The following is a 121,896-nucleotide window of genomic DNA, read 5'->3' as shown; positions in this document are numbered from 1 at the left end:
AAATGATCGACTGAATGATCGTTAACATCCTTGAATGCAGTAAATACCAGGTCCCAACACACCATGTGTCTCCAGGTGTATTAGGCCGATGAAGAGTTGATAATCAGACGAGCTATCGGCATAACGTTTTCGAGCTATCGGCACAACAGCAATTCCGTACATCAAAAGTTAAACAAAGTCATATTTAAATAAAAAAAAAAAGTTCTTTCTATAAATAAAACAAATTGTTACGTTGCATAAAAATTTATTATAACTAGCAAAAGTCATTCAGTAAGAGTAAAGTTTTTTTCGATCTTCATTTAATTCTATGGACAGGATTTTGCATTTTCTTATTTTCGTCGTTGTTTTATTTAAAATGATCTTAATGTTCTAGATGGTGATGATGTCGATGATTTAAAATAAATACGATGATAATGTTTGAATCAAAACCATTCATCAAAGAGCATATGAACTCACATGAAGTCCGATAGATACTGTTCGAGTGGTTTGGTATTAACTATGGGTTTAAAATAAATTACTATTCTAAATGACAAGCAATCTCTATATGGGTTATAAATTGATAGTTTCATTATTGCTTCACACAAGCTTTAGTTCATTTTTACTAATTCTGTGCTCTAGTTTTGTTCCTTTAGAAATACATCATGCTGTGCAACTCACTATACAATGATTAACCCAATAGAAAGAGCCATCTAGCCGACGATCGCTTTTCTACGGTCTATTACTGATTTTCTTAAATATCGTAAACCTTCAGTTGTTGCGTTCAAATTGTATAATCATTATGATTCTGTGGAAATAATTATTTCAAAACATGGTTAAAAACAAGTCATTTACGATAATTTGTTTTTTTTTTCAATTCCTCTATCTTGTACAAATATGTATTAAGGTATTAAGATATTTAAGAAATATAAGTTCTCTAATGAAAACTATGTCATGATTGCAATTGTTTCAAATGAAACATTCCTATGCCTGCTGTAAATCAAGGGTACGAGAACTTATGCTGACAGAATGGTCCTTGCATAACAGTTATAATATTAGTTTGTTCTTAATCATGTGTTTGACGTGTTGTGAAATTGTGTTCAACACAACGATGGATTGAATAGAACAAATCAACTTCCAGGCGTAAATTTCATTGTTCCGTGTGTTGGTTCTCGTAATACGATGCATATCATCCCTGTAGTGGCACTAATAATCTAAACCGGTTCATCATAAATATTGAATACTATTTCCACACCGGTGACATCGTTTTCGATAAATTCTTCTAGTAGACCAGAGTTTTACATAAGTACACATTAGGTTATTTGTCCTACCACATGCATATAACATGCACTAATCGATTGTCCTATAAACTCCCTTTTGAATTAACTTTGACATAATATTTCAGTCGTAGCAAAGTTTGTTGTATTTCCGAACACAAGAGTATTTTATTTTAAAATACTTTGTGTATACGTCTGATGTATGATTGTCCGTCACAGTCCTAATAAATACTTACAAACAAAACTGTTGTGGGAAATTAAACAACATTGACTGCTCAAAAAATTCTAAATATATAATCGCTTTCATAGTTTTGTTGACCTTGCTTCCTTGTCAGCTATGATGATTTCTATCATCTGTTCCTTTATCGGGAAGAATAACTCGCTCTTATCAAACTAGTACAGCACAATAAATAAATTAGGCTAATGCTGAGTCGTCGTTGCCGTTTTCCTTGATAGCCCTATGCCATGACCTTGTGTGGTTGGATCCACTTTTTCATGTAGTAGCAGAACAGGGTAGACATGTAGACCAACACCATTAGAGAGCACGTCACGGCCAACGCTAATACAGAAGTTTTGGTTGGACATGGTTCGATTATGGTGACGGTTTTATCTGTGAAATGAGTAGTCAATTAACGCTTTATCATAAATTACACGTATCACGTATCACATGATTATTAGTCGTTGCTTTTGCATTGATGTGGAGCATTACCTAAATCCATGTGATCGTAAAGTATAATTACTTAAGTAAAATACATTCGAGTTTTTTTTTATGTGCAAAAGAACATTGTTAAAACATTCTTTCTCATAATCAATGTGAGTTGTATTTTTGAAGTACGAGAAAAGACGGCTTTGGCAGGTTTTGTTCTATTATTGTCAGGGGGTTTTTGTTTATAAAATTTGGCCACAACATTCTTCGATATGCAAAGAATGTTTAGGCCAAATTTCAGCATAATTGGTTATAGAAAACCCCCTGCCAATAATAGAACAAAACCTGCCAAAGCCGTTGAAGCCACTCTATTGAAAAGTGAAAATTTTTGGTAGTTGAGCAAAATATTAGGAACATTTGTACAAAAGACGAATCAAGGGAAAAATCGAAAGAACAAAAGAAAATAACGTAATATTGGATTTTTTCAAAAGCCTGAACAATGAGAATTTATAGTCAACGGCCAAAGATGAAGATGAACGATAAAGGAGCCATTCTAAAAGTAGGAAGAAGAAAACGCCTAAACATACCTCTACCATATTCTGTGCTGGCTTCACTTCTCAGGAAATCTCGGTTCTTTTCATCTCCAAAGTCGAGAACAAGAATTTCTTGTGAGATATTCATTTCCTCTTCCTCTTCCTCCGTGATTGTTTCATTCCTGTGGAAAAAAAAAACAATCCAAGTCATAGTAACTCGTATAAAAGCACAATATATGTATATCAAAACTTTAAATAATAATAAATAAAAACAAACCTTGTTACGGAACGACGTTTTCTGCCCCAGGACTCTACTGAATCCCTACCCCATTCACAGACTGCTGGCTCGCATGGGCCCAAACAATATTTGACATTGCATTGGAAAATCACACCGTAACTCTCTGTAAATCGGAAGGCCTCGTATATCGACTGCAGGGCATTTCCATCTTGAGTAAATGCGGGGAAAATTGTTGGATCGACAGGACATCCATCATCATCGATAATTTGGAATGTGCTTTTCGAGTCCTTGGCCATTGCAACGCATGATCGAGCAAATATACCATAGGGAGCTGTTTAACAAAAGAAACACATCACGTCAATTTATTCTGATGGACAAATGCTCTAAAACACGTACTATCCTCTGGAATTTCAATACGGAATGTGAGACGATCTCCAATACGAACAGTTTCCACTTCCCGAGTTCTTGCGTCCAAAATGCGAATCCTTGGAGGAGGAGCTTCTGGAGAGGAGTTGATGTGGATCATCTCGGGATCGCGAATCGGTAACATTCCGAAAGAAATGTTCTTGGAACTCATGTCGTAGGTGCACTTCACCTTGTAGATCTTGTCTGCCTTGGTCATAACCACTGAGTGATGTTGCAAAACCACAGTATTACTGTAGATACCAGTCTACAAGAACATAGAATAAGTAATTATTTTAATTTAGGTGGAATGATGTGGATTGCTAGAATATATCCGTACGGCACTCTGCGTGTTACAGTCCTGTCCTCCCATTGTGAGATCTAACCGGAAGGAATCCGAGTTAATCACATCAATATTGCACGTTTCGGATCGTCCCAGAGCATAGATACGTCCGTTGAATGGCTTGTTGGTGCGGACTTGTACCGCAATCCGCGTGTCTTTGCAGTGCACAGATACTATAACGACAGAAAAAACATGTTATTTTCATAACGGGGCATTTTGGGGTTAGTTTCAAAAACTGTATCTCAATCACGTCCTGCTAACTTCCTGGAATATCTAAACAAGATAACTAAAACAAATGTTTCGTATGTGTCCAGTGTTTATTAAGGAAAAAAGTACGTTAAACCAAAAAATTAAAATAAAACAAATCTGTAGATTGTAGAGAATTTATGAAAAGTCTATCAAATTTTGTTAATGCCTCATTCAATTGATATTTTAGACCTCAAACAAATATTTATATTGGTCGGACTATTTAGCTCCAAATAAAAAAAACTAGAATAATCCACATACAGTGAGGTTTTGACGTTTGATCCTTCCTAATCTTCTTCTTCTTCTTATTGGCATTACATCCCCACATTGGGACAGAGCCGCCTCGCAGCTTAGTGTTCAATAAGCACTTCCACAGTTATTAACTGCGAGGTTTCTAAGCCAGGTTACCATTTTTGCATTCGTATATCATGAGGCTAGCACGATGATACTTTTATGCCCAGGGAAGTCGAGACAATTTCCAATCCGAAAATTGCCTAGACCGGCACCGGGAATCGAACCCAGCCACCCAGCATGGTCTTGCTTTGTAGCCGCGCGTCTTACCGCACGGCCTAATCATAAGGAATTATTTTCAGACTTCAGTATTGAAAACGAGAAAAAACTATTCAACATCGCTGTGTGCCTTCCGGCTGAAAAAAAAAATACAAATATTGTTCGATGCATCTTTGCTTCTTCATGGATTTGGCAGAAAATTGTCCTTATCTTTATCTTTATTGGGAGAGCAGGGAAAAGCCCGTACGAGTAGTACTCGTATAGGCACTTTCTCGAATGGGCGCAAAACCTTCTCATCTTCACTTTTTTCAAGCTGCTCAGTGCTCATTGAAATCAAGGGATGGTACTTTGAATCATGAATTACGTGTCACAGTTTGTAACAAAACATAGTACCCATCCATGACCCTTTACTGAAAGCAATACCTACACTTCCAGAAGTCTAAAAAAATAAAAATGAAACAAAAAAGAGTGAGTCTTCCTTTCCAGTGCGACTTTCTGAAAATCAAACATTCATGTTGTGTTTAAAAAATACAAAAAATTTGGAGCCAATGCAATTGAGACAACTATTTCGACTGAAAATCTACAAATATTGTTCGTTGACTGCAAATCAGCATTCAAAATGCTCATGCCCTTGCCAGTGATTTTAACATTGCTTAATTATAAAAATACAGTTATATATTTATGTCAAAGATATCAAACATCTACTACGCAGTGTACATGAATTATCAATCCGTCCACAGGTAACAAACAACTGCAAAAAATCAAATGATTAAGTGAATGAATATTAGGACAGAGAAAACATTTCACATTTAAGAGTGTTTACCCGGGTTACAATTATCTTACCATCGTAGCATGTTCCAGTTTTATCACAGTTAGCGTCGTTCCTGGTTAAGTTATTGATCGAGTGATCTTCTGCTGCATCGAATACCACAGGGAGCGTGGTCTCACCAGGTCCTGCCTCTGAAATTAGGATTAAATGGTTGAAATTCATATTAAAGGCATAATTGTTTTTTTGCCTTTATCGTATACTAAGTATACGTAAAGGCTATATGATCACTCCAAAAACAAACTTTTGATGGAAGGCTCGGAGACCCATAGTGTTATATACCAATCAACTCAGCTTGACGAATTGATGTGATGTCTGTTTGTGTGTAAGTATGTTATGTATGTGTGTGTGTATGTGTACACAATTTTGTAGACACACTTTTTGGAACTTAGCATTGGTCGAATTACTTGCAACAATTCCATTCGACGGGGAATCCTGTCTCATTGTTTGCTATTGAAAATTGGCCAGATCGAACTATCCAACCATCCATCGTTCACACCGCGAAAATCGGACGACTGCGGTGGGCCGGGCACGTAGTCAGAATGTCGGACAATAACCCTTTGAAAATGGTTCTCGACAACGATCCGACGGGCACAAGAAGGCGAGGTACGCAGCGGCCAATGTGGATCGATCAGGTGGAAGATGACTTGCGGACCCTCCGTAGACTGCGTGGTTGGCGACGTGTAGCAATGGACCGAGCCGAATGCAGAAGACTCTTATATACCGCACAGGCCACTTCGGCCTTAGTCTGAATAAATAATAATAATAGCGTCGGTCGCAACGCCGATGCATATCTGCGTTATTTGACCATCTTAGCCTTGAATCCTATTTCCATAAAAAATAAACGAAAAAAAAACAGGTTGCGATTCAGCCTCAATTCCCACAAAAAAAAATTTGGAAAGGAAAAATATTTTAAAAAAAATCCTCCGCAGATGTTTTTTGGCATCACGCCGCCGATACTTTGACATCAGCGGACTGCAGCTACAATTTTGAAAAATGTTCATGTTTTACAATAATCCAAGAATAAATCTTAAAAAAAACTTCAAAAGAATTTCTTGTGGATATTCAGGAAAAATCCAGTGAAGAAATTTCTTGTATGAACTTTGACATTAGTTCATAAAATTCTGGTAAAAAGCTGGCATTCAGAATGATTTTTGAACTATTCTCTCTGAAGAATTTTGCTTGGAAATTTTGCTACAAATTGTTAATGAAAAAAAAAACAAAACATCTCCAGTGTAAATTCCAAAAAAAAATTCTTAAAAACCCGAAAAAGATTGCACGTGAATTCTGTCTGAAAATTCAAAACAGTCCCGTGGGAAATACATATAATTTTTGGTGAAAAAGTTCTTCCGAATCTTCACCAAAAATTCTTCTTTATTTCCAAAAGAAGTTTTTCGAACATTCTAAGGAACTTCAAAATGTTCAGTCTCCAAAGAAGCAAAGGCGTGGGATTGCCAATCCGGAGAAGACGAGCTCGATTCTCGTTCCTGTCTAGGATGTTTTCGGGTGGGAAACATTCTCGACACCCTAGGTATAGTGTATCCATCGTACTTGCTACACAAGATATACACACTTAAATTCAGGATTCCAGCTCGGTAATATATTTTACAGATTGAATTCAGTAAAAGAAAATTTAAGCCGAGAGCTCAGCTACTTGATAAGAATTTACTGACATCTGTAATATTTTTTACTGACGTTTCTAAAGTTTGATCTGAAATACTGAGTTTCGGTAGTATTCATTACCGATCAACTCAGTTCTTAGAAAACATTCTGCAATTGTCAAAAAATAAACCGATATTACAGTAAAAATCAATGCGCTATGCTGAACACTCGGCAAAGTAAATACCGATCTCTCAGTTTTAGCCACATGTGGCTTCTCCGTGTGACGCCATGTTTTTTTCGTAAGTTAACTCAGTCCGCGCGTGTTTGCTGCAGAAGTAAATAATATCACAGTTTAATATGCAGGTAAGTTAAATTAATTTGTTCCAATGAATGGTAGTCATTTTTAACAGGTTTGTTAATTTGATTTGATAATTCTTTTTTAGAAATTTGCAGTCAAATGACTGAAATACAGGCTAAACAGGCAATTGCCATCTCACTCAATAAGAACGATCGCAACAATCATCTTCCGTGAAATATTGTTGATTAAATAGATATATATATATATATATATATATATATATATATATATATATATATATATATATATATATAATAAACACATAAGAAGTTATGAACATATCCTTAGTTTCGTTGTTTGGATTTTTTCTATCGCCTTATTTGATATTATTTTTTATTTCATTCAGTATTTTTTTACCGGGATCCGCACTAATATTTGCAGAATGCCTCGGTATGTTTTACCGAGTGCTCGGTAGTTTTTACAGATCAATAATAATTGACAATTCGCCCCGAGTTTGCAGAACCGAGAACTCGGTAATTAGCTGAACTATTTTACTGAGGTGGCTACCGAGAGCTCAGCTATTGAGAAATCGGTAATCTCGGAACCGAGCTCGGTAAATAAAATTAAGTGTGTATAATCGTGTAATGGCTGGCATATAAAAGCTTTCAATTTATAACTGAGGAAATGCTAATAGAATATACTAAGTTGAAAAGCAGACCAACTTCCAGTTGGAATATGGAGCCACAGAATAAGACTTAGAAGAAGAAGACTTATAAATTTTTCAAGAATAAGTCTTATGAATTTCCAAGAGATATTAAACAGCCAATGCCACAAGAAACACTTTGATATTTCCGTTGATTTTTTGTTTTTCGATTTTTTTATATATACTTTTTTACGCTCTTTGTGAATTCTATCACATTTTTATGAATTTTCCAAGTATTTTGTTATTTTAGGCATTATTTAGAATTTCCACGGAAGAGTCTATGGAGTATCTTCAAAAAATTCTTTGGATTTTCAAAGAATAAATCTTTAGAATTCTCAAGCCGCCTAGAAAACCAATAATTACGAACAATATAAGAGATAATGCGACTCGATATAATCGGCAAAGACCTAGGCGACGAATAAAGGATCACGATTGGAAGCTTGGAACATGGAACTGCAAGTCGCTAGGTTTCGCAGGTTGCGACAGGATGATCTACGATGAATAACATCCCCGCAACTTCGACGTCGTGGCGCTGCAGGAGATTTGCTGGACAGGACAGAAAGTGTGGAAAAGCGGGCATCGGGCGGCTACCTTCTACCAAAGCTATGGCACCACCAACGAGCTGGGAACCGGCTTCATAGTGCTGGGTAAGATGCGCCAACGCGTGATTGGGTGGCAGCCAATCAACGCAAGGATGTGCAAGCTGAGGATTAAAGGTCGTTTCTTCAACTATAGCATCATCAACGTGCACTGCCCACACGAAGGGAGACCCGACGACGAGAAAGAAGCGTTCTACGCACAGCTGGAGCAGACATACGATGGATGCCCACTGCGGGACGTCAAAATCGTCATCGGTGACATGAACGCGCAGGTAGGAAGGGAGGAAATGTATAGACCGGTCATCGGACCGGATAGTCTGCACACCGTATCGAATGACAACGGCCAACGATGCATAAACTTCGTAGCCTCCCGCGGAATGGTAGTCCGAAGCACCTTCTTTCCCCGCAAAAATATCCACAAGGCCACATGGAGATCACCTAACCAAGTAACGGAAAACCAAATCGACCACGTTCTAATCGACGGTAAATTCTTCTCCGACATCACGAACGTCCGCACTTACCGCAGTGCGAATATTGGATCCGACCACTACCTCGTTGCAGTATGCCTGCGCTCAAAACTCTCGACGGTGTACAACACGCGCCGAAGTCGGACGCCACGGCTTAATATTGGGCGGCTACAAGACGGTAGACTAGCCCAAGAATACGCGCAGCAGCTGGAAGTGGCACTCCCAACGGAAGAGCAGTTAGGCGCAGCGTCTCTTGAAGATGGCTGGAGAGATATTCGATCCGCCATTGGTAGCACCGCAACCGCTGCACTTGGCACGGTGCCCCCGGATCAGAGAAACGACTGGTATGACGGCGAATGTGAGCAGTTAGTAGAAGAGAAGAATGCAGCATGGGCGAGACTGCTGCAACACCGCACGAGGGCGAACGAGGCACGATATAAACAGGCGCGGAACAGACAAAACTCGATTTTCCGGAGAAAAAAGCGTCAGCAGGAAAATCGAGAACGTGAAGAGACGGAGCAACTGTACCGCGCTAATAACACACGAAAGTTCTATGAGAAGTTGAACCGTTCACGTAAGGGCCACGTGCCACAGCCCGATATGTGTAAGGACATAAACGGGAACCTTCTTACGAACGAGCGTGAGGTGATCCAAAGGTGGCGGCAGCACTACGAAGAGCACCTGAATGGCGATGTGGCAGACGAAGATGGCGGTATGGTGATGGACCTGGGGGAACGCGCACAGGACATAATTCTACCGGCTCCGGATCTCCAAGAAATCCAGGAGGAGATTGGCCGGTTGAAGAACAACAAAGCGCCTGGGGTTGACCAACTACCAGGAGAGCTATTTAAACACGGTGGTGAGGCACTGGCTAGAGCGCTGCACTGGGTCATTACCAAGATTTGGGAGGAAGAAGTTTTGCCGCAGGAGTGGATGGAAGGTGTCGTGTGTCCCATCTACAAAAAGGGCGATAAGCTGGATTGCAGCAACTACCGCGCAATCACATTGCTGAACGCCGCCTACAAGGTACTCTCCCAAATTTTATGCCGTCGACTAGTACCAATTGCAAGGGAGTTCGTGGGGCAGTACCAGACGGGTTTTATGGGCGAACGCTCCACCACGAACCAGGTGTTCCCCATTCGCCAAGTACTGCAGAAGTGCCGCGAGTACAACGTGCCCACACATTATCTATTCATCGATTTCAAAGCCGCATATGATACAATCGATCGGGACCAGCTATGGCAACTTATGCACGAAAACGGATTTCCGGATAAACTGACACGGTTGATCAAAGCGACGATTGATCGGGTGATGTGCGTAGTTCGAATTTCAGGGGCATTCTCGAGTCCCTTCGAAACCCGCAGAGGGTTACGGCAAGGTGATGGTCTTTCGTGTCTGCTATTCAACATCGCTTTGGAAGGTGTAATACGAAGAGCAAGGATTAACACGAGTGGTACAATTTTCAATAAGTCCGTCCAGCTATTTGGCTTCGCCGACGACATAGATATTATGGCACGAAACTTTGAGAAGATGGAGGAAGCCTACATCAGACTGAAGAGGGAAGCCAAGCGGATCGGACTAGTCATCAACACGTCGAAGACGAAGTACATGATAGGAAGAGGTTCAAGAGAAGACAATGTGAGCCACCCACCGCGAGTTGGCATCGGTGGTGATGAAATCGAGGTGGTAGAAGAATTTGTGTACTTGGGCTCACTGGTGACTGCCGAAAATGATACCAGCAGAGAAATTCGGAGACGTATAGTGGCTGGAAATCGTACATACTTTGGACTCCGCAAGACGCTCCGATCGAATAGAGTTCGCCGCCGTACCAAACTGACAATCTACAAAACGCTCATTAGACCGGCAGTCCTCTACGGACACGAGACCTGGACGATGCTCGTGGAGGACCAACGCGCACTCGGAGTTTTCGAAAGGAAAGTGCTGCGTACCATCTATGGTGGGGTGCAGATGGCGGACGGTACGTGGAGGAGGCGAATGAACCACGAGTTGCATCAGCTGTTGGGAGAACCATCCATCGTTCACACCGCGAAAATCGGACGACTGCGGTGGGCTGGGCACGTAGCCAGAATGTCGGACAATAACCCGGTGAAAATGGTTCTCGACAACGATCCGACGGGTACAAGAAGGCGAGGTGCGCAGCGGGCAAGGTGGATCGATCAGGTGGAAGATGACTTGCGGACCCTCCGTAGACTGCGTGGCTGGCGACGGGTAGCCATGGACCGAGCCGAATGGAGAAGACTCTTATATACCGCACAGGCCACTTCGGCCTTAGTCTGAATAAATAAATAAAATGTTTTTTGAATTGGTACCATAAATTCTTCCAAAATTTCATCGGAAATTCATTCTTCTTCTGGAAGTCATTTTGATTTCTAACTTCAACTAAACATTGCTTTAAATCTTTCCCATGCACAGGAAATGATTTAGAAATTTTAAGGAATTTTCACATTAGAAAATCTTTAAAATTTTGATTTTTTTTTTAAGACTTCCTACTGGAAATACTTCAAAAGTACAACCGTTACAAAAGTACAATTTTTTCGTTATTTCCACTCGGGAAATTCATTATTGGTGTTTCAAATGAAGCTTTTCGATTTTCTACTGGAAAATCTTAGGAATTTCCATAGGAAATATTTTGGCATATTCCGAATAATTTCTTTTGGAAATAAAAAACAACTGCTGAAAATTCCTAAGAATTTATTTTGGAAAACGAAAAAAAAATTCCATTGGAAATTTAGAAGAATTTCCTTTGAAGATTCATCAAAGTTGCACAAGATTTTGAAAAAAATCTTCAGAGATTCTGTAAAAAAAGTAAGCTGGATTTTTTTTCTAATTTATTCTGGAAATTTTTCGGAATTTGATTTTTATTGGAATTTTCATCGTAAATATGTATTTCGGATCCTTCTACGGATTCTTCTAGTTCTTCAAAATGTCCGAACATTTTTCGGAACTCTTCCACAGAAATTCGGAAAAAATTTCGTTGAAATTCTTAAGATTTTTCCGTGGAGACTCCGAAGAATTTCTTGGCAATATTCCGGAGGGTTTCCCTTGCAACTCCAGAATAATTATTCTTTAAAATTAGGAAGATCTTGGAATTTAAAATTAATCCATGCAATAAATGTAGGCAATAATTTAGGCTTAAGAATCCTAGTTTTTATGATATTGAATAATTAGGATAATTCATCGAAAAAATTATTAATGCACCTAAATGTTCTAAATGCACAAAAGGTAGGTATGGTAGGTATGAAAAAGGTTATGACATAGAGAAGCTTGCATTTAAAAAAATCAACATGAAATTCTAAATAAAATGCTTTTTAAATTCATAAAAGGGTCTTAGAACCAAGGAGATTCCTGCGATATGAAAAAAGTCGCAATGTTACTGAAAAAACACTCCAATTCCTAAAACAATCTAGGTTAAAAAATAGTGTTATAATAACGATTGAAATTGAATTCCTAAACAAATTTCAACTCTTTCAGGACGGATGGGTCATATATGCCCAGCCTTTTAGATTGTCTATAACAGAGCTTCCCAAACCTTTGGGTATGCGACCCACCTAGCAAAATTCTTTATGTCTCGCGACCCACCTAAGAAAAAAATGCATTTTACCAAAAATGCATTATCAGAATGTCATCTGTTTCGGCTTCTTCCACATAAAAAAAATTCACGTTACCTTACATGCACAAATGCAAAAAATGACGAACATGGCATTGTTTGTCAAAATGTTAGCGTTTTTATTTTACTTCATTAAGGGGACAGCTTTTAGGCATAAATGTTTAAATAAAATAGCGTGGTGATGGATATTTAAAATAAAATGCGGTTTGAACTTGAAATAATGTTCCTGAAAAAAATGATCAAAAGGTTCGGCATTCGAGCTGCAATTAATATTTGTTCTGCGCGACCCACCAACAATCCGCTCGCGACCCCCCTGGGGGTCGGGACCCACAGTTTGGGATACCATGGTCTATAAAATCGCAAAAGAGAGCTAGGGCAGTAGATGGTTAATTGGATAAATCGAATGATCTGAACTCCAAGAGTGCGTGTTGGCTCTTGTTTCGGACAACAGAACGATTGCGCGATTTGCCAAAATTTTGTGTTCTGCATTGCGCAGCCGGTAATAAAGTTAATTAGTTCAGTGCGTGTTGGCTCTTGTTTCGGACGGCAGAACGATCGCGCGATTTGTTCTGCATTGCGCGGCCAGTAATAAAGTTACTCGGTTCAGTGCGTGTAGGCTCTTGTTTCGGACAGCAGAACGATCGCGCGATTTGCCGAAATATTGTGTTCTGCATTGCGCAGCCGTCAGTGCCTGTTTTGTCGTGTTTCTGCCCAGTGAGCAGATAGTTCGCGCGGCCGAGTGAGTAAACAATTGGTGAGTGATCGGACGTGTTTCAAGTAGGACTTAGAACATTCGTAAAATCCGAGTTTTTGGTTCTGTTTTTAATGTTTGGTGAATAAGTGTGCGGTTGAACGTGTTTTGTATATGATGCGCAACATTTGTAAAATCTAAGTTACTTTGTCCTCCTTTGGACGGTTCGTAAGTAAATTGATGAATATATTTTATTATTTTTTCAGCATATACTGTTATTGACGAACGCTCTATATTGTCGAATAGAGCTCCCTATTATTCACCTTACCCACTAACACAAATTTTCCTTCCCGAGACATCTATGAAGGTAGTATGGGTTCCCTGCATCTTCACTAGTAGATGTTGAACTAACATTCCTTCCCTTCCTTTCGTGATTGTAAGGACGTGGCCAGATATACAACTGCTACTGTATAGGAAAAGGTACTAATCCCAAGTACCAATTTGCGACAATATACAGTAGATTGCTCAATTGAGCATTGTATAACCAACCACGATTTGTAAAATCACATATGCTATGCTATGCTAAATCGAATGATCTGAACTCCAAAATAATAATTGGTCTATAATACATTCATTCCTTTATGGGTTGCTTATGGAAGGACCATTGACTGAAGCATATTCGAGATGTGGAATAAAAGTTCCTTGGAAAATTATTAGAGTGACTGAGAAAATATTTTTAGTATGGCATTATTGGCTTCCACGAGTAGATATCAAAATAAAATTTCAATGAAGAATTAGAAATTTTGAGATATGAGCCACCTCTGGATTGAAAATCTCTTTAATAGAGAAAAAAATAGAAATTTCCCATAATAATATGGGAAAATGCCAAAAAAGAAATCGGGGTATGAGTATTAAATAAATATATTTTATTTATTTATCATCAGACTAAGGCCGGAGTGGCCTGTGCTGCACATAAAAGACTTCTCCATTCAGCTCGGTTCATGGCTGCACTTCGCCAACCACGCAGTCTGCGAAGGGTCCGCAAGTCGTCCTCCACCTGATCGATCCACCTTGCCCGCTGTGCACTTCGCCTTCTTGTTCCCGTCGGATCGTTGCCGAGAACCATTTTTACCGGATTACTGTCCGACATTCTGGCTACGTGCCCGGCCCACCGCAGTCTTCCGATTTTCGCGGTGTGAACGATGGATGGTTCTCCCAACAGCTGATGCAACTCGTGGTTCATTCCCCTCCTCCACGTACCGTCCGCCATCTGCAACCCACCATAGATGGTACGCAACACTTTCCTTTCAAAAACTCCCAGTGCGCGTTGGTTCTCTACGAGCATCGTCCAGGTCTCGTGTCCGTAGAGAACTACCGGCACATAACATATAGGCATCTTTGCCGTGGAATGTGGTCCTTCCATAATTTTGGAACGCTAGCGAACCTAGCGGTGGAAGTCAAGCTTTACTGAACAACGCGCATTAGACAGAGCAGCATCGCATGCTTTGCTTTCTCTTTCTTTCGCCTTGGATATACGGGAGTGCCGTTCGTCGATTGTTGATACACAAAGAGCCTACTTTGAAATTTGCAGTTTGTTCTATGATGTCTATCTGTTTTGTGCTACCGGTCTTATAAGCGTTTTTTAGATAGTCAGTTTGGTACGGCGGCGAACTCTATTCGATCGAAGCGTCTTGCGGAGTCCAAAGTACGTACGATTTCCAGCCACTATGCGTCTCCGAATTTCTCTGCTGGTATCGTTATCGGCGGTCACCAGTGAGCCCAAGTACACGAATTCTTCAACCACCTCGATTTCGTCACCACCGATAGAAACTCGTGGTGGGTGGCTCACATTGACCTCTCTTGAGCCTCTTCCTATCATGTACTTCGTCTTCGACGTGTTGATGACTAGTGCAATCCGTTTAGCTTCGCTTTTCAGTCTGATGAAGGCTTCCTTCATCCTCTCAAAGTTACGTGCCATGATATCAATGTCGTCGGCGAAGCCAAATAACTGGACGGACTTCGTGAAAATCGTACCACTCGTGTCAATCCCTGCCCTTAGTATTACTCCCTTCAAAGCGATGTTGAATAGCAGACACGCAAGTCGTCTTGCCGTAACCCTCTACGGGTTTCGAAGGGACTCGAGAATGCCCCTGAAACTCGAACTACGCACATCACCCGATCCATCCTCGCCTTAATCAACTGTATCAGTTTATCCGGAAATCCGTTTTCGTGCATTAGCTGCCATAGCTGGTCCCGATCGATTGTATCATATGCGGCTTTGAAGTCGATAAATAGATGATGTGTGGGCACGTTGTATTCGCAGCATTTCTGCAATACCTGACGTATGGCGAACACCTGGTCTGTGGTAGAGCGTTCACCCATAAATCCCGCCTGGTACTGCCCCACGGACTCTCTTGCAATTGGTGTTAGTCGACGGCATAAAATTTGGGAGAGTACCTTGTAGGCGGCGTTCAGCAATGTGATTGCGCGGTAGTTGCTACAATCCAGCTTATCGCCCTTTTGTAGATGGGACACACGACACCTTCCATCCACTCCTGCGGCAGAACCTCATCCTCCCAAACCTTGGTAATCACCCAATGCAGCGCTCTAGCCAGTGCTTCACCACCGTGTTTAAACAGCTCTCCTGGTAGTTGGTCAACTCCAGGGGCTTTGTTGTTTTCAGCCGGCCGATCTCCTCCTGGATTTCCTGGAGATTCGGAGCCGGAAGTCGCATGTCCTGCGCGCGTGCTCCTAGGTTCATTACCATACCGCCACCATTGTCTGCCACATCGCCATTCAGGTGCTCTTCGTAGTGCTGCCGCCACCTTTGGATCACCTCACGCTCGTTCGTAAGAAGGTTCCCGTTTATGTCCACACACATATCGGGCTGTGGCACGTGGCCCTTACGTGAACGGTTCAACTTCTCATAGAACTTTCATGCGTTATTAGCGCGGTACAGTTCCTCCGTCGCTTCACGGTCTCGATCTTCCTGCTGGCGCTTTTTCCTCCGGAAAATCGAGTTTTGTCTGTTCCGCGCCCGTTTGTATCGTGCGTCGTTCGCCCTCGTGCGGTGTTGCAGCAATCTCGCCCATGCTGCATTCTTCTCCTCAACTAACTGCTCACATTCGCCGTCATACCAGTCGTTTCTCTGATCCGGAGCCACCGTGCCTAGTGCAGCGGTTGCGGTGCTTCCAATGGCGGATCGAATATCTCTCCAGCCATCTTCAAGAGATGCTGCGCCTAGCTGCTCTTCCGTTGGGAGTGCCACTTCCAGCTGCTGCGCGTAGTCTTGGGCTAGTCTACCGTCTTGTAGCCGCCCTATGTTAAGCCGCGGCGGACGACTCCGACGCGTGTTGATCACCGTCGAGAGTTTTGAGCGCAGACATACTGCGACGAGGTAGTGGTTGAATTCAATATTCGCACTGCGGTAAGTGCTTATGTTCGTGATGTCGGAGAAGAATTTACCGTCGATTAGAACGTGGTCGATTTGGTTTTCCGTTACTTGATTAGGTGATTTCCATGTGGCCTTGTGGATATTCTTACGGGGGAAGAAAGTGCTTCGGACTACCATTCCGCGGGAGGCTGCAAAGTTTATGCATCGTTGGCCGTTGTCGTTCGATACGGTATGCAGAATATCCGGTCCGATGACCGGTCTATACATTTCCTCACCTCCTACCTGAGCGTTCATGTCACCGATGACGATTTTGACGTCCCGCAGTGGGCATCATCGTATGTCTGCTCCAGCTGCGCATAGAACGCTTCTTTCTCGTCGTCGGATCTCCCTTCGTGTGGGCAGTGCACGTTGATGATGCTATAGTTGAAGAAACGGCCTTTTATCCTCAGCTTGCACATCCTTGCGTTGATTGGCTGCCACCCAATCACGCGTTGGCGCATCTTTCCCAGCACAATGAAGCCGGTTCCCAGCTCGTTGGTGGTGCCACAGCTTTGGTAGAAGGTAGCCGCTCGATGCCCGCTTTTCCACACTTTCTGTCCTGTCCAGCAGATTTCCTGCAGCGCTACGACATCGAAGTTGCGGGGATGTAATTCATCGTAGATTATCCTATCGCAACCTGCGAAGCCTAGCGACTTGCAGTTTCATGTTCCAAGCTTCCAATCGTGATCCTTTATTCGTCGCCTAGGTTGTTGCCGATTGTATCGAGTCGTATTATCTTCTATGTCGTTCGTAATAGTTGTTTTTAAAGGCGGCTTATTGGGCCTGCGCAAACCTCCTGTCTCGTCGGAGGGCCGTCGTGTCAGGGCTGTTTAGCGTCCCACCTAACACCAGGACTTGGGCTTGTGCACTTTGAGCGGCACACGGTCGCTTTGGCGGAGCGTACTTGCGGATACATGCAGCTTTTTATAGAGGTTTAACAGGGCCCACTGTCAAACCCCATCACATCCTAGGCAGGCGCCACAACTCGCAGATGGCCTGGGGAGGGATCGTCAAGCCCTTGGACATAGTCCCTGCTGCCCCCAAAAAAAATATATAATAAAAAATATAATAAATAAATATAGAATTACTACAAACAATGCAAAATTTCCATAAACAGTTGAAAATTTTCCACAAAACAATAATAAATAATCACTTGTAAATGCAAAAATTGCAATTATGAAATAAGAATTTTCCATAAAGAAATCAAAATGTTCCACGAAAAAAAAAAGAAAATTTTCATGAATAAATCAATATTAGCAATAAACAATTACAAAATTTTTCACAAAATAAATATTTTTTTTCACAAAATCTCAATGTAATAAAAATGAGTTGAGATTTCCTTACTGACGATTTAACTCGCGAACGGGTTGACCGATTTGCAAGATTTTTCCCTAATCGATTCGTTTTGGGATCCGCAAGGAACGCGCGGAAATTGATCTAGAGTGCAATGCTGCAAATAATTCATTGTGACATTTGCAACACCTGGACAATGCTGGTTTTCTTTCACATCAATCAAATTTCCATTAGAAAATATATAAAAAAGCAATCAATTCGATAAAGTTTTCCATGAACTTCAAACGCTTTTAAAGATGGGGTAATCTATGGAAAAATGCTCAATTTTACTGCTTTTTTATATACTTTAATGGAAAACAACTTTTTTTTTCAATGCTATTTATTGATTTTTTCGTGGAAAGGTTTTAATTTACCAAAAAAAATTATTTTGTTGAAATTTTTTTTATTTCTAATATTGATTTATTTATGGAAAATTTTGATCTCTTTATGAAAAATTCTTCTTTTATAATTGCTTTTAAAAATGATAATTTATTTTTGTTTTGTAGAAAAATCTTAATTGTGTATGGAAATTTTACATTATTTGTGGAAATTTAATATTTTTTATTGCTTATATCCTGATTTCTTTATTGGAAATTTCCTAATTGTTATGGAAATTTTTTAAAAATTTTTAGGCTGAGTTTTTATTTCAGTCGATATCGTATCTTTGAAGATCGACTCATGGTCTATTGAAGCTTGTGAAAGTAATAAAGGAGATCGCATCGGCTCAATGGACCTGCTTGGATGCTTAACGATACACGGATACATCGTTCAGAACTTGGTTGATCGGGTCGTTCCAAAACTCCGTAATATCATGTCTTATGATTACATAGGTATTTGTAGATATATTCTCAGGTTAGGACATTTTGTTGCTTGACATAATTTTTGATACTTCCGAGGATATGTACCTCAGAGCAGTTTGGCCTATGACACCCGAAAAAAATACGACTTTTAAGTTCTTTCTGTATTAGTTTTGGCAAGATCGAGTGGAAAACCCTAAATATGTTCGTTAAATTCTTTTTACATCGTCCTGAAAGGGTTAAATACCAAAATATAAAAATAAATTCTAGAATACCAAAAGGAACCCAAAGATATTAAAGACTGACTGTAGATTTAAAATGAAAACTTGCATTTTAAGCAAAAAATGTATAATTCAGGCAAGGGTTTATAAAGAACACTGTGTTACGGCTCTGATTAGAATCATAGAATCTTGTCATAACGAAGAGAGTTTTAACATTCTGAATAAAGCTTGTATGCCCTTAGAAAAATCTATTAATATTGGAAGGTAAACTAATTTGATGATTCTGAAAACAAAACTGGAATTTCTACAAGAATGCTACTCAAAAGAAATAACAGCAGGAGGTTTTTTTGCATCTCTAAGATCACATCTTCTTCTTCTTTTTATTGGCATTACATCCCCACACTGGGACAAAGCTGCCTCGCAGCTTAGTGTTCATTGAGCACTTCCACTGTTATTAACTGCGAGGTTTCTAAAGCCAGGTTACCATTTTTGCATTCGTATATCATGAGGCTAACACGATGATACTTTTATGCCCAGGGAAGTCGAGACAATTTCCAATCCGAAAATTGCCTAGACCGGCACCGGGAATCGAACCCAGCCACCCTCAGCATGGTCTTGCTTTGTAGCCGCGCGTCTTACCGCACGGCTAAGGAGGGCCCAATTACATATTAACTTTGTGATTCTCTGATAAACTTTTTGTTGTAAGAGTTCAGTTCAGATGCTTCGCTGAGGTTATTATCTTAAGAATTTCCAGCAGTCTTCCCACGAACATGTGTGATGTACAACTCAAGTACTTTTTCTTGAACATGTGTTGAACACCGAACGCAAATAATCGACGTTCGCATGTACAGCATTGTACGCTGTACCTGCGAAAACGAACTCGTACAAAAGTACAAAACTGATGTACAAACTTGCGTTCAGATCTGCCTGGCAGAAAAGGGAGCAAAAGAAAGAGCAAAATAACAGTCGGGAACGTTCCACGGTGAGTTGGTGGTACACAGTGCAAAGCGGATCTCCCAGATTTTTTTAGACGTAGACGTTTTAGACGCATTCGGATGAAAAATTGCAATTGGCGAATAAAGGTGGCATGAAAATGAAGAAGTCGAACGACGATATTTGAAAAAAATTGCACGGCAAAGCACGGATTTTTTTTTTTTAATTCTTCTAAGAAATTCTAGGAGCAATTTAATTACAACGGTTAGCAGAACGATCGCGCGATTTGCCGAAATTTTGTGTTCTGCATTGCGCGGCCGGTAATAAAGTTAATTAGTTCAGTGCGAGTTGGCTCTTGTTTCGGACGGTAGAACGATCGCGCGATTTGCCGAAATTTTGTGTTCTGCATTGCGCGGCCGGTAATAAAGTTATTGTACTTCCAGTTGAAAACCGAAGTGAGCTCTCGCGACAATCGTGTTTTCTCCCGTTTCCTTTTGTCGCAACTACGTCGCGACTAGTGCGCATCACGGCGCACGGCGGTGGCATAGATGCGCACTAGTCGCGATGCACTTGCGACATCAGGAAATAAGGAAAAACTCAATCGTCGCGAGAGCTCACTTCGGTTTTCAACTGGAAGTACAATAATTAGTTCAGTGCGAGTTGGCTCTTGTTTCGGACGGCAGAACGATCGCGCGATTTGCCGAAATTTTGTGTTCTGCATTGCGCGGCCGGTAATAAAGTTAATTAGTTCAGTGTGCGAGTTGGCTCTTGTTTCGGACGGTAGAACGATCGCGCGATTTGCCGAAATTTTGTGTTCTGCATTGCGCGGCCGGTAATAAAGTTAATTATAGTTCAGTGCGTGTTGGCTCTTGTTTCGGACGGCAGAACGATCGCGCGATTTGCCGAAATTTTGTGTTTTGTTTTGTTTTTCCTTAGGACGGTTCGTAAGTAAATTGATGAATATATTTTATTATTTTTACAGCATATACTGTTATTGACAAACGCTCTATATTGTCGAATAGAGCTCCCTATTATTCACCTTTCCCACTAACACAAATTTTCCTTCCCGAGACATCTATGAAGGTAGTATGGGTTCCCTGCATCTTCACTAGTAGATGTTGAACTAACATTCCTTCCCTTCCTTCCGTGATTGTAAGGACGTGGCCAGGTATACAACTGCTACTGTATAGGAATAGGTACTAATCCCAAGTACCAATTTGCGACAATATACAGTAGATTGCTCAATTGAGCATTGTATAGCCACCCACGATTTGTACAATCACATATGGTATGCTATGCTATGCTATGCAATTTAATTACAACGGTTAGCGGTACGAGGTTGGGCTTTTCAAATGAACGGATGCAGTATGACGTTCGTTGCACATATCATATAGCAGCTGCGCTACGATTTTTTCCAGAGTGAGGTTCTCCATTAATATATCCACATATTATTTCCGCTAAATGACTTCTACTTCTGCAGCTTATTATGAGAAAATAAAGCGAAGTTGTTCGCAGATTAACGACCATGATTTTGCAAATCATTTATTGGTTTAGGTATTATATTTTTCACTAACCGGTGAAAACCAATTTATCAAAAATCACTAGAATCCAATTGCAAAAAAGGTGCAGAACAACGTATTCCGTACGTATTCAACGTATAACGTACACTCAGAAATTTAGGAAACCATCGATGGAATAAAATCTATACTATTTTCTTATTTATGCAATTTATTCATTGCTTAGTATAAAATGTATACTATCATAGAATAAAAAATAAACTGACACCGATTAACGTTAAAGTATTTGCTCCATTGTATAAGGTGTTGACAGTTTGCCTCCAACTCCAGGTTGTGAAAAAAAATCTGGACGATCCGAAAACATAAAAGTAAAACTTATGTTTTGCCTGCAAATAAATAATTATATAAGGAATAACGCAAATAGCATGAATGGTAAGATTTCTGAACAAATGTTATCATACTATTCCACTATTTATTGATATTCCGCAGAACATAACTTAGAAACATATCTTTGCAGGTAATGCCGGGTGCCAGGCCGGAAGCTCGGCTGGTAGATTAAAGATGCTGCTTCCAAAAACAAGGAATAAGTTAAACAGAACGCTCATAAAATAGGACTACTAATAGCGTGGCATGATTGACATGCATGGTATACAAAAATGCTTCAGATCCCGAAACGCGGCGGATTACGGTGCCTTCAATGGAAGCGGCAGTTTATGGCGACTTTCAGCTATGTTTGTGCTTTAAGTATTCTTATAAGAAAAATGTGATGATGTGCCCGACATTTTTTATTGTGTGATTGTGAGATTTATGTTGATTTTTTTTCCAAAAAATATGTTAACACGAAATAAAGCTTATCGGAGATCACTTTTCCATTTTCTTTCATTTCTACAAAGCGAAACAAAACAACAGATCAATGCAGAATCCATCTAAAATGTCAACCGAATGAGGTAAAACTAATGTAGATTAAAGTCAACTTATACTATACTCCCAATAAATCAAACTTATACTAACGGAGTATAGTGTGCACCTAAACGAAGGCGGGGTCAACCAGGCGAATAGTCAATTAGAATGACTTTTAATCTATATAGTATAGATTTTTTTCCAGAGTGTAGTCATATCAGTAGCACGTCAGTATAGAATAGCGGACAAAAACGAATATGCCAGAACCAAACATGTGTACTGTACATAAGTACAAAATGCAACTCGAACGTCTGTTCGGGTACAAGTTTACATTTGTGCGTATCTGTACAAACACGAAGCGAGGGTACAAACAGAGTACATGTACAGCTGTACTCAGCGAGTTTGATGTTCATTTGGAAAGACTGATTTCTAGTACCTCCAGAGCTACGGAAGGTCCCAAATACTCTTAGGAATCTATAAAGATATTCAGTGATGAACTTTATAATTATTTTAAAAAAATCACTAAAAAAGAAATAAAAAAAAAATATAGGGATATTTTGGAAAATTTCTAAAACGTTACAAATTTTTCTCAAAATGTTTATAACATTTTCGCGAGTCCACATTTTTTTGTATCCTCCTGCGAGTCCAACATGATAATACATCAAAATTTTCCAATTCATGAAATTTTATAAATTCCACGCTGGGTTTAGTTTGATTTTGAATCAGTTGAAATTGTCCATCTTCAAAATTGATCGGATATGTTTTAGTTACATTTGGTTTTTTTTAAATTTTTGTACTTGGAAAAAACCACGTGGTCATAGGGGGGGGGGGGGGTTTGTCAAATGACCACAATTCACCACATGGGGGGAGGGGGTTGAAAATCTTCAAAAATATGACCACGTGGTTTCTGGATGCGGCAGATAAGAAAGCACGTGCAGTGCAGGTCTGCTGAGCGAAGACAACAAGCACGGACTAATCTGTGCGGCTGCATCAGCAAAGGCCGCCTGGGCCGCAATCGAGAACCATCACCAAAAAGCAACCCTATCCTCAAGAAGATGGTGAAGACATGGCGGAGCACCTCTTCGCCATGGAAGAGTTGTTTGAGAGGCTGAAAAATGCAGGGCAGAATTAGGTTAAAATCTTCAAGTCACAATGATTTTAAGGAGTCTGCCGAGTTTCTATGGCACACTGATCTCACAATGGAGCTCATAAAACGGAAGCTGATGGACGAAGTAGCAAAGCGTCAAGGATCATCCGGAAGTGATTCGGTGTTGAAGGTTGGCGCTATGCACACATAACAAGGAAAACAAACTCTGATTTGTGATTTGTCTGTAATTCGGATAACAACCCGAAACCGAAAAGAAAACAGAAAAATAAGGAAGATTGTGTGTCGTTTGCTCTTGTCGCTGACGCGTATGAGACTTCGTGTGACAGTTCGAAGCCATGGATCGTTGAAACTGCAAGCACGTATGGCATAAGTATAGGGGGTTCGGCCACAGAGACCCGGCCGCGATAAACTTAGTAAGTGAACTTCTAGACCAACATTTGAAAAGGGCGTAACAGCCAAAATTTATTCCTTCTGATTCTTCGTCCACATACAAAACTTTATATGTAGACGAAGAATCAGAAGGAATAAATTTTGGCTGTTACGTCCTTTTCAAATGTTGGTCTAGACTTGAAGTATTTGAGTGCAGCATCGAAGAGCAATGTGAATGTTGCTTGAAAGCTAAGAGTGCGCGAGCATCTTTCACAAAAGAATCGTCATCACATTCGAATACAACGATAGATCGTGTACGGCCCGTTTAAAGTGCCATTTGTTATCGGGTATCGTTATTTTATGACCGTGATCGACGATCATTTCCACTACTGTGTACTGTACCTACTGAAAAACAAGTCCGAGGTTGCAACCAAAATCGGCCAGTATGTGGCACTCGTACAGAACCTCTTTGGTCGGAAGCCCAAGGCAATACGTTCGGACCAAGGAGGAGAGTACATCGGAGCAAAACTGCGCCATTTCTACAGGCAGGAAGGAATACAGGTTCAGATGACAGCCGGTTACAGCACGCAACAAAACGGTGTGGCGGAACGAAAAAACCGCTACCTCGTAGAAATGGTTCGCTGCCTCATGTTTGATATCAATCTACCGCAGTGCTAGGGTAAAGGATGAATTTTGGACCACCCTTACGGGGGCTCTTATTTTGGACCACCACGAGGAATTTGCACTTAGTGGCCCTAAATATGAGCCGTCGAACTGGTGGTTCAAAATACCTCCCTTACCCTATTGGGCTGAGGAATTGTGTCAGCAGTACATCTCCAGAACATCCTACCGACGAAGCCTGTGAAGCTGTCCCCGTTCGAATTGTGGCATGGCACCAAGCCGGATGAAGATGTTTGGGTGTAGTGCGTAGGTCCATGTACCAAAAGAAAAGCGGAAGAAACTCACAGCCACTGCGAACTATTCGCTGGAACACAAGGCCTACCAGTTTCTGAACGAAAGTTCAAAGAAAGTAATTGTGAATCGGGACGTTCGTTTTATTGAAAGTGCATCAGAAATATCTGCAGCTGTCGGTAGTGTTCGATTTAGTTTCGATGAAAACTGACAACGTTATCGGAAAACAAGCGCAAGCAGAGGGAATCAAATGCTCCATAAAAGGAAACAACGTGCAGAATCACTTTGGAGAAAGAGATTTCCAAGGATTCACCGATAAGGAGCTGGAACTTGGAATCGAAGACACCAGAGATATTGAACGTCTTCCCAGAAGATCCGAGCGATGGGAATACCGGCGACGAAATTCGAAGTTTCAGGTAAAACCAATCATTTCATTAAAGAATCAAGAACGTACGAGGAAGCAGTTCAAGGCACCGAGACAGCTGCCTGGCAAGAGGAAATTGACTATTTTGCAGAGAACAACACCTGGGAACTGGTGCCACTACCTCCCGAGGGAAAGGCGATTGGTTGTAAGTGGACATTTAAAAAGAAGGAAAACGAGAGCGACCAAGTTGTGCGTTACAAGGCCAGGTTTGTCGCACAGGGCTTCTCGCAGCGGTATGGCATGGATTACGACGAGGTGCTCGCACCCGTGGCCAAACAAACAACTCCTCGGACACTATTGACAATCGCGAGCCGAGACGGTTTGATTGCAAAACACCTGGACATCAAATGCGCCTATCTCTAAGTGAACCCGGAAGAAGATATTTTCCTGGGACCAATTTGGTCTGTCGATTGAAACGTATCCACTATGGCTTGAAACAGTCGGCTCGGGCTTGGAATGCGAAACTTGACAGCGTACTGAAACAGATGGGATTCGAGCCTGGTAAAGCAGACTTTTACTCTGGGCGACCTACGTCAATTTCTCGGGATTCATATCCAAAAAGTCGACGGCCACTACACCATGAATCAAATGAGCTACATCGATAAGCTGCTTGGGCGGTTTGGGCATGAAGGCGCCAATCCTTCTAAGATACCTCTCGATCCTGGATACATGAAACAGTGGGAAAAGTCAGCCCTGCCAACAAATACAGCAACAGTTCGCTAACTGGGCGCGTTTTAACTGGACTGTTTTTTAACTGGGCGTTCGCTAACTGGGCCAAAGCCCAGTTAAAAAGCAGTTATCCGTCAAAAAACAACAACAAAGACTCGTTGACGAGGGGACTCTGGATGGCATATTCTTTAAGCTTCTTGTAAAACACGATCACAACAATGCATCGTGAATTCCCTCGTTAGCCCAGTTAAAAAGCGGCGTTCGTTAACTGGGCTGGTGTTTTAGCCCAGTTAGCGAACGGATGCTGTATATCGTATCGTTCGCTACACAAAACAGGGTAGCCTTATCGTCCACCGAGGCTGAGTTTGTGGCTCTTTCGGAAGGCTGTCAAGAACTATTATGGATGAAGAAACTGTTGAAAGATCTATCACAGGACGATTCGGATCTTATAATGGTTTGGGAGAACAATCAGTCCTGTATCAAAATGGTTTAGTCGGATCGCGTTGAGCGCCGATCCAAACATATCGTTACAAAACATGAATTCACCAAGGGCTTACGTCAACGAGGAGTCATCGATCTCCGTTACCTACCTACGGACAAGATGGTCGCGGATATTATGACAAAGCCACTAGACAGTAAAGCTGGAGCACCACTGTCAGTCGCTCGGTGTTTTTAAAACTTCTATGCGTTGAGGTGGAGTGTTGGCACCACTATGTCAGTTACGAATAAAGTTTCAATAATAGATTCTTCCAGTGTAGCTTATAGCGTACAATATTCATTCCAAACGTGTTTCCTTGAGATAACAGACGTGTTTCTCTATCACTGCGTGTAAATCTCCTACAAAAACGACCCTAATGAAAAAAAAAAATAACCTAGTTTAGCTTGTTTATATTAAGAATGAACTATTTTGTTGTTCGCAAAAATAAAACAAACAATGTATTAATTTTGTTCACATTATCCCAGTCTAATCAAAACAGATTGGCATGAAATGAGAAATGAACCACGTCATGGCAATTATCTATATATTCTCTGACCCTGGCCGTTATGCCGGTAAACAGAGGCCACAGAAGGCAACGACTCATTATTGTCTATGAGCCCGATTAATCATAGCTTTCCACCGAATTGCACATCTGGCAAAGCGCGCAGCAAACGATCTTCACATCTCTTTCTTCTCATTTCCTTTCCATTGCGTCCGCCGAAGAAAATTGGTGCTTTTCTCTTTCGTCATGTTGGGAGTTTTTGGGTCAAATTTAATTCCGCTTTCAATTTAGAGCTCATAATGGTCAGATCTAACCTCAGAAGTGAAATCACGAGTGCAATGTGCTGGCGAAGCTAAAAAGGGGAAACTATTTGTTCAATTGGATGTTTTATTTGCAGTAGAATACGTTTATCGCTGACCGTACAGTTGATACAAAAAAGTTCATCGAACTGAATGATAGTGGCATTATCTGTATAGGCAGTAATGAAGAGCTATCGCATTATCGTGATTTATTTTTCGATGTTTCGGAAGGTCTTATATAATGCCCAAGTCTGGTACGAGTCTGATCATGCATCTGCTCTGCTTTTTGTGAATGCCTCGCCGATAATAGCAAAAAAATACAGACATTCCAAGTTGAATATGTTTTGGTGATACTTGGTCTGTGCATATCTGTGATCGAAGAACAATGCATTTCGGTTAACAGTAGCTGTGCGTGCATTTTGAACTTACAATGCCTATTGGTGTTGGGATACGAAAATTTTAAAAAATCCGAACAAAATAACACTTTTTTTGACAATGAAATGTTATTAAATTGGCTGGTAGTTTCTCGTGCATTATGGAAAAGTAGTGTTTTGCCCATAACTTTTGAGCCCAACGATGGGATAGAATTTCCAGTCGAATACTATCTGTTGCAAGTAATTCGGATAAGTACTATACTGCCGTTATACGCATAACTGTCCCATGTATATAGGGAATCCCAGCAAACATGGGACAAATATACGTATGACGGCAGTATAAAGCCCCAAAAAGTGAAAGAACTTTTTACATGCTTCTTGTATAAAAAAATAGTATTTTGGTTATAACTTTTGGGCCCATGGTCCTCCCGGCCAATTTACGATAGGATTTAGAAGGACAGAAATTCCCGCCGAATGCAACGAGTTTCGAGTAATTGATGATCGATGAAGGGTAAGCACGAAACGAATGAGCTAGACTTTTACGCGCCCATACATTAATTCACAAAACTATGGATGCTCAGGCCTTTCATAAAATGTTTTTGGAGCGAACTTACAGCCATTACGTACACTTTATATACGTTTTGTATCATTTTACGATCATTGATAAAATATGGAACAATTCAATACAATTTCAAAAAGATTGAAACATTTTTTAATTTGTTAGGTTTTTTGAAATTGCCATTTAAACAATCAATATGCGGCTGATATAAAAGAACTGGCAGTGTATTACTGTAATTAAAATAATCAAGCTACTTACTCTCACACGAGTTCTCGTAGTATACTCCTGATGGTTCGCCGACATCGATCAAAGGTCGTTCTCCATTCAAGTACGTTGATGGCCCGTCTGGCAGCGATTTATGATCGAGGTGATATAGGCGACAATTATACTGCGATCCCATTGGTTGCCCCATGTACAGGAATGACCGACAGAGGAACTCGGTTTCAATTTCACAAGCTAATTTGCACGCCGAATCAGAAGTGACTTGTAGTTCCTTGTCAGTGTAGTAATGGAGGCCCACATATTGGGAAACTTTATCTTCTGAAACGCCTGTGCGTGGTAGCTGGAATCCCCTGGTGTATTTACACGCCTGACCTGGTTTCAAACAAAGATTTTCAAAATAGTCAACGCCTTGGGCATCAACCAGCTGAACCAGTTGCCCAGTTGTTCTCCTATCAGAGTCGCTCAACACACATTTCATATTATTGTAATCATATTCCACAGAACGGCATATGAACCGTTTCTCATTTAAACACGCGGACAAGCATGCTTCCTTCGTACTGGTATAAATCAACGCATTATCAAGTCCTCGAATAATTTTATTCGGAACGCGCTCGAAATTCCAAGGCCGTTGGCAAGCGTTTTCCGACCGAAGCTGCAGTTTCACCATGTAGTACATACTCGATGATCTCTGCGGCGTACTCGCAGGATTATTGGCTGCTGTGACATTCTGCAGCTGACATAGTGTTTCTTGTGCAGGTGTTAAAGGATTGACAACAAAACTGTAAAAAGAATAAAAAAATCAAATTGTGACGTTGATAAATGGTAAAATTTTAATTATGTATATTAGTGCTGTCTAATGAACAGCTCGAAGTAGCTCGAAGTTGTTCCCGTCCTACTCGTTGTTTTTTGTCAACAAATGGATATGAGAGGGATGGAAATAACTTCGAGCTGCTTAGAGCTGCTCATTGGACAGCATTATTGATGTCCTAGATAGGCCAGCAAACACCTGAGTAATCGCCGTTTCCGTGAAACCGGTTTTGAGCAAAGTGGCCATAGTCATATATATTTTTATTTCAAATTTATCAATACGGGTATAAACTTCATGGTTTTTAAAGGCTACAATGCAAATATTTTTGGTGCAGGAGAGAATGATAAAAAAAACAACCATGAAAAAAATAGCCCCACGAAATCGTTCAAACTACATTTCGGAGCGAATATTTCCACCACAATTTGACATTAACTATTCAGTACCGGGTTAAAAAAAACGAAAAATTAGCTCTCGCTGTTTTTCTATCCATTTGAAAATAAATTCTTCTGAATTTCCATGAGACATTCTTCCGAAATTCCAAAGCAAGTTCTCACAAATTTGCAAAAAAAAAAAAATTTGTGGAAATTCGAAAGAATTTCATTTGGATGCTCAAAACACCCCCAAACGTAGTGGAATTAAATGGAAAGTACTAAACTCGTTGTAGACAGTTGCTCAAAAGAATTTTCCTTGGAAATTGTAAAGAATTTACCTTTGAAATTAAGTTTAGAAAAATCTTTAAAAAAATGCCTTGAAAATTGTAAATTGAAACTCAGAAGAATATCCTGTGTAGGAACAGGAAAAATCCCTTTGAAATTTAAAGAAATTTTCTGGTGAAGCACAGACAAAAATTCCGTGAAAATTCATACGTATTATTTTCCCTTCCAATAATTCGCCGTGGATATAGAGTTTTCGAATAAAAATAAAGAAAATTTACTGAGGTAGGTTATATGGCCCTTTTAAGATATTTCCGTAGATTTTATCATAAAAATTTAAAAGAATTCTCCGTAAAAGTAAAGTTTCTGGTTAATTGGAAAAGAATTTCCCGAGGGTTTATCTGCGGGAATTAAAAAGAAGATTGCCGGGAAAATCATACGAATTAGCTGATTGAATTTAGAAGATATGACGATGGACATTTGTGTCATTTCAAAGTAGGATCCTAAATTTATTTAATCTTGGACGCTCCATAAAAAAGATCATTATTTATCAAAATTATCGTCTTGACAACGCATGTCTGCTATTGTCGTACCTACATCCAAAAAACAAATCTGACAATTATTGTATAAAATCTTGGCATATACAATTCCGTAAGATTTTTATACAGATATTGTATTTAAATAATACAGATCTGTAAGATTTCAATACAATAATTGTATTAAAATCTTCTGAAATTGTATATGCCAAATTATTATACAGTTTCTTTAAGGTTCTTTTGCAGAACTATATTAAAATCTGCCATCCTCTGGTTGGGTGACATAGTTTTTCCTCATTTGAAACAATTATACAATAAAAATACATAAACATATAGAAATATAACATGATAATGAACAAATTAAAACAGTAGACATCTCTCTTGATGCCCTGAGGGATTTATGATTTTTTATTGGTTCATTTTCATTTATTTAGTTAACATCTAAACAGATAACACTGAATCAACAATTTGACGCCACAATGCACGGTTCGAGGCCGCATCTCTCCATCCTCGGATACGCCCCACGCTCGCCAAGTCGTTTTGCACCTGGTCTGCCCATCTCGCTCGCTGCGCTCCACGCCGTCTCGTACCTGCCGGATCGGAAGCGAACACCATCTTTGCAGGGTTGCTGTCCGGCATTCTTGCAACATGTCCTGCCCATCGTACCCTTCCGGCTTTAGCTACCTTCTGGATACTGGGTTCGTCATAGAGCTAGGCAAGCTCATGGTTCATTCTTCGCCGCCAAACACCGACTTTTTGCACACCGTAAAAGATGGTCCTCGGTGGTACGAGTAGTCTCTCGAATACTCCGAGTGCTTGCAAGTCCTCCATGAGCATTGTCCATGTTTCATGTCCGTTGAGGACAACCGGTCTTATAAGCGTCTTGTACATGACACATTTGGTGCGGTGGCGAATCTTTTTGACCGCAGTTTCTTCTGGAGCCCGTAGTAGGCCCGACTTCCACAGATGATGCGCCTTCGTATTTCACGACTAACGTTGTTGTCAGCCGTTAGCAAGGATCCGAGGTAGACGAATTCCTCGACCACCTCGAAGGTATCCCCGTCTATCGTAACACTGCTTCCCAGGCGGGCCCTGTCGCGCTCGGTTCCGCCCACAAGCATGTACTTTGTCTTTGACGCATTCACCACCAGTCAAACTTTTGTTGCTTCACGTTTCAGGCGGGTGTACAGTTCCGCCACCTTTGCAAATGTTCGGCCGACAATGTCCATGTCATCCGCGAAGCAAATAAATTGACTGGATCTGTTGAAAATCGTACCCCGGCTGTTAGACCCGGCTCTCCGCATGACACCTTCTAGCGCAATGTTGAACAACAGGCACGAAAGTCCATCACCTTGTCTTAGTCTCCGGCGCGATTCGAATATTCGTATTTCACACAGTTTTGCACACCATCCACCGTTGCTTTGATCAGTCTGGTAAGCTTCCCAGGGAAGCTGTTCTCGTCCATAATTTTTATTGGTTCTTCACTCAATTACGGAATTTGACGAGGTTTTGTATCAGTCCATCAGTCAATCCCGCGAATGTATTTGATTCGCGTATTGCATTTCGCTTAGGAAACATCCATAAATTACGTAACGCTTGGAGGGCGAGGGGGGGTTGGCGAACTGTGATGACCCATGAAAATGGTTAATTTTTGCGTTACGTAATTAATGAATCTTCCCTTACAGCAATTTGATTGCTGTATTCATAGCTTGATTTAGTTTAGGATTCAGATCCTATTTGGGCCCCTCCTACTGTGTCCAAGGGCTTGCCGACCCCTCCCCAGGCCATCTGCGAGTTGTGGCGCCTGTCTAGGATGTGGTGGGGTTTGACAGTTAAACCTCTATAAAAAGCTGCATGTATCCACAAGTAGGCTCCGCCAAAGCGACCGTGCGCCGCTCAAAGTGCGCAAGCCCAAGTCCTGGTGTTAGGTGGGACGCTAAACAGCCCTAACACGACGGCCCTCCGACGAGACAGGAAGTTTGCGCAGGCCCAATAGGCCACCTTTAAAAACAACCATTACGAACGACATAGAAGATAATACGAGTCGATACAATCGGCAACGACCTAGGCGACGAATGAAGGATCACGATTGGAAGCTTGGAACATGGAACTGTAAGTCGCTAGGCTTCGCAGGTTGCGATAGGATAATCTACGATGAATTACATCCCCGCAACTTAGACGTCATAGCGCTGCATGAAATCTGCTAGAGGACAGAAAGTGTGGAAAAGCGGGCATCGAGCGGCTACATTCTACTAAAGCTGTGGCACCGCCAATGAGCTGGGAACCGGATTCATAGTGCTGGGACAGATGCGCCAACACTTGATTGGGTGGCAGTCCACACGAAGGGAGACCCGACGACGAGAAAGAAGCGTTCTATGCACAGCTGGAGCAGACATACGATGGATGCCCACTGCGGGACGTCAAAATCGTCATCGGTGACATGAACGCACAGGTAGGAAGAGAGGAAATGTATAGACCGGTTATCGGACCGGAGAGTCTGCATACTGTGTCGAACGACAACGGCCAACGATGCATAAACTTTGCAGCCTCCCGCGGAATGGTAGTCCGAAGCACTTTCTTACCCCGCAAGAATATCCACAAGGCCACATGGAAATAACCTAATCACGTAACGGAAAACCAAATCAACCACCTTCTAATGGACGGTAAATTCTTCTCCGACATCACGGACGTACGCACTTACCGCAGTGCGAATATTGAATCCGACCACTACCTCGTTGCAGTATGTCTGCGCTCAAAACTCTCGACGGTGATCAACACACGTCGGAGGCGTCCGGCTACAAGACGGTAGACTAGCCCAAGTCTACGCGCAGCAGCTGGAAGTGGCACTCCCAACGGAAGATCAGCTAGGCGCAACATCTCTTGAAGATGGCTGGAGAGATATTCGATCCGCCATTGGAATCACCGCAACCGCTGCATTAGGCACGGTGGGCCCGGATCAGAGAAACGACTGGTATGACGGCGAATGTGAGCAGTTAGTTGAGAAGAATAATGCAGCATGGGCGAGATTGCTGCAACACCGCACTAGGGCGAACGAGGCACGATACAAACGGGCGCGGAACAGACAAAACTCGATTTTCGGAGGAAAAAGTTCAGCAGGAAGATCGCGACCGTGAAGCGACGGAGGAACTGTACTGCGTTAATAACGCACGAAAGTTCTATGAGAATATAAACCGTTCACGTAAGGGCCACGTGCCACAGCCCGATATGTGTTAGGACATAAACGGGAACCTTCTTACAAACGAGCGTGAGGTGATCAAAAAGTGGCGGCAGCACTACGAAGAGCACCTGAATGGCGATATGCCAGATCAGACACCAGTTAGCACCTCCAGTGCTGCGGCCACCACAAGCTCCAACAATGAAGCAGTTCTACATCAAGCCTTTTGACCCCTCTACATCGACTGCAGATGTCTGCAGTTATATTCAATATCGTACCGGCTGGAACAGTGACCAGTTTTCTTGCCATAGTCTATCCTCAAACTCCAGCTCAACAGATCGCCCGAAGAGTTTCACGTCATTCAGAGTTGCGGTCAGAGACGAATCTTCTTTCACTAGTTGTATTTCAAGTCAATCCTTTTGGCCCGACTTTGTCAAAGTCATGCCGTTCAAGCTGAGGCGCCGTAATTAGCAATTAACTGCGTCTGCCATTTCACGCCATGTCAACGACATCACATCGTCTCCGCAGATGAATAACAGCAAAGCTTCTAAAAGCCAGATTCTAGTTTATTACCAGAATATTGGTGGAATGAATACCACTATAGCAGATTACTCCTTGGCATGTAACGACTGCAATTTTGATATTGTTGCACTGGCTGAAACGTGGCTCAACGATAATACAATCTCTCAACAAATTTTTGGACCACACTATTCTGTGCATCGCTGTGATCGTTCCAGTTCAAATAGCATTAAACGGACTGGAGGAGGAGTATTATTAGCTGTTAATTCTCGCTTGCAATCTCAATTACTTCTTCCACCATCTGGAGTCTTCGTCGAACAAGTATGGGTTAGTGTGTTATTTCCATCGTGGACGACCTATGTGTGTAATGTATATACCACCGGACCGTACCAACGATGCAGAACTATTCGAGGCTCATCTAGATTCGTTAACATGGATTTTAGATAAAATGAAAGCCAATGACCATATCATAATTCTGGGCGACTTCAACTTTTCTTCCATTGAATGGATGCGAAATCATTCTGGATTTTTGCATCCCAATTCAAGCCAATCGCTCGTCAGTGATCTACACTTCAAACTACTCGATGCTTACAGCGTTGCTGGACTTGTTCAAATTAACGGAGTAGTCAATCAAAACAATCGTTCACTTGATCTTACTTTCGTAAGCAGTGAACTTCTTCACTTATGTGATCTCACTGAAGCACCGGCTCCTCTAGTTAAAGACGTTAGGCATCACCCTCCTTGCTGATGACTCTGCCGTTTCCAGATAATCATGGTGGTGGAATAGAAATTTCGCAGTTTTCCTACAACTACAAAAAAGGCAACTACAGATCGTTGAACCAGTTTCTACGCGAAATTGAATGGAACACGCTACTGCAGGACTGTGATATTAACGAAGCAACAACTCTACTTTCCAACATCTTGCTCTACGCAGTTGATCAGTACGTTCCCAAAACCACCGTTAAAACGCCAAAATATCCTGAATGGTCCACCCCCTTGCTGAAGAAATTAAAATCAAAAAAGCGAACCGCGTTGAAACGTTATTGTAAGGAGCGTACCGCTATTAGAAAACAACAGTACATTTCCATTAATAATGGTTATAAACGGCTTAATAAGCATTTATACCTTAGCCATCAACGCGAAATTCAGTGTAGCCTGAAATCAGATCCTCAAAGATTTTGGAAATATGTTAACAAGCTACGGAAAGATTCAAGCTTCCCCCTCACGGTAACCAAGGATAAAACCGAAGCCTCATCAATCGAAGATGTGGTTGATCTTTTCCGCGATCAATTCAATGGAGTATTTGTAAAGGAATCCATTTCAGACGCCAACATTTGCGGCCGCTTCAAAAGTTCCCTTATTACTGGACACTGGACCTTTTCCCTCAATTACCACTCAACAAATTGAAATGGCCTGCAAAAAATTGAAATCATCCAAAAACCCAGGCCCAGACGGCATTTCGTCATTGGTTTTAAAAAAATGTGTGACATCTATCGCTCAGCCACTGGCCAGGATTATGAATCTGTCACTATCAAGTGGTATTTTTCCAGTCTGTTGGAAAAAATCCTTTGTATTTCCTGTCTTTAAAAAAGGCGATAGGCGATTGGTTTCCAACTACCGTGGAATCGCGTCTTTGTGTGCAACTTCTAAGTTATTTGAGTTACTTGTTCTCGACGTCATGACGCACCATTGCTCCAGTTATATTTCGGAACATCAACACGGGTTCACATCAAAACGATCAACTTCAACCAATCTGGTTCTCTACACAAGCTCAATAATCCAAGAAATGGAGCGAGGTAGCCAAACCGACGCAATCTACACGGATTTCTCAGCTGCCTTTGATAAAATAAACCATAAAATCGCAGTAGCTAAACTCTCCCGCCTAGGATTCAATGGCAGCTTTCTAGAATGGATTGAGTCATACTTGACTGGCCGGACAATGCAGGTTAAGCTCGGTGACTACACATCATCTTCTTTCGATGTCACATCTGGGGTCCCTCAGGGCAGTCACCTGGGACCGCTTATTTTTCTGCTGTACCTCAACGATGCACACTTCGCATTAAGCTGTCACAGATTATCTTTCGCTGACGACTTCAAGCTGTATTATACCGTAAACCAGGATTGTGACGTCACCTTTCTACAAAATCAGCTCAACATCTTCGCCAAATGGTGTGAAATTAATAGAATGGTTCTAAATCCTGCCAAATGCTCGGTGATAACATTTTCGCGAAAGCATAATCCAATTTGTCATGAATACACTTTGCAAGGAGTCGCTCTTCAACGTGCCAGCGTAATTAAGGACCTTGGCGTCATTTTAGACTCCAAAATGTCCTTCAAGGATCATATATCTTATGTAGTAGCGAAGGCATCGTCACAGCTTGGGCTATTATTTCGAGTGACCAAACAATTCAAAGATGTGTATTGTCTCAAGGCTTTATATTGTTCGCTGGTACGTTCTATCCTCGAGTATGGATCATCCGTTTGGGCCCTTTCTACCAGAATGGAATTCAACGAATAGAGGCAGTGCAGAAAAGTTCGTTCGGTTTGCTTTGAGGCATCTGCCTTGAATGATCCTCTAAATCTTCCTAGATATGAAGATAGGTGCAGACTGATTGAACTGGATCTCTTGAGAATTCGTCGTGATGCTTCCAAGGCAACATTTATCGCCGATCTTCTTACCTTCCACATTGACTGTCCTGGAATACTTAGACTGCTGAACATCCGCATCAGAAGCCGTAATCTTCGCACCAACACATTTCTACATGTTCCAGTAACCAGGACCAACTACGGATATAACGCGCCACTAATTAGTATGTGTCGTCTATTTAATAATTGTTTTTGTGCATTTGACTTTAGCCTGTCTAGGACGACTATAAGAAAACATATTTTAAGATTTTTAACATGTTAGCATCAGTGTTTGTTTAACTCATGTCTGTAGGGTTGAAATGTGTACCTGTTGACGATAGAATTATGAATTATGAATGCCAGACAACGGTGGCGGTATGGGAATCGACCTAGGAGCACGCGCGCAGGACATGCGACTTCCGGCTCCGAATCTCCAGGCAATCCAGGAGAAGATTGGCCGGCTGAAAAACAGCAAAGCCCCTGGAGTTGACCAACTAGCATTTTAACATGGTGGTGAGGCACTGGCTAGTGCGCTGCACTGGGTGATTACCAATGTTTGGGAGGATGAGGTGCTGCCGCAGGAGTGGATGTAAGGTGTCGTGTGTCCCATCTACCAAAAGGGCGATAAGCTGGATTGTAGCAACTACCGCGCAATCACATTGCTGAACGCAGCCTACAAGGTACTCTCTTCCTTCCTTCTTCTTTCTTCTTTTTTCGATCTTCCTTCTTTCTTCTTCCTTCTTTCTTCTTTCTTCTTCCTTCTTTCTTCTTCCTTCTTTCCTCTTCCCTCTTCCTTCTACCTTCTTTCTTCTCCCTTCCTCCTTCTTTCTTCTTTCTTCCGTTTTCTTCCTTCTTTCTCCCGTCTTCCTTCTTTCTTCTTCCTTCCTCCTCCTTCTTTCTTCTTTCTTCCTTATTCCTTCTTCCTTTATTCTTCTTCCTTCTTTCTTCTTCTCTCTTCCTTCTTCCTCCTACCTTATTTCATTCTCCTTCTTCTTTCTACCGTTTTCTTCCTTCTTTCTTTCTTCTTCCTTCTTCCTTCTTCCATCTTCCTTCTTCCTTTTTCCTTCTTCATTCTTCATTCTTCCTTCTTCCTTCTTCCTTCTTTTACCTTTCATCTTCCTTCTTCCGTCTACCTTCTTCATTCTTCCTTCCTCCTTCTACCTTCTTCCTTCTTCCTTCTTCCTTCTTTTATCTTCCATCTTCCATCTTCCTTCTTCCGTCTTCCTTCTTCCTTCATCCTTCTTCTTTCTTACTTTTTACTTCTTCTTTCTTACTTTTTACTTCTTATTTCTTACTTTTTACTTCTTATTTCTTACTTTTTACTTCTTATTTCTTCCTTTTTCCTTCTTCCTTTTTCTTTCTTTTTCCTTTCTCCTTCTTTCGTTCTACTTCTTCCTCACTTCTCACTCCCCAGTTCTCATTCGGCCTAATGACAGTTCGGCCTAATGACCCAGCATCCTTGCACTGTTAAAACAAATACAACACATTGAGCAAAGTGAGATAGGGGAATTATTCCCATTTCAATTTTTTGATAACATGCGTGCTCACTGCTAAAAAATAACACAAAAATAAAAAAATCAAATTTCTTTTCGTTGCTTTGTTTTTGATTAGATGAAGTTTAAAATAGTAGAGTGAAATCAGTAGTGATTCAGTTTCATTCCAAATTTTCGACCATTATTCTAGTTTGAATCTGGGGCAAAATAGAACAAACTCGCTGGTTTCCCAAACAGTGTTCCATTAATGTTTTTCAAATTTTCATTTTTTTATTCATGTATTTAATTGCTAGGCACTGTGTTCTTAACCGCTACTGTGCCATGATCTACTATGGTATTCTGCTGTACAGAATCCACACAGTATCTATTTTTAGATATCCATTATTCGTTATTGTTGTCGTTGCCGGTTCATCTTGTCGTGATTGTGTTCGTTTTTCCATGTCGAGTATCCAATCCGGATAACGTTGGAGGAATGCCTCCGAGAAGAACAAGTTGTCAGTCGCAATCAGGCAGCCGTGATGGTAAGGCGCATACCCCAAAGCGCCACCTTATGGGCTGCGGATCCGGCGACTGACGGTGGAGTGGCTGGGAAGCGAACCCATGACCAATCGCTTATAAGGCGAACGTGTAACCAACTACGCTACGGGACCCCCAAATTTTCAAATAAATGAAATCATTATGTTGCTGCCAAGATAGGCGCCGTAACTGCAAAGTAGATTGATCCGTAGAAAAAATGGCGCATTCATACACCAAAACAATTGAAAAATAGGGACACGGCAGGTATTTCCGTCCATCGTCGTAGGGGCTAAAACCAACTAAAGCAACGTTCAACTCGGACTAGCGACTCCAACTAGCGGAGGTTCATTCGGTTGGCATTACGTAGTTTGCCCTGGCGTGACCCATTGAATCTTCCAGCTTACCCTGATCGCTGTAAACTGCTTGGTATGGACACCCTTGAAAGAAGAAGAAAAATTCAGCAGGCAACATTCGTTGCCAAGGTACTGAACAACGAAATTGATTCTCCGCAGCTGCTTGCGCTTCTGGACTTCCGCGCAATTCAACGTCCTCTCCGGCAACGATCACTGCTACAGGACAGGTTCCATCGAACGGCGTTCGGCTACAATGAGCCACTATCGTCGATGATCCGGACGTTCACGGTAGTTGAGGATCTTTTCGATTTTAACCAAACAAGCACACGCTTCAAAAAGAAGATTTATCGTTCGTCATTGCTGTAGGTGTAATTATCGTGTGTTATGACAAGTTATGTAGAGTATTTTATTCATTAAGACATTGTAGTTAGATGGATCAGCACTAAATAAATAAATAAATAAATTTGCTAGAACTCCATTAGGTCTGCATGTTTCTCCTGAGCTTACGATTTAGTACAGATGAGTTTGGCAAGAAAGTGTCTTTTTCATTGGTTTACGAGACTATGACGAAAAGACGAAAATGCCTGCCTTGACCCTATTCGAATCTTGTGATTATTTCGTGGTACAAATCTGCAGAAAATAGAACTGAGCGTTATACCAGTTTAATTTTTTTGACAGTTAACTGGTAATGAATCTAGAACAGCTGCTGGGAAAATATATGTTTCTGTTTCATATTCAAACCGACAGCCCCGAACGATTTGAATCACTGCTGATTTTGCTCTTATTCTTCCTACTAAGAGCACCTCCACAGGAGTCCCCATCTGAGTCCCTTTCGCTATTTCCGGGCCCTTTATAGGGACCCACTTTTACACCGGAGGTATCTAAACAGGAATGTAAAATAAGAACGCAACTCAAAATTTGCCGTGAGTTTCTAAATTAAGCGCCTCATACTGGGTTGCTAAATTTTTATACAGGGTTGCTATTTTGGGAAACGTCACTTTGGTGTTGATCAGAGTCTATTATATATAGAGTTACGCAAAGAGTGAAGCCAAATCTACCTATTGAACTGTCAAACCGTCTACCTATCGAGCAAAGTAAACAAATACTTGTTGGTAAGGCGGAAGTATTGTTATCGCCTAATGATTATTATGGCGAATTAAAACGCATGAATTGAAATGTATTAGATTTGTTCTAGAAACAGCTTCAAAAAACTTCAATACAACCCCCAATAAAGAAGCAACAAGAAACTCACGTGTTTGCACTATGTGGGTGACTTGGTTATCGAATTAAAAAGCTTTAGCAGTGAACACTCCCGTGAAGTCACTTTAAGGGTTGAACAAAAATGAAAGTTGCAAACAGAATAACAAGAAGATCATTCAGAATAAGTGTAAGAAGATCCTCTTTGCGCAACTCTATATAATAGACTATGGTGTTGATAAAAAATTTGCAGGAAATCTTATTTTCTTTTTCAGAACAATTTCGGCGTACATTAAATAGCAAGGGAAATATTCAACTTTTTGGATCTAGTGCCCCAGTTCATCTCCGCGAAGAAGTAATTACAGTAATGGATAAGCTATAATGAGGAGTAATGCGCACCGGCGTCCGCTAGAGCCCGAAATATTCATGGAAGTTTTGCGAAAGAAAATTCTACCGCTTTCCTTTTGCAATTTGTTCCAAGGAGGAGGTCTTTCAGGAATCACTCAGAAGGTTCCTTCAGTAATTGTTGAGTATGTTCTTCAAGTAATTCATCCAGAAAATCTCCCGCAAGTTTAAACATGATTTGCTTTGGAAATTCATCTAGAATCCCTGGAAGATTTCTCCGGAAGTTCCTCAGCAATCTTAAAGTTCTTTCAAGAATCTTTAGCAGTCATCCCAGAATAGTTTTAGGATTTCTTCCAGAATCCCTCGGGATTTTTTTATTGGAATAACCCTATATACATCATTTCTTTTGTGGTTTCAGTTAAGAACTTAGCAAGTTTTTTAAAGAGAATTCTCCGAATTCTTTCGGATGTTGTTATAACATTTTTTCTCCGGGACATGCTTCAGAGCAAAAAAAGGGGAATCATTCCTACATGATTTCGTCAAGAGGTTCTTGTAGGAAAACTGGTGGGAATTTCAGGAGGTATTTCTTCGACTGCAAGTATGAATCCCCGAATGAAATTTCCAGGAGGAAGGAAATCCAGAAGATGGCGATTTCTATTCCCGATTCGGTCAAGGATGTTTTCGAGTGGGCTCCTTGGGCGTAGTTGTCACAAAAAATACATACTCATGCAATGGTGAGCACAGAAAAGCTTTTAATTAATAACTGAGGAAATGCTAATAGAATACTGAATTGAGCAGCTAGCCAAGTTCCAGCTGAAATGTAGAGCCATTGAAAAAGAATATGACTACTTTTAGCAATGCCCGGTGAGAACTCAATATGTTTACGAAGTCGCTATAAGGTACCCCGGAGCAAATGAAAATACGGGGTAAGTGGGTACTATGACTGCAGATGAATCGATGACCGTTTTTTATGGTACCGCCATCGCACAGTGGGACCAATCCCAAAAAAGACGGTCATAAATGTTAGAAGTGAATAAAATGGTCTAGCAGGTCACATATTGTGATTTTTCATTGAATAGATGGTTCCTCTTCTCGGCATCAACGATCCGTAAGCTAAAGTACAACTATCGCAGTGAGAGGAGAGGCATCAGTCGTCGCAAGCACGCTATAGTTCTCTAAGACAACGTGCTTGCACCAAGTGGTGTCCATCAAATATTAATGGCTGGCGCCGCCAATGTAGAGTTCTCTTTCTATGAGCATTTCCACAGGTATTTAATTACCAATTTCAGCCGCCTCACCGCAGTGCTAAGGAAAAATTTATTTTATTGTCAGAAATTGTAAACATATGGAATAGGTTTTGTTTGATCCTTAACCGAAGTAAAGCTGTAGAGGCGCAAGTTGTTACTTGATATTACGATTCATGTGAAAAACTCATGATATTTGTACAGAGTAAGTTTGGAAAATTAGAGGTAAGGGATAAAATAAAATCCTCTTCCGAAATTATCCATTGCGACTAGACATAACATGACTTGATAGTTTATCCTACTTTCATTATCAATATTTCCAAAATGTCAGAGCGCAGAAGCCTTTAAGAACTAGTGATCACGTGGGATTTCCTCAACAACAGTATGCGTGAGACAAGAACAAATTGTGCTGGGGGTCGTACACATATCACGTGAGCCCTTTAGGGGGGAGGGGGTGGCTTCTGTCGTTTTTACGCACCATGTAAATAAAAAAAACATTTGTTTGAAAGAAATCTTACATGAGGGGTGTAGAAAACCACAGAAAAAAATGCTAACGTAATAAGTGTACGACCCCTAGACAATTTTAAGCTGATGTCACACCATTGCATTGGAGCAAATGAGAAGTAGAAAGAGAAGTTAGAACAAATTGTGCGTTGCTGCACTTATCAAAATTGATTGGCAAGACCGAAAGGACCACCGTCAGTAAAACCGAAATAACTGAGCGGGCGGAGGGTGGCGGAACCTAATTTCTTCAGGATTGGATTCCTGACAAAAAAAATGAAGCTTTAGTGTGACTTTCATTGATGGGTACCGATGGGTACCCTTTTGAATTTTACAATGAAGACAGCAAGAAGATAATATAATAATAATTTCATACATAATAAAGACCGAGTACTTTCTGAACGATCAAAAATAATTTACGAACGTTTAAGCGTGGCTTTATTAGTTTTAGGGCTACACTTTGTAATGGTGCCAAATATAATAGGTTTGGGCGATGCTTACGTTGTGGCCAACATAATGAACAGTAAAATAAATGTTACAAGATTTAACAGAATTAAAAATCGACAACATGCTCAACTTGTATTGACTGTAAAGGTAAGATCCACCCGAATAAAATGACTCAAAACTATGTTTAGATCATCATCAAGTATTCTACTAACAACCCATGACTCAAGTTATCAATTTGGATCATTTTGAAAAAATGGTTTTTGACCGTCTTTTTGAAGATTGGTCCTTCTGTGCATCGGGGGTGAAAATGGGTCTGGGGGTGAGAATGGGTCATCGCTCTCACCGGCAGCCTGGAGGTCGGATAGCAAAATCGTTCAAAAAGGTCTCTTATATTTTAATCTTCTTGCCCTCAGATACATTCAATCTATTCTACAAGCATTCTAAGTACTTGAAACAGTGACCCATTCTCACCCCCATTTGACCCATTGTCACCCCCGACGACGGTAACAATGTTCTAGGAAGATGAAGCAGAACTATAAACGAATTCACCCGACACAAAAATATTTGGAATCAAAACCATAAGGCACCATACTAATGCTATTGCTTGATCATGACTTTAAACTACCGGGAAAATATATTACTTTTATTTTAATTCAATGGATTTCCAACTAAATTTTAATTGTTTTTAGATGGTTGTCTAGTGAAAACTAAATTCGTCATTCATATATCATATGGATCTGAATAAGATGCAGTTTGATTCCGTTGTTAAAAAGTATTGTACAGTTAATTACCAAATGTGTATTTTACATTCTGAAAATTATCTCCCGCATGAAGAAGAGCAATGGCTATAACTATGCGATATTCTTCGCTTGCCACCTAAAACATTTGATACAAAAGTAAGCTAATGGTAAACAGGACAACAGGCAAATAAACAGTAAATCGGTTGTTGTCTTGTTTTCATATATGCTGACATTATAATACCTTTCTTGTTTCAAAAATAAAGTCCGACATGCAACCAATCTCCATCCATGATCTGTATATACCAATACTCAGAAATAATATGAACAGTACAAACAATCAAGCCATTTGGTTGGAACGCGGTCGATTTATTCACATTGTGGACGGGAATAGGGGGTGCTGACCAAATGGTCCAGCTCCCTATCTACATTCCTCAAATTAGTTTCGTTCGACAGCACAATAGGACAGCCCCATATAAAGGTGTGGCCAAAACTACCGAAAGGCCAATTTTCGTTTTGGGCGAGTAAAATGTGATGAATACACAGCTAACCTATATTTCTATAATCAGGACGGTTTTTATTTTTTAGATTTTTTCAGGGAGGGGAGGGGGGCGTTCAAACTAGCCCCTCCTAGATATGATATTTTTACGTTTTTTGGGAAAAAACGGACATCTTTGCCATGTTTTCGTCTCAAAAGTAACATATTTATATATCGTTACAAAACTCTTGAACAGATCTATGCAATAGGCTTGATAATGTGATAATAGCTCCGTCCAGAAATTAGTTTTTAGTAGTTTTGTAAAAGCATATTTTAAGCAATATTTAACGAATAAAACAGTTTGGTACCCCGCAATACCCCGCAGTAAAACATCATGCACTACACTATTGAACTCTTAAGCTTTGAGGACCATGAATATTTTTTTTTTCCCAAATTCACCATTTTGTAAGACACATGAATTTTAAAAATTGCCCATTTTTGCCTTTCTCGTGTACTAAGTATACGTAGAAGCTATATAATCGCTCTAAAAGCATTTAAAAAAAGCCTAAACACTCATAGTGTTGTATACCGATCGACCCAGTTTGAAGAATTGAGGTGATGTCTGTGTGTACGTGTGTGTGAATGTCTGTATGTGTGTGAGCAAAAATGTTCTTAACTCTTTTTAAAGCACTTACTCTAAACCGACTTACTCGCAACAAGTTTCATTCGTCAGTTCCATTGTTCCCTATTGAAAATTGGCTGGATCAGACTATGGACTCAAAAGTTATGGCCAAAATACATTTTCTTATTTTACAATTTTATTCTGAGTTATTCAATAATGCCACTTTAATTGAATTTGGTGACGAGCACAATTTACATAGCATTTTGAGGGGGAGGGTTATGTCTTAACGTTGCGCATATTTCAACAAAAAATCATCTATCATATAAAAAGCGTTACGCAGTGAGAAGGAAAGTTGTTCAAAGTTTACAATTTTGACATTACTACATTAAAGGAGCAAATTATAGATTTAACCATAACATGTTGGATGAGTAGTGTGTTGAATAACTCCTTAGCACAATACCTGTTTATAATTATGAAAGAAATCTTAATGAAATATCAAATAAATGAAATTCCGTTTCGTTGTTGTCACAATATGACGCTAATTGAATCTGTTCTACCCTCCTTTATTGGTTTAATAAGTTCTACTCAGTGAATTTTCAACACCAGAAGCTAATAGTGCTTGTTTGATCATTTTAGGAAATCTGTGTTGCGTCCATTTGTCTGTGACACGAATATACAGTTCATATGACCATTAGTATTTTATGCAGCATCAAACAGACTTATTGCAAGCCAAAAAGTGACAAAATTCCGTTGGTTTTGTAGAATATGACAAAAATCGATACTATGCCCATACCCCATTGAAGGCTCAGAAAAAATATTTTTCTTTTCAATCTAGGTTTTTATGATGAATACCACTGTTTATTGCAGGATTCAAAATTTTGGCCAAAAATACCTCCTTTTTTTTCCTATTGTGGACAGTAGAAAGCAGAATAGGTCCCATATGCCCCGTTTGAAGGGGTAAGTGGGTAAGTTTTATCACTCGATAAAACTCGACGTAAACTACGTAAAACCAAATAAAGTAAACTGAACCAATTATTCCGCTTTATATACAAGAGAAGGAACTAGAAGCTGTAGCAGCATTTCCCACTCTCTGTGAGGGAGTTGGGACTCCACTGTCTAGCAGCTTGGCCACCCCATTCACGAACCCCAGTTCAACAATTGATAATACCCTAAAATTAGGCAATTATCAAGGATTAGAACGCGGTGCATAGGAGATGCATGATGCATGAAAGAACTAAAATTTTCAATAGTTTAGCGTTGATACTCAAAAGTTTCAATGCTACTGGCAAATTGGTGGAGAGTTTGCGAATCGATTGATATATACATATTTTAAATCCATTGAAAGATAAAGGACCTATTAATGTTACAAATCTTACATAATTTCGTTACGGACCTCAATTTTGAAATTTTCATATTACACCCTGTATTCGAGTCTTCCTCTTAGACGTAGTTTACGTAAAAAAAACAAACAACCGCAATAATAGGACGCATTTGCCTATCGTTGCGATATTTTTTGAAGGTTAGTCCTATTGTTGCGGTATTGCCTGTATTTCTTATGGAGGGTGATACCACAACAATAGGACCTTAGTACTGTCGCAAAAATAGGCTCAAAGGACGCAATCTTTTAATGAAAAATGTTGATGTTTTATCATGTTCTAGTGGTTGATTCGAAGAGTTTTAGCGGATCCACAATTGAATCATTTGTTTGAGAAACTGCATATATCCATTTTACACAATTTCAAGAAACTAACAAAAAACTGTTTTTGAACAAATTGGCATCGATTTTTTCGATTTCTTGGATACAGATCAATAGTTTTTGCTCTTTAAAGTGCGTGCACATATGTAGTTTCTATAAAAACGATTTTTTTCATACATTCTTGAACAAACTTTTTTTTGTATTTTTTGCCAGAATACATATTTTTGGAAGAGGATTCAGAATCTATAAAAAACAATAAACTGTCAAAACAGCTCAAGGTATGGTACACGATCAATCACTCCCACCAAGATCTCATTGATTACGCTGAGAAGTGAAAGTGAAGATGAAATGCATCCTTGCCTTACATCAGCGACTATCCGAATGGGGTCAGACAAACATCCGACCTTATCTGAAAATCCATTGCATCCCTGGGAGCCACATAGATTTTCGTGATTCTGACAACAGAAATCCCTTCTGTACTCAATGAATAGCAAATAAAGGGACACTTCCAACTTGTTGATCTCCAGAATGATGCGGAGCGGGGCAAAATATTGCATAATACTTGCTACAACATTCGCATATACAGCATAGGGTCAGTCCTGAATGCATCCGCCGACAGCCGATCGACGATCGGATAAATTCAAGCAATGTGTTGTCGGATCTCGCCAATTAGAAGATGATAGTCAAATGCAATGTCACCATTTTTCCTCCATCCATTTTTCAGCTCCATTTTTCAGCTGACCCATTTTCAGAGAAGCCAAATACTAGTCTTGCCAACTAAAAGCGGCTTTACAGAAGTAAGTCAAACGCTGTTGGCTGGCGGGAGAAGTGGGAGGGTATATTCCCCGGCCGACAATGGGAGGAAAGCCGCAACAATCGGAAATAATCACTTCCTCTACGATATTTCACGTCGCCTGGTTGGAGCAAAAACAAATCCGTGGATGCCAGAGAAAGACGCGACATGTCAGTCACTTGCCTATGTAACTGATCAGCTGAAATGTTGGCTCGACCACTTAGAACAACTTCTTGAAGTTTTGACGACTCATTTTAATTCGGATATAGGAAAAGGTTGACTTCAAAGTTGATTCACCAACGGCAGCAGGCAGGATTCTGCCCGGATGATTATGTGAGAACTTTAGGGAAGATCCATAAAGAACGTCACGTTAAATTTTACGATTTTAACCCCCCCCTTCCCCCCTTCGTCACACTTTTTGTATTAAAACTCTAAAAAAATTGTATGAGTCTTCACGCTGCTCGGAACTCCCCCTCCCCCTAGGAGCGTGACGTACTTTGTGGATGGCCCCTTACTTTCATGCTAAGTATCATCCTGGAGCAGGTCAATGAATTTCAAGTGACCCTCCATTTGGTACTGATTGACCACGGTAAAGCCTTCGATTGTCTGAATCACGAAAAGCTTTGGAGCCTCCATAGAAGCAAGGGAGATCTAGAAAAAATCCAGAGTCCTGTACAATGGAATCGCTAGAGTGAGGCAAGGATGGTTGCATTATATCCTTGTTGCTGTTGTCCTTGTCGTAGTCGACGAAATCATGGACCGCTCAAACAGCCCACCAATAGAGCAATCGAACGACCTCGACCCAGATGATGATACTGCATTACCATCGCAACATTGCTCTACCATGTAGAGTAAACTGTATCACCCGGTGGTACGCTCCCACTCATCAACAAGACCAAATCGTTGAAAGTGAACAAGTTCAACTCTACGGTAACCGGGTAAACAGTGGAAAAAATCGAAAACAAAATCCAGTTAACAATGGGCGGCGGGCCAAGATCAACACAGAACATGGAAATCCAATCGGTTCAGGCAATGCACCAAACCTCGAATACTCAACTCTAAAGTGAAATCTATGAGTCTTGGTGCGTATTAGCAGAGATTACATAGATTTGCAAGTATTCATCATCCGATGTCTACGTTTGGGTCAAGTATGGAAATCTTTCACGTTGGCCATATGTACTCCTAAAGGTGCTCAGAAGACAAGAGTGAGTGTGTGAGAATTGGATCCCACTTAATGAATGCTGCATGTACATGGCCTAAGTATTGTGTAACTTTGATTAACTATTTTTACAAAGTGATGGAGATTTATTTTAGAACTCGTTTGGAAGAATATTTTATTTTTCATACAACTATAACTCTCAAAAGGAAAGGTTGTTTTCAGTTATTGTACCTTTGCCTGGAGTAAGGTAAACGAAAATCTGCAACTAGACACCTGAGAAGATATCTCAGATCGTGTGGGGGTTGGGAAGCGCTCAGGCAGCTACCGCCTTGCATGAGCTGAAATGACCTCCTTACTACTATGCAGAAACCCCCGCAGCTCATCCGCGCATGTATCTTGCATGGCACAATAGGAAAAAAGGAGGTATTTTTGACCGAAATTATGAATCCAACAATAAACAGTGGTATTCATCATAAAAACATAGATAGAAAAGAAAAATATTTTTCTGAGCCTACAATGGGGTATGGGGCCAATTTTCAGCATAGTATCGATTTTTGTCATATTCTACAAAACCAACGGAATTTGGTCAATTTTTGGCTTGCAATAAGCCTGTTTGATGCTGGATAAAATACTAATGGTCATATAAACTGTATATTCGTGTCACAGACAAATGGACGCAACACAGATTTCCTAAAATGATCAAAAAACCTCTACCAGCATCTGGTGTTGAAAATTAACTGAGTAGAACTTATTAAACCAATAAAGGAGGGTAGAACAGATTAAATTAGCGTCATATTGTGACATCAACGAAATGAAATTTCATTTATTTGATATTTCATTAAGATTTCTTTCATAATCATCAAAAAAGGTATTGTGGCAAGGAGTTATTCAACACACTACTCATCCAACACGTTATGGTTAAATCTATAATTCGCTCCTAAAATGTAGTAATGTCAAAATTGTAAATTTTGAACAACTTTCCTTCTCACTGCGTAACGCTTTTTATATGATAGATGATTTTCTCTTGAATTATGTGCAACGTTAAGGCATAACCCTCCCCCTTAAAATGTTATGTAAATTGTGTTCGTCACCAAATTCAATTAAAGCGACATTATTGAGTAACTCAGATTAAAATTGAAAAATAAGAAGTTTGCCAAAACACCTGATTAATCCCCCTAGCGGTAATGTTGTCTTTCTCGTACATTATAAGAAAATGTATTTTGGCCATAACTTTTGAGCCCATAGTCCGATCCAGCTTATTTTCAATAGGGAACAATGGACCAACGTTCTCTGACGAATGAAACTGGTTGCGAGTAAATCGGTATAGACTAAGTGTTAAAAAAGAGTTAAGACAATTTTTGCTCACACACATACAGACATTCACACACACGTACACACATACATCACCTCAATTCTTCGAACTGAGTCGATCGGTATACAACACTATGAGTGTATGGGCTTTTTTTAAATGCTTTAAGAGCGATCATATAGCTTCTACGTATACTTAGTACACGAGAAAGGCAAAAATGGGCAATGTTTAAAATTCATGTGTCTCACAAAATTGTGAATTTGGGCAGAATTTCATTCATGGTCCTCAAAGCTTAAGAGTTCAATAGTGTAGTGCATGATGTTTTACTGCGGGGTATTGCGGGGTACAAAACTGTTTTGTTCGTTAAATATTGCGTAAAATATGCTTTTACAAAACTACTAAAAACTAATTTCTGGACAGAGCTATTATTACATTATCAAGCCTATTGCATAGATCTGTTTAAGAGCTTTGTAACGATATATAAATATTAGACCTCTTCATGTTTTCAAAAAGTATCAAAAATTCAACCGGTCAGCCCAGAACCACAATTCTTATGCTAAAATAAGTCTCCTGTCAAATTTTCAGCCAATTCGGATAAAATTTCGAGGTGACTCAAGTCGATTTAGTGTTTTTGAGCTATTTTTAATTTTGGAAAAATTCTAACATGAGATATAAACGTCAAAAACTATCGCAACAACCTCTATACGGAAGCTATTGGTGTGCTCTACAAGTCTTGTGAACATTGCGATTCGTTCCGTTCACGTTTTGTCCATGTTAAAGTGATTTTTAAGCTTTTAAGTGCATAAAAATACTGTTTCCCCCAAAAGTCGTTGTTCTACAAAATTCTTGAGTTTATGACAAATGATTGTTAATTTATTATATTATTATTCCTCTTTTTTCCCTGGAAATTTGAGTAATATAATTGCCCATGTGCGATTTACCGTTAAATTCTTAAAAATCAAAAGCTGAACATTTGTCATAAATTTGCACGTTAGGATTTCTTCAAGCAAGTTGTTCGAACAAAACATAAATCAAATCATATGATATTTGATGCTTACAACAAACGACAAACAACAAATTTTGTTAATTTCACCATATGTCTGCATGATTTTAACATTGAGTGCATCGTAGTAACAAGTGAAATCGAAGCTTCTTTGTTTGAACAACTTGTTTGAAAAAATCTCAGCGTGCAAATTTATGACAAATGTTCAGCTTCTGATTTTTAAGAATTTAACGGTAAATCGCACATGGGCAATTATATTACTCAAATTTCCAGGGAAAAAAGAGGAATAATAATATAATAAATTAACAATCATTTGTCATAAACTCAAGAATTTTGTAGAACAACGACTTTTGGGGGAAACAGTATTTTTATGCACTTAAAAGCTTAAAAATCACTTTAACATGGACAAAACGTGAACGGAACGAATCGCAATGTTCACAAGACTTGTAGAGCACACCAATAGCTTCCGTATAGAGGTTGTTGCGATAGTTTTTGACGTTTATATCTCATGTTAGATTTTTTCCAAAATTAAAAATAGCTCAAAAACACTAAATCGACTTGAGTCACCTCGAAATTTTATCCGAATTGGCTGAAAATTTGACAGGAGACTTATTTTAGCATAAGAATTGTGATTCTGGGCTGACCAGTTGAATTTTTGATACTTTTTGAAAACATGAAGAGGTCTAATAAATATGTTACTTTTGAGACGAAAACATGGAAAAGCTGTCCGTTTTCCCAAAAACGTAAAAATATCATTTCTAGGAGGGGCTAGTTTGAACGCCATCTCCCCCTCACCCCTCCCTAAAAATCTAAAAAATAAAAACGGTCCTGATTATAGAAGTATAGGTTATAAACTGTGTATTCATCACGTTTTACTTGCCCAAATCGAAAATTTGCCTTTTGGTAGTTTTGGCCACACCTTTATATGGGGCTGTCCTATTGTGCATGGGTGAGATTGGCGTCCATTGCATACTCTCTACGGGTTTGTCCGAGGTCGTATATGCCGCTAAAAAGTAGCATGGCATTCCAATAATTTTAGGAACGTGGACATATTTATATGATGTGCTCGGTCGAGTATACGTCAGACTCCACCTATGTATTTCGTATAGTCCGGGAAGTCTACCATTCCGAACCTATGCAAGAAATTCATGTTTAGACAACACATCTGTGATTTTAAAAGTACATCTGACCATTGTCCCTATTGATTCAACCAGTTTGAGTTTCATACTTGAGCTGTCGAACATAAAATAAATTTAATATTTGTATCGGCCTAAGGCGATATTTATTTTGATCTTCAATTTTCATGGGTGATATCGATGCGCAAAAATCCTATGTATTGGATCCACATTGGCACCACAATATAGTGTTCGAGACCAGTACCCTCATTATTAATGCATTTCCAATACAAACTTTTGAGATAGATTTATAATTCGTTCGAGCAAGGTGAATCCACCAGGTGGAAAACGATTTACGGACCCTCCGCAGACAGCGGAGGAAAGATTGTGCTGGAATGATTTTTTGGCTGTTCTACAATCGCACTCACCACAGCGGCAATGAATGTGACTGCAATTTACACTGAGATCCCTGAACACATAAATAAAGCTTAAAAAAAACTGTGAATTATGTCTACGTCTACCCTGGTTTGTGTACACGCTTACGTTGAAGTTTCTCTCTACCGTAGGAAGAAAAACACTGCACAACACTGCTGAACGTGTGAACTGCTGAAAGAGACTTCAATGAGGCAGAAGGAGAGAAGAAAAATAATTGTTTTAGTTTGCATCAAAACAAAACAAAAATTTGACGCATTTAATTTTAAAATTGGTTTATTACTAAAAAATAAACTTGTCGATACTGGCTTTTAATTTTTGCGGCTTGAATGTCAAATGATGGGCTGTTTTCTGCGCAGCACTTTAGATTGATTTCTGTTCGATGTGTTTTGCCTTTCTTGTACTCGGAGACCCATGGTTTTATACACCTACCAATCGACTGGACTACTGCCCAACCTGCTTAAAATGTGCCTTCCAGATAAATCCGGGTCCCTTATCCTCCTTGCCTCGATCCGGGACCACGGGATGCTGCAACAACTTCTGGGGAAAGGGGGGGGGGGGGGGGGGGGGTTGGTGTTCTGTGCTCATTCAGTTTATCTAAAATTCCGGCCCCTAGCTTAGGCTAGTTCGCCGACTTGCTTGCTGAGATCCACTGCTACGTTGTCTCGATCATCCCTCGGCGGTCGTGACACAAACGAGGGTGGTCCACCAGTTCCGGTGAAAGAAACTTCTGCACTGATGTAGCCCCGACTACCGGCGGCTAACAGAGGGGACGCTTCCGCGCATTGTGCCGACTTCGTATTCGGGTTGCAGAGGTGGTCCGACAGTTCCGGTGGTGGATGACGCCCGCACTGGCGGTGCCATACATACTCGAAGCACTTCCTTCTTTCTTCAGCAGGTTGGCGGTTAGAGTGCCGAGGTCGGTCCGACTATTCCGGTTGGCCGAAAACTTCCGGCTCGCTGGCACCCCAATGAACCGAGACCAAACACTGCTCACTGTGCTGGATTTCCCTCCAAACCGACGCTTATTTGCTGGTCCCTTCTCCATCAACGCTTCTGCAGATTGGAATCATCTTTGCGATAACGCAAACTTCCTCCGACGAAATGGTTCGGTACGCACTCGCGACTCGAATGGCCATTAGACGAAACACGCTATTCAGCTTCCTCCGGTTACGTTTCGTCTTGAGCGCAGCTCCCCAGACAGGAACTCGGTGAGCCGCTGGAGTATCGAGTATCGATGATGATACTGTCGCCAGAAGACGCCTACTGCTGCCTTACGGACCGCCGGCGTTCGGCATGATCATTTTAGCTAACGCACTAAGGGCCAATTTCTTCACCTTCGCTTAACTCTTAAGCGGTGCTTACCCATACGTTTAAACCTGGTTTAAGGCCTAAGCGGAGGTGAAGAAATCGGCCCTAACTTGCTTGGAATAGTCCACGTGGGTGTAGAAGCTCAATCATCACACCTAGATGTCTCAGAGTCCGCACCGACGGAATTTGTTGCTCTCCGATGGTAATCTACATCCGCTGAATTACTTTGCCGTTGCTGACCAGCATCACTTCCGTTTTGTGGTGAGCCAGCTGCAGCTTGACTCCATTCATCCAGGTTTACTGCGTCGGTCGCCTCCGCCACCAGCATTTCCACCTCCTCCAGTGGCTTACCGGTTATCGTTAGGACGTCATTCTCCGCGAGTCCGTAAATCTTTACACCTTTGGGCATCTTCAGCGTCAGCACCCCGTTGTACATAACATTCCATAACGTTGGGCCTAGTATGGACCCTTGTGGAACGCCCGCCGTAACCCTGATCGACTTCTGCCCCGAGTTCGTGTCGTAAACCAGAATCCGGTTCTGAAAGTAGCTCCTAAGGATATTAGGAAGTCGGGGGACTATTGAACGCGTTTTTAACGTCAATCGTCACTACCACGCATCCACAGTAGGGTGTCCCAAAATTGGACAAAGTCGGGAATGTTGGGAACTCAACCTTCAAATGAAAGTTTAGAGTATAACAAAAAAAAAGTATAACAAAAATCAGAAGGGTTATATACAAGATACGACCGCCCGACGTAAACTACGTAAAACAGATCATAAGATAAGATAATTATTTTGGTTAGAGCCTAGAGTGATTAAAATTTTGACTTTTGCGCTCCCTTATGCTTGAACGTTAACATTAGCTGGTTTGGTGAACCTCCTAAATTTTCAACTGAATTGATTATAATATAACTGAGTACGAGCAGTTTGAAGTTTGTATGAAAATTACTATACAAATCGCCCCCTATGTGAGAGATCGTTTTGTGAGGCGGATCATCAACTATTTAGGGGGAGATCTAACAACGTCGGACACCTCCCAATACCGGACACTACTTGCAGAGGTCCTTCCTTCATCTTATTAAGTACAAAAGGAAGCTATTAAAAAGGCTTCTAACGGCAAGGAATATCAGATCTTCATGTGATAAACTTTGTACAAAATGTGAAGTTGAATAAAAATTCTTCACACCTGTTTTGTTACACTTACTTCAATTCAATTGTTTCTTCTTGCTGAAAAGCCACAGAAATTAGCAGAAACAAAAGTGTAGAGAAAATTGAAAAAGGTGAGAATTTTGATTAGGATGTAAAAAATTAGCTGAAGTGACTCTTCAATAAGCCACTAACAATTTTAATATTTACAACTTAAAGCACGCGAATAATTTACTATTCTGAATGATGTCTTTACTCATGTAACAGTCACATTTGAACATGATGCAATAGTGTCCGGTACTAGGAGACATTTTTCTGAAACGTAAAATTTTCACCAAAATTCATCGTTGAAAAACGTGTTCAAATGATCATATATAGTTTGTATGAATCATTTTGTGTTTCTTTCTTCTATCTATTCTTCCTTTGAAGCAATATAACTCACGAAGAGGATGACCGATTTGCAAGATTTCCTCACTAATCGATTCGTATTGGGATCAGCTGTGTTTCTATATGCAAAAGGTTAGTAAATTTTAAAGGAAATTTGGGAAAATTGTCAAAATACAATATTAGGGCGAGTTTGGAGAAAACCTAATGCGATCGCTCGAAAAATGATCTAGAGTGCGGCGTCGCAATCAACGCAGAAAATGACATTTCGAACGTTAAACGTAAAGACTCGAGCAACGCAGGGTACGTTCTGCTAGTATGGTATAAAGTATGGTTAAAGTTTTTTTTATTAAATGGCTTATGTGTCCGGCACTGGAGGATCTCTCCCTAAATATAATCAACCCGAAGACTTCGTAGAATATTTCTAAATCTGTAAGACGATTGTTGTTGCGAACCGATCGGATTTTCGTAAGCAAAGAATAAAGAAAATAAAAATGCTCATTATTGATATGTTATTCTTTTACGTGCTCAATTTTCACGATTTTTCGTTTTTCACACGATTTTGTATTTTCCTAATAATTTTTCTTGCACGCAGCGAACTGTTTGGCAATAAAGACGATTTCACTCGCTAAGTTTCCTATGTTGCCAATGTACTCATATATTTTGAGATATTAATGACCAACGTTGCAAAACGGTTTTCCGAAAATGTACTGTTCTCATAGTAATTCTCATACAAACTTCAAACCGCGCGTGCGTGCTTAGTCAAATTACAACCATTGGGATGTTGGATATATGGGGTCGGGAGGTAGCGAGGATTGTTTTGGTAAACGTTTTGCGGCGTGTAATGTGTAGTTTTCCCGCAAATCATGTTCGATCGCAGACCAATCCATTTATTCTTCCTTTTTTTTTCTTATTGGCATTACATCCCCACACTGGGACAGAGCCGCCTCGCAGCTTAGTGTTCATTAAGCACTTCCACAGTTATTAACTGCGAGGTTTCTAAGCCAGGTTACCATTTTTGCATTCGTATATCATGAGGCTAACACGATGATACTTTTATGCCCAGGGAAGTCGAGACAATTTCCAATCCGAAAATTGCCTAGACCGGCACCGGGAATCGAACCCAGCCACCCTCAGCATGGTCTTGCTTTGTAGCCGCGCGTCTTACCGCACGGCTAAGGAGGGCCCCATCCATTTATGTTTCGAACAAAATTGGCGTAACTCACTACATATGAAAATGGTTGGATATGACAATTTAAAATTTTCATTTAAAAACCTCAAATTTATTATTCCACAGTGGTTATTCGACGTGGATACACGCTAACTTTCACCTACTCAGTGACTGAGTAAAATTGCATTGCTCTCTCTTTCTATCCCACAGAAATTTTACTCAATTCCCGTCAAAACAGTTAGAGTGTAACCTTGTTGATAATCAATTTTAATATTCACTTCTTGCTAACATGTCCAGTATCAGTAGCACTTTTTCATAAACACTACTTTTTTTGCTCCGACCGCGGTCATTGCTCTGGTTCTATTTTGTACTTTTTGTGCGAATCACCGCACAAAAGTAGAGCGCAAGAATCAACCGCAGACGGCGGCCGTAACGAAACTGTGAAATTTTATGGGTTGGTAAAAATTTGGAATTTTTAATGTTTTTACGTTGATCATTAATAGTTCCAATAGGCTTAAAAATTTCTGGAGAGTTGCCGATTCGATTGATAATAAAATCTCGAAAATCCATTGAAAGATGAAGGAGCTATTAGCGTTTGAAATCTATCCTAATTTCGTGACGGTCTCGAATTTGGAAATTTCCGTTTTACACCCTGTATCAGAGTCTTCCCCTTAGACGTAGTTTACGTAAAAAAAAAATGTATTGATAATGGTAATGTAATGGTATTCAATGCCGAGAATGTTGGAACCACGGAACAGGCGTCGTCCAGCTTACTGGTGGAACGAACAGCTGAGCAATCTCCGCGCTGTTTGTCTCAGAGACAAAAGGCGCGTTAAGAGAGCACGTATCGAAGCTATCAGGGAGGAGCGTAAGGTAGAGCTCCGAGAGGCCCGGGCCGCTTCCAAAAAGTAAATGAGGTTGAGCAAGTCGAACTGTTGCAAGCAGTTGTGCCGTGAAGCTGATGCCAATCCATGGGGCAATGCTTATCTCATCGTTATGGCAAAAATGAGAGGTCCTATGACGCCAATATGCTATGACGCCACTACACTAAACCAATACATCAGCCTCATAGCGTCTGACAGTTGATTCGCCCCAGCCCTTTAACGAACATCATACGTTTTCTGGATGATAAGCATTCGATCGCTCCCGATGCCTGATGACAAGCACCATATGCGAATCATCCAAACACCGAATGCTAGCCAAAACAAAAATCGAATAGTCATTGAATCGTTCTTGAATGAAGCTCATACCTTATACAGATGCGGTCTTTATTGTTTCTGCATGAAATTCAAGTGATAAATATTCTGAAGATTATAATAAATTTTTCGTTTTTAAAATAGAAAGAAACATGCTTTATTGATTCATTTTTATTTTAAACATTTTGAACCATTTTAGTTTACATAGTATAGGCAAAACATTCAATGCAACACTCGGGAAAAACAATGGAGGTCGTGCTACAATGGTAAGTGCAGTGGCGAGTGTATTTTCTGGCAACATGCGCCGCTGCGCTCGCCATTATAGCCCGGCTTTAACACAGTAGGGAATGCAGTATCCCTTAAAATTACGGGAAATTTAAATGTCACATCCAGTGGGAGCATCGATGGTGGGCAAAGAACATATTTAGCATGCGATATGGGGAGCGAATCTCCCGTCTTATTATTTGAAAATGTTGTCCGGAACTGTCGGTGGCATAACGAAAGATTTTTAACCTAGAAAAAGTAAAGCGTAAGAAATCTTTAAATTAATTATTTGTCACAAGCTATTTTTCCAAACATAATTTTCCTACCGAACTCAACGATCTACAAAATACTAATGGCGGTTTCGCCAATGCCGACGCGACCAACGCATAAAATTTGCATTATATTTCATTCTGATAGCGAATGAACTTCATGCTAGGGCAGATTCAAAACAATCATCATCCGATTACCGAATGATTTTTGGTTGGTGCAGACAATATCTTCGCATGGAATGACAAAACATACAATGAACATCAAAAGCATTGTACGCTGTTCAGATGATTTTCATTCGATTTCAAGTGAGTGTGTCAGATGTAACAGGGGAGCATATGGTAAAGGGAGGGATCATATTTCAAAAACGCGGAATGCTAATTCAGTCGTTCCAAAGAGGATACTTTGGTTCAGTGTAGAAATGTGCACAGATAAGCTTTTCTGAAGCATAATCCGACAGTGTGGCCGTCGACACCGTATGCTGATGCAGACTCTACTGGGTAGATAGGGTAGACTCAAATGAAGAGCTCCGTGCAATAGCAAACAGTCTTAAAGTGAATAAAGCTCTTGGTCTTGAGATTTGGATCTTGAGGATTTTCGCATATACACTTTTTGTGATCAAAAAACATATTTTGCATCATTGGTTTGCTATTTTGACTCTAGCCTAACTATTGACAAGGGCCTAAGCAAAAACACCTTAAAAAATTTAAAAAGTATATAACGGCTATGTTTTAAAAAGTTGTTTTTCAATCATTGAAAACAAAACTTAAAAATCGATTTTCTCAAAAACGAATTTTACAAATATTTTTATATTTCGATATGTTGTAGCAGGGGCCCTCCTCAGCCGTGCGATAAGACGCGCGGCTACAAAGCAAGACCATGCTGAGGGTGGCTGGGTTCGATTCCCGGTGCCGGTCTAGGCAATTTTCGGATTGGAAATTGTCTCGACTTCCCTGGGCATAAATGTATCATCGTACACCTCATGATATACGGATGCAAAAATGGTAACCTGGCTTAGAAAACCTCGCAGTTAATAACTGTGGAAGTGCTTAATGAACACTAAGCTGCGAGGCGGCTCGGTCCCAGTGTGGGGATGTAATGCCAATAGGAAGAAGATGTTGTAGCAGATAATATATGTACTTTTTTGCACTACAGGGCATAATGAAGAAATGATGGACAAAAAAGTTATATTTTTTTTCAATGAGATGTTCAAAAATAGCATTAATAAACTTTAGCGATTATGGACAAGCCTACAGGGTGTCTGCAAATTATCCGTATAATAAAATAGGTTTACAATTATTTTTTTAAATGAATTAAAAAACAACATGTATTGTCCGTAGTAGCACAATTCCGATCAATTTTGTTGCAGCAGCTCCAATGTGACTGGATTTGGTTGCATATAAGTCACAGTAACTGGTATATGATATGAGTGCTACTCGGGGCATGTTATTAGATAGGTTTGCATGAAACATGGGCATAAAAGTATCATCGTCTTAGCCTCATGATATGCGAATGCAAAAATGGTAACCTGGCTTAGAAACCTCGCAGTTAATAACTGTGGAAGTGCTTAATGAACATTAAGCTGCGAGGCGGCTCTGTCCCAGTGTGAGGATGTAATGCCAATAAGAAGAAGAAGAAGCATGAAACAAGATGCATTTGATCATATCAGAATGACCACCATATCGTGCGTTATACGCTTACCATGGCCGCAGGTTTCCATACCAGAGATAAATCCGGTAACAATAAGCTGATTTTGAGTGTCTCAGTGACGTATTCGGTGTTCTGTTGGCTCTTGGTTTCAAGATGGACCACACCGAATGATAAATTTGCTTCGAATCCCCCGGGTTGGAATACCCTGTCTTTTTGTTCAAAAATCCGGAAAAAGCATCCACAAATGCTAATAGTCCTGAATGCCTATGAGCTGACACCTAGTATTGCCACAAAATACATTTATTATAACAAGCTGAGCTGTAGAACCCACTAAGTGAGTCAATACTATCTTTTTGACCCTTCCTTCGGAAGTGTCTATAATTTCACTTTGTATGCGTTACGCAGGTGTGTTACGTATTAATCTATCAAGAAATCTCGTGAATTATTAAATAAAATGTATGGTATTTGAAACAAATTCACTTTGACATTGAAAATATAATTATAACAAATGATATGATATGGAATTATGCCTATTTTTCTGATTTGTTTCAAAGAAACAAATGATTTTTATTGAGGAACATATATAGAAGCATGTACAAAAAAATCTTCTCAGAAAAGCAAAAACGTAAAAATTGAAAGGGATTCCAAAAATTTCTTCAGTAGAAACTAGATAGCAAATGTGAGCATGTTTTGAGGCACTAATAGATCACTTGTATGCATGTATGTGTGCGTATGTGTGCAAATTCTGAAATTTACTACCATAAAAATCTCGCTCATTTTTAAGGTATTGAACAAGTTTAGTTTTACCAAATTAGGCATCCATAAGGTGAAATATATGTTATTATTGAACGCTATTGAGTTTCGCTCAGATCAATAACTGATTTAGTTAGTTATGGATTAATTAATATCGAGGTCTCTGGAAATTACGAGTACAATATATGCAACCAGCGTTACGATAGTTGCTAACCATGTCACAATAGTTATTCAATCCGACGAGCGCCTTCTAGATAGGCAGCATGAAGTACAGTACGATATCATTCGTTAAGTTGTCACTCAACCTAAGCCATCCGCCTTTGGGTAGGCAATTATTTTGTCACTTTCACGGTAAATCGCCGTGGGAAGCTGAGTAGTTTTATCTCGTTTTAAATACTGGAGTCTTTAAAAAAATCCTTATATTTAAGGAAGGGTCAAAATCTCACTGTAGGTGGATTAATCTGGGTTTTTACTTTGTAAAAGCAAACTGCCAAAATCTTAACGGATAATTTCCATACACCCTGTACACTAGATGAGGTTAGAAAAGGTTAGAAAGAGCTGAAAAAACAATAAAATTGCGAGAAAGGACCAGCTCCCCGCTGAACTTTTCAAACATGGCAGTGTTGAAAATTTGCCCACTCTTTAAGAAAAGGTACAGGCTGGCTCTCCTTCATACGGCGTACCAAATTATGTCTAGTATTCAACAGATTGAGACCGCTAGACGAGTCCTTCGTCGGCGAATACCAGGATGGTTTACGTGAGCGCCGATCAACGACAGTGAAACGATACGCATAATTCTTATATATAAAAATGAAATGGTCTGTGTTCGTATCCGCATAACTCGAAAACGGTTGGATGGATTTTTTTCATTTCTTCAGCAGAAACATTCGTTATAGTTTCCGACGGGTTTATATGATATTTCCTAATGGGAAAATTACGAGTAAAGTTGAACAAACCGTGAATAACTAAAATTTTGATTCCTATGCGAACTTTGCATGGGCAGTTCGGAATGCACATTCTCGCCTACTATGCAGGACAACGTCTGCCGGGTCAACTAGTGGCAAATATAACATGGTTTTCCAGCGAAACTGACACGGCTTATCCGCGTAACGTTGGACGGATCGAAATCAACTGTGAGGATTCCGGATGAAATGTCGACATTATTTGAAATCTAAGGCTCATCATAACTTGAAATTTCAAAAAAAGGCCCCTTTCAAATACAGTATCCCCCCGCTTATCCGGACCTCGCTAATCCGACGACTCGTTAGTCCGGATCCCACTAATTCGGAATTTTCCGGATTAAAAAGTATCAACACCCATTTAAACACATTATGCTGTCAGTTTTGTGCTGTGATTTTGATTTGGTTCAATTGTATGGATTTGACAGTCGGATTAACGAGAGAAACCCCGATAGTCCGGCCATACATTTGTCGGATCAGCGGGGGTATACTGTATGTTTTTTGACACCAGGCTTTAAACTTGGCAGCAGTGTTGATAAGTTAACGAGAAACTCTGCTTTCCGGACTATTTTCCCTGTTTTTATATTTCCGATAAACTGAATTTTACCGAATCCTATTTTCCATCAACTAATCCGAGCATGGTTATTTATATTTATCTGCAGTTTGACCCTCAGCCTAGTAACTGTAACTGTAATGGTAATGGTAACCATGGTAACTGTAAAAGGCAATTGAAATATATTAATTATTAATTTATAAATAAATGGATTTTAGCAAATAAGGATGATAGTTTCAATCAAACATAAAAGCTCTAGTCTAAAAGATGAATGCGTCGCGTGTCTTTGAGGGAGCCTTACATTAGTAAACAAGGCAGAGCGATAATTTGCTCATACTTGAGAAGCTGTAAAATTTACGTCGGTATAAATCATTGAAAAATCACTGTTTGCAGATAGACCAAATTTTCACATAAGTAAACTCATTAATGTTTTCGGTCAAAATGGTACTTTCATTTATGATCACGATCAAACATTCATTTTTTTCATCCAAACTCGATGCAAAAAGAACAAAAAAGGCCAAAACTCATTTGGAGAATTAAACTTAAAAGTGACAGTTCGTAAATTAGCAAATAACCCAATCATAAGAATGGTTGGTGCTACCCAGCAATTCCAATAAGACATCGATGCAAAATGATTCGATATCTGTCAAAAGTAATCTTGCTCTGCAAGCAGGGTTATTTAATAATTATTGAAATGTCACTTTTAATTTTAATTTCAGTTTAATTCTCCAAATGAGACAGACCCTAAGCGTTCTTTAGTCTCATAACCATGAACACCTTTTACCTCGAACAATTTTTCGAATAAAAGTAAGATTTTGTAATAATGCTTGATCGATTCCCTATGCAACTAAAAAGTGGCGAATCCTAGGTAGGATTTGTAGCTAAAAATGTTGTAAATCCCACCGAAAGAACCAAACTATCATAAATTCTGAAGATATGTGGGATTTAATTCTGAACCACCTGTTTTATTTTGGATCACTTAGAGTAAAATCAGCAGTGATTCAAATCGTTCGAGGCTGTCAGTTTGAATATGAATCTGAAACATTGAATTTCCCAGCAGCTGTTCTAGATTCAGTTTTTATACCAGTCAACTGTCAAAAAAATAAAACTGGTATAACGCTCCGTTCTATTTTCTGCAGATTTGAACCACGATTGAATCACAAGATTCAAATATTTTTCAATTGTTTTGGTGTATGGATGCGTCATTTTATCTACGGATCAATCCACTTTGCAATTCCGGCGCCTTTCTTGGCAGTAACGTAATGATTTCAATTAATAGAAAATTTGAAAAACATGAATAGAACACTGCTGGGGAAACCAGCGAGTTTGTTCTATTTTGCTCCAGATGCAAACTAGAATAGTGGTCGAAAATTCAGAATGAAACTGAATCACTCCTGATTTCACCGTTATTGAACATATTTTGGACAACTCGAATAATTTTGTATTACTTGCAAAGTTATGTTATTATTTGATTAAATTAGTTATGTCAAGCATTTTTGGCGTTTTCTTTCTTAAATCCTTGTTAAGCAATATATTTTTATAAGCTCTTAAAGCTTAGAGCAATATCTACATGCTAAGGATATTGAAACTAATATCAATTTCAGTACCTCTCGGTACAGCATCATCAAAGCAAAACAAACGTGCGGCCCATGGCCGTGATGTATGCACCTGGTCACTCCTGCCCTCCTATTTTTTATGTAGTTTGCCAGATCTGTTCCATTTGCGCCATTGATAGTAGATGTTTGACCGGTTCTTATAGGCGCGCTTATCTTTTTTTAGAATACTGCGGCGGTCTTATGCTCGCAGGCTCGACTGTGAAGTTAAACGTCAAGATAGCCGCCGTGTTAAAAGATAGGCAGAATTTTGGCGCTCAAAACAAAACCACGTGTTTTTTGCGAAATGACAGCAGTGTTGGATAGAATTAGCGAGATGCAACCGGAGTCACTGAGTACATGGAGTGTGTTTATCATGACAAGTGCATACGGCGGGTAAGATTTTCATTAACTCTGTCGTGTTTAGTGACCGTTGCGATTACCTGAGAAGCAACCAGCAGGTAGTCGCAGTATTCTATTTTATCTCGAGATGCTTAATACTTGCTCCTTGCACATTCTTTTTTCAATCGAAACATAATCGTAGAACGCGGAACTCTGTTGCATTGGCAAGCGGCACGAGCGGAGAGAGGTAATTTATAAATGCGGTATGAACAGTAATTTAAGAATGGTTTGATACCAGAGAAACAAATGGTTGGTAAAAACAAAAGTTTAAGAGATCTAGAACTTAAAAAAAGATATGTCGAAAATATGTTCGGTTCAATGAAAAATAAACCTATTTTGGACATGCCTCAGAATACTATTTTCAAACTTACAATGTTTTGCTCGAGATATGAAACTGCTTCAATAAGATTTTAATAAGTCAACAACATCATTCACAGGTTTTAAATCTTTGTACAAATAAATTTACAGTTTTTGAAAGCTGACTTCAATTTTACAATGTCGTTTTAGTTTTGGTCTAATCCAGCCGGAATGAGTAAATACGTAAAAATATCCTTAATAATTGCAATATTCTATAAGAAACAAATGTAGGAGATATCTTATGGATAGTTCCTTTTTGCAATGAAATATAAATGTTGCATGTTTTATTTAGTTTTGTGTGTTATAAATGTAAAATTCAGCTAGGTGGTCCAAAATATGAGCCTGGTCCAAAATACAGCCGTTACCCTATCATCACGTTTTTGCATCTACTTTTACGGCCCATACAAAGGCCAAAAATCCCAGGTTAATTCACCTACCGGTGATGATTCCTTCCTCGTTCCTTATAAAATGTATTGCGAAAATAGCATTGGAAAAGTCGAAGTAGCACTTAATGGGAATAGATCCCATCAAATTCACATTTGTTTGCATACATTTATGTGCCTTACTTGAAATAAAGAAACATGTTTTTTGCTGCAAAAATCGAATGTGTTGTTGACAAGGCTTATTCTATACTTCGAGACTACAAGTCGAGGAAGTTTCCCCCGAAAAAAAATCGTAACAATTCAAAATCTGCCATCCATTGTATTGCGGTGCTTTTCAGTCACGGATTCACAAAAAATGTATACATTAGAAAAACAGTAATCATAAAATTAATAGAGCAAAAAGGGGAACGTCTAGCGTGAGTCTCAATCTTTTACTATCTGACAAAAAAATAAAACAATGTGAAGCGGTGCGCGTTCAATGAGAGAAATATACACACTATGAATAAAGCCTGATCATCCACTTTCATTTATCCACGCTAACTGTCTTTATTGGTGCATACATTACGTGATAAACCCTTAGACCTTTGACCCGTTCGAGGTTGTTTGCTCTCAAGGTAATAGACCCCAAGAGTCCGATATCCGCAGTAGTGCTTTTGTTTTTATTTTCTTAATTTTACCTTAATTATAATACATACCTAAATGCGGCTGCTTGGCAATCTGGTTCTTCACGGCACCACCCTTGACACTCGTATAACGAAAGATTCTTTACACTATAATAGGTCGTTCCTTGAAAATCAAAATCCGTTAACTTTTCAAATGCTATTCGCCCGGCAGCAAAATTTACTGCCAGGCATAGCAGAAAAAATGATGCTATCATATCTTTTGATATAGGCCTTTTCATAACAAATATGAGAAAAATCTGAAAATAAATAAGATAAAAAAAATGGTGTTATATATTTTTATATTTATATTATTTAATATTCTTTTTTGACGAGACTGGATTGCTCTCTTGGCACCCCTATCGTCTCTATAAAAATAAAAAGAATGTATTCTCATTTAAGAATAAACAATGCAATTACTTATATATTTTTGTTTCGAAATAAGTTGGACATATGAGTATAAGTTTTAATGTTTGTAAACCCAAATTGAAAATATAAACATCAAAACCAAACCAGATATGCGCTTCGACAGAATTCTCACTTGAGCCGTCAAATGTTACATCTTCTTCTTCTTCTTCTTCAATGGCTCTCAAGTGGAACTGGGCCTGCTTTGCAACTTTATTCTATTTATATTTTTATATTTTATTCTATTAGCATTTCGTTAGTAAATAATTGAAAGCTTTTCTATGCTCGCCATTGCATGAGTAGGTATCTTGTGTGGCAAGTACAATGGATTCCCTATGCCCAGTGTGTCGAGAATGTTTCCAACCCGAAAACATCATAGCCTGGACCGAGTATCAAACTCGGCATCTCTGGATTGGCAATCCTATCCCTTTGTACGCAAGGCTACTGGAGACCCCAGGTGTTGCATATTTTCTAAAAATCATTAACAAGAGTTCTAACTCATGCATGCACAAGTTTCGTAATTTTTGTGGCTACTATTTCAATCCACATAATTTTATTAATTTTCATGAAAAAAATATAAAAAATAAATGAAAATCAAATCTATACATCAGAATAAAATCTACGTGTAGAAATAGTGGAATAATACATCTGCTGTATAATGTCACACTTCAGAAAGTTAAGCTTAAGTTAGGTCGAATTCCACTGAAAACGAAGATCAAGCGAGGTATGATGGTGTCAATGATCCAAAGAAACTACCAATTTCCCCTCGCGTTGCTAAAACGAGCTCGCTTTTTGCTTCATACTTATTTTAATGGTGGCCCAGTCAGTTCAATTTGCTACATGCTCTTTTCTCTCTGTAACTACCCAAAGGTAAGCAACACAAAGCGCACTGCACTGGAAATTTCTCAACGGTGAGATAGTTTATATTTGACTATTTTTTTTTCCAAACAAGAATCATCGCAATGTAATATATTTTTCATTCTTATTCAAAATTTAAAAAAATACGTTAAATAAATATTTGTAGCGGATCGCAAAATAAATCAGATCTTTTTCACAACATCTAGTGGTTAGTAGTCATAAGATCATTTTTTCTCAACATACCGATTACTAATGGTAATACTAATATGAATTTAGTAAATTTCTAATTCAGTCGAGTTGACAATTGACAAAGTTACTCAGTTCAAAGTTTAACAAAATATTATTAATTCATTAATTTCAGTCAGATTTTCCTAAAAAAGAATTTTATAGAACCTGTTTAAAATTTGGCATTTACAAAATTGGCAAATTCTTAAACGGTTTAAAAATCCTACAAAATTTTAATTATTATTAGGTATATTTTAAATTAGAAGTTCTTACAAATAGATAATTTGCATCAAGTTAAAAACGAATACAAAAAAGAAAAGGGGAAAATAGCTCATATCTAGGTGTCAAATTTTGGATCACGCTATTAGAAAATATATGTGGTTTATATGTTCTCTTGAGTATAACTAAGTCAAAAGAACTTTTCTACATCTCCATCTTCATTAAGGTTGGTATCAGGTGAGGTGTATGAAATAATCAAAAATATTCACCAATAAACACGAAACACTTAATCTAAGAGATTAATACCTGTATTAGATAATGAGCAAATAATATTAATTTCATGATTACAACATATATTACGTTCGTACGAGGGTAACGGCTGTATAATTTAAGTATATGTACCCAAAAACCTATAAATATAATTTTGCACTGACTCTACAATATCAAGGGATATATTCTATGATACGGTGGAAAATTGTTTAATTAAAAAACATGGGAGAGAAATGATACTTCAGACAAAAGTAACTGCCGTAACCCTAGCAGTTCAGAGTGGGTTGACTACTTTCCTCATATTCATCCATTTCAAACTGTTGAGAAGGCAGTACAGTAATAAGTGTGACGCACAGCATTTGAATATCAATTTCTCGCCAGAAATTGAAAATGATGATTTCATGATCCTCTTTCTGTTGGTTTTAGTATTCGTCAATAATAAATGAGTAAATAAGTTTACGAAGTTATTTCGATACCTAATTTAAAGATATTAAATTGGCTTGACGGTGGTTTGATTATAAGTTCAAGCACCATTTTTGTTTGTTATCAGATACATCCAGCTAACGAGAAAACGGGACCAGTAATCATGGTATGTAACCATCTATGAAGCCATCGTTGCAGTCAGTACAGACGGGACAGAAACTGCTGCTAGTTACTGTGTTAGAGCACGAGAAAAGTCAATAAATGGGAGAGAAAATGCTAATAATCGCACAGCCGGTTTTTGGCCCCGGCAGGAAAGGTAAAGAGTATACTGCTTCAATTGTCGGAATTCTGTACACTAGAGAAGCGGGTCAGAGAAAACTGAAATGTAGCACAAACTTAACTCGTGGAGCAACTCATAAAGCTTCTGCCTGCTATCTCCATAGCGGTTTTCCCCTGGCGGCAGTCGAGTGTTTTTATGGGCAATAGTTGCTCTTGCCATTGTGAAGGTTAGCCCCCTACTCAACAAGTTGGTGGTGTACACAAGCCGTTTGCGATTAGTCTAGTAGGTGGGATGGGAAGTGGGATAGAAAGTTATTGTGTTTATCTTGGGAAATATGGTTCATTCTCCCATATATTGTTAGGCTAAGTGACAGCACGCTGTATAATCCAAGGAAAAATTCTGTTAATTGATCGTATCATCTGTATTACGGTATCTTGCTCTGTTTTAGTAAATTAAGTTAGCTGTGGCTGCAAATGGTTGAATAACCCCAAAGTGCTGTAGCATAAAAAGGCCAACATTTCTGGGATGAATTAAGCCCTTGTGAACATAATTAAAAAAGCAATTTCGTATCAATTATGTCACAAAATAAGATAAAAGTACTGATGAAAATACTTATATTTTTTGATACAACTGATGGCCGATTTCACTGTATTTTTATGTTTGATACCTACTTTGGCTCTTGCAATTTTTTCCTGTTCGGATAGTGCTACTGCGACCAGTTATTAGATCTATTGTGGCATTACCCGTATCCTTAGTATAAAAGTGCATGTTGAATTACTCCAGTTCTATTGAGAAGCAATGCAGTATCGGTTTCGATACAGATTTTGTTTTGTTTTCCTAATAAGCTTCAGAAGTAATAAAGTATTGTAACAAGGTCCCGCTATTTAGACTCTTCGCTGAGAGTTATCTCTTTAAAAGCGCCCTTATCAATCAATACTTACTCCTGTTATAAGATATTGAGAAATACAACAGTAAGACTGTTATTTGGCCATGCATCGGAGCCCTAGCCATATCCGTGTCTTGCTTCTAGAATATCACACCACACCAAATCCGAGATTTAGTTCTATTTACAAAACCATTTCAATCTAGAGAATTTGTCAAGTCTCGAGAATTATCGTGTGCTCCTCGAACTTCCAATGCTTACTAGTTCATGAAAAGTTAGTACGTATTCAAACCCCTAACTTGATTTTTTCCAGCAGTTAGTTTAGCCTAAGACAATGAGTCCGAGGTTTTTTAACTAATTGCTAGAAAATTTGTTTCCGCTGCATATAGTTTAGCTTCATACAAGAGGAGTTTGAGTCTTTCAACCATCTGCAAAGTTATTTTTCACTTGTCATAAGACGAGTTTGTACCATCCCATTTAATTCCACCACTTGATTGTATCTTGACAGATACGTATTTCGACTTACGTACGGGGCACTGAAGGTCGTCTTCAGTGTCTCGTACTTGACTCGACTTACGTACGGGGCACTGAAGACGACCTTACTGTTGAGGTCGAAATACGTATCTGTCAAGGTACAATTAAATGGGATGGTACACACTCGTCTCATGACAAGTGAAGACATTCCACTAAAAAGCTCAAATAATTTTCTTAACAAAGTTAGTTTTGTTATACGTTAAAAACTGATATTGATATAGAGGAGTAAATACGATGAATCCTTGAATTACCACAACTTATTGCCCTAGCTTTAAAATGGATTAGGCTAGGGCTCAGTTTGGTAGATCTCACACCGTAAAACACTACGTAAAAGTGATCTACCAGCTTTACGGGACTGGCGCTTGCTACCTTTAGAAGATTACTACCTTTTTTTTCTCGTTCACGTAAAAGATAAATAATCACTACAAAAACGAACTTTTTATAGAAGGTTACGATATCCATAGATGACGACGTGTGATCAAATGTTGTAGACGCATTAACCAACTTGCTTGCTACAAATTGAATTCGACGGGAAATTCAGTTTCATTGTTTGGTTTTGAAAAATGACACAAGCTTATTTCTATGTTGTGTACAACATAGTGTATCCTGAATTCAAGACAAAATTTTCAAAACGACTTATCTGCTTTTGAAAACAAATATTCAAACGGTAGGTGAAGGTTTCCGCTACCTGTTGATGGTGCTGGTTTGCGTAGGAGAGCTATCAGATTCGTCAAATCGACGTTTGAATCTTTGTTTACCAAAGCAGATAAGTCGTTTTGAAAATTTTGTCTTGAATTGTATCTACTAAAAGTAACCTTTCTTTACCCAAGCAAAAGTCTTGTACTAGCAGGTTATCTCCATACAAACGGACGGCCAAAACTACAAAAACGTGATTTCACAGATTGTATACCTTTATTTATCTTATTAAAAAGTAAATAAACTATATTTTCATACGCACTGATTTAAAACTAATTTGAAAATGGTTTTCATTATTGTTAGAGGCGTCAAAGTCGCCCTAGTGAAAAATGTGGAAAAAGTAGAATTCCAAAGATGCGAGAAGCACACAAATCTACACCGTATGATAAGTTCTATTTTATAAGCTACTTGTCTTGTCAGTCAGTCAGTATTCAGTTCAATTTGCTACATGCTCTTTTCTCTCTGTAACTACCCAAAGGTAAGCAACACAAAGCGCACTGCACTGGAAATTTCTCAATAGTGAGATAGTTTATATTTGACTATTTTTTTTTCCAAACAAGAATCATCGCAATGTAATATATTTTTCATTCTTATTTAAAGGTAAAAAAAAATACGTTAAAAAATATTTGTACCGGATCGCAAAATAAATCAGATCTTTTTCACAACATCTAGTGGTTATATATATTATAATAGTCGTAAGATCATTTTTTCTCAACATACCGATTACTAATGGGAATACTAATATGAATTTAGTAAATTTCTTATTCAGTCGAGTTGGCAATTGACAAAGTTACTCAGTTCAAAGTTTACCAAAATATTATTAATTCAATAATTTCAACTAGAGTTAGAAGTACGGAGTCAAAGTGGCCCTAGTGAAAAATGTGGAAAAAGTTGAATTCCAAAAATGCGAAAAGAACACATATCTACACCGTATGATAAGTTCTGTTCAATAAGCTACTTTAATAATCATACTAAAACCAAGGGCCTCATACGCCTGTCACTGGCGAACAAAGCTCGTGTACTCTGCATCGAAGCTTAGAACCGGTGTTAGGGCGCAATCGTTAATGCGAACATTTTTATATTCGGTTAGCTACTGCAAATAAATCCTTTTTCGAGTCCTTATAATCAAGCACGTATCTCAAGCATACCATATCGTCACATTGTTGCATGATTGCGTGTTTAATTTTGATAAAATATCGAAAACAAAAGTGTGCATAAAAATTGCCTCGCCATAACAAAAAGGTGGTAGACAATTAACACTGTTGTTTACAGTTTAGAACCAAATCCAGATGTTGCACATGTTGGGGTAGGGATTCAGTGCTCCGCCTTCTCCCCTGACTAAAACCTTCCCATAGCAAATTTTACGTAATTTGGACGAATTTGACAATAAAAAAAGTCTTGTCACCGCATGTCGCCGCTACATATGTACTACATTTCAGAGTAGCAACAGACCAGGGAGGGATCAGAGAGGGTCGAGAAAGTTTGCACATATTTGCACATTTCCAAGTTAGGGTCATTTGTAAAAAATGTATATTTCGAAGTATTTTTTGCCTTTCTCGTACAACAAAGTTGTACCAGAAGGCTATAATTTCACTCCAAAAGCTAAATTTTGATAGAAGGCTCGGAGACCCATAGTGTTATATACCAATCGACTCAGCTCGAAAAACTGAGCACATGTCTGACTGTGTGTGTGTGTGTGTGTGTGTGTAGCCGGGAATTTTTTATTGTTAAACACGTTTCATATAGAAGGACTTGACCGATTCGAGTGCAACTAGTTTCATTCGACGGAGAAACTTTCCTAGTTGGACACTATTGTTTTTGTTTGCTAATATCTCATGCGGTTTGAATAATATTTCTATTTTTCTTTTATCAGATACGCTGTGTACATGCACATTTTAAATCATTAATCAATTTAGCCGTGACGCAATCCATTACTCTCATAGTTGAGTTGTTTTTAAGCAGCGTAATATAATCGCATCAAAGCTATTAACCGCCTAAATGTAGGCAATTTACGTTGCATTTACCATACTAATTCGAATTCAACACATTGAATCGAGAAAGGCATAATCACCACTGGGGGATAAATTTGGGTTTTTATAAGAAAAGTCAAAAAGAGCACTGATAGTTGAATATGTCCCAACTAATCACGTTTACATGTATTCAATGCTAAAACCCCGTCGTACAAAACTTGTTGTTATTATAGTGTTTTGAATATAATTCTTGAACGCGTTGACCTATAAGGCTCATTTTCCAAGCGAAACACTGGAAGAAGAGACCCGCCGAATCAATGTCTTTTGTAAACGAATCGATTGGGGATATTTTTATTCCTTTTTGGACATACACGCACATGCGAGCAAAACTATGCACCCCAATACGCAGTGAATACATTAGACCTATTCATGTTTTCAAAAAGTATCAAAAATTCAACCGAATCACAATTTTTATGCCAAAATAAGGCTGCTGTAAAATTTTCAGCTAATTCGGATAAAATTTCGAAATGGCTCAAGTCGATTTAGTGCTTTTGGGCAATTTTCAACTTTGTAAAAAATCTAACAAGAGATATAAACGCCAAAAATCATCGCAAAAACCTCTAAACGGAAGCTTTTTGTTTGCTTTACAAGTCTTGTGAACATTGCGATTCGTTCCGTTCACGTTTTTACCATGTTAAAGTTGAAAATTACTTTAGCTTTTAAGTGCATAAAATTACTGTTTCCTTTAAAAGTCGTTGTTTTGTAAATTCTTGAATTAATTTCTAATGTGCTAATCATAAATTTACACGTTAGGATTTCTTCATACAAGTTATTCGAACAAAGAAGCTTTGATTGGATATGTCCGACCATTCACGTTTTCCCACCATCAGTTTTGGTCAAATTTCGTTTTTTCCGACCATTGTGCATTGCTTCGAAAATGTCTATAATTTCATAATTTGTATACGTTACGCAGACCTGTTATGAATTTATCTACTGATGGATGTTATGAATTATGACATAAAATGTATGGTACTGTCCCTATTTTCAAATGATGTGACATGATAATATACTTATTTATCTGATTTGTTTCATTAAACAAAGGGTATTAATTAAGGAACGTGTAGAAGCATGTACAAAATAAATCTTCTCAGTAAAGCAAAAACGTAAAATTTTCAAGGTGTTGAGAATAGTTCATTAGTTTTGTGAAACTGGCGCACTGGCAATTAAATGTGTGGTAATGCCATAGAGTAGAGTGGGACAAGAGTATGCAGATAGTTTTCAATCGATCATTTGGCTCTTATGAAGAGAGCTTCTGCATATCAAATCAATGTCGATGATTCATATACTCTTTCTATATGTTACCCAGTGGAACAAATATTGAAATTATTCAGATTCATTTTAGTAGAACCTTTATTGCAAGACAAGTGAAAAACGTGCGCATCGGGTGGGGTAAGAGTACGCATTTATTCAATCATGTGTTTTAAGTATATATTACCACAAATAAGAGTTAATATCATTTAATTGATGATTAATGAACATTTATTTATTTTATTTAGTTAACATCTAAACAGATAACACTGAATCAACAATTTGACGCCACAATGCACGGTTCGAGGCCGCATCTCTCCATCCTCGGATACGCCCCACGCTCGCCAAGTCGTTCTGCACCTGGTCTGCCCATCTCGCTCGCTGCGCTCCACGCCGTCTCGTACCTGCCGGATCGGAAGCGAACACCATCTTTGCAGGGTTGCTGTCCGGCATTCTTGCAACATGTCCTGCCCATCGTACCCTTCCGGCTTTAGCTACCTTCTGGATACTGGGTTCGCCGTAGAGTTGGGCGAGCTCATGGTTCATTCTTCGCCGCCACACACCGTCTTCTTGCACACCGCCAAAGATGGTCCTAAGCACCCGTCTCTCGAATACTCCGAGTGCTTGCAAGTCCTCCTCGAGCATTGTCCATGTTTCATGTCCGTAGAGGACTACCGGTCTTATTAACGTCTTGTACATGACACATTTGGTGCGGTGGCGAATCTTTTTCGACCGCAGTTTCTTCTGGAGCCCGTAGTAGGCCCGACTTCCACAGATGATGCGCCTTCGTATTTCACGACTAACGTTGTTGTCAGCCGTTAGCAAGGATCCGAGGTAGACGAATTCCTCGACCACCTCGAAGGTATCCCCGTCTATCGTAACACTGCTTCCCAGGCGGGCCCTGTCGCGCTCGGTTCCGCCCACAAGCATGTACTTTGTCTTTGACGCATTCACCACCAGTCCAACTTTTGTTGCTTCACGTTTCAGGCGGGTGTACAGTTCTGCCATCTTTGCAAATGTTCGGCCGACAATGTCCATGTCATCCGCGAAGCAAATAAATTGGCTGGATCTGTTGAAAATCGTACCCCGGCTGTTACACCCGGCTCTCCGCATGACACCTTCTAGCGCAATGTTGAACAAAAGGCACGAAAGTCCATCACCTTGTCTTAGTCCCCGGCGCGATTCGAACGAACTGGAGTGTTCGCCCGAAATCTTCACACAGTTTTGCACACCATCCACCGTTGCTTTGATCAGTCTGGTAAGCTTCCCAGGGAAGCTGTTCTCGTCCATAATTTTCCATAGCTCTACGCGGTCTATACTGTCGTATGCCGCCTTGAAATCAACGAACAGATGGTGCGTTGGGACCTGGTATTCACGGCATTTTTGAAGGATTTGCCGTACAGTAAAGATCTGGTCCGTTGTCGAGCGGCCGTCAACGAAGCCGGCTTGATAACTTCCCACGAACTCGTTCACTAATGGTGACAGACGACGGAAGATGATCTGGGATATCACTTTGTAGGCGGCATTAAGGATGGTGATCGCTCGAAAGTTCTCACACTCCAGTTTGTCGCCTTTCTTGTAGATGGGGCATATAACCCCTTCCTTCCACTCCTCCGGTAGCTGTTCGGTTTCCCAGATTCTGACTATCAGTTTGTGCAGGCAAGTGGCCAGCTTTTCCGGGCCCATCTTGATGAGCTCAGCTCCGATACCATCCTTACCAGCTGCTTTATTGATCTTTAGCTGTTGAATGGCATCCTTAACTTCCCTCAAGGTGGGGGCTGGTTGGCTTCCATCGTCCGCTGAACTGACGTAGTCATCTCCTCCGCTGCCTTGACTTTCACTGCCTGTACTCTCAGCGCCATTCAGATGTTCCTCGTAGTGCTGCTTCCACCTTTCGATCACCACACGTTCGTCCGTCAAGATGCTCCCATCCTTATCCCGGCACATTTCGGCTCGCGGCACGAAGCCTTTGCGGGATGCGTTGAGCTTCTGATAGAACTTGCGTGTATCTTGAGAACGGCACAGCTGTTCCATCTCCTCGCACTCCTCTTCTTCCAGGCGGCGTTTCTTCTCCTGAAAAAGGCGGGTCTGCTGTCTCCGCTTCCGTCTATAACGTTCCACGTTCTGCCGGGTACCTTGCTGCAGCGCGACCGCCCGCGCTGCGTCCTTCTCCTCCAGAATCTGTCTGCACTCTTCGTCGAACCAATCGTTCCGTCGACTTCGACCCATATACCCGACGTTGTTCTCCGCTGCGTCGTTAATGGCTGCTTTAACTGTACTCCAACAGTCCTCAAGAGGGGCCCCATCGAGCTCACCCTCTTCCGGCAACGCTGCCTCGAGATGCTGCGCGTATGGAGTGGCGACATCAGGTTGCTTCAGTCGCTCTAGGTCGTACCGCGGCGGTCGTCGGTACCGAACATTGTTGATGACGGATAGTTTTGGGCGCAGTTTAACCATCACCAGATAGTGGTCCGAGTCGATGTTAGCGCCACGATATGTCCTGACGTCGATAATGTCGGAGAAGTGCCGTCCATCAATCAGAACGTGGTCGATTTGTGATTCTGTCTGCAGTGGTGATCTCCAGGTGTACCGATACGGGAGGCTGTGTTGGAAGTAGGTGCTACGAATGGCCATATTCTTGGAGGCGGCGAAATCAATTAGTCGTAGGCCGTTTTCGTTCGTCAGCCGGTGAGCGCTGAACTTTCCAATAGTCGGTCTAAACTCCTCCTCTTGGCCAACCTGAGCGTTCAAATCTCCTATGATGATTTTGCCACACATTCTTTCATTGATCGGCCACCACCCGATCACGCGCCTTTGCATATCGCCCATCACTATGAAAGCTGTTCCCAGCTCGTGTGTGTTGCCGCAGCTCTGGTAGATGGTATGATTACCTCTAAACGTTCGCACCATTGATCCCTTCCAACAAACCTCCTGCAGCGCTACGATGCCGAATCCACGGTCCTTGAGCACATCGGCGAGTATGCGTGTGCTCCCGATGAAGTTGAGAGATTTGCAGTTCCACGAACCGAGTTTCCAATCGCTAGTCCCTTTTCGTCGCAGTGGTCTTCGCCGATGGTTCCGGTTCGTACTCTCTTGTTGATTGTTCGTTGCTTATGATTTTTAAAGGCTGGCTTGCAGGGCCTGACACCAAACCCCCTAAATTTCCGGAGGACCATTCCTCCTTATTTCCGGTGGACCATGGTGCACAGTTTCACTTAGAGTCCCTCGCTGGCACTCGGACGATGATCAGCCGCCCCTAACATGGAGAACAGACGCTGTTGTGAGCCGATCCTGACATGGAGAACAGACGCTCAATAAGATTTGCACCTCCGGAGAGGAGCAAGTCCCCTTCCCTGTCAGCATACGATGATAGTTCCCACCGGGGTTGGTTACCCGATCTTCCCTAAGGTTGCTCGTATCCCGGCCAGCACCGCGGGGAGGTAGGGATAGGAGTTGCTGGGTAAGAGGCTAAGGACCGCGAGATGGGGTCTATTTTATTCCTTCAGGTACGCGAAGTACCAATGGTACGCTTTACCCAGCATTTGCCGTGCCGTGAACATTTATTAGGGAATGTTTAAAGATTACGTAACTCTTAAAGGGGGAGGGGGTCCTAGAAATGTGCACTTTCATACGAAAAACGATTGTTTTTTTATATACAAAAAACAACAGAGATAAAAATATATCAGGTTTCGCGTGGCGTAAACAAGGTAATTTTTCTTAAAGAAAGTCCACAAATCACGTAACGTAAGATTTGGCTATTTAATAACCCTTCTCTCTATCTTAAACTTTTTGTATGAATCCTCTAAAAATTATATGGATCGTCATACATCTCGCAACCCCTTCCAGCTAAACGTTGCGTAATCTATGGGTGTTTCTTTTGATTAAATGAAATAATTTAGATGAAATTGTGTTTTCGTACTATGTTTAGGTGTACAGCAAGTCCTAATACAATTTCATTGTTTCGCTTCAGTGCTTTGTTCGCTAAGCCCTTCCTAACACCGAACTACTTCAACTTATCCTTAAAACTTGTGATAATTTTCGATTTCTGTCCCTATTTTCTTAGATGTGGATCTTTACGCTTTGGAAGAAGTTTTATTACGGCCGGAGATACGTTCCTGTTCCTGCGTACTTTTACCCAACAGTCCCAAAATTTATTCAAGTCATCCATTCGGCTTCTTGGAAAACCAACCTGGTGTTGGTGTTCTGCACCATAAATACTTTATATAAAAGTATATACAAATGGTATAATGTTAACCTGATTGAACGTATATATGGTAATGAAATACTAGTTGTGGAAACATAATTATTAATTATTTTTAGCAAAATGACCAAACAATTATCTAACTTCATATCTCCCTTTATGTTTATTCAAATCGATCACAATTACACATGATAATAGTTGGCCAGAATACATGTCAAACTGATGCAGTGCTGCTAGTTAATCTTTTTTTATTACTTCAAAAAATCGAAAATGTACTCTTGCCCCACCCTACTCTATACTTCCACAAGGAAGCAATAAATTAAGATTGGACAAGTTTAGAGTTGTGATGGAATCGGTTGCTGGAAAATTGAATTGAAACTAGTTTGTAAGTTAATTATATGAATATCATTAGTTTAATAATTATAAACGGCTGCTTATATTTTAACTTTGAAGCTGTGCAAAATGAACACTGCTTTCAAAACAGTTTATTTCGAGCCAGAGAAAAACCATCACAGGAATTCCAAAAATGTTTTTAGTGCACGTTAGAGAGCAAATGTATGTATACATAGAATGTATTGAAACATAAATAAATCAATAATTCACATGTATGTGTGCGTATGTTTGCAAATTTTCAAATTTACTACCATATAAATCTCACATATTTGTATAATATCAAACATGATAATTTTACAAAATTAGGCGAATACATGTTATTACTCAGTTTCATTTCAGTTCGAGGATCGATTAAGTTAGAACTAGAATATTTAATATCTAGGTTTCGGAAATTACGAGTATACTATTACCGTTACGAAAGTTACTAACAATGTCACAACAGCTATTCAATCAGACGAGTACCTGATAGACAGGTACCTTGACTTTCATTCGTTTTATTGTCAGTCCGCCCCTGTAATCCGCCTATTGTAGGGCAATTTTTCGAAAAAAAAAACGAACGATGCTTCAAAGCATGTTTATTTTCGATGTCATAACTTGCAACATCGACTATAGGGGGCTGTATGAGTTTCTTTGTAATTTACACAATAAAATCTTCAGAATTTTCACGGGAAATTATTTTGAACTTGAACGATTTTTTTTTTTAATTTGCAGAAGTCTAAACGTCTTTGAAATTTCCAGAGGATTTTTTTTGTGATTTGCAAGTTGCCGAGCGAAATTTTATGACTTTTATTTATTAGACTCTTCTTATTATTATTATTGACATTCTATCCTCCACTGTGACATTGCCCTCTCGCTGCTTAGTGTACATTCAGCACTATCACAGTTATTACTCGCGAGGTTTCTGACCCAAGTTACCATTTTTGCATCGTATATCATGACGCTAACACGATGATAAAAGAAAGTCACAATTTCCAAACCGAAAATTGCCTAGACCGGCACCGGGAATCAAACCCAGCCACCCTCAGCATGGTCTTGCTTTATAGCCGCGCATCTTACCGCTAGGCTTAGGAGGGCCCCCTTCCTAAACAGACGGTGTTCAATAAATAAAAAAGATTATTTATAAAATTTATATTCCCCAAATGAAAAAAATATACGTAGTAAAAAATACAATTTATGTCTTATTTTTTATGCTGAAATCATCCTACTAAATATGATGAGACCAACATCGCTGGGGAACTATATAACAATATATCTAATTACCTCATCGAAACTATCACCATATTATAAAACGTGATGTGAATGGTATCAATTGTTATACTTATAAGTGCTTTTCGTTCGATTAAAAAAATCCATCAGGTCATTGCATGTTAATGTAACATCAGATTTGCTTTATTTATTTTCTTTGTTTTGTATAAGATGCCACGGTTGAACTTTCCGCTAACAGAGCCTTCACCTTTTGCTGCTGTCATACTGACTATTGTATGAGAAAATGTGCACAGCATTAGCATTTTTGCTACTCTTCGTAGACACAGTTCGAGCTAACCCTGTCCTTGAAAGCACATGGCACGGCCATCAAAGCCCTGAATGTGAGGTCAATTACATCTGCGGTATGATTCAAAGAATTGGAAAACATGTATATTGAAATCCATTAGGAAATTTTATTCATGGGCATACACACCTATTATGAAGTATAAAGATAATCTGTGTGTATAATAAATATAAATTATAAATAAATTTGGCATTTTTGAATATTATTATATATATATTAAGGTGGCTCAAAAAACACTTTTTCAAATTTTTTGATGGGCCGCCTTCTTATTCGGTTCTATTTGATGCCCTGATGCTCTGGACAAAATTTCAGCCAAATCGGTCAACGTTGGGGCGGTGCTAAACTCGTTGGAAGTTTATATGCAAAAATGTATGCAGAAACATCGAAAAACAGTTATTTGCAGTTGGACGGTACAATTTACGATGAAGAACTATGATACCCATTCAGTTCTCGTACAGAATGTTATGCTGAAAACCGCGGGAAGATTAGAATTTATTAGGCAAAGATATTAGCATTTTACTGGAGTGTTGTATGGGTGAATTTATTTCTTTTCAAAGGTAAAAGAAACGAAATTTGCTCGAACCTCACTGCAGAGAAATGCTAATAACTCCGCCGGGCAAACAATAATCTTTTCGCGGTTTTCAGCATAACATTCTGTATTAAATTCTTCAAGATCTGGATCAGTATCATAGTTCTTCATTGTAAATTGTGCCGTCTAACTGCAAATCACTGTTTTTATATGTTTCTGCATACTTTTCTGCATATAAACTTTCAACAAGTTTAGTACCGCCCAAACGTTGACCGATTTGGCTAAAATTTTGTCCAGAGCATTAGGGCATCAAATAGAACTGAATAAGAGGGCGGCCTATAGGAAAATTGAAAAAGTTTTTCCATACTAATTTGAGCCACCCTAATATATATATATATATATATATATATATATATATATATATATATATATATATATATATATATATATATTATTATAAATTATTATATTTATTTTATTTATTATTAAAATATAATTTTTATAATAATGCAAGCATATTGCTTATGAACGATTCTCTGATAAATTCGAGGGTCAATATTTTTGTATTTTTATTAGACTAAAATTTTGCATATGCCGTACATTTAAGTACGAAAAATGACATTATGATGCAAATTATATTGTTTGGTAAAAAAAGAATGGATATGAAAAATTGCATCTTTAAGCAAGCAGGCACAATTACTTGTATATACTAAAAATCTATATAAAAATTATTTTATTAAGAGCAAAGTATAAAACATAAATTTCTTACTATTACTAGAAGTACCGAATTAAAAATATATTCTAACGCGTTCTATCTGTCTCTTATTTTCACTAACTTCGTTGAGTGACTTGATTGGCAAAACCATACTCTTTTGAACCCAGCATCTACTACATAGGAACCATAGAGGGGTTATGTATAACGCATTGCTCCGTAACAGTACCCTCGATATGAGGTACTGAGTTGATAGTCTTCATTGAAAACTCCTTAATGTGTTTCAGTTAGCCTTGCGAAATAAGGCGTAGGATTTCCAATTCGGAGATGGCGCGTTCGATTCTTGGTCTGGTTAAGAATGTTTTCGGGTGGAAAAACATTCTCGACTCCCTGGGCATAGTGTATCCATTGCACTTGCAACACAAGAAACATACTCAGGCAGTGGCGGGCATAGAAAAGCTAACTGAGGAAATGCTAAATGAATATTAACTTGAAAAGCAGGCCATGTTCCATTTGGAATGTAGAGCCATTGAAGAAGAAGAATTAATGCCTTCTTAAAATAAACGCTTTTCCCGGTAGAATACATAGGAGATAATGCCTTCTTTAGATGAATGCATTTGCCCGGTACACGGAAAACATAGGAAGTAATGCCATTTTTTAAATGAACGCATTTACCCGGTTAAAAGCGAACAGAGTTGATAATGTCTTCTTTTAATGAACTCAAATGCCCCCGATATAAAGCGAACAGGGTTGATAACGCTTTCTTCAAATGAACGTGTTTACCCGGTTTAGGGCAAACAGAGTTCTTAAGATGGACACATTTGCAATTTATAAGGCATACAAAGTTGGTAATACCTTCTTTTTATGAACGCATTTACCATAGGAGATAAAGCCTTCTTTAAATGAACGCTTTTGCTAGGTTGAATGCGAACAGAGATAATAATGCCTTGTTGAGAGGAATGTATTTTCCCGCTTTTGTCAGGTAGAATACATAGGAGATAATACCTTCTTCAGATGAATGCATTTGTCTGGTACAAGGCAAACACAGGAAGTAATGCCATTTTTAAATTAACGCATTTTCCCGGTTAAAGACAAACATAGTTAATAATGCCTTCTTTTAATGAACGCATTTGACCGATTTAAAGCAAACAGAGTTGAAACTACTTGCTATTTAAAAACGTTTTGCCCGGTATGTGGCGAACAGAAGAGATAACACCTCCTTTAAATGATCGCGTTTGCATGGTATTACGAAACTATGTCTATTCCTTGCCAAGTGAGGAACAAGCATATTCGACGAACAGAAGAGATCCTCTCATTATAGGGTCTTGTTGCCATGCCCTTCTTGTCACAGTAAGGTTTATCGCCGGTAAATTTCAGAAGCAACTTTTCTATCCCTTCTTGTCTGCTTCTTATTGGCATTACATCCCCACACTGGGACAAAGCCGCCTCGCAGCTTAGTGTTCATTAAGCACTTCCACAGTTATTACCTGCGAGTTACCATTTTTGCATTCGTATATCATGAGGCTAACACGATGATACTTTTATGCCCAGGGAAGTCGAGACAATTTACAATCCGAAAATTGCCTAGACCGGCACCGGGAATCGAACCCAGCAACCCTCAGCATGGTCTTGCTTTGTAGCCGCGCGTCTTACCCCTTTATTCTGTTTAAATACATGTTCGCGAGCCGTCTCAAGCCCAGTCGACGTTGGTTGAAATTTCCTCCAGCTCCTGCATTGAGCATGAGAACGTGCTGCGAAATTCTCACCTCATGCTGCAGCTTTAACAGTCTTCAAAGGTAGCACATAATATGTAACGGGGTTGGAACGAGAATTATTCGTTCTTTACTGTTTTCAAACAGTTGTAGTTTGATGAAACGAATCGCGAGTCCAACGCGGTAAACTTTGTAAAAGGACTATCGGATCGAAAAATAAGTACGGATCTAGGGGAACTGCTCCATGAATTCATACCATGTACCAAAATCAATACCATTCGAAAACAAAGAATTGGTGCGCAAATTGTTTTATTTTCATTTTTGTGATTTTTTTTCAGCGGTGAGCACGCCGGATAACAACAAAACACGACACAAATTGAGCCTAAATTACCTGTTTTGTGAATGTTATTGATATAGGAGCATGTTATTAATAATAGAACAGATATCCTACGATAAAAATTCTCGTAAAAATTGTGTAATACTCGACTGTTACCCTGCTATTAAATAAGTCGTAAAACAAGTAAAAACCATTCACATGAATTATAAAAAAATATATTAATTAAATTTTTTCTTCAGTTATATAAACTATAAACTTGAAATCAGGACTAATACGGGGTAGTATCCTACTCAGGGTAATGGCATTCGGGGTAGGAACTCCGATGGCAGGTAATGGCATTAATGGGAATGGAATTATAAGTAGTGTCATAGAGTCGAGATGGTTCCTTCTTTCAATTCAGGAATTTGCTTGGTTTAAGGCACGGGAAGACATTTCCCTTCTTTCAAAGCATGGAGACGGCAATAGACGACATAATTTCTTCCTTCAATTCAGGCATTCTCTCAGCTTAAGGAAAAGGAAGTAATTATACCTTCTTTCAAAGGATGCATTTGCCCAGCAGAAGCCAGAGTGGATATGACTCCTTCTTTCAATTCAAGCATTTGATTCACTCGGTTCAATGCAATGGGAAATATGATCCTATCTTAGAAACCGTTTTCTAATAAATGGGAGAAATGGGCAAGTTACATGAAAAACAAAAGAAGCCACCAATGTCAATTCAAATTAATGCTGACTTATCTTGCTGGTAAGTGCGTCAACATTTAAAATTGTCTAGTTTTGACAGGAAGCTCTTTATTCTTAATTTGTCACGCCGTACAATCCCGTTTTCAATTATCATGTATTACTTATATGAAGGAAACCACGTAACTGAACGGCTCAACAAATCTTACTTATCCATTACACTACTCAAATAACAATTATGCCAAATAACCCTATGCCAAATGACCTTATGCCAAACGTAAGGAAATGTAAGGAAAACTTAAATGGGTACTAGATCCAAAAAAGCTCGTTGTTATGAAAAACGACAACAAAACTTTTTGCTCGGGTGTTCATGTAAATTGACCCTTAAAATTTATATTCCTGCTCAGTGGCGTAGCCACGGGGGTGGTTTTGGACATAACCCCCCCCCCCAGAGACAACATTTTTAGAAGATTTTTTTTTTTCGAAAAAAAAAATGTTCGGAACCCCCCCCCCCAAACCAATTTTCTGGCTACGCCACTGTTCCTGCTGATGCAGGGTAAAAATATGAGACTACCCTACTGCCCATGATCTCATAGTTGACGTATCAACCATTCGAAACTTCAATGAATTTCATTAATTATGCTTTTACTAGAATAATTCAACCGCTGCAACATCGATACGTTACTAAAGTCACTAGATATAAAGTCTGGCGAAGACACTGACAGGTCACCAATCGAACTGTCATTTGCGGGATTCAATCGAACATGACGCTTCAAATGGGCTTGAACCAATGGAGAGTATTGAGATAGTGCTGATAAATATAGTGGAACATTATTCCAAAAAAAATTAAAAGCTAGAGTCCAAGGAAAAAGGTAGAGGAATTTGTTCTGGGATTTAAATTTTATTTGATTTTTCGCGAATAAAATTTGGAAAAAGTGTTTGTGCTTTGTGAAAGCAACTTATGAAAGCTGATAATCGTGCGAGAGCTTGAACTTTTTCAAGCGCTGCCAAAATCTAACAAGATTGTTTTCTGATTGGAAAATCTCACGGTTTTCACTCCGCCAGACTTTATATCTAGTGACTTTATACGTTACTTGCTCCAAGCCTCATTTAAGTGATTACGGGTTAAAATGTTTTAAATTTTCGATGTGTGTCCCTTAGACTGGCCCAGATTACTATGGGGAGAAAAAAATGTTGTCGGATTCCACGGGGCAGCCCCCAGAATTGTGTCTTTGGGTGAGAAAATCAATCTCTGAAAATTTCAGCTCAATCGCTTGTTGCATAAGCTGGCGCATTTGATTTGAAGTTTGTATGGGGATTTCAGCCAAAATGTATAGGAAAACACACCTCCGTCACTCATTCGATTTGGAAATTGGTTCTGATTGCTCGATTGATCTCAGAATTGCAAAAACGGCAGTTGGTATGCTACAGAACAATTTCACAGAACATTGCATGATGATTAAATGAACTTTTATATAATTTTCGGCTGATTTATTAGGAGCTGATTTGTGTATTTTTGGGTTTTTTGATCGAATCGCATCAGCCGAAACCTATATAAAAGTTCATTTAATCATCATACAATGTTCTGTGAAATTGTTTTGTAGCATATCAACTGCCGTTTTTGCAATTCTGAGGTCAATCGAGCAATCAGAACCGATTTCCAGATCAAATGAGTGACGGAGGTGTATTTTCCTATACATTTAGGCTGAAATCCCCATACAAACTTCAAATCAATTGCGCCAGCTTATGCAACAAGCGATTGAGCTGAAATTTTCAGAGATTGATTTTCTCCCCCAAAGACACAATCCTGGGGGGTGCCCCGTGGAATTAGACAACTTTTTGTTTCCTGGGCCAGTCTAGTGTCCCTAAACTATTCGAAACACATGCGAAAGTGCAATGGTTGTTACGTCAACTATGGAATCATGGGCAGCCTAGGAAGACACCGTGGCGAAAAAATGCGTCCATTGTGGGGCGCTGTCCCCAAGCGTCACGTCACGTGTGTTTGAGGGAACCTTTAAAGCCTTGCAATATCTGCGTATACAATTTTGGCATATATATACATTTTGGAGGTTTTCATACAATCGTTGAATTGAAATCTCACAATTCTGTATTAATTTAATTCAGTATCTGTATAAAAAGCTTGCATTTTTGTTTCTTAAACCTTGCATAATCAGTACCATATGCCAAGATATATTATACAGAATTGAATTGTTTTTGACCCTTCCTTCGGAAGTGTCTATAATTTCACTTTGTATGCGTTACGCAGGTGTGTTACGTATTAATCTATCAAGAAATCTCGTGAATTATTAAATAAAATGTATGGTATTTTAAACAAATTCACTTTGACATTGAAAATATAATTATAACAAATGATATGACATGGAATTATGCCTATTTTTCTGGTTTGTTTCAACGAGACACATGATTTTAATTGAGGAACATACAGAAGCATGTACAAAAAAATCTTCTCAGAAAAGCAAAAACGTAAAAATTGAAAGGGATTTCAAAAATGTCTTCAGTGGAAGCTAGATAGCAAATGTGAGCATGTTTTGAGACACTAATAGATCACTTGTATGCATGTATGTGTGCGTATGTGTGCAAATTCTGAAATTTACTACGATAAAAATCTCGCTCATTTTTAAAGTATTGAACAAATTTAGTTTTGCCAAATTAGGCATCCATAAGGCGAAATATATGTTATTATTGAACGCTATTGAGTTTCGCTCAGATCAATGACTGATTTAGTTAGTTCTGGATTAATTAATATCGAGGTCTCTTGAAATTACCATTACAATATATGCAACCACCGTTACGATAGTTATTAACCATGTCACAATAGTTATTCAATCCGACGAGCGCCTTATAGATAGGCAGCACTTTATCATTAGTTGGGTTGTCACTCAACCCATGACATCCGCCTTTGGGTAGGCAATTATTTTGCCACTTCCACGGTAAATCGCCGTGGGAAGCTGAGTAGTTTTATCTCGTTTTAAATACTGGAGTCTGGAAAAAATTTCCTTATAACTAAGGAAGGGTCAACATCTCACTGTAGGTGGATTAATCTGGGTTTTTTTTTTTGGGTATGCGTGATCTACACTCTTGATGTTAGTTAAACTTTTACTCTTAAGTTACTTAAATGCCACCAATAAATAAATAAAGTTTCAAACTTTATTAAGGTGATTATAGAATGAAGCCCGTGGTGAATTTCAAATTCACCACACGTTTATCTACATACATTTCAAAAAGCCCAAATCTGGCGTAATAGTTTTCGTACAGTGCCGAAACTCAAATTATGATTGTTCAGCATAACTAGGCAAACGATCTACCATTATTTCAGCCCCATACGCGTTATGGTTCTTTCATCTCGTGCCCTTGAAAAAAATATTGGAAAAGCACGTGGTTTACAAAATGGCCGATTTCTGTCTTTATTGTATAATCACCTTAAGGTCACATAACTATAACACTTCTGGAAGATATAAATTTATGTCGTTAAGAGTTTCATAAAATATGACTGGCCTTTGCTCGTTACAAATCCCTTCCGCTTCTCATAAATTATTTTCTCGGGAAATACTGATTTTCATGCGAAACGTTTGAAATAGTATGTACTTTATTCATTACCCAGATACAGCGTTATATGTAAAGAATTCATGATGTTGAGTAGCATTCCTACATGGTTTTGAAGCACAATTCCTTCTGAGCTGTCTCGAAAGTGGAATAAAAAAATGCTTTATAATAACAACAACAGCATAACGACCATCCGATTGATCGTTATTGGTGTTTTCAAATTAGCTACATACCGGGGAATTGCGGTTTGATTCAGGTCGTCTTTCTTATGCTCTTTCTTCGTAAGAGCTGTTGCTCATGTTCAGTTAGTTACCGGAGTACTAGTTTTTAAATCGATTTTCCATGCTTGGATTCCCAGCCATTATTGATCGGAGACGTAGTATTGGTTGCCATTTGATCTATGTGCGATGCACTATGTGCAAGATTTTTTGCCATACTCATACAACAAGCTATACCAGAGGGCTATAACGAACTTGAGATGGAAGGCCAGGAGGATCAGTTGACCTTTAAATTATTTAAGCATCTAGCTAGCAATTTCGCATTTGCCGAGTCCCTATAACAGATTTTGGTAGACTAATTAATGATTTGATTGTATTACTTCTACGTGAAGTTAAACGATTTACAATGATATGGAAATGCTAATATCATCTTCCAAACTTAGACGTACATGTTCATGATAGAATTAGAGGCAAAAGTATAGAATTGATAGTTATAGTGTGATATGTGCCATCACAAATATTGCCCTCCGCTCGCTTTCAAATCGACTTCTATAAAAACATTCTTCATGCCTGCCGTATCCTAACGGAACTATCAATTCTATACTTTCGCCTCTAATTCTATCATGAACATGTACGTCCAAGTTTGGAAGATGATATTAGCATTTCCAGATTTTGGTAGGTTTTCATATATAAGAAATTCTAACATTTGCTGGTTGGGTGTTGTAGCCCAGCAAGACATTATTGTAGCAGAGTCAAGTCTAGAGTCTTACATGAATAATAGACCTCTTCATGTTTTCAAAAAAGAATCGAAAATTCAACCGGTCACCCCAGAATCACAATTCTTATGCTAAAATAAGAATCCTGTAAAATTTTCAGCTAATTCGGATAAATTTTCGAGGTGGCTCAAGTCAATTAAGTGTTTTTGGGCAATTTCCAATATTGAAAAAAATCTAACAAGAGATATGAATGCCAAACATCATCGCAACAACCTTTAAACGGAAACTCTTGGTGTGCTCTATAAGTCTTGTGAACATTGCGATTCGTTCCGTCCACGTTTTGACCATGTTAAAGTGATTTTCAAGCTTTCAAGTGCATAAATTTACTGTTTCCCCAAAAAGTCGTTGACGGTAACCGGCATATTTGGGTGTTTTATAGCCAAAATTGTTTGTTATAAATGTGTTTTATTTGTTTATGTGTTTATGCTTTGTTTTTATCTATAATGTTAGTTTGCTTCAACATTGGTTATGGTTTTTTCAACCCATATTTTTGTTTATAACAAGCTAGAACATAGTTTGATGTTGCCTTATATTGGGTTGTTTGTTAATATGCGCTTGTTATTAAATTCAAACTGAGACATTAGGTTAATTTTACCATAGCAGTATGTTGAAACAAACTCACTTGTTATTTGATGAAAAATTAACTTAGAAGTTTAGTTTGAGATTACTATGCATTTAAGTTTGTTCATTTGTGCATTGTAAATCATATTGCTGATACAAGGTTGGTTGCTTGTCGATTTTTAAGACAACTGTCGGCTGTTTCAGAATAAAGCCCCCAGTACACTGTTTGTCATATTGACAAATATTTGTCAAGTTTATCCGGATCTCTATCAGACTGATTAGAAATCGACATGGATTTCAGGCTGACTTGACAAATATTTGACATCATGACAAACAGTGTACTGAGAGCTTAAGTAAGTACGAATGCCTTAAAATTTTTGCGAAAAAATATCATTTATTTTAATTTTAGCAAATTGTGTCCTGTATCAATGAGATCCTCATCCTCTTCATCTCATAAGCCGGAAGCCAAAGAGCCATTATGAGCCGAAATTTGCCTTTGACGGCTGTCCTTCTGATGATTAAAATTGGTTATCGTTTATCGATACGAATCGCCGGATTAGTGAGCAACCTGAACGGTATCGTCTTTCGATTGCCGATGAGCGGTACTAGCTAAACGGATTACACCTCAGAACACCCAGTGGTTCAAGATACGATAAGACGGTCTTTGAAACCGGAGAGCAAAATGCCACCATGCACCGGGGTTCAGTTTTCAAACTCTCATTGGAAAACGACTGATTCTGCCGTTTATATTTCCCACAACTATCATAATGGCTGCTTCCTTTTTATCCATAAAAATAAATATTGTATGATTTGATTCAAAATTGAGAAATATTTTACGTTTTATTATATATTAAGATGAAAGAAGAGAGGGAATAAGAAAACCAAAAAATAATACCAAAAATTTTTGTTGATTCAACATCAAAAAGGCAGTTTGTTTTAAACTTGATTTTTTTTTAAATTAACCAATTCTTTTTGGTTGAAACAACCTGCGCTTTTATTTGTTTTTGTTGCTGTCAAAATAAAACATTGAAAAATTTGGTTGTTTTAAAGTTTGGTTGAATTGACAAAAAACCTCAAAAACGGTAACCTAAAATATTAGTTTGAATCAAGTAACACATTAAGTCAAATCAAACTGACAATTAACTGAACTTAAACTGAAATATGTTTGTTTTTACTATATATTTTTCTCCGTATACGTATAGAAGCATGTACAAAAAAATCTTCTCAGAAAAGCAAAAACGTAAAAATTAAAAGGGATTACAAAAATTTCTCCCGTGAAAGCCAGATAGCAAATGTGAGCTCCTTGGAAAAAAAATAAATCACTGGAGTGCGTGGGGTACGTGATGAAATCGCTTATCAGTCGAAACCATTTGGTGCGCGCGTTATTTTTTAGCGTATATTGAGTAAAACTCGGTTTTTGTCTTTATGTTAGCGTCATCAAATGAAATATTTATAAGCTTTCCAAGATACCATCCCAGCTAAACTTTTATATTATTTTTCAACGGCAACGTTGAAATAATTGTCAAATTGATTATCTTACATTGATTGTCATCAGCATCGTTTCAACGAAAAGAGCAAATACGAAATAAACATTTATTCTAGTTGGAAATGCAATACAGTTCCGACCCGATTTCATCTACTCCAGATTTTATATTTATTAATTTTATTTATTATATTTTGAAAATGAATCTGAAACATCCATTTTCCCAGCAGCTTTATAGATTCAGTTTCATAACTGTTGAGTTTCAAAAGCTTAAAACTGTTATATCGCTCAGTTACTATTATGTTTTCATATTTTCGTAAATTATTTTTTTAATCGGTCGATTATTTAGGCAAATGATTTCAAAATTTCATATTTTTCTAATTTTATTTTAATGCACTTTCATATGAATCTATGACAAAAGGTCAAATGGGCAAAATGTCGAAAGGATGCAAGGCCGAAAATACAAAACGTCGAAAAGGACAGAAGGTCGGAAGGACAAAAGTTCGAAAGGGACAAACGTTCGAAAAGGACTAAGGGTCGATCAAGAACAAGTTGGGTGTATTCCAAAGGAATTTGTGGAATGCATTTAACTCCAAGCAGAAGTAATGTACTCATCTCATTAATCAAAGTTGAAGAAAAATCAATTTTCAAAGAAAGAGTAATTACTATCAAACATTATTATGAATATCTGGGTAGTTCTGTTAGAGATAAAACCCAACTTAATTCACCGAGTGGTGATAGTGCCTTTCTCGCATTTAGCCAAGACACCAACCTCATATGGCGCTTATATAGTTTGATCCCATTTTCTTAATAACTTTTAAACGCAATGGTTTATCGTTATCAAATTGAATAGTGATCAACATGGCTTTGTCCCCTGTCGAAAGCAACTTATGCGAGAAAATCGGTTAATTACTATATGAAAAAGTGGCTAATGTTTTTCGGTTTCGGTGTGCACACACCCACACATAAACACGGACAGACAGACATTTCTCGCTTAACTTTTCTAAAGGTCCTAAGTAACAAAAGCTTTCATGTTGTTCTGTTGATTGCGCTATTCAAATTAATTCATGAAAAAAAAATTACTTAGGTCCTTTCGAAAAGTTAAGCGATATTAGTTCAGCTCGACGAACTGAGTCGATTGGTATATAACATCATGGGTCTCCGAGACTTCTATAAAAAGTTTGTTTTTGTAGTGAAATGATAGCCTTCCGGTACAACTTAAGAAATTTAAGAGATTGATTCTCTCCGTTTTAGTTTCTTGTCTATTTCGGCCTTTTATTATTTTCAACCTTTTGACTCTACCTTTTTCCCCATTCGATGTTTTGTCCCTTCAACCTTTTGTCCGGTTCGACGATTTGTCCCTTCGACCTTTCGTCCCTTTCGATCTTTTGTCCTTTTCAAAAATTTGTCCCTTCAACCTTTGTCTTTTCGACCATTTTGTCTTTCAACCTTGTGTTCCATATTAATATAGAGTAATTCTCGCTGAAACCGGGCCACTATTTGCACGAGGTTCTTAAAAATGCCTAAATTTATATTCTTTCGAAAGCTTTCGGCGAGTATATTAAGGATCCGAATTAAATTCTTCAGAAAAAACATACACCTGAGATTTTCGGACACAATGCACAATATAAGCTAAGTTTTCCATCGATGTATTAATATTCAAAATTGACCTGGCGGAAAAATAGTTTTCACAAAGAAATCCAAGATGACGGCCAAATTCAATACGGCCTCTTATATTTTTATTATTGCAAATTGAGGATACACTCTTCTTCTTTCCAACGATATGCTGATCTCTATGATCGATTGAGAAATGTTGGAGTTATGACAGTTTTGGTGAGTCAAGAATTGACAAAAATCGAGGGGTCAATTAAAATGATTTCGTGTATAACTAACGAAACTCGCCGAAAGCTTTCGAATGGATATAAATTTAGGCATTTTTAAGAACCTCGTGCAAATAGTGGCCCAGTTTCAGCGAGAATTACTCATAATATTTTCATACCTTCACATTTTTTTATTTCTATACTTATATGTTCACATTTTTATATTTTCAAATTTCATGTTTTCATATTTGTATATATTCAAATTTCCATATTTTCAAACTATTGTTTTTCATACCTTTGTATTGTTCTTTTTCCATGTTATCATATTTTCATAATTATAATATTCTATATACATAAAAATGATTTTTTTAGGTTTTTAAGATGGTTTGAGACTCCCCCCCTTGCACAGGGGGGCTCCCATACAAATGAAACATCAATTTCTTCATAACTCAAGAATTAATCAGAGAATAAATTAATTTTAGGCGAAACGAAGTTCGTCGGATCTGATAGTTTTAAATGTTTAGTTTTTCCTTTGTTTATATTTTTCCATATTTTTATATTCTTATTTTTTCATGTTTTTATATTTGCATATTTACATATTTTAATACAGTAGTAGGGGAACTGCTCCTGGAATTCATCTCATGGCTCCGATGTTCATCCCATCAAAAAACAAAACAATGGAAAAGTATTTGATTTGTTTTTATTCTTGTGATTTTTTCAGCAGTGAGCATGCATGTTGACAAAAAGAAGCGACGAAATTGGTGCCGTATTTCTTTGTTTCACGATGAGATTAATATATGTTCAGTGAGATGGAGATCAGGACAGTAACTCTATATTTAAAATAATCCACTTTCAACGGTAAACATCAACATAAACAATGCTAATTATGTTTTTTCAGCACATAGTAAGCACACTAAGTGACAGTCGAATGAATGAGTTGGTGGAGTAGTCGTCTGACTATGTCATTGTATGTTTTGAATATTCACGCGATGTTTGTCAAAATTCGGACTGAAGTTGCTTCATGAAGATGAATATTTTAAGCTCTGATTACATATACATTTAATTGTGACTATCCAAGAACAGTGTGCTATTCAGCTGATACAATCCTTTATTCCGCAGAAGAAAGTTCTTATTCTAATGACCAACATTTAGCCTTTAATTAATGGAATGACTTCGCAGAACTAATGTGGGAATGCTCTTTTCATCATCATACGCTAACGTCAAAAAGTAACTTTAGGAGGAGTTTCTATAACACGAGAGCTAAATGAATTTGAACACACATTTTAGTAAATTTTCTTAAATTATGCATTTCTTTACAGTTTTAAATGACGTCTAAAATAATATTATTTCTTTGTATATTATTCTAAAAAAATATATAAACAACTTGCCTAGATAGAAAGCATTTATTTTTTTACATTATTACAAATAGAGTTACAGATGGGACTGCTATGCTACAATTTATGGGACAAAATGATTTGATGTTTTTCTGAAGTTTCTCACAACTCATCCTACTTTTGATTAATTTCAAAGTTTGGCAAAAGTTATTACGACTCCATCAAATAACTCAAAATGAGCATTAACATTAAGCCATTCGAACAAATTCATAAGTGCTGCAGGCCTAGGATATTGCATGAGAGCAGTACTACTTAGATCCGTTAGCACAGTCCACAGACATTGATTTGGGACTAATTACTATTTCTTAGCACTCTCCACCAGTCGAGATTTTTCTTGGTCAGGGAACATCCACAAATTACGTAACGCTTAGAGGGGAGGGGTGAAGGAAGTGTGACGATCCATACAAAATTTTCGGAAGCTTCATACAAAAAGTGTGACATAGGAGGGAGGGGGGGTTGAAAAAGTCCAATTTTAGCGTTACGTAATTAATGGATCTTCCCTCACTCCCTTTCTGGGATGCTGAAGAAGAGGAAAGATGGTTAATGTTTAGCATAAGCTCTGACGATTCTAACAAGAAACGCAAAATTGGTAAAAAGTCGAATGGGACAATTATGCTGCACACGGCAGTTAAATTGAACGTAGAGAACAAATTGATAGTTTCGAAGAAGTCGAACCACATTGAATCGAAAGCCTTCAAGATATTTCATGTGGAAAAATTACTAGGCAAGTTGAGCAAAATGTTATCAAGTAAAGGGCATACAACAATTAGTTTTTCATTGGAGTATCCAAATGAATATGTATTTAACCGATTACTACGGATGTCAATTGAGTGGTATTTATGATAGTCATTATAACACGTTTTGCTAAGCTGTGGAAAAGTAAGCCATTTTATGACTTTGAAAAGAACGGGAAAACCAGGAATTATTATCCGGAATTGCAAAAAAGTGCGTTATCAAACTATGAGGACCAAAAGGTGACTTCAATCCAAAGAGCAATGATTGTTAAACTATGCAAAACATCATAACAATCATAATACTATACTATTATATTACGTGCATATGCAGGAATGAAAAAAAAAGTTGAATATGGTAATTTATCAAGTTTTATGGGAAACACCAGAGTATGCATACCGTTAAACTACCATCCACTGCTCCCGCCATGTGAACCTTCTTTGTCTTGGTGCTGCATCGAAGGTCATTACCACGTAGCCGTGAATTGCGCCAAGCATTAGCTTTCGCAAACAAGCTATCATCGAAATGAATAGCTTGCGCACCCGAATGAGAGTGGAAAGTTCGCTTGAATAATTTCTCCAAACTTTCATTCGATCCCATAGATGCCTTCCAATAGGTATACCTCTACACTTCTCAGAGGTGCTTGATCGGTTGCGTCCACGAGTGGGTTTGTCTGCAGGCACTCGCTGAGTGGACTTGTGTTTACTTTTCCGACTGCCCTGAGAATGTACTCATCTATAGCACTTCTGAGATGCGCTGTGTCGAGATATGTACCACTTGACTTTAATTATACAATGTTTCGCATTAAGGCGATATTTGGAAGCGAGCACGGAAGTGTCGTTGGAGAAAACTCACTGAGTGGCCCCATGTATTTTGGCGGAAGCTGATCGTCAAGTTGATACTTAACTATTTGTCATTATCTGTGGACGGATTTGTGATGGGGATGCACCGAGAAATTTATGAGAGAAATTATGCTTTTTGGGTTGAAGAGTGAATTGCCTCTAGTACCGCAACTATTATTCCTCATTCGCTTTATGTACGGCGCACTGATATGATTCTATGTGTTTGATATTGTGAAATAGTGGTGGCCAAAAATTCAATCAACTTAAACAACTTCAATCATCAAAGTAAAAGCATTCGTATCCACACATAAGGTCATCGCAACAAATGTAGAAGATACTCAATATTCATTGGTGAATACATAAATTTGACATCTTTTCTTTAATAGTATCAAATATTAATCAACAAGTTTGCCATCGTTATTAATCCTCCAGTGGAGTAAAATATTAGATGCCCGAGTGTGTAGACCATATCTTCTTCTTCTTCTTCTTCTCCTTTTATGACTCTTAATTCCAACTGAAACTTGGTCTGCTATGTCGCCATTGGATGGGTTTGTATCTTGTGTGACAAGTGTACAAAGGATACAATATGTCCAAGGAGTCGATAATGCTTCCCACCGAGAATCGAACTCAACATCTCCGGTTTGGCAATCCTACGCCGTTGCTCGCAAGGCTAACTGGAGACCCCTGTACTGCCGTGAATCGCATATCTGTCCCATCTTTGCAGGGTTTCCCATTCATATGGGACAAATATACGATTCACGGCAGTGTAGTCCAATATAAAAAATACGAAACATGCTCCAACGAGTAACGACACTTTCGTAATGTTACCAACTTTTCAGAAATAATTGTAATCCTAGTCATTGATACACAGTGACCGGCATAATAAGAAGCCCACTCGCCGTTTTTCATACAAAATGATCAACTTTGGAGATCTAGATCTCGATTGCGTGTGAACCAATTTTGCTGAAAATTTGACCAGAGCTCAGATATAACTTGAATCTTACCGCACCTGAGTTTCGACCATATTGATTTATAGGGTAAAAAATTATTGCGGTAATACCAAAATGAATTTTTTGGCAAAAATTCATTTTTTAAATATATTGAATTCTATAAGTTGTAAACTGATTACTTAATCAGAAAAAAACTCGTAATTTGCTAATACAAAAAGTTTTGCGGAATATACTTGTACACTTAGAGTAGTAGTTTTCAAGATATTATAAAATCAATTTTTTGCCAAAAAATCGTTTTGGTATTACCGCGATAATTTTTTACCCTATGAATCAACATGGACGAAACTTAGGTGTGGTAAAATTCAAGTTATATCTGAGCTCTGGTCAAATTTTAAGCAAAATTGGTTAACACGCAATCCAGATCTAGATCTCCAAAGTTGACCATTTTGTATGAAAAACGGCAAGTGGGCTTTTTAATATGCAGGTCACTGTAGTTGTGATACTGGTCTAATGCAACAGGACCACGAATGAAATAAATAAAAAACAATAAAAAGAAATAATTATGTATTCCACATTGTTTTTGTATTGTTTTGTACAGCTCTGTATTACATTATGTTCCAAATTATTCACTAATCACTCTAGTACTTCTAGTGCATGTATATTTTAGTATGTATATACACTGTACAGCCTTGCTGGGGATTAAATGTAATTTTGCAAAAACCATAGCAAATGCTGATTGCAACCTCGTAAATCCATAGATAAATAGATGCATAGATGCCTCTCGATGGGCATTATTTCGGTGTAAATCTGGCTACTCTTATTGGTCCCTTCATGGCTTTACATATCGGTTTTGGTCTTGTGTCTTAACTGAACAACTAAATTATTTGCTGGGTTTTATGCTAGGTGACCTTATTTTTGAAATATGCATCTCTCGGAACAAGGTACAATGCCTTCTTGAAATATCTTTTTTGGGTTGTTTGGTCCATTTGAGCCAATGATCTATATGGTATTTTGTTACATTCGGACATTTATCACACGACTGAATTTAGGCTAAAAAATAGACCATTTTCAACTTGCCTCCGCATGTTTTTCGGATGAAACTTAACAGTTTTGCCTTCCCTGTTGTGTACCTAGAGAAAAAAAAACCTGATTAATCTGCCTAATGGTACGTATTATTAAAAAAAAGTATTTTGACCACGAATTGTGAGCCCGAAGTTTGATCTGGTAAATTTTCAATAGGATACAAATGGATGCATCTGAACATTTTGAATGAATCATCACACTTTAGGTAACACCACTGCTCTCTTCAAAGCGTTACGTAATTTATGGAAGTTCTCAAAGTACAAATTATAAACTTAAGATCATTTCCGACATTTTTATTGGTATTACATCTACAGATGTCGCAAATTAATCTATTACTTCGACTTATCGATTAAACGTAGTGATAATCGATTAATTTTGAATCGATTACTACCCAACAGTGAATCGATTCAATAATCGAGCGGAATCGAAAGTAATCGATTAATCGGGATTCTACGACATCTCTAATTACATCCCCTACTGGGACAATGCCGCTTTACAGCTTAACATCAATTCAGCACTTCCATTGTTAATTAACTGCGAGGTTTCTAAGCCAAGATACTATTTTTGCATTGGTTTGCCACGAGGCTAGCTCGATGATATATTTAGCCGAGGAAAGTCAACAAATTTCCCAACTCAAAAATGTCATAGGCCGGACCAGAAATCAAACCTCACAGCTAAGGAAGGCCCTTATTTACGGCATAGCTATTCAAAAACATTAACTTTCATTGTGTCGCTGTAAACTTGCTCAAACCAAGATTGTGGTAAACAGTTATTTCCATAGACTTTGGAAATATAATTTTCCTTTTATATGCAATTCTAAATATTTTAGTTCAAATACAACTTCAACTTCCTTGCCATGAAAGTAAGATCTGTACCTACAGGATCACGTAAAACTAAATAAAATTACAATTACAATTGTGCAGCAATACTGTTCTTGGAGAAAAAAAAAAAAAGAAAACTCCAGTTCAAGGATTTGGAATCAAAATATCAAAAGTAATTTATACATCGTCTACAATGAGTAAATCCTTCTATTGAGCATATTAGATGAACAAATCAACTTGTACATTTGAATCGTTGAACTCATCAACTAACTAATCGATTCATGTACGATTAGGATTTATGAATAAATTAATTGTATTATTATATTAGGCTGAATAAAAAACACTTCATTTGTTCCAGTCAAAATCTCTGGTTCAGTAACCATTGTTGTTGAAAATAGGACAATCACATTAATGAAATACCCAATAAAGTCGATTGAAAGCATCGAGGAAGTCCATTATCACAACGGTCTCACCAAACTATCATCATCGAGCATCACATCGAAACGTTGTGTATATAATCAATTCATAACTGATTTGAAATGCAAACAGTATGCCTCATCTCGTTTACCGATGATATCTGGAGCACACAAAAATCTCACACGTGAAAATCGCTTTCAACGGGAATCAGAACCGTTATCCGTTACAAACCAGAAATTTCATACAGATAATTTGTGCTCCTTTTACCGTTACCGAAACAACCATCCCCCAAGTCGACTAGGATCGTCCCTGAATGGCATCTCGGTAGCATTGATTATCATTCACAATACGCCAACTATGACCCGTGCAGTGTAACAAACGCTTGTACTGCCCTTCCCATGCATTCATGAGGGCATTTCTAATCTACAGTTATACTCCGAGAGGGCATCTTGTGTGACACAGTTTCGCGCTCAGATACCATTCACCAACACACACGCTGCCTTATGGATACATCGTTCGCCCCAACAATAGAGCTAGATCGCGAGAGGTCGAGATGAAATTTCCGATGTCCCGTTTCCGTTATGCTTCATTTGTAAATTCCGCAACATTCAGTTTTCTGTTTTCTGCACACGTTCGAAGCTGTCACTATCAGCATAAAGCATGTCTTCTCCCAAACTGTTATCACTGTCTTATGATTCCAATTACACACAATACATTTTTTGAGATCATGAACAAAATTGCATACCTTGAACTTTCGCAAACGAGCTTCCGATTTTTCGCGATCACTAATCACAATTCACCGCTGATTCTTATTGGTTGTCTTTCTTGTAACTCGTTCGGCGATGCGAAAAACTAATGCCTTTGCAATTTTCTTCAGTAAGAGCAGCACTTTTCCATCCGTTAGTTTTCTTTGCACTAGGCCTACTGCCTGGAATCCGTAACGGTATTTGATGTAAATTGATCTTCCCGCAAGCAGCGCCTTCTTGGATGATGAACAGTTCTCTGTCACTCGATATAATTAACGATTAACGTCATACACAATGGGTTCGCGCAACAACAACAAGATCAGGTAGATGGTAATAAAACGTTTATCCTTTCGAAACGATGTCACAGAAGCGCTTTCAAAAAAAGTACAACAAAGAACCAACAGTACTTTTCACGCACCATCAGCGCTGAAACTGAGATAAGCAAACAGTGCAAGGAACGAAAATTGATGCTAACGCTCCGCTTGCATCATGGACAATGACTTTGCGGCTGATGTTTGCAAGGCTTTTTATGGCCTTCCTGAAGATGTTGATGGTGTAGTTCTTGTAAAACATAGCAGTATATGCTGCATCTACCATCGAAACTCTCTTTTCCTCTTCTCGTTTGCTGAATCAATAACGATCAACAACGATGAAGAGTTGGACTTTCTGGGGTCTCTGTTCCGAGAGAATTATAAAGAGAAAGAGCGAATTATTCAAAGCAAAACCTCAATGAAAGAGGAAAGTAAAGAGGAAAAGCGAGAATTAGTTTACGGTAATGTGGTACACAATCCCGCGGCCTTATGTTTTCTATTCAACCACCACAACCAGTAATGCGGTGGAGGCATTAAATGCTCTGGCATGCTGGGTTATGCCAATTACACTAAGCTAGATTCATTTACAATGATTGTGAAAAGTTACACATCTGCCTAGAAACTGCGCTGGAAACTTCATGGGAATTTTTTGTCAAACAAAATATGCAGTCCGTTAATTCTGGCGCGCAAGACACGCAATTTTTGAGCAAGACAAAATCCGAGATGATCGTCGTTCAGAAGTGATGATCGCATAGCCAAGTGTCTATATCCTGTAACAATCATTTCTGTGCGATTGTTTGCTCTGGTTCTACCTTCAACGAGATATGTGCCTGCTCAGCCCCTAATTCAAACATATTAGTGCGCACACGTGCACCGTTATATAAATTGAAGCAAACAAATTGTTTTTCTCTACTTCCTTGGCATAATTTCGAAAATTAAGTTTGACATTCATGGTCTATGCTTGACAGATTTTATCCGCATGTACTGCCTTTTTGCCTAATGCACCGTAATGCTTGCGCGCCTGTTAATGTTCGCCGAGTAACGTTTTTCGCAATTACGCGATCATATTTAGCCCATGTTCACCCGTCAGAATATTTCGGTTAACTACCAACAAACATTAGCAATACCAACACATGGTTTGAATTGAATGGAGTTGCTTTTCGAACATAGGAGTTTCCATCGAATGAATATTTCAAGTAACTCTTGTCAATCAGCTAAATTTAAGGGAATGGCTAAGTGCTAGCAGAACAAATCGTTAATGATTTAATTTGGGCTTCGTTTTAATTTTTGAATTAAAATCCATTGAGACAATTCGAGAATTTAAAACTGCCTGGTGATGTGAATCGATCGGGCTTTTCAATAAGACCAATAAAACATCTGTCAGAAACAATTCGATATTTCTAGCATGATTTTTGAAAACGTCGTATGTCCAAATGAGAGACTCTCTTTCATTACGCTCTCTTTTGCTAATATCTAGTTTTAAATTTGTTGCAATATTTTTACAGCAGCACATTAGACAAAGCTATTTCCTTCAGATCTGTGCTGAATAATCCAATGTAAATGTTAGTATGGCTTTGGAATAATGGAAAGAGAAAGCAAACAAACAGAGTCTATTTTTTGGATATATGACGTTTTGAAAAATCACGCGAGATTTGATCAAAAATAATCTTGCACTTGAAATTTTTAAATTTTTTGTACCAATTCCAGATTTAAAATCAAATCAAACCTTAAAATCAAATTTTGATTAAAAATCCGGCAATGAAAATCGCTGGTGCTCTACAATGAGAACAATATACTGAACAGGTGCCAGAAAAGATATTTTAGTTACAAGATAAAGATTGTCGCTTCGGTTCCCTTCGTTCTGCTGTCCGAAACATGTTGAGTACAGAACTGTCAAATCGTATGGATTTTTCCTTCATTGACATTTAGCGCCCTGTCCTCGCCAGCATAAGATGTTCCGAACAGCGACGACAGCGACAATCTTTATCTTGTAACTAAAATATATTTTGATGTCAGCGAAAGTTGTACATTGAGTAAATTTTTTGACAAATTTCAAATTGGAGCAAAATACACATGTACATACCACTATTAATGGGAACAAAATGAAACAGAATTCGGAAATCGTTGCCAGTAAAAGTGGTACATGTACATTTATAAAATCATTCTAAACGACAGTAAGCCATATTGAAATTTAAAATAAGGTTAAAATCTATTGCAAAAACATCCATGTTGCCGAATTTTCTTTTAAATAAGCTGATTTGAGTGAGTAGAACTAAAGAAAGGTAATAAACTATAGAGGACGATTGTCGCTGTGGTTCCCTTTGTTCTCGTTTCCAAACATGTTGGGTACACAACTGTCAAAACGTTCTGATTTTTAGCGTGATTTAGCGCCCTTCCTTGTCAGCAAAAGATGTAAACATCTTATCATCATCTAAAGGCAGTGACGACAGCGACAATCTTCCTCTATAGTTTATTACCTCCATTGTAGAACTGTACTTACATTGTATTTTTATCTTACATTACTTTTTTCTTGTTCCTCCTTGACATTTATGGAAATAGGTTTGAAAATTGGGAGTTTTTTTCACTTACCCCATTCGAGATAGTGGACAACCCAAGTTACCTTGACCTTCAATTGGGTTGATTAGCTCTTGTAATAGCTAGGGGAGGGTCCCGAGCAGGAGAAATTAGCTTAAACATACTTATTATTTTTATTTTTAACACAAAATTTGGAGGAGGGAAAAACCCCTTTGAGTGAATTCCTAATGAATTACTTCTCAAAAAGGCACAAAACCTCCTCATCTTTTCAAAAAGCGTTACAAATTGCTGAAGAGTGTCCGAGTCGACTGATATATAAATCTTCATTAAGTCGGAATCATGTTGTGGAAACTATAAAATATATGTAAAATATGTGAAAATATGTGAATATGTACATTATGCGGAAGATAGGTTTGGAGAATAGCATGTCACCTGATGATGCCGAAAAAATGAAGTCGAAAAAATATTTCGGTAGGTGGATATTTATCCGGAAGACAGGCAGCATCAAACGATTCTTTGGCGTTCGTCTCCAGATCTACCCCTAATAACATTCCAGCCTCCGACAGCCATTCTGGTGGCAACATAGTTTTTTGACGTAGGACTTACGTCTTTCTTTACTATACTGGGTGTCATTTAGATTTTTGGAAATCGAGAGCGTTACGCTGGAAGGGAAGATTTTGAACGCTACTAGCGCCTTTATCTTTCGATGGATTTTTAAGATTTATATATCAATCGACTCGGACACTCTCCACCATTTTGCCTATTTCATTGAAACTTAAGATTATTAACGATAAACTATTGAGAATTTCAACTCTTGTCAAAGCCAGTAAAAGTTTCATATGTAACCAATCCCGTGCATTCCTAACACGGACATCAGAATGCGGTATGTCACGGGCCTTCGGGTCTACCGGAAGATTTTCTTTGTGTATAAAAGAAGCAGTGCTTGCCGTGTGTGAGTCATTACAATTTGTGACAGCAACGCGTACTGACGTGCTTTTTGCTCGCGCATTTTTCGTTTCGTTTGTTCGTTCGCTGCTTACCTACACAGCGACAGCATGCAGTCACCAGCGGTAGAACTACCGGTGGGTCGGCGAATATGCATGAAAGAAGTGGGCGCATTTTTTTGTAATTCTGTGCTTGATGATGGTCGGATACAGTAGTGTCGGTTGCGATGGATGCAATCGCCCATCGCATCGCTCGAAGTTCATCGGCTAGAGGCCGATGATGACTGAGGCAGCGAGGGCAGCGGTGGTGGATGAAGATGAATAAAATTAGAGAGATTTGGTCTGCTCATCCACGAAAAGTGATTGGTTTCATAATCCACATGATCCCGGGATGGGTAAGAGTCATGTCATATGACTGACCATATGTTAAGTTGTGCTTGGTACTAAACGACACATATATTAAAACATGGTTATACTATAACAGTTCTGATTCCCCAGCAAAAAAAATCAACCACACTGAGGGAAATTTAAAATTTGTTTAAAATATGTACTTTCATTTATTTGCAGAAGTCATTAGCAATTAAAGATGCACAGTCAGCAATAGTGTTAATATCCATTTTACATTAAAAAAATTCGCTGTATTACATGTAAAATCTTTTAAAAAAGTCCGCAAAAAATAATTTCCAGAAAAATATTTAAATAAACTTTATCTTATTCTTTGTTTTTCATTTTCTGAGAAATTGTATTATTAAATTAACGTTAAGTTTGGTTAAGTTTGGAATCAAAACATTACATAATTTTTCGTTGATGTATTAGCAGTACCTCCTTTATTTTAGTAGAGTTACTGCTCCTTGACTTGTTTCTTATTGTTGTGATTTTTTTCAGCAGTATAAGCACGCATGTTAGCAAAAAGAAGCAACGAAATTGGTGCTGTATTTCTTTGTTTGGAAAACGGGATAGTTCCCCCAAAATAGCACATTTTGCCCAAGTTTGAAAATTTTATAAATAGAATTTCTAAACTTCAAATACAATCATGAATAAGAAATCTATAAATGCCCTACATTCGCTTGAGTAAATTAGGGCTTAAAAGTTAGAAACAAAGCAATTCTAATTATGTATTTAATTATTAGTTTTATTTCCAGAAGTTTTGAATAAACAAATTGCTAATAATTCTACACGGCATGGAAGTTGTCGTTTCCAATATCAATACTATAATCAAACTCCATAGATCCAAAAGTTAGAAGTTAAATGTAAATACGCTACGTTTATACAAGTCCTACGTCTACTCGCGGTTATGTTGAAAACATTACCCATTGCTCGTTTTTTTGCTGAACAGTTAACCCTTGTGAACATTTCATTAACTAAGTTTTAAATTGCATTTTTTTCAGTTTTATACCATCATTGGAGCTAAGTAAGGCATTTGTACATAAATCGTAATCAATGCACCAGAGACGTTTTTATTCGATTTGATTTTCCATAGTTTATGGCTCTCGGTTTTAATGGAATACGAGACTCGCGAAAATAATCCCCAAAAGCTGGTTGAAATATCAGTTATTTTTCTCCCATTACTATTGTTATACATCCAAGTAATTTTTAATTCTCCGGTTACTCTAAGTATTACAACGTTTTGTACGGCTTATCCATTAGCGATTAGAAACAGTGGAGTTGGATTCCTGATACGCCAGTAATAGCAATTGGTCAATATTTGCGGTAGATTCAAAACAGTTGGAAGTTGTATACATCATCTACCCAATATAACATCATTTTATTGTAAAACATTTTATTAGTTTCCTAACATCACGAACCAGACTTTTTTCAGCTCGCCGTACTCGCCATACGCTTGATTTAATTCTGAATATGTACACCCATTTGAAGAGATGATATTAATTGCTATTGAATTAGGCAAACAATGTAGCAAATAATAATAATTTAGCTCCATATATTGAAACAATCAGACGCCTATTACAGGTGTGCTTTAAATTTGAAACCATGACCCAAATTAGTACAGACACCAAAGACGAATTTCAATCTTTTGAAATGGTCCATTTATCTTAACTGTGAGTTGCCGGTGTGTGAAATTTCCTTCGCTTCGCTTTACTCGTGAATCGGCTCAGATAGGACAATTTTCTTCCCTCATAAATTCAGTTGCGAGGCCCAGAATGAAGACAGTTATCCCATATAGGTGTTTAAAAAAAATATCAGTACAAATAAGATGCTTGCACCTACATGTAAGTATGCAAGATTATTAATTTGCAACAGCATGCAGAGGAAACGAGAAAACCATCGTGCTTACACTCATACCATACAGTTATAACGAAGGAAAGACCGTATGGCGTTCAGCGATATCACTTCGCATTGCACCTCGCGACAACATCAGCTAATTAGGCGGAAAGAGGTTAAATTCTTCAGGTTTGACCTGAGGGACCCGAGACTCTCTGAAATTGAAATTTCTATATATAATTTAGTAAATAATCTTTGCCACAAATTTTCATACTTGTATTCATTTGACTTTTGGACCAAAATCAAACCAATAATTAGATGGAGACCAATGGGGTTTTTATGTGGAAAGACAAGATGAAGGCTACCAAATCATGCACGGACAAAAAATCTTTCACATTGTAAGGAAACGAAAGTATCGCTTGTTATTTTCAAATACATACAGGTTTATTTTAAAGTTTACCTTGCACATTATTATTTCCCCAAGAATTGTCATGCTGATTTGAACAAGATTATTGTTTCAACTATCCTGTCAAATTGAGCTTTCCCGAAAAGCTCAAAATCGGCTCAAAAAGTCAAAAGATAATTGCGATAATACTTTTCAAAATGTCCTATTGATTTATGTGAGCAAACGTGTTTTATCAAAACATGCAAAACAGAGGGTAAAATATATGATTATTTTGAGCATCCCCTCGTGCCGGGCACATAAGCCATTTAACGAAAAACTTAACAAAAAAAAAAAATTTCACTGTTCAGAAAAGTGTCCCAAAGTACCGGACATTATTGTATCATGTTCAAATATGACCAAGTTCCTATTACACGGGTAAAAACATCATTTGAAATAATTATATTTTTCACTTGCTTTAAGTTGTAGATATTGAAATGTGTTAGTAGAGCTTTTTTACCCTTTATGTTACATTTCTTACAATTCTCCTCCAAATTCCCACCTTTCTCAAGGTCATCTTCAATTTTTGTTTCTGCTTATTTCTGTGGCTTTCTGATACCTTAGGAAGAAGAAACAAAATAATTGAATTGGGAATAAAGCTAATAAGTGTAAATCGATTTCACTTATAGCTAACGGTGACGAACTAATAGATCAGGCAAGAGTTGACGATGCTTTCAATGACCTCTTTTCATCGGTTGGTGAAAATCTAGCTAGCACTCTGAAAACCGATGCCGACGTTAATAAGTTCAGCACTATGAAGAATTGAAATTCTTACTTTTTCCTGGGAAATCATCAGAAATCGAGGTCTTGTCGATAATCAACAGTCTAGACGTATAGACGTATCTAAGGCAACCGGGGTTGATTGATTTCTAGTAGCAGCTTTGAAACAACATTCGCCACTTCTGTCCTCTATATACCGCCGGAAATAAGTATAAAGACAAGCATGATTTTTATACATTTTCATCATGATTGAGGATCGATATTTCGATTCGTAGCGATTCGATTTGGCTGAAATTTTACTAGGTACCTGTTTTTAACTTTAACTTTCGATCTTTGAGTAAATTGTATACATCTCTGTTGATTTTGACCTCAAAATCTGGAAATAATTATAAAGACACCACTTTTTTATATGGAGCTCCATACAACGGAACTGTCTTTATAATTATTTCCAACAGAAACGCGTGTAACCAGAATATATGCATAAATGTAACTATCATTGAATAAAAATTCAAGTCATTTTAGGCTTGTTGGCAAATAATCAGCCCAATCGAATCGCTAAGAATCGAGATATTGACTTCCCAATATGGCTATTTTGTATGGAAACCGAGCTTGTCTTTATACTTATTTCCACCAGTGTATTAGCAGCTTGCATCAACGGAATCTATACCATTTCGTCGAATGACATTTAGTCGGATGACATTTGGTCGAAAGGACATAACGTCGAATGGACATTTGGTCGAAGGGACATTTAGTCGAAAATGTTTTTACTCCACTAGACGCACAGTACATTTGGTCTAAAGAACACTACGTCGAATGGACATTTGGTCGAATGAACATTTAGTCGAAATCAGATTTTATAATGAAGAATCTTCGTACATTTGGTCGGAAGCAGATTTCGAATTAAAAATCTTGGTACATTTAATCTAATGACGTTCCGTCAAATGGTTATTTGAAAGAAAAAACTTTAGTCAATAACAAATAAAAAATAAATTATTTATTGTGATGTTTCTAAAAGCCACATAATTATTGCTTCGATATTGTCCAAAGAATGATCATAAAAAGAATAAATAATACGAAATTGGTGAATATCCCGGGAATATTCCCGACTTTGGCGAATCCCTCTAACCGACTACGATGAATCTATTCCACCTGGTTAAAAGAAATTCAGTCGAATGATGTTTCGTCATCGAATAGATTAGGTCATATGACCATATCTGCCCTTCTACACATAATTGTCCCATGTGGGTTTTTGTAGATTTTGACTTTTCCCCATAGAGCAGTCTATTTTGATGCATACTTTTAATAAACTCTAACAGATTTCGAACTTTGTTCGGAAAATCATTGAAAACAACATCAAGTCTATTTGTCCCATTGCTTAATTTCTACGCATTATTGTCTTGCGGTGATTAAATTCATCATTATGGCGGATGTTATTTTATGGAGTAACAAACATTGAAATAGCATTTTCTGTTTAGATCTTCCAATCTTAGCCTGTCCCACTGGTTCAATGGGGGCAATTTGTACAATACTCATTCTAAGCGACATAATCACTTCAACCACGTGGTTGGTTCACTTCCATAGATAAAGCATGTGGAGATATATGTCAATCGCAGTAGTCATTCACGAAATCATGCATTGAACGGGGCTGATATGCGTAGAAACCACAAGAGAAGTGCTCTATTTCTTGGCATAACTGTCCCGCAAAACTATTTTAATGATCTTTGTCGCAAATTATATTTGTGGGTGGAAAATAAGAATGTTTTCAATGAAATTAAGTATTCTGAATGGTTATGTGATGTAATAATCTTTTAGTTCATTCAGGTTATACGTCAGCAATGAAAATAAGGGTTCAATTTCAAATGCCATTTTCTAATTTGTCGTTTTTTGAATTTGGTACAAGCATGCGAAGAACGGCAGAAATGGTCGGAATTAAATTTTCGGACAATAATTTACGAATTATGGTTGGAAGACAATTTTATTCTGAATAAATTATTGAATAAATATTGAGAGAAAGAAAGATATTCAATTAAAAGAATAAGAAAACCATTTCCATTTGACCAAATGTCCCCTCAACTAAGCGTCATTTTGACGAAATGTCATTTGACTAGACTAAAGACTAAATGTTCCAAAGCCGACTACGATGAAGTATTGGCAAAATAACATTAAAATCATTAGCTTTTTACCATGTGCCGAAAAATAGAATAGAGGGAATTTCACCATCAGTACCTAATATTTTGTTATTTCTGTAGATTTTTATTTTTTCTATAATCCACGGCTCTCCAGAAGTTTCTGTTAACTCAGGTGAAAAATCCTCATCAGCATCCGTATTCGTTTCTTCCGCTGCTGATTAAACTTCCTCACGTCCACTGAATTCCTCTAATCAGTGGATGTATCTTGTGGATTATTTATTCAAATTTAACCAAACATCTATTGAAGAATTATCTATTTAACTAACTACACCCAACCGGCGTAGTTATATATATCCCGTGTTCAAAGGAGGTGATCCCATGGATGCTACTAATTACAGACCCATCTCAGTTTTACCTGTAATAAACAAGGTCTTCGAGGAGGTACTTTGTAATCGACTCAAGTGTCTTTCTAGATTTATCAAAAGCTTTTGATGCAATTATTCGTAGTCTGCTTTTAAAAAAAACTGTACGCGTATGGCATACATGGTGCTGCTTTTATGCTTCTAAAGAGCTATTTGACTAACCGAAGCCAACGAGTTATGATAGACGGAGTTAAAAGTAAGGAATGTCCGGTAACCTGTAACCTTCCTCACATATGTCAATGACCTCTCTAAACTACGACTAAAAGGGACAATGAAATGAAAAAAAAAAATAGACTAAAAGGGAAGCCTATTTGCCGACAAATCGGCAATATCGTATCTAATCACTTAATCTAAGGAGAACTAAGCTGATGATCTTCAGTTTACTTAAGAAAGATAGAGAAACTTCTCCAAATCTGGTTGTCAAAGATACGATACGAATATCTAGGAATACATATCGATGATCCACTTAACTGGAACGTGCACACGCAGGTGATAATCTCGCGCTTCCCTGTGTGGAGTACTACGAAAACTATCGCAGTTTGCTCCAACTCACGTGCTAATGAAAATATTTTTATTCATTTATTATCAGACTAAGGCCGGAGTGGCCTGTGCTGCACATAAAAGTCTTCTCCATTCAGCTCGGTCCATGGCTGCACTTCGCCAACCACGCAGTCTGCGGAGGGTCCGCAAATCGTCCTCCACCTGATCGATCCACCTTGGCCGCTGTGCACCTCGCCTTCTTGTTCTCGTCGGATCGTTGTCGAGAACCATTTTCACCGGATTACTGTCCGACATTCTGGCTACGTGCCCGGCCCACCGCAGTCTTCCGATTTTCGCGGTGTGAACGTTGGATGGTTCTCCCAACAGCTGATGCAACTCGTGGTTCATTCGCCTCCTCCACGTACCGTCCACCATCTGCACCCCACCATAGATGGTACGCAACACTTTTCCTTTCCAAAACTCCCAGTGCACGTTGGTCCTTCACGAGCATCGTCCAGGTCTCGTGTCCGTAGAGAGCTACCGGTCTTATAAGCGTTTTGTAGATAGTCAGTTTGGTACGGCGGCGAACTCTATTCGATCGGAGCGTCTTACGGAGTCCAAATTACGTACGATTTCCAGCCACTATGCGCCTCCGCATTTCTCTGCTGGTATTGTTATCGGCGGTCACCAGTGAGCCCAAGTACACGAATTCTTCAACCACCTCGATTTCGTCACCACCGATAGAAACTCGTGGTGGGTGGCTCACATTGACCTCTCTTGAGCCTCTTCCTATCATGTACTTCGTCTTCGACGTGTTGATGACTAGTCCAATCCGTTTAGCTTCGCTTTTCAGTCTGATGTAGGCTTCCTGCATCCTCTCAAAGTTACGTGTCATGATATCAATGTCGTCGGCGAAACCAAATAACTGGACTTCGTGAAAATCGTACCACTCGTGTCAATCACTGCCGTTCGTATTACTCCCTCCAAAGCGATGTTGAATAGCAGACACGAGAGACCATCACCTTGCCGTAACCCTCTACGCGTTTCGAAGGGACTCGAGAATGCCCCTGAAACTCGAACTACGCACATCACCCGATCCATTGTCGCCTTGATCAACCGTATCAGTTTATCCGGAAATCCGTTTTCGTGCATTAGCTGCCATAGCTGGTCCCGATCGATTGTATTATATGCGGCTTTGAAGTCGATGAATAGATGATGTGTGGGCACGTTGTATTCGCGGCATTTCTGCAATACCTGACGTATGGCGAACACCTGGTCTGTGGTAGAGCGTTCACCCATAAATCCCGCCTGGTACTGCCCCACGAACTCTCTTGCAATTGGTGTTAGTCGGCGGCATAAAATTTGGGAGAGTATCTTGTAGGCGGCGTTCAGCAATGTGATTGCGCGGTAGTTGCTACAATCCAGCTTATCGCCCTTTTTGTAGATGGGACACACGACACCTTCCATCCACTCCTGCGGCAGAACCTCATCCTCCCAAACCTTGGTAATCACCCAGTGCAGCGCTCTAGCCAGTGCCTCACCACCGTGTTGAAACAGCTCTCCTGATAGTTGGTCAACTCCAGGGGCTTTCTTGTTTTCCAGCCGTACTCCTAGGTTCATTACCATACCGCCACCATTGTCTGCCATATCGCCATTCAGGTGCTCTTCGTAGTGCTGCCGCCACCTTTGGATCACCTCATGCTCGTTCGTAAGAAGGTTCCCGTTTATGTCCTTACACATATCAGGCTGTGGCACGTGGTTCTCCTTAGCCGTGCGGTAAGACGCGCGGCTACAAAGCAAGACCATGCTGAGGGTGGCTGGGTTCGATTCCCGGTGCCGGTCTAGGCAATTTTCGGATTGGAAATTGTCTCGACTTCCCTGGGCATAAAAGTATCATCGTGCTAGCCTCATGATATACGAATGCAAAAATGGTAACCTGGCTTAGAAACCTCGCAGTTAATAACTGTTGAAGTGCTTAATGAACACTAAGCTGCGAGGCGGCTCTGTCCCAGTGTGGGGATGTAATGCCAAAAAGAAGAAGAAGAAGAAGAAGAAGACGTGGCCCTTATGTGAACGGTTCAACTTCTCATAGAACTTTCGTGTGTTATTAGCGCGGTACAGTTCCTCCGTCTCTTCACGGTCTCCATCTTCCTGCTGGCGCTTTTTCCTCCGGAAATCGGATATTGTCTGTACCGCGCCCGTTTGTATCGTGCCTCGTGCGCTGTTTCAGCAATCTCGCCCATGCTGCATTCTTCTCCTAAGCTAACTGCTCACATTTGCCGTCATACCAGTCGTTTCTCTGATCCGGAGCCACCGTGCCTAGTGCAGCGGTTGCGGTGCTTCCAATGGCGGATCGAATATCTCTCCAGTCATCTTCAAGAGATGCTGCCCCTAGCTGCTCTTCCGTTGGGAGTGCCACTTCCAGCTGCTGCGCGTAGTCTTGGGCTAGTCTACCGTCTTGTAGCCGCGGCGGACGCCTCCGACGCGTGTTGATCACCGTCGAGAGTTTTGAGCGCAGACATACTGCAACGAGGTAGTGGTCGGATTCAATATTCGCACTGCGGTAAGTGCGTACGTTCGTGATGTCGGAGAAGAATTTACCGTCGATTAGAACGTGGTCGATTTGGATTTCCGTTACTTGATTAGGTTATTTCCATGTGGCCTTGTGGATATTCTTGCGGGGGAAGAAAGTGCTTCGGACTACCATTCCGCGGGAGGCTGCAAAGTTAATGCATCGTTGGCCATTGTCGTTCGATACGGTATGCAGACTATCCGGTCCGATGACCGGTCTATACATTTCCTCCCTTCCTACCTGAGCGTTCATGTCACCGATGACGATTTTGACGTCCCGCAGTGGGCATCCATCGTATGTCTTACCTTTACAGTTGTAGTTGTTTACCTTTACAGAACGAATTGAACGATATGCTGAATGAAAACCTTCGATTATGCCTAACGAAAACCGTCATAACTCAGCAACTACTCATTTTACTTTGTAACGATAAGTGTTCCTGACAGGAAATTGCCTGATAAACTCAAATCCGCTGAGAAATCAAAAAAATATTAATACGTATTTTGAGAAAAATGCTATTTTTTTTTTATAAAAATAATGTAGTTGGCAACACTGCTTTGCATCTGAAATATTTTTTGTGAAATCCTCACAAAATTTCAAGCGGAAAACTGGTACTTACTTTTTTTGAAAGTGAAAAATGGCATGTTTTTAAAAATCTTCAAAAACAGGGAGGAGTGTTTGGCCGGAGGGGCGGCTCAAACGGTCGGATCAAATGCTTTTTCGAAATGTAGGCCCAAAGTAAGTAGATACACCTATTTTGGTTGGAATTCATAGTATACACCTGCAAGTTTGCACTTTTTCTCGGTCACTTGGCGCGGAATGACCCATAGTTGTTTTTAAAGGCGGCTTATTGGGCCTGCGCAAACCTCCTGTCTCGTCGGAGGGCCGTCGTGTCAGGGCTGTTTAGCGTCCCACCACACGGTCGCTTTGGCGGAGCCTACTTGCGGATTCATGCAGCTTTTTATAGAGGTTTAACAGGGCCCACTGTCAAACCCCACCACATCCTAGGCAGGCGCCACAAATCGCAGATGGCCTGGGGAGGGATCGTCAAGCCCTTGGACACAGTCCCTGCTGCCCCCAATAATGAAAATATACCATTCATTTATACACACCCGCCACCAATACGGCATTGCTGCTTGGGGTCACTTGAAACCGCTCCAGATTCAATAGAACCGCTGCCGCTGCCTCAACGCTAGATTCAACTCTCCATATCGTTTCCGGACACGCGACTTGTTCTGTCTGCCATATCATACGGTACCACCTATATCAGGGATATGCATGCTTCAAGTCGGCACCTGCATGTACAAAATTATTAACGATTTTGGTACCCTCCACAACTGATAGTTTAGAAGTGCCCAACATCGACATCGTACAAGATAAGCGGCTCAACGGGTTGGATTCCGAACAGAAAAAAGAAGGCGTAGATTTTCCAATACTGGGCCACATGTGTATGATAAAATTCCCGAACTAGTAAAAAGTGCTTCATCCATTTTCGTGTTCAAGCGTAATCTTAAAAGTTACATAGTTAATAACTCTGTAAATTTGATAGAGGTCTAATAATCTTTGTTGTTATTAATACAATCTATTAAGCTTATATAGTAGTTTTAGGATTAGTTAAGTAATAACAACACATTTTAAAGAGCACAAGTTCAGTAGGCAGAGTTCGCAATACATATGTATTCCCCTCAAGGAAAATGAAAATAAAGAAATAAAGCTTTACGTCAAGTCAAGCACTAGACACTGAAGACAGCCGTAGTGGAATAAATTGTTTAGTATTAACGCGTCTTATGCCAGGTGAATACAATCCACTAAAATAACTTAATATTCTTTTTACTTCCCTGAAGTCAGATATAATTAAAAGTCAATATAGCTGGTAGTACACCATCACTTTTACATTTATTTAACGTGTAAAAATCAGTATTGTGTTGTGTATTCCTGTTAGTATACGCTTTATTTCACTGTACAGAGAATAGTTGTCCTGCACATGCTGACGGAAATGGGTGATATCGCCGAAGTACTACCTCACCCTATATCACATGAATTGAAAATTCGCCTTCTTTATTTATATTGAATTGTTCAACCTGTAACTGAACACAAATTAAGCCAATTTGTCCGGATATCTCACAATTATTATTATTTTTTTAATTAATTAATTGTTTATTCGGCTTCGATTGGATCCTAGTTCCTTATTCTAGATTTGAAACAATACTTGCACACATTAAAATCAAACAAATTACAAACATTATTAAAAGCTCTCAGGCAAGAGCTAAAGGGATTATTGTATCCGTACGTTGTTCGGTGGGTTGGGATAGCGAGTAAATCAGTGTGACGCAGGCTATGGCTAGGTATGCTCAACTGTACATCCACGAGCAAGTCCGAACAGTCTATGTTACTGCTGATGATGTCATACACTACAAGTCTTCTGAAGTTGAGTCGTCTAGTTGAGAGTAGTTCCAGGTCGATTAGCTGACATCGGGCTCTATAGTCAGGTAAGTGCATTGGATCGTTCCACGGTAGGTGCCGAAGTGCAAAACGGATGAACTGCCTTGAACTCGTTCAATGCGAATCACTTGGGTCGTTTGGTGCGGCGTCCAAATAGGGGCAGCATATTCTAAAATACTCCTCCTCCTTCAGTCTAAGGAGAAGTGGCCTGTGCGGCTACACGTCGCCAACCACGCAATCTACGGAGGGTCCGCAAGTCATCTTCCATCTGATCGATCCACCTTGCCCGCTGCGCACCTCGCCTTCTTGTGCCCGTCGGATCGTTGTCGAGAACCATTTTCACCGGATTACTGTCCGACATTCTGGCTACGTGCCCGGCCCACCACAGTCGTCCGATTTTCGCGGTGTGAACGATGGATGGTTCTGTCAACAGCTGATGCAACTCGTGGTTCATTCGCCTCCTCCACGTACCGCCCGCCATAGATGGTACGCAGCACTTTCCTTTCAAAAACTCCAAGTGCGCGTTGGTCCTCCACGAGTATCGTCCAGGTCCCGTGACCGTAGAGGACTACCGGTCTAATGAGCGCTTTGTAGAGCGCTTTGGTACGGCGGCGAACTCTATCCAATCGGAGCGTCTTGCGGAGTCCAAAGTACGTACGATTTCTAGCCACTACCAGCCAGTGAACCCAAGTACACGAATTCTTCTACCACTTCGATTTAGTCACCACCGATCCAAACTCGCGGTGGGTGGCTCACATTGTCTTCTCTTGAACCACTTCCTATCATGTACTTCGTCTTCAACGTGTTGATGACTAGTCCGATCCGCATAGCTTCACTCTTCAGTCTGATGTATGCTTCCTCCATCTTCTCAAAGTTACGTGCCATAATATCTATGTCGTCGGTGAAGCCAAATATCTGGACGGACTTATTGAAAATTGTACCACTCGTGTTAATCCCTGCTCTTCGTATTACCCCTTCCAAAGCGATGTTGAATAGCAGACACGAAAGACCACCACCATGCCGTAATCCTCTGCGCGTTTCGAAGGGACTCGAGAATGCCCCTGAAACTCGAACTACGCACATCACCCGATCCATCGTCGCTTTCATCAACTGTGTTAGTTTATCCGGAAATCCGTGTTCGTGCATTAGCTGCCATAGCTGGTCTCGATCAATTGTATCATATGCGGCTTTGAAGTCGCCTGGGCACGTTGTATTCGCGGCGTTTCTGCAGTCTTGGTGAATGGCGAACATCTGGTCCGTGGTGAAGCGTTCGCCCATAAAACCCGCCTGGTACTGCCCCACGAACTCCCTTGCAATTGGTGCTAGTCGACGGTATAAAATTTGGGAGGCGGCGTTCAGGAATGTGATTGCGCGGTAGTTGCTACAATCCAGCTTATCGATCCTTTTGTAGATGGGACACACGACACCTTCCATCCACTACTGCGGCAAAACTTCCTCCTCCTAAATCTTGGTAATGACCAAGCGCAGCGCTCTAGCCAGTGCCTCACCATCGTGTTTAAACAGCTCTCCTGGTAGTTGGTCAACCCCAGGTGCTTTGTTGTTCTTCAGTCGACCAATATTTTCCTGTATTTCCTGGATATCCGGAACCGGTACCCGAGCAGCACAAGTCAGACATAAATGGTTGCAGCAACTTGATTGTGACTGGATCCGGTCACATATGAGTTGCAGTGACCTATGAATGACTTGTGTGCTGCTAGGGTAAAATTATGTCCTGCGCGCGTTCTCCCAGGTCCATCACCATACCGCCATCTTCGTCTGCCACATCGCCATTCAGGTGTTCTCCGCCACCATTGAATCACCTCACGCTCGTTCGTAAGAAGGTTCCCGTTTATGTCCTTACACATATCAGGCTGTGGCACGTGGCCCTTACGTGAACGGTTCAACTTCTCATAGAACTTTCGTGTGTTATTAGCGCGGTACAGTTCCTCCGTCTCTTCACGGTCTCGATCTTCCTGCTGGCGCTTTTTCCTCCGGAAAATCGGATTTTGTCTGTACCGCGCCCGTTATCGTGCCTCGTGCGCTGTTTCAGCAATCTCGCCCATGCAGCATTCTTCTCTTCCACTAACTGCTCACATTCGCCGTCATACCAGTCGTTTATCTGATCCGGGGGCACCGTGCCAAGCGCAGCGGTTGCGGTGCTTCCAATGCGGATCGAATATCTCTACAGCCATCTTCAAGAGACGCTGCGCCTAGCTGCTCTTCCGTTGGGAGTGCCACTTCCAGTTGCTGCGCGTAGTCTTGGGCTAGTCTACCGTCTTGTAGCCGCCCAATGTTAAGCTGCGGCGTTCGACTTCGACGCGTGTTGTACACCGTCGAGAGTTTTAAGCACAGGCATACTGCAACGAGGTAGTGGTCGGATTCAATATTCGCACTGCGGTAAGTGCGGACGTTCGTGATGTCGGAGAAGAATTTACCGTCGATTAGAACGTGGTCGATTTGGTTTTCCGTTTCTTGGTTAGGTGACCTTCATGTGGCCTTGTGGATATTTTCGGTGGTAAAGAAGGTGCTTCGGACTACCATTCCGCGGGAAGCTGCGAAGTTTATGCACCGTTGGCCGTTATCATTCGATACGGTGTGCGTCGTCGGGTCTCCCTTCATGTGGGCAGTGCTCGTTTATGATGCTATAGCTGAAGAATCGGCCTTTTATCCTCAGCTTGTACATCTTTGCGTTGATTGACTGCCACCCAATCACACGTTGGCGCATCTTACCCAGCACTTTGAAGTCAGCTCCAGCTCGTTTGTGGTGCCACAGCTTTGGTAGAAGGAAGGTAGCCGCTCGATGCCCGCTTTTCCACACTTTCTGTCCTATCCAGCAAATCTCCTGCAGCACCATGACGTCGAAGTTGCGGGGATGTAATTCACCGTAGATCATCCTGTCGTAACCTGCGAAACCTAGCGGCAGTTCCATGTTCCAAGCTTCCAATCGTGATCCTTTATTCGTCGCCTAGGTCTTTGCCGATTATATCGAGTCGTATTATCTCTTATATTGCCTCCTGTCTCGTCGGAGGGCCGTCGTGTTAGGTCTGTTTTGGTTCCCACCTGACACCAGGGCCATGTAGCATAATCATACTTATAATATTAGCTACAAGTTACAAGTTACAAGTCAACAAATTACAAGTACTTGTAATTTGCGTCGCATAACAATGTTTTGCCAACTAATAATATTAGTACTTGTACAAGGTTGAAACTGCAAGTCCGTCAGGTTCATTTACCTGTCAAAATTCATCCGACAGTTCACTGTCAATGCGGAGGTAAACGATTTGTTTACGTTTGTTTGCAAATTTGTAAATAGAATATATATTTTGACTGCGATAGCCGGCCGGTTTAAGCCGGCTTTGTGGTATTGGTATTTTTAACCAAGCCAATGTAATGCGCACTGGAGTCGTTTTTACGTGGACTTTAGGATTGACTCAAGTTTTAATTAAGGCGATTTGTAAGTTACGCGAACGTATCCTCCATGATAAATCGAATCCCGCTAGACTTGTTTGTTGTGGGTTTTTGAAGAGGGTTTAATTTACGACTGTGTAAGACTTATGCGGGTTAAGATTTTGCTTCTAATTCGATTATGAAATTTGGACGATTTATTTTTTAGTTCAAAATACTAACTGATGAAAATATCGTAATAAATTCTACTCAGAATTTAGGTAGTTTTTCCGTTTTTCCTTTCTTTCCCATGATTGTTGTCAAACATAAAGCAATATGTATGGTCTTAAACAAGATTGTTTATTATAATAATACAATAATACAAATTTCAGTAAAATAATATATTCTCAATTTTGAGATGAATAAAGTCAACTTTGGGTAAACCAAACTCAGCTTTGGTTAATATGTTTTAAGTGGATTAAGTTAAACTACTATGTGTTAGGAAACTCATTTTACTCAAAATAGGGTTATTGGTCCAAAGTGCGGATTTGAGCTAAAACAACCCACTTTTGAGTAATTTTGGGTTTCTGTGTACTGCATAATTGCTAATGATCTTTAGCGCTCCACCATTTGAATACTTGATGTCAGCACTTAAATTACTTCTACTATATAAGTCAATTGACAATTTTAAACTCTCAGTGTTATATGGGAATGAGAAATTTATTCTTAGTGCCCAGTATTTCATTATATGGTAATTTGAAGCAACTAGAATAATAGTTTCTTTCTCTTCAAGTCGTTAAAAACAATTAAATTATGCATAATTGATTTGCACAGCTAAAATAATAAAATAAAAGCTACTTGTAAATTAAATTACTGCACCATTCATACTTGGATATGAAACTACAAGCCAACGCTAATAATTTCTACTTGTATCTTCTTTATGCAACAGTTACTTGTTGTCTTGTAAATTCATACTTGTAGATTCATTATGCAACAGAAAAATACAAGTTACAAGCTACTCTACTAATATTATTAAGTAGTACAATTTCGATTATGCTACAGGCCCCAGGACTTGGGCTTGAGCGCTTTGAGCGGCACACGGTCAATTTGGTTGGGCCTACTTACGGATACATGCAGCTTTTTATAGGAATTTAATAGGGCCCACTGTCAAACCTCACCACATCCTAGGCAAGCCCCACAACTCGCAGATGGCCTGGGGATGAATCGTCAAGCCCTTGGACATAGTCTCTGCTGCCCAAAAGTGCCCAAGAGCAGGGATGGGAAAAATCAAATTTAAAAAAAATCAAGGGTGATCAAACTCACCTGTGATTTTACTTTTAAATTATCAAGTGATAAAAAATCGCCAGCGATTAAGAATCGTTTGAAAATCGTAACTTGATTTGAAGCATTTACCGTTACATTTTGAACTCTTTTTCCTTACTACCATGAAAGCATAACGCCAAATAGAAGATATAACGGGACTGTTGACAATTAGCTGATATTAATAGAGAATAATGTTTGAATGAAAGTTCCGGCGACAACTCGCCTACTGTTTTCACGTGAAAAATTTTCACAAAATTGCAATATCGTCTGATAATGATTCAGCACAACACTGCCCAAGAGTACAAAGAGCATTCGAAATTCGAGACTTATATGTAATTCTCAAAACTGTTAACTCCAAATCGTCAATTTTTCGTGACGTTACAACGTTTTTTATGACATCACCTTGTCGTAATTCAGATTTCTTACAATTTTAAATCAAACTTTGCGTAGGGCACCTACCTATCGGAGGTACATGTTTGCCTGAAAACACTCATTGGTACATTCAGATATCGTAATAACTTAGTATCTATTTTAACTCATATGAACATGTAATCATGCAAACATACAATTGACTTCAACGCCGTTAAAGCGATGAACTCTTTCCTATTTTTGACTAAATAATCTCTGAATTTTTCAGGGGACTGAAGAGAAGGCTAATACGCCTATCCACCATTCATTCAATATGGCGTACAATGTTTTTGTTTTAATTTCGTTTCATTCATGATAACAAAACTTCGGAAGTATCGACTAGCTATTTTTCGACATAAAGAAGCCATACAAACACAAAAGGCTCGATGTACCTCAACCAATTGCAATTTTTCGCCAGGCGATAATTAGCACTAACTGCGTACGAACCAATCACCCAAAATGAGCGCTGAATTCGGGTATACTACCCAGAAACTGGGTACCAAAAGCGATGTTGGGTAGAGTGCCATTGTACCGCGGATGACAGGCGTTTCACCCTCCTGAAATTTTCCCAATCAAACAACAAACGCCAAAAACAGTCAATTTCAAAGGGAACACATGACCATCGTGAATAAATTTATTTTTTTCTAATTTTGTCGTCTAGTGCTACTTTTTCTAAGTAGACGGACGAGCGTAAATGGATACTCATCACATCATTTTCAAGATCTCAATATGTTTCGAAAACTCATAGAAGCAGTTCAGATTTCGATATTACATAAATGAAGTATTAAGATGAGTTACTGTTAATCAAGAGCCGGTGTAGACTTGATACTGCAATGTGACAAGACATTCATTAAATTCAGCAGCTATTTTTATGAAAAGTCAAATTAGTATAAATTTGCGTAAAATGTTCCGAAAGAAATCTCGCTTAACTTTCAAAAGGACCTAAGTAACATTTTTTTCATGAAATAATTTGAATAGCGCAATCAACAGAACAACATGAAAGCTATTGATTGCTGTATTCAAATTAATTCATGAAAAAATGTTACTTAGGACCTTTTGAAAAGTTAAGCGAGAAATATAGACGTAGTTTTTTCTACCTTATTCAAACAAAAATTCGTGGTTTTCCTTCAATATACATATAATGTTGTAATTCTAAATAGCTTAAGCAACGCAATCCGCAGCACTTATACCAGCATGGAATGTCGCAAAATTATTCTCTATGTATTTCCGTTAAATGAAAAGGCAAACTAATTCCCACACCAATTGTTATTTTAGTGTTGACCCCTTTCTGCTTTCTTATTCTCGTGCCTCTGGTTCGAAACATTGTACCATCATAATGTGCATCAGATATCCGGTTCCCGAGCAGAATTGAATCTTAATAACCTAATGAATTAGCGCAGCGAATCTTGATTTCATAATTGTCTATAACAAAATGATAATACATTCAGAGAGATAAATTTTCAACCGTTATAAATGGCGAATATATATCGACACAATTCTCGTAGTACTATGTATTATTTGTAAATGAACATGTTTCGTATTATCTAAAACCGCGTTCAATCTTCTTTCATTTACTTGTCAGCATTTCTTCCAATCACCTTGAGAGATAAATACCAAAAGTTCCTCGACGTCACGGGCCACGTCTAAAGTCTCCTAAAACCCCAATAACCTCCATCTGCTGCAAACGTTGGATCACCGTATTGTGTCAAAAGCCATCCCACGTATCTAAAACCTCAATTTACGCGTGTTAGTGCGCCAAATTCTAATTGAATGCTTTGTGGTCTCGTCAAATGCTGTTTCCGCCACGCCAGACGAAAGCTGTGATAAATTCCGAAAAATGGGAATAGACACAAAACCCAGGCAGCATTACGCTGCAGCTTTTCAGCAGCAGCAGCCGGCCTCGGCGCTTAAACTTAGCTTCACACAATGGAAAAGTGGGACTAGGCGGTTGGCACGAGAAAAATCGCAGAACGGACCATCAGAATGAATGAGAAACTATTGAACATTCGTCGTACAATTATGGAACACTTTGCATGGCCCAAATTCGTAAGCAATTAATTTATTTTAAGAAAGTTATTTTTTTTTAATTGTAGAAAAACCTGAAATCAATTATTTTACGCAACCTACACAAATTTTAAATAAGTTTACCACTATACATTGTTTTAAGCATCTTTACTAAAATTATTAGGAAAAAACATTATTGATTAGTTCCAACTAATTTTACTTTGATTAGTTATTTTTATTGAGAATTCGTTGAAATTCGTCTGTTGCTATCTTCTGAAAAAAAAATCGATCACCAACATAGAAAAGGATTTCATTTAATTTCGGCAAGGCTTCGGCAAGCAAATTGATTATGTTGATTGGTTTATAGCCGACTCTTGACTTGTTGTTGATTCCTTTTTTTATTATTATTCTCTATTTCCGTTAAATGAAAAGGCAAACTAATTATATTTTAATTATATTCTAATATTATTTTAATTATATTTGAATTGATTATTTTAGAGAAGATTATTACTTTTAAGAAAAATACAAAGTTCAAAGGAACAAGAGAGAATACGCATCACATAAAGTGATTCATAACTGATGGAACCATGTAGCTAAAGATGGCATGATGGGATCATGGGAGCAGTACGCATCTTGATTTTTTGTCCCTCCAGAAAGCAGCCAGCGATTGAATGAGCTTCCCAATTCTCCTCCCGGTCGCATGTTGGTAGGTAATGGTGAATTTACGAAGAAAATGAAACAGAAAGAGGTTGTGCACCGTAATCAAGCTTGAAGAAATTAAAATTTTTATTCGAAAAAGTGAAAAGATCATAACGGTTTTCTGAACTATTTGAGGTATGGCTGCTTTTGGGAGAGAAATGATGCGCTCTCAATGCAATGGCGAAACAGCGGTTCGTCTTACTATATGGCAGATTTGGATGATATTTTCTTCCAAAACCCTCTTTTATGCTACACATTTTTCTTGTTTTTTCGGACATGCGCAGCTTTAATTATGCCTAGAAGTTCATTGGTCCAACAGCTGGAATCGCAATTTCCAACCATTTACGATAAATATGCATCATACCATTTATGAAACTGTACCGTCAAATAGGGTAATTTGTAGAACTAGCGAAAAATCGATCTATTTCTGTTTTAAAATG

At 39.1% G+C, this 121,896-nt stretch overlaps 1 protein-coding gene across 1 annotated transcript; it reads right to left on the bottom strand.

The window, feature by feature from the left end:
* Positions 1-224: 224 nt before the first annotated feature.
* LOC134225008 (uncharacterized) lies at positions 225-98,936 on the bottom strand. Its single transcript, XM_062704740.1, has 9 exons — positions 98,424-98,936; positions 64,872-65,095; positions 28,071-28,813; positions 5,015-5,131; positions 3,413-3,588; positions 3,067-3,340; positions 2,710-3,001; positions 2,487-2,614; positions 225-1,863 (listed from the first exon to the last, which is right to left on the bottom strand). Exons 2-9 carry the CDS (start codon positions 65,075-65,077, stop codon positions 1,712-1,714), a joined length of 2,088 nt encoding a protein of 695 aa, XP_062560724.1. The 5' UTR covers positions 65,078-65,095; positions 98,424-98,936; the 3' UTR covers positions 225-1,711.
* Positions 98,937-121,896: the final 22,960 nt, after the last annotated feature.

The sequence above is a fragment of the Armigeres subalbatus genome, chromosome 3 (genome assembly GCF_024139115.2).
Source record: "Armigeres subalbatus isolate Guangzhou_Male chromosome 3, GZ_Asu_2, whole genome shotgun sequence".
NCBI lineage: Eukaryota > Metazoa > Arthropoda > Insecta > Diptera > Culicidae > Armigeres > Armigeres subalbatus.
The sequence above is the reverse complement of the archived record's forward strand: the minus strand, read 5'-3'. Positions and strand labels throughout refer to the sequence as shown.

Coding starts and splice junctions, on each gene's coding strand:
- LOC134225008 (XM_062704740.1), bottom strand. CDS start 65,077: ATGAAAAGGCCTATATCAAAAGATATGATAGCATCATTTTTTCTGCTA. Junction 3,589..5,014: donor AACTGGAACATGCTACGATG/GTAAGATAATTG, acceptor CTGTCGTTATAG/TATCTGTGCACTGCAAAGAC. Junction 3,002..3,066: donor TATTGAAATTCCAGAGGATA/GTACGTGTTTTA, acceptor TTTGTTAAACAG/CTCCCTATGGTATATTTGCT.